General features: G+C 52.3%; 2 protein-coding genes across 3 annotated transcripts; one reads left to right on the top strand and one right to left on the bottom strand.

Moving 5' to 3' along the window:
* The first annotated feature begins 1,977 nt into the window (after positions 1 to 1,977).
* On the top strand, positions 1,978 to 34,300 carry Klhdc4 (kelch domain containing 4). 2 transcript variants are annotated; one of them, XM_006990137.3, is made up of 12 exons: positions 1,978 to 2,173; positions 4,311 to 4,402; positions 7,615 to 7,693; positions 8,641 to 8,739; positions 12,998 to 13,134; positions 22,727 to 22,819; positions 24,756 to 24,915; positions 28,899 to 28,974; positions 30,791 to 30,999; positions 32,290 to 32,686; positions 33,595 to 33,720; positions 33,895 to 34,300. In XM_006990137.3, the coding sequence occupies exons 1-12, from the start codon at positions 2,075 to 2,077 to the stop codon at positions 34,092 to 34,094; spliced, it is 1,767 nt and encodes a 588-aa protein (XP_006990199.1). In that variant the 5' UTR covers positions 1,978 to 2,074; the 3' UTR covers positions 34,095 to 34,300. The 2 variants fall into 2 exon arrangements, with proteins under 2 accessions (XP_006990199.1, XP_015863950.1); XM_016008464.3 differs by having other exon boundaries at positions 2,045 to 2,173; positions 7,615 to 7,670.
* Positions 34,301 to 41,341: 7,041 nt separating this feature from the next.
* Jph3 (junctophilin 3) lies at positions 41,342 to 103,886 on the bottom strand. Its single transcript, XM_006990138.4, has 5 exons — positions 103,150 to 103,886; positions 79,940 to 80,717; positions 50,664 to 50,788; positions 47,038 to 47,921; positions 41,342 to 42,812 (listed from the first exon to the last, which is right to left on the bottom strand). Exons 1-5 carry the CDS (start codon positions 103,529 to 103,531, stop codon positions 42,732 to 42,734), a joined length of 2,250 nt encoding a protein of 749 aa, XP_006990200.1. The 5' UTR covers positions 103,532 to 103,886; the 3' UTR covers positions 41,342 to 42,731.
* Between the last annotated feature and the right edge of the window lie 18,010 nt (positions 103,887 to 121,896).

The following is a 121,896-nucleotide window of genomic DNA, read 5'->3' as shown; positions in this document are numbered from 1 at the left end:
CAGCAACAAAAACAGCCCCCCCCCCCAACAACCTAGAACTGTTTTATTCTGCTTCTTTCCTGGTAATGAAAATTTCAACCTCCTGTGAATCACTGTGACCTGTTTCATCCAAGAGCTTTCCAATTTAGCTTTGAGATTCTTCCAGATAATAAAAGCATAAATCCCTGCCTCTTCTAGATCCTTCTAAACCTTCCACAGGGAGTACACTCTCCCTTTCACAGGCCTAAAGAGGGAGTGCTGTTATATATTGTGGAAAACAGAGACTGTTCTTATGCTCACACAAAATTGGGCCTATTAACATTCTCTTGTAGGAGGGGAGAGTACCAAAAGACTCTCACGCAAGAGAGAGACCACTCTCCAGCCACCACTCCCTCTTGCCTCCTCAGCTGCAAGTGCTTTACGGGTGTATTCGAGACGACACAGGAGGTGGAGGTTGCCTGGGGACACTAGTGATACTGTTTTTATGATCGTCACCCACCCGTGCTAGGTGGGACTTTTGGTTGTTTTGTTTTGTTTCCAGACAGGGTTTCTCTGTGTCCTAGAACTCACTTTGTAGACCAGGCTGGCTTCGAACTCAGAGATCTGCTTGTCTCTGCCTCTTGAGAGCTGGAATTAAAGGGATATACCACCACTGCCTGACCATATAATATATTTTGATCAGGTTCTTTCCTCTCCAGAAACTCCTCCTAGATACCTCCCCCCCCCCAAACCCCAATGGGTTTTGACTGGCAAAAATACTGTCCTGATTGGCTTTTCCTTTTGGGTGAGTTAGAACAGCACTGCCATAGGTTCCAGCCCAGAAGAGCTTTCTGAGGATAACAATCTCAATTTCAGCTTTGAAAAATATGGAACGCCTCACGTAGGGCCCATGGTAATCCCTGTATCGCTCCAATTCTAGTTTATCTGCTGCCAAAACGAGCGCATTTCTTTTATCTTTTGACATCCTATTTGGGGTGAAAAGTTGTTTCTGTGTATCTCTTCGGGAAAAATCACACAACACCACTGTTTTCCTTAAAAGTATTTTTTCTTCTTAAGAACTAGGTTTATGGCCGGGCGGTGGTGGCGCACGCCTTTAATCCCAGCACTCGGGAGGCAGAGCCAGGTGGATCTCTGTGAGTTCGAGGCCAGCCTGGACTACCAAGGGAGTCCCAGGAAAGGCGCAAAGCTACACAGAGAAACCCTGTCTCGAAAAACCAAAAAAAAAAAAAAAAAAAAGAACTAGGTTTATGGAAAAATCTTGAGTGTTGGGAGCTCATGCCTCCTCGGAGCTTCAGTGATCAGTGGTTGGCCAGGTCTAAGGCAGTTTCTTTAAAGGCTGTGCTTTGGCTGCGTTCCAATAGAGAAGGAAGATCATTTGCGTTCCCTTTGTCGATATTTTGCTTGCCCTTGCTCTTGCTTTGCGGCATTCCGTGAGTACAGCCCAAAAATGACACTCTAGGCAATAAGCATTTTCACTCTGCTTTTTTAAACTGCAGGATCCGTCTTCCACTCTGCCATTTGAGTCAAATTCTGGAGCATATTTTCCTATCACATATTTGTCATACCATAAATTGAGCACCATTGGGAGGGTAGATTGACATCACCAGCCCAAGCCTTGCAATGGAGAGACATGTCGGTCCAGAGCGGAGCCACGCCGGCAGAAGGGCAAAGGCTGTTCTCTTGCTCAGGGCAGTGCCTAAAAAGCCTGATATTGCCTGGCACATTTTACTTGTGTAGGAAATGGGGCTGCCTTAACTAGGGTCAGGAATCCCCTAAGTGCATGGAAATTTCTCTGGGAAATGAGACCTCCAGAATTCCGCTTGCTCCCTGGGAAATGAGACCCCCAGAATTCCGCTTGCTCCTGTCTAGTTTAGAGTCACCCAACTAGCTAGTGTAGTCGGGAGCAGCCACGCACTAAAGCGGACCGAGACGCACCGGCTGGCGGACCCAAATACTCGTTGAGCTGGCTGCTCGACGGAACACCGGAGAAACGGACAGGAAGTGACCTTTATTTAGCGCGCGCTCATTTCCGTCTGGGCAGAACGCCGCTTGCTCTCCTTCCGTCGTCTCCAGGTGCCGCTTCAGAACCAGCACGATGGGCAAGAAAGGCAAGAAAGAGAAGAAGGGCCGCGGCGCGGTTAAGACGGCCGCCAAGATGGAGAAGAAGGTGTCCAAGCGCTCTCGGAAGGAGGAGGTGAGCGGGGCATGGAGGGCCGGGCCGTGGAGGGAGGCGTGGTCTGGGACTGCGGGTGGGAGACCGGGAGCCGGAGTGGGGCCCGGGGTCTGTGGGTGGCTGGCCTGGCCGATCCCAGCGCCCTCAGGCCTCCCCGTTTCTCCCGCGTCCCTCCGCAGCACCGGCACTCCTCGTTTACCTGGTCGCTCTCTCCCACCTTCCTTTGAACATCAGATCTGTCCCGGACGCCATTCGGTTCTGCTTGCTTCCCTTTCTGGTCGAGATTAAGTGGAGGAGAACCTGAAGTTGAGTGACTCCTACTTTGTCCGGATGTGCGGTCTGGGAGTAAAGTCTTAACTATACTGCGCTTATTTATTTATTTTTAAAGGAGAGCACTTCCTTCAACAGTCTTAGGGAGTGAGCCGCTTTAGGATTTTTTTTTTTTTTTTTGGTTTTTCAAGACAGGGTTTCTCTGTGTAGCTTTGCGCCTTTCCTGGAACTCACTTGGTAGCCCAGGCTGGCCTCGAACTCACGGAGATCCGCCTGGCTCTGCCTCCCGAGTGCTGGGATTAAAGGCGTGCGCCACCACTGCCCGGCCCGCTTTAGGATTTTTAATGTCTTTTTGAGACAGGGTTTTTCTTTGTAGCCCTGGTTGTCCTGGAACTCACTCTGTAGAGCAGGCTACCCTCAAACTCATAGATCCTCCTGCCTCTGCCTCCCGAGTACTGGACTAAAGGCCTATGGCACCACCGCTCTGAGGCACAAGTAGGATTAAGTAATCAAACAAGTCGTTGGAACTGTGGGGTATTCCATAACAGTAGGTGGTGGCCCCCACTATCATATTTTCCCACACACCTATTATCCCAGGAACTGCAGATGGATCAGCGCTGAACTTCGGGCTAAGTGCGGTGCTGGCACTTTGTCTTAGGTCTTTCTCCCATGGGGCAGCTGTGATGACCAGGGTTTGCCCAGTGGTTTGCCAGGCACAGGGTTTCCTGGGCTCCCATCCTCATAACCTGGGAAGAGAGCACCTCAATTGAGAAAATACATCTATAAGATTGGCCTGTACAGGGCTGAAGAGGTGGCTCAGCCGTTAAGAGCATATGTTGCTCTTTCAGAGGATCCAGGGTTGATTCTGTGCACCCACATGGTGGCTCACAACTGTCTGGCCTTTGTGGGCACCATTTTCGAACATGGTGCACAGACAAACATTCAGACAAAACTCCTACACACATAAAATAATACATTTAAAAAATTGGCTTATAGGCAAGTCTGTGGGGATATTGTCTTGCTTAGTAATTGATGTAGGAGGGTCTAACCCACTCCCACTGTGGGCAGTTCCATACCTAGACAGGTGGTCCTGGGTTGTTAAGGAAGTAAGCTGAGCAAGCCACGGGGGGAACAAGCCAATAAGTAGCTTTCCTCCTTGGTCTCTGCTTCATTTCCTGCCCCCAGGTTCCTGCCTTGAGTTCTTGATCTGACTTCCTTTCATGATGGAATATAAGCTGTAAGATGCAATAAACTCTTTCCTCCCCAGGTTGCTTTTGATCACAGCACTAGAAAGCAAGCTAGGCCAACCTAGTAAATGCAGGGGAGAGGGCACTGGGGGTGTGTGGGAAAGATGGGCTGTCCAGTATGCTTGTGAACTGATACCTTACTGTCTAGGTCTATGGTCACAGCTGGGGAGTAGGGGCTAGTGAGTGGTAGACTACAGGTCACCACTGGGCCCTGTCATTCGGGCATTGCTTCGAAGGACTTAAGGCCTGTTCTCCTGGAGCTCATATGTTATGGGGATGGGAGTGGGAGCTGAAAACCGGTAAGCAAGAGAAATCCCAGGCACGGCTGTGTAGACAGCAAGGCGGGCTGTTGGCACAAACAGGTTGTCAGAGGCCATTGAAGGCAGTGTGGCCAGAGTGAGATCCCCTTCATAGAAAACCTTTGGTTGGTAGGAGGGGCGGTGTATGCATCTGCACCTACAGAAAAGCTGTCATTGGTGACACAATAAATATTTTCTGAATGTGTCAAGTTCTGTGTATTTTCAGACGCATATTAGGACTCAGGTGTGATTGGATCCCAGTCTATGGGAAAAAAGCTGTCCATGCCTTTAATTCTAAGACAGGTTAGACAGTCTCACATGTAGGTATGTTTGTATCTTTAGGAAGATCTGGAGGCCCTCATAGCCCATTTCCAGACCCTGGATGCCAAAAAGACCCAGGTCACAGAGACGCCATGTTCTCCACCCACTCCACGGTAAGTGAGCAAGCTTCGTTTCTCCTTTTTTGGGGGGAAAGCTAGGGGGTTTTGAGACAGGGTTTCCGTGTAACCCTGGCTGTTCTGGAATGCTCTCTGAAGATCAGGCTGGCCTCAGAACTCAGAGATCTGCCAGCCTCTCCCTCCCCAACACTAGGAAGAGCTGTCTGTCATCCTGCTCTACAGAGGCATGGGGAGGTGGTCTCTCACATTCCCTTGCCACAGACTGTGACAAAGACATGGCCACAGTGAGCTTCCCTTTGGTTCTCAAGTATTTTAAGAATGTGTCATGGGTGTAGACTGAAGAGCACCACAGATTTTTGATGTTCTTTTTTTTTTTTTTTAATTTATTATTATTATTATTATTATTTTTGGTTTTTTGAGACAGGGTTTCTCTGTATAGCTTTGCGCCTTTCCTGGAGCTCACTTGGTAGCCCAGGCTGGCCTCGAACTCACAGAGTTCCGCCTGGCTCTGCCTCCCGAGTGCTGGGATTAAAGGCGTGCCCCACCACCGCCCGGTTTTTGCTGTTCTTAATGCTTTTTTATTTACATGTGCAAAGCTTCTTAAACAGAAACTCTAAATTTGCCATTCTAAGTGAATTTATAACTTATGAGAAAGGTCCCAAGGCTTTTGTGGATTCATACACTTATAAAATCGGCTGAATGAACAACTTGGTCTCCATTGGATTGTTTCCTCCAGGTCCTAACATTGAATCCTTTTTAATTTGATTTATGGCCCTCTAATACTTGTCTGTGCTATTTAGCTGAAGCTCAGAATCCTCAGGAAAGGGCCAGTGCCTTCATGGACTGTCATTTGGTGTAGGGAAACTGTATAATAAGCTCTATTGTTCGTGTAGAGAAAGTGTGTAAGCCTTTCTGCCTCTAGCCCCATTTTGTTTGGTTGAAAAATGAGTGCTTCATTTTCCCAGACTGGGATTGAGCTTGTCCTGCCATAAGTTGCTTGAGTGGAAGCCCAAGATGGGGCTCTTGGGGATATGATAATTAGGTGCAGTGATGGCTCCAGAGCCTGAATCCCTCTGATATGGGAGGGAATCAGTGTTGAGCCCTGGAGTGAAGTGGTGGTGGTGATTTCTGCTGGGACTGGCTTTTACTTTTCTCTTCAGTTGGTGTGCTGGCTGGACCCATCTGATTGTTGAAGCAAGCCTGACACCTTCACTCAGGAATCTACTCAGAGTGCAGATGATTCGTCTTCACTCTGAATGTGGATTATTATTTTTTGATGATGATTTGGAACTTTTCTAAATCAACATTGACCCAGAGTTAGGTTTAATGTCAGGGTATAGTTTAAAAATGCTTGCAGAGAATGCTTCCTGGAGGCCGGGAACAGGAGGTGGAAGTGAGCTGATGAGATTACATCTTCTTTGATGACCTAAGTATTTTCTGACCTTCCACCTTTCAGTTGGGGTTTCAAACCATGTTACTCAGCCTTTCTTTCTCTGAGAGTCAGCTTAAGAGAGGAAAGGGTTACCAGAGCTCATGGTTTTGGCCTCCTCGGAAAGGCAGAACAAAATGATGTGAAGGAGCAAAGCTGCTCACCTCATGAAGACCGGGAACGGGATGGAAGAGGCTTCGGCAAAGATGCGCCTTTAGAAGTCTACTCCAGTGACTTACTCCTCCAGCAGTGACTAATGTGTCGCCCTCTTCCTGATCCATTCACCTCTCAGGATTGCTACCTGCTGGGGAGCAAGCCTTTCACCTCCGAGCCTTTTGGAAAGTTTACATCCAAACCATAACAAGAATGTATAATGTATAGGCCGACTGTGGCTTACCAGCAGAGGAGGCCCTAGCACTGGGTTGTGTAAGATTTGGAGTGACAGGAGTTTGGGACACTGTTCTTTACATTATTATGTAGCTTATTCTTTGACCATGCCATGTGCATTCGATTCTGATTATGCCCTCCACACCCCCAGTTTCACACTTGTGACGTAAGTGTGTCGCCTCAGTCCTTTTCACTTGAGTTCATCGGGATTGCTTATGTTTACATTGCTGTGCTGTGCAGTTTCCTACACTGTCCAGCTTTAAAATGCTCCCTGCTCCCTGCTAAGAGACAGCTGCTCCTGTCACTGTGGACCTGCCTATCTAGAGATTTCTCAGACAGAGAGCGGTGTGGCGTTTGTGTTTGGGGACAGACTTCTTCCACTCAGTGTGTCTCAGAGGCTCATCCACAGCATAGTGTGCTTCAGAACCCCATTCCTTCCTAGGAATGCCTAGGCCCCTGTCGTCATGTGTCACACTTGGCTGGTCCACACATCTGTAGCGTCTTGGCTGTTCTGCACTGGGTGGTTGTGAACAGCGCTGCGATGAGTCCAGCCTGCACTGGCACTTCAGATCCATGTCAGTTCTGGGCCTTGCTTCTGAGCGACTGTCAGCTGCCTCTGTGCTGTTGCGTTTTCAATGCTGGTTTCTTCACTGAAGAATTTCTCAACCTGAGAAATGTTCTGTGCACAGTAAATCCCCAAGAGATGAATAGAGAGTTCCGAGTCCCCAGACACAACTCGACCTTACTACCCATTTACCTTCTGAGAAGCATCTTCTAGAGTGGTCCTCACTGGGACACATCACTGTGCAGGCTCTGGGAACTGGGCTTCTGCAGGGTTGTTCCCATGGCCACCGCATCTGCTCTAGCTTTCTGCTTCCATAGTCGGATATACACATTGTCCACAGCTGTTCTGTTCCTGTGTGAGTAAGTAGGGAGTGTTAGTGATTTCTGTCGATGGTGTTGGGCCTCATACTGAAGTCCTTGAGTAGCGAACTTGGACCTTTGGTTATTTATTTGTGTGTGAATATGTGAGTATGTGCATGCACATCTGTCCCTGTGCACATATAGAGGTGATAGGACAGCTTGTGAGAGTTAGTTCTCCCTGTCATGTGAGTAGTGAGTATTAGGTTATCAGGGACGGGTTAGCCACAAGAGCCTTTGTCTACTGAACCATCTTACTAACCTTGGACTCGGTACAATTTTGATTGTGATTTAATTATGTGTGTGTACATACATTCATATAGATATACATGTGTGTGTGTGTATACACATATATATATATATGTGTATACACACACACACACACACAGATCGGCGGTAGCAGGGTGATTTTGGGTCCTATCCTCTGAGGGGTTAAGGAAGGGAAGGAGAGTCTGTTCTTAGCATGGTGTCAGTTCTCTGATGTTGCTCCTCTGTGGCTTGTGTCTTGCAGGTTAAATGCCTCCTTGTCTGCTCACCCTGAGAAAGATGAATTAATCCTTTTCGGAGGTGAATATTTCAATGGCCAAAAAGTAAAGTATATATGTTTTTCTTTTCCTCCCAACTTTTTCAGGGCTCACTTGAAGTAAATTTAAATTGGTGATAGAAGCAGGCCTCTGTCCTGTTACGTCCCTCTTGTACTTCCCACACTCTCAGTGTCAGGCCTGATGTGCGTGTGCTTGGCCAGCCACCAGGATCCCTCAGGGACTGGCAGTGGGGGCTTCAGTGCTGCAGGGGTCCCTAGCTCCACTGGGCCATACGTGTGCACAGAGTGCTCTTGAATAGAGAAAGTGCCGGTGAATTGGGGGGCCAGAAAACCCTGAGGTTTGGCGTGTGGAAGGAAAGCCGTTGAAAGCGTAGGCTCCTCCAGTAGCCTGTGACAAGCTCCAAGTGTCACCTCACTTGTCCAGCTCACTCTCTGTGTTCTCATGCCCTTAAAAACTGGTTTAAATTCAGAGACTGATGAGTCTTGCTGTGCCGCGGAGGCTCTTGGGACCTGAGGAGTCAATGGGCGTGATGACATTGGTCCCTGACTTAAGGGTCTTGTGTGTGAGCTCTAAGTCTAGAGTGATGAAAGACAGTGATCTGCAGCCACTGTCGTCAGGCAGCAGGGCTCTGTGATGTGGCAGTGCTTTAAAATGACAGGTGGCGTGGTAGATGACCGCCAGCCGTTCTGAGGCTAGTGTTCCCAACCCATGTTAAGGTGGGCTGGGCTGAGAGGGCTGCGAGGGGGAGGTCTGATGGGTTAGGCACACAGTGCATCTTCCATTTAGTATTTTTGCCTGTTCATAAATTCATTGAGACTCAAGCCTGAGGCGAGTCGGGAGCATCTGTCATGTCCTCTCAGACAGTCTTGGGGCTTGCACATGGCCTGTCTGCACTGGGTGACTAGTGTACAAGCTTCCTGGAGCATGCACTGTTGTTGTCATTGCTGTGTGCATGTCATGTGTGGTGTGGCTGATCCACTTCCTTCCTGCAGACCTTCATGTATAATGACCTCTACGTCTACAGTATCAGAAAGGACACCTGGACGAAAGTTGACATCCCTGGCCCACCTCCACGGCGCTGTGCTCATCAGGTAATGCCAGAACTGTCTGTCCCAGAGTCATCTACAGATGACAGGCCACCTCCTGCTTCCCTCGTGCTACATCCGTCTGGGTCTTTGAGACAGGGTCTCACACTGTGGCTTAGGTTTGTTTTGGACTCAGGGCATCCTCCTGCCTTCAGCCTCCTGCATGCTGGAATGAGAGGCTGGAGCCGCCAGCCTGGGCTCTGCCATCTTCCCTGGACACTTTACTGAGTTTCGTTGCACTGGTCTCTTCACCTGTGAGAAGGGAATGAGCCTCTGCTCCGAATGATGTGATGATGGAATGTTAAAGAAAGGAAAGAAGGATGCATCTGGTTTGAAGCTGTTGAGGAATGGTTTCTTGAACTCCCTCTCAGCTAACAGTTTCAAAAGCTCCCTGAAAGATGGTAGAGAAATCCCACGTGGTCAAACATCTCAACATTAAGTCCCAAGTGAAGAACTGATGCATTGGGTTCCTATGTTGTTTTATTTATTTATTTTTTCAAATGTGGAATTCATAGATTTTTTTCCCCTATTTGTATATGTATTTAAAAATTTTTTAAATTTATATTTCATGTGCATTGGTGGTTTTTTTTGTTTTTTGTTTTTTTGTTTTTCGAGACAGGGTTTCTCCGTGTAGTTTTAGTGCCTGTCCTGGATCTCGCTCTGTAGACCAGGCTGGCCTTGAACTAACAGAGATCCTCCTGGCTCTGCCTCCCAAGTGCTGGGATTAAAGGCGTGTGCCACCAGCGCCCAGCTTTGTGCATTGGTGTTTTGCCTGCATGTATGTCTGTGTGAGGGTGTCAGATACCCTGAAACTAGAGTTACAGATAGTTGTGTGCTTCCATGTGGTTGCTGGGAATTGAACCTGGATCCTCTGGAAGAGCAGCCAGTGCTCTTAACTGCTGAGGCATCTCTAGTCCTGTATATGTATTTTTTTAACTTAAATTTTTTTACATTGGTGTGTGTGTGTGTGTATTTACCATGGCACACATTTGGAGGTCTGAGGACAGCTTTTGGGGAATCAGTTCTCCTTTCAGCACGTGGCTTCCCAAGATTGAACTCAGGTCACCAGGTTTGGTGGCAGGCACCTTTACCTGCTGAGCCATCTGACTGAACACTACTTTTTCTTTTCAATCACTTTAGTAGTTGATGGTTTCTTTGTTCCCCTCTTCCTACCTCCTCTTATTTCTTCTTACTAGAAGCATGTAAAACTGCAAATCCCACCACATGTGGCTGCAGCTCTGTCCTGCATACACTTGGTGTTTTGTGTTTTCATGTGGTCGAGTGAATCTAGATCATTCTGATGTATTTGGATATGTTATTTGATCTGTGGGTTACAGAATTTAGCAGTTACTTAGTCTACAAATATGTTGGAATTTTTTTTCAGATAGCTTTTTGTTGTTAGAGTCTCATTCTATTTCAAGGAAACCTTCATGATTCATCCTGTTTGAAGTTTATCTCGTGGCCCCATGTGGTCTCTTGATGAAAAGACTGTGTCCTCCAGCTGTATTGCCTGACTAGCATTCAGGTTTTCCATGAACTCACTGATGTATCCCTGATGACCTATGTTCTGGAGTTAGTATAGCCACCTCCCTTCTTAGGACTTAGGTTTGTATGATGGATCTAACACCCTGCCTTACCTCTTTAGTGGCTTTTTAAGGTACCTTCTTAAGAACTGTGCTGTGGGGCTAGAGAGATGGCTCTGTGGTTAAGATAACTAGCCGATCTTCCAGAGGACATGAGTTTGGTTCCCAGCACCCACATGCGGCTCACATTCCTGAAAGTGTTTCTTCTGACTTAAGGACTTTGACATGGTGCCCACAATGGAGGGATGCTTAAAGGACACACTGTGGTTTCCAAAGAAATGTGTCTGTTCCCACTCCGCAGAGGCCACTTCCAGTCACTGACTATAAAACCAGCCAGGTGCGTGTATCTAGGAAGGGTTTTATAGGTGGTGACAAGGAGCCCAGAAGGCTGCCTGCCACTCTCTGTGTTTGTGGCTGAGGAGGCAGACCTGGGCCTGGCAGTTCTTCGCTGCATGGTGGGCCTTGGTCTTGGTTCTGGTCTTGGCAAGAGTCCCATGGCCTCCCTGCTTAGCTTGCTTCTCAGATTGCAGGCTCGAGAAAAGAGCCTGGGGCTAAGTAACTGGACAGGATCTCACTGTGTAGCTTTGGCTCTTGAACTCACAAAGATAGATCTGCCTGCCTCTGCTTCCCAAGTGCTGGGATTAAAGGTGTGCAGCGCTGCCTGGCAATAGGTGGGTCCATTCTTTGCACAGATGTTACCAACATCTCGGGCTGTGCACCGAGTCTCCAGGGGAGCCCATCCCATGACCCCAATTGGCACTGTGGCTCCTGCTTCATCCTTTTGGTTGCCAAGCTCTGATGAACAATGGTGGAAGCTTCAGCTTTGATACTTTGGGGCTGAGGTGCTGGTGTAGCATTGCTCTGCTCTCCGTGGGTCCTTGGGCTGGACTGGTTGGGACAGTAAAGTCCCTGCAGAGGGAACCTACAGGCCCTACCTTCACGCTTTTGTCGGCCTTTTCTAGTTTTATTGTGTATTTGTGCTGCTGTAGATAACACAGTGCTGTGGTAGAGTAGTTTATTCTTCACAGGTTGGGAGACAGACAGCCTAGTGTCCAGGTACCAGCATCTTAGTGCTGTATAGGGTGTGGTAGGTAGGTGTGCCTGCCATCCCAGCATTCAGGAGATGGAGGTAGGATCAGAAGCTCATGGCCATCCTTGGGTACATAATGAGTTTGAGACTAGCCTGGGCTATGTGAGGCTTTGTTTTTATTTTAAAGAAGTTAGTTTTGGGCCGGGCGGTGGTAGGGCACGCCTTTAATCCCAGCACTTAGGAGGCAGAGGCTGATGGATCTCTGTGAGTTTGAGGCCAGCCTGGGCTACAGAGCGAGTTCCAGGATAGCCAGGGCTGTTACACAGACAGAGGGGAAAAAAAGTGAGTTTTGCAGAGAATGTTCAGACAAACAGCAATCCTTACCTCTAGATATTTAGAAATAAATATTAGCGTTCTACAAATACCTCATGTCATGTGCATGCTTTTTTGTGAAGCACTTTTAGATGTGTTGTAGAGCCTAGGAATGGGTTAAATGGACTGAAGCAGACTGGGGAAACGGCTCTGAGGGTAAGAATGCACTCTTGTTGCACGTGAAGCCCTGAGTTAGGACCCCAGCATCCATGTAAACATATGGGCGTGGTTCACATGCACCTGTGACCCAGTGTTGTCAGTGGCAGAGATGAAGGATCACGGGAACTTGCTACGCAAGCCCAACTCCAGGTTCAGTGAAAGATCCTGTCTTAAGGAGAATAAGGTAGAGAGTGATAGACAGGACACTCGGCATCCTCCTCCTACCTCTGCACCCGCACACAGGCAAGTGCAACCCCCCCATGTGTTTACACCTCATACACTCATACACCTGTGCACACACCTTACATATATCCTTGTGCACATACACAGTTGCATATGACTTGCATACATGTCCACATACCTCGAACTCACACATATGCACATACCTTACACACATACACATGTACATGTAAACACACCTCACATCCACACATGTGCATATGCCTTACACACACATACATATGTGCATATAATCTCAATACACTCGTACACATGTATGTACACATGTAAACGTGCATACATTTCATGTACTCATACACATGTGCATACACCTCACATAGGTATATATGCCTCACATACATGTCCACATACCTTATATCTACACATGTGCATATGCCTCACATATACACATGCATACACCTTATACCCTGTGATTATATATCACACAAGTGCATATGCCATATATACATTTACATGTGCATAGGACTCACACACATGTTTATACCTCATACTTTCACACATGCATATACCTCATGTACACATAACTAATAATAAAGACAACACTGAAGTGCTTCCTTATGGTTATTTAATAAACAGAAATGGTATTTGCTGATTGAGAACCTATGTTAAGTTATAGTAACTGCTCATTTAATAGGACAGTACGTTGTCTGAATGTAAGTAGATGTCTGTCTTGCTGTCTAGGGAAACATGGATGTGTTAGGACTTTGAGTATAATTAATATGCTTAGGGAAGTTTGTTCTAGAAGCTTCCTCTGGAAGGCAGGAGACAGTGGCGAAGGGTGTCCCTGAGATCTGGGTGAACGGTGCTGATGCTCCTTGTCATGCTGGGGCCGGCTGTGCTGTCTCATGGCTCACCTAATCTGTTTGCTTTCTTTTAACAGGCTGTGGTGGTGCCCCAGGGTGGTGGGCAGCTGTGGATCTTTGGTGGGGAGTTTGCATCTCCTGATGGCGAGCAGTTCTACCATTACAAGGATCTCTGGGTCCTGCACTTGGCCACCAAGACCTGGGAACAGATTCGGTAAGATTGTGGATGGGAACCTGAGCTCTGGCCTCAGCTTGTGTGCCTGATTGGATTTGAGTTATGAGTGGGGCAAGGAGGGTGCAGGGTGCTTTCCTGTGTGGTGGGGGCCAGGGCTTTGGTGGAGGCATTGTTTGGGGTGGTGCGCAGCGAGCAGTGTGTCGGCCCGAGTCACCCCTCTCCACACAGCTGCTTTTCCGGTGTGGGTTCAGGCCTGCTGCAGGTCACCTGATCCTGATGGAGATCTGTCATGATAAGACCAGGAGATGGCCCTGTGCCAGACAGATGGAGAAATGGCAGAGCTGGTCAGAGGAGGGAGGAACCTTCATGGTTCTCAGGAAGCCAGACCTGCAGTACTGGTGCTTGGTTCTCTCTGCTGGAGCCTCTGCTGTGTTGTGTCTCTGTCTTACTGTATCGGAATGAGAATTGCTGCAGAGAGGAGCCTGGCAGAAGGGCCAGTTGCCAGCAGACTTACTGATTCCATCTTCTTTGGGTGCTGCCAAGCACTGTTGGCAGGGATGTGCATCCCACAGTATAATGGTACTGTCCTCTCTGCTAATAAAGCAGTACACCAATATTAGGCAGGGAGTAAAGTCTCCTGGTCCCAGGACTCCCACTGGAAGGGGTGTGGCTGTCACTAGAGAGAATGTTGAGGGGCCTTTAATTCCTGACCCTCTTGCCTCCACCTCCTGAGTGCTGGCATTATAGTCACACCCACCACCCATGGCTTAGTTGCCATTCTTAAGCCCGCAGTTTCAATTGCAGACTCATGGCAGGTAGAAAGGTGATTGTTTATGTGTTTTACTGCTTTTTTGTCTTTTGTCCAAATCCCTGTTGGAGGAGCCTTTGCCAACAGTTTCAGACTCAGCATGGCCTCTGGTGTTATCAGGGGAGAGTGTGATGCAAACCCAGCAGATGTGCTTTGAGATATTTGCCTCGTAGCCAGGTGTAATGGATATTTCACAAGTCATTCTTGGTCCCTTTAGGAAGCCCAAAGTCCTAAGTGAAATGTGCATTGTTGCTATGGGAATAGCCAAGTCCAGGACCCCATAGCCTTTGACCCATGGAAGAATGGTAAAGCTCTACCCCCACGCCTCTGAGGTGAGGCTCAGAGAAGGATAGTAATTCCTTTCTCTGATCTATGTGTGGATGTTAATAATGTGTGGAGAAAATGTCCACCAAAGCTTTCTTCCCCCAGATAGTCACAAGATTGTTGCTACTGAGATTAGCTAAAACAATCTCCTTGATCCAGCTGTATACCACAAAACCCGCCTCCTTGCTTATCTGTATGTAATAACCCTACCTGCTTGTTCAGCTGTATGCAGTAGCCCCATCTCCCTGTTCAGCTCTGTATAATAAGCACTCTGAGCTTCCAGAGTGCTGTGGTTTCCCCTTCAGAGACCCCAGCCCACCCAGTCCCAGCCTTTTTGTGTGTGTCTATGTCTGTCTTTTCTTCATTCCTTGCCTCCCCAGTCAGATCCATCCAGGAGTTGAGCTAGTTCAGGTGTGGAGGTCAGGAGTGAGCACTGTACAGCCATACTCTGCTGTGTGCATGCCTAGTAGTTGCTTTTTATCTCAAATCAGCGTCACTGTGTCAGGGGTCTGTGATGTTCACACTCCTTGTGTTGATTTGAGCCTGACCCGTGTTTAAGGCCCCTGATGAAATGCAAAAGAACAGTGTGTCTGAGAACCTTGATGGATGTAGCCATGCCTCCATTCAGGTGCCAGGTCCCAGCTCCTGAGAGGCCTGATTCCTGATACCCTTTTGGTTTGGGGTGTTACAGGGCTTTTCTTCCCCATCCCCTCTTTTTTTTTTTTTTCCAGAAGTATGTCACTGACGCTCTGGCTAGACTGGAACTCTCTTTGTAGACCAGACTGGCCTTAAACTCACTGCCTCTGCCTCTGCTTCACAAGTACCGGGGTTAAAATCATGGGTTACCATGCCTGGCTTTTGGGCTTTCCCATTTTCCTGGCTGCCCCCTGACCTCATGACTGTGACAGACACCACAGCTGTGGCAGTATTAGTGAATGAACAGTTCTCTTGTGGAAGCCAACCTCAGTGCAGGGTCCATGTTTCTGATTCTGGCCTTGGTGGTGCTTGGAATGAGCCTTCCAGAACTGTAGAGGTTTGTCCAACAGGAGTGGATGTCACCCAGTCTAGGATGGCGGTTGGCCAGGGGAGACTTGCCTTGGTGTTGGATCTGAAGTATGTTAGGAAGCAGCCAGCAGTTCAGGGAGGGCAAAGTTCTGTGCTTCCCACCAGATACCGGTCAGTTCAGATGGAATCTTCCATTTGAATATGAGATGGATCTGAGATTAGCTTCTGATCTGGGTGGACGGTGTGTTTAATATGTTGGGTGTGTGTGTGTTGTATTTGTGTGTGTTTTGTATTTGTGTATATGTGTGTTGTATTTGTGTTGTATGTGTGTTGTATTTGTGTGTATGTGTGTTGTATTTGTGTGTTGTATTTGTGTGTGTGTTGTGTTTATTTGTGTGTTGTGTTTGTGTGTATGTGTGTTGTATTTGTGTGTGTTGTATTTGTGTGTGTGTTGTGTTTGTGTGTATGTGTTGTATTTGTGTGTGTGTTGTATTTGTGTGTGTGTGTTGTATTTGTGTGTGTTGTGTTTGTGTGTATGTGTGTCTCTTGTATTTGTGTATGTTGTGTTTGTGTGTGTTGTGTATGTGTGTGTCTCTTGTATTTGTGTGTGTGTCTGACTGTCTAGATAAATGGAGAGAGATTGAGGAAGATGCTGTCATTGATCCATGTGCACACACAAAGGCTCAAGAGTGCACATGTGTAACACCACACACGCACAGTGTATGCTTGTTTCTTACACGTTCAGTTGTGCAGGCAATACTGCTGTCTCAGTCTAAAGGATTTCTAGCCCCCTAAAAAGAAACCACTCTATTCCTCAGCCCCCCAGTCCCCACTTTGTCTTTGAGCTTGCCTTTTCTGGCTGTAAATGGAATCCTGAAATGCTGTGGCCTTCAGTGTCTAGCTGTATTACTCAGCGTGAGATTTCCCAGTTCAGCATGTTGGAGTGTGTCAGTGTTTTATTCCATAGACCACTGATCCATTCATCTGTGGAGGGGCACTCGGGTTATTTCTACATTGTCATACGCATTAATGCCTTCAGTAGATAAGAAAAATTGGTTAGAAGTGTAAAAGTGTGTGTGGTCTGTGTGTGCTATTTGTCTCCTGACTGAGGAGGGAGTCCATATTCAGTCTGTACCCAGCCCACTTGTTGTCTAGAGAGGAAGTGTGCTTAGGCCCCTGTGGAGGAGGAGCTGGCTAAAACTGTGCCCTTCAGTGATGATGGCAAGTCCCAGAGTCCTGGTGTTGCATGGCTTTTCCTGAGAAGTTTCTTTCTTTTCACCCTAGATAGTGGGCAACAACAGGCTGGATATTCTGAGTCTAGCTTGGCTAACTGGCGCACTTACTGGTGTAACTTCAGGAGTATTGCACCAGTTATACCTCCAAGGAGTTGTTCTTTGTTACAGCTTGGGTCTGAAGACCCTGTTCCCGGGAATGGAAGAAGCCCTTTGGCCCTTTGCACTGTGGCCAGGTGTGCTGGGTGTCTGAAGACCTACCTCTTGGCTCTGTAGCATTGTAAGGTTTTCTGAAGAGTGGTGCTTGAGAACCTGATCCAAAGAGAAGTCAGGTGTGAACCCATGCTGTGCCAGTGAGTACTGGGAAGGAGCAAGGGCCATGTGGTAAAGTGTAACTGATTTGTAGGAAAGCTAAGAGGGTGACCTCCTGTGTTCGAGGCTGGCTTCTGACCTGACTGTGGTTTCCTTGGGGCTGACAGCTAAGTATGGTAAGGTGTCTGTCTGCATGGGTGTCTGAAGGCTTGAAAGAGAGGACATGCTGCACATAGCTCCATTTAGGCCATGCTGTGACCACACCATGGGAGTAGGGACTGTTTCTGTTCTGTGATGGGCCCTGTGACCTTGAACTCAGAATTCCTGTAGAATTCAGTCCTTTGCTAAGCTTGGCATGGCCTTGGACAGTGGGTACTATATAGTGTGCTAAGTATAAACATGAACATAACTCAGAACACTAGTGTTGAGTGCTTGGCTGTTCACTCTAAGCCTGCACTGATGTCTGATGCTTGGACATTCTCTATGTATATCTCACAGTGGCCGGTGGTGGAGTTGGTGATGCCGGCTGGCAGCATGCCCTATGGGAATGCCATTCTGCGCAGAGCCCAGAAGAACTAAGAGCCTGCGCCCACACCATTGCGTGTGTGTCTTTGTGCTATACATAGGCTTCTGGATGAGTGGGGCAGGCTAATTTTTTTTAAAAAACTCCATATTTAGGATTGACAGCAATTGAAAAGCCTATTGGAGATTCGAATATAAATGGGCTTTTTGGGAGGGTGGCTTGATTTTTCTAGAGGGGAACATGGAACCTTTTTATAGCCCCTTCCCTCTATTTTTAGTTACAGAACAGTGGTACTTCACTGCTGCTGCCACAAGTGAGTTGTGTCCTTAGCATCTGACTCAGCCAGAGGATGACCTGGTGGGGTTCCTGTTCAGGAAGCTGTTGGGAGCCTGGCCTAAGCCTCCAAGGTTCTGGGTCATAGGTGGCCAGCTTTCCAGTGTCCTTGACTTCTGTCACTGTGTGACACTGGGAATGCCCAGTCTCCTTGGTGTCTGTGCCGTAGTAATTAGGTGTGTGAGTGTGCTGCTTCAGTTGGGCCGGGAGCACCTTCTGAACTCCTGAGTGGGAGCGGACCTCTGGCCAGAGCAGTCGGTTCCTTTCTTGTCTTATGCCTGTGCAGAACATGGCTGTGCTGTCTGCTCACCCTGGATTGTGGCCTTTTCCCATGTGCACAGTCAAGGCCCCCTCTGCAGTATGGTCCAGATAGTCCTCTTGGCTTTGGAAAGCCTGCATGTTGTGTGATGGTGTGCCTAGACTGGCTCTTTTGATCCTGGATACTGATGTTTGCTGTTTTTAATCATGAATTTTGACTCTAGAACATGCTTACTCGATTACAAGTAATACAAAGCTAGAAGAAGGCAAATAAATTGGTTGATGAATTGTGTATCCCCCCAATCTAAAAAGATTTTCTCTGTAGGATTATAAAGAAGGGTGAAGGAAACGACTCCAAAGCTGCTCTTCCTGAGAGTAGAAGGTGCACTGGTTATGAGAGTACCCAAAGGGTGCCTGAAGGTTGGGTGGCTAGAATATGGATGGTGTCTAGGAGAAGGTATTGATCACCATTTGAGAATCATTCTCCCCGCGTGCGCGCGCGCGCCCCCCCCCCCCCCCAGACAGGGTTTCTCTGTGCAGTTTTGGTGCCTGTCCTGGATCTCACTTTGTAGCCCAGGCTGGCCTCGAACTTACAGAGATCCGCCTGGCTCTGCCTCCCGAGTGCTGGGATTAAAGGCGTGCGCCACCACCGCCCGGCAAGCGTCATTCTTGATTGAGCTAGGGAAGACCCCAGCAGGTACTCTTGTGGTATGCTTCAAATGCTGCATCTAAATGCTCGTGAAGGGTGGCTTCGGGGCAGGAGCCTTTCATTGTTGAGGTTCTGTGTGGATGCATTTGTTAGGAATCTTGCTGTTTATGGGATTTTGTTTTTTTAAGTTTTATTTCATTTGTTGTGTGTGTGTTGGGGGGGAGTTGGAGGGGGGAGGTGGATTCAGGTACCCGTGGAAGCCAGAAGAGGGTGTTGGATCCTCAGGTGCTGGAGTTAGAGATAGTTGTGAGCCACCCAGTGTGGGTGCTAGAAACTGAACTCTGATCTTCTAGAAGAGCCACAAGTGCTTTTAACTTCTGAGCCATCTCTCCACTGAGCCAGCCCCCACTCTGGGATTTTTACATAAAACCGCCCGTATGTAACCACTCATGGCAGTTTGACTTTCCTGCATTCCACTTGGGAGCAGTGGGAAGGCCTGGGGAGAATACTGCACTGGGGGTTGAGGCCCTGGTTCCTAAGTAGGAGGGTCTTACAGAGCAGGCAGGCTGCAGTGAATCTTGCTAGCCGTGCCCTCCTTTGGCAGCCAGCCAGCAGCTTTTCTGCAGTGACAGGTGCTCCTTCCTACCTCTCTCCTTCCGTCCCCACGCTCCTCTCTGACTTCCCTCTTTCTACTTACCAGAGTGATGTGTGTTCACTGGGGAAAGACAGACGATAATAAAACTGCTCAGAATCCTGGATTAGAATCTTATGTAATGTGTTTTGTAACCTGCCGGTGTCTTCCATTCTTATGAACATTTTTCTGTGACATGAAATATCATAATCTGATTCTTTAAAAACGAACAAACAACTTTGTCTGATAGAATAAAGTGGAATTTCCAATTAAGCTTGCAATTGGGGAAGTTTATATTTTTGCTCCTATTATTTGTCTGGTGTGTATGTGGGGGGTAATATGTGTGTGGAGGCCAGAGGAGGTCAATATTTGGTGTCTTGTTTTACCCTCTTGACTATACTTTTTGAGACAGTCTCTCACTGAACCTGGAGCTCACCAGTTGTTGAGGTGCCTGGTCAGCCAGCCCCAGGATCTACCTGTCTCCATCCCAGCATTTGGATAACAAGTGCACACCACTAGGCTGAACTTTTTGGCTTTTGTTTTTTAGTTAAAAAAAAAAACAAACAAAAAAACAAGCCGGGCAGTGGTGGCGCACACCTTTAATCCCAGCTCTCGGGAGGCAGAGGCAGGCGGATCTCTGTGAGTTCAAGGCCAGCCTGGTCTACAGAGTGAGATCCAGGACAGGCTCCAAAGCTACACAGAGAAACCCTGTCTCAAAAAAACAAAACAAAACATTAAAAAAAAAAAAAAAAAAAACAAACCCTGATTTCTGGGGATCACCTTTGGCTCCTTGTGCCTGTGTGACAGTCACTTCATAGACTGAGACCTCTCTCTAGTTCCCTATGCCTATATTATTAAGGTTTCAAATTTCTTTCTTTGCTTCTTTTTTCTTTTTCTTTTTTTTGGTGAGGGGTGTAACTGAAAGTTCCTGTGCCCACCCAGGTCTTGCATCCTCGTTGTCCTGCAGCCACTCAGATCCAAATGAACACACAGAGGCTTAAATTAATTATGAACTGTATGGCCTATTGGCTCAGACTTCTCACTAGCTAGATCTTACATCTTAAATTAACCCATTTCCATAAATCTGTACTTTGCCACGTGGCTTGTGGCTTACCAGTATCTTTACATCTTGCTTCGCATCCCCTCTGTTCTGCCTTTCTCCTTCCTCTCTAGTTAGAATGTCCTGCCTAACCCTATTCTACCTCGCCATTGGCCAAACAGCTTTATTTATCAACCAATCAGAGCAACATATTTTCACAGCACACAAAAAGACATTTCCCTATCAGAGGGGGTTTGAGATGGGGTCTCTATGTAGCCATTGCTGTCCTGGAACTCACTGTGTAGACCAGGCTGACCTTAATTCACGAGATACACCTGCCTCTGTCTCCCAAATACTTGGGATTAAAGATGTGCACCACCATACCTGACCTATTATGTGCTGGTTCTTTTGTAAGATTTATGTGCATGAATTTTTTTTTTTTTTGGTAGGGGTGGGGGTTTCGAGACCGGGTTTCTTCGTGTAGATTTGGTGCCTGCCCTGCCTCTAGCTCTGTAGACCAGGCTGGCCTTAAACTCACAGAGATCCATCTGCTGCAGCCCCCCCCCCCCCCATTAAAGGCTTGCACCACCACTGCCCGGCCTATGTGTGAATGTTTTGACTGTATGTGTGTAAACACTTGCAGTGTCCATGGAGACCAGAAGAAGGTGTCTGTATCTGGAGTTAGAGAAGGTTGGTTGTAAGCCACTGTGTAGATGATGGTGATTTAACCAGGATCCCCTGGAAGAGCAGCCAGTGTCTTAACCAGTGCTCTGACCCCCTACTTTTTTTTTTTTTTTTTTTTGGTTTTTCGAGACAGGGTTTCTCTGTGTAGCTTTGCGCCTTTCCTGGAGCTCACTTGGTAGCCCAGGCTGGCCTCGAACTCACAGAGATCCGCCTGGCTCTGCCTCCCGAGTGCTGGGATTAAAGGCGTGCGCCACCAACGCCCGGCCTGACCCCCTACTTTTAAAAATACTATTGTTGTTATTATTGTTATTATTTATTGACTATTTCACTATGTATTCCAGGTGGGTCTCAACTCACAGAGATCTGCCTGATTCTGTCTCCCCAGTGCTGGGATTAAAGGTGTGGGCTACCATACCTGGCTTTCATATATATATTTTTTTGTTGTTGTTTTGTTTTATTTTTGTTTTTTGAGACAGGGTTTTTCCATATATGTAGCCTTGGCTGTCCTGGAACTTGCTTTGTAGACTAGGCTGGCCTTGAACTCATAGAGATATACCTGCCTTTGCCTCCCAAGTGCTGGGATGTGCATTGGTGTTTTTGTCTGTATGTGTGTCTGTATGAAGGTGTTGGATCCCCTGGAACTGGAGTTACAAACAGTTGTGAACTGCCATGTGGGTGCTGGGAATTGATGCTGGATCCTCTGGAAGAGCAGCCAGTGCTCCTTGAAGAGGCCTAACTTAACATTAGTGCAGCCATGACAGGCTGTAGACTAACAATACTGGGACTAGGCCTCACCATTACAATAACCAGGAAAAGCCACAAACTGTACCCTGCAGGGGACCAATTAGAATTGAGACAAACAGGTACTAAATGCTCTATCTAGAGCATAAACGATGGCTTACATCACTTGTATATCAGTTGCCAATTTCCTTGCAGCAACGCCCGTGTCAATCACTGACGAAACTGTTACCTCACTCCTACTCAATCAGGAGTTCAAACCCCCATCTGAATCTAGAATTCCCCTATCCCCATCCTTTACTCCTTAAAAACCCTGCTTCAGCAGAGCTCAGGACTCTCCCTGACCCAACTGCTGTGTTGGAACGGAAGGAGAGCCCAAGCTCAAGCTTGCAATAAAGGCTCTTTGCTTTTGAATATGAATTCAGACTCCTGGTGGTCTCTGGGGGGCTCATGATGTGGGCATAACATTCCTAACAACTGAGCCATATCCCTAGCCCCCTCCCTATATATTTTTTAATACTGTATTTTTAGTTTTTTATTTGACAGAATCTAACCTATTATATTTTACCTAAAAAACATTTATTCAAGTCAGAGATTCTGCTATTCTGGAAGTCTTTTCTGTCTGGGAATTGAACCCAAGGTTTCACACATGCTTGGGAGGTATTCTACCACTGATCTACCTCTTACCCCTCCAGAAGTCCTATAGCGTTGGGCAGGACTGTCAGGCTGATTCTGGTCATTTGAAGAGATAATGAAGATAACTTACTAAGTGTATTGAAAATGGAAATCAAGAGCTGAAGAGATAGCTCAGTAGTCAAGATTGCTGCTGTTCTTCTAGAGCACCAGGGTTTAATTCCCAGCACTCACATGGCAGCTTACACTCGCTGTAACTCCAGTCCCAGGTGATCTGATGTCCTCTTCTGGCCTCTTGAGTGCACCAGGCACCCACATAGTACACAGACGTACATGTGAACTAGATACCCACACACAAAAAGTGCAAATAAATACTAAAAAAAGAAGAAATCCATGTGTAAACCTTAAAAAACGACGTAAATATCTAACTTAATAGTGTTTTTTTCATCTTCTTCATTTTAGATCAACAGGTGGTCCTTCAGGTCGTAGTGGACATCGGATGGTGGCTTGGAAGCGACAGTTAATTCTTTTTGGTGGCTTCCATGAAAGCACAAGGTTGGTACACACAGCAGATTGGGGCACAGGGAGAGGTTGCATGGGCCAAACATTCTGATCTCTGTAGAAACACTGTTCACTCACTAACTTCATGGCTACATAGCCTGACAGCTACAGTGTGTGACAGCCCCATGAAGTAGTAAGGAAATCACGGGCTTGTAGTGGATGTCTGTTCTACCTATGACCTTGAGGTACAGCCCCTCGAGAAGTAGCAGGTAACTGTTTTACCTATAACCTTGAAGTACCCGCCCCTGGGCTGTGGCCTCAGGGCTACCCTTAAGACCTGAGACCATGTATTCAGCTTATTCTCTCCCACGTGGTCTTGGATGGTGGTGACTGACTCCCGTGGCAGAACAGCATGGGATGGTACCTGAGCCTTCCAGGGCCCTGTGACGATTCTCCTATTCTGTTTTAGTGTGTTTTCTTTCCTAATAAATTCCTTTTACCTATTGAGCAGACTCCCATGGATTTCTCGCATTATGGGCTTATTCTTACATTAAGTTAGCATCTACAGTGTGCGTGGTTGTGTGTGAAACCAGCATAGTCCTTCCCTCTTACAGACCTGTAGATTGCTGATCACCATTTCATAGTGTTTTTTTGGGGGTGGGGGTGGGGCAGTCATTTTAAAATTAGAGCCTTTTTCAAAACTTAGTCATTTTATTTAAGACTCTTTAGGGAGCAGGAGAGCTAGCTCACTAGTCAGGAGCACTTGCTGCTCCTCTAGAGACCTGAGTTCAGTTTCCAGCACTCCTCTCATGTCTGGTAGCTCACAACTAACTGCCTGTAACTTCACCTCCAGGATGTCTAATGCCCTCACCAGCCCCTGCGCGCCCACACAGACATGGACACATAAATGAAAATCAACCTTTTTTTTTCAGTACAAACCTATTTAGAAAGCACTTAGGCATGCAGACAAAATGACAGTCCTCCAATGAATGCAGTCACCATCTGTATTAAATTAGCCTGACTTTTAAATATCACATTCTGAGTTTTCCTTGAGACGGTTGTTATTTATCTTCAGTTCAGAGTAGACTTCTTTTTTTTTTTTATAACTGAAAGTGGTGTTTGAAACCGGAGAAAACTGGGTTATAGTAAGTCTTCTGGAACCCTGGGGGCTCCCATCCTTCATGTGCTCTTTGAGAGGGCTTTCTGGCTTGGAGGGGCAGCTGGAAGTCCCCATGGCTTCTTAGCCTTTCTCCAGCCTTGTGCCAGCTTTGCCCCTGCAGCTTCCACCCTCCGCCTTGTGCATACGAGGACTGAGCCTGCCTGTGCCTGCTCTCCCGCCGCAGCCTTCAGGGCTCACAGTGGCTGTAGAGCCCAGGCTTGGGTCATTCAGCTACACTGTGTGAAGCAGTGGTTGTCCCAACCTCCACATGCCTCTTCTTTGTGGACAGTGTCCATTCTGTGACATTCACCCCATAATAGCAAGCCTCTCTGTTTTGTTTCCAAGACTCAGACTGTGTGCTGAGTGCGTCGGTGTCTTAATCCCTGGCTCTGAGCAGAGTGAGCATTAAGTGGAGCCTCTCAGTCCTGCTTGGGTGGTGGGTGTGAATACTCTGTTCCTGTCCTTTGGCTGCGTGGGGTGCTCTGCCCCTGCCCATCCCTGCCTCAGTTCTTACCAAATGGTCAGTCTCCAGCCTTGTGATCAGGTAGACTCATTGTCTGGCTTATGGTCACACAGAGTAGCCAGATGAAGATTGCAGTTATCACTGGGGTAGGAAACAGACAATGTTCATAGTAAACTACCCTGTGATTGGGGCTGGAGTTGTTTCTGATTGTTTTGTAAATGCGGGAGCTGCAGCTTTTTATTTGGATTTAGACTTAAAGCAGATGACCAGGTGAATCACATGTTTGCCTTCAGTATAATTGGTGCACTCTAATGACCCTGCCTTCCCCTGTCATCTCTGTGGTGACCTGTGTCCTTTTCTCCCACCAGGGACTACATCTACTACAGTGACGTGTACACCTTCAGCCTGGATACCTTCCTGTGGAGCAAGCTGTCCCCTTCAGGCGCTGGGCCCACACCCAGGTCAGGCTGCCTGATGGCTGTCACCCCCCAGGGCAGCATTGCCATCTATGGGGGCTACTCAAAGCAGGTAAGGGCCCTTGTGCTTAGAATTGAGAGGGGCTTCCAGTGAGATGTGAATAGCCTTGCCCTGAGCTGTAAGCTGCAGTGGCATGGCTCTGCTCCTCTTTAAACATACAGAGATTTTTTTTTTCCCCCGAGACAGGGTTTCTCTGTGTAGTTTTGGTGCCTGTCCTGGATCTCACTCTGTAGCCCAGGCTGGCCTCAAAGTCACAGAGATCCGCCTGGCTCTGCCTCCTGAGTGCTGGGATTAAAAGAATGCACCACCACCGCCTGGCCAGAGATGGGTTTTTATGTGTGTGTGCATGTATATGTGTGTGTAGGTGTGGATGTATGTAGTTGTGTGTGTGTGTGTGTGTGTGTGTGTGTGTGTGTGTTCATGTGGGTGTGGGTGTATGTAGTTGTGTGTGTGTGGTGTATATGTGTTTGTGTGTATGTGTGTGGGGGGTATGTGTGTAGGCCAGAGGTTAATATTAGGCATCTTTCTCAGTTTCTCTCCACCTGGTTGTTTTAAGACATGCCTCACAATGAACATGGAGCTGGCCAATTGGTTGTGCCTCTCCTACCTCCTGAGACTGGACTACCTATGCTGGCTGCCAAGCCCAGCTTTTATGTGTGTGCTGGGGATGCAAGCCTAGGTCATGTGCCAACCTCCCAGGAGCACTACCAGGTGAATAGTCTGTATTACACTGTAGTCGTAACGACTGCCTAGTGTCCCTCTCCCTGCGTCTGCAGACAGTGTTGTAGCAGTCTTCCCAAGGCGGTATTCAGGAGTCTCTTGCTGGCTTATCTGCAGGTGCTGGCCACCCACTTTTCCCTCTCCTCATTGGTACTGTGCCATTCCTGACATTGCTATAAATCAGAGATTAAAAAAAAAAAAACCAACCAAAAGCCCTATCATTATTTTCTTTAAAAATCCTTTGTATTTCAAAAATTCTCAAGTGCATAGTTAACCTGAATTTTTTAGTGAACACCTACATGCCCCAGAGATTCTGCCATTCTTGGTCTAGCACACTTCATGTGTGTCATTGTGGGGAGTCAGGTAGAGGTCAGTGTTGACTGTTACATGGTTTACCCGGAGTGCAGTGAATACACCCATTTGTGTAGCGTGTAGTGTGGTCGTTCTGTCAGGCCCCCACGGAGTCCTTTCTGCCCTATTAGCTCTCGTATTCTACATCTTTCAGTTCATTGCTTTCTTTTTTTTTTTTTTTTTAAGAATATCTTTTATTATTGTTTTGACAATTTCATACATGTTTACAGTGCATCTAAATTAAACCCAGCTCTTCCAAATCCCCAGCCCATTCTCCCAGACATCTCCCAGCATGCCCCTCCCCACCTTAATGCACTCTGTTTTTGTGTTTTGTAACCTACTGAGTCCAGTTAGCACAGCCTGCCAGAATGGTGATAAACCTTGTTGGCTTGATCTTGCACAGGTCCTGTGCACGGGACCTTTGCTGCTCTGTTTCATGAGTACAATGGCTGTGTCATATCCTAAAGACAGCCCCTCACAGCACTCCTGCCCATCCCCCAGCTCTTACATTCTTTCTGTCCCCTCTTCAGTGCTGTTCCCTGAGCCCTAGGAGGTGGCGTTTGATCTCAGTGTCCCATTTAGGGCAGAGCACTCAGCAGCCACTTATTCTCAGCACTTTGACCAGTTATGAGTCTCTGTGTTTACTGCTGCCCACTGCAGAGAGACGCTTCTCTGACCAAGGTAGAGGGCAGCACTGATCTGTGGGTAGAAACATAAATATTTAGAAGACAGATTCCCAGTGTGTCCGCTTAGCAGAACAACAGTAGTAGGTTTCTACATAGGGACTATGACCTCCCAAGCCATGGGCCTTTGACCAGTTTACAGTACGAGGCATGAATTGCTCCTGTGGAGCAAGCCTCAGTTCCAGTCACTGGTGACTTGCCCCCATAACCTTAATGCCACTCTTTTACCAATGGACACATCTTGTCTGGAAGGTCAGTATTACAGTATTCAGGGTTCACCTCTTGGTAATACCGTTGATGACTTTTCTCCCTAGTGACCTGCAGTGCATCTTCAGACACTATGGAAGCTAGCCAGCCAGAGAGGAAGTTTTCAGATCAGTTCTATCCTGATTGCCTTCCAAACAAAGCTTGTAGTGGTGTCAGCAGAAGGGTTTCCCCCTCTAGGTCTGGTGGGCAACCAAGAGCAGTGGCAATCGCTTGTGTTCTTTTAGCTGTTTCTGGGGCCTGCTTGACCAGTAACTCTACTAAGGTATCATATACCTGGCTCAGAGTTTCCTTTAAAAACCTATGTCTTCTGGGGCAGTCACTGTCCACACATGCAGGATACCTGTGTTCAAATTCCTTTCATTTATTTATTTGTTTTGTTTTTGTTTATTCAAAACTCTTTGTAACAAAATTCTCTGTTCAAAACTCGGTATTTAAAAACTCTTTGTAACAGCCCAGGCTGTCCTGGAACTCACTCTGTAGACCAGGATGGGCTCACACTCAACAGAGATCCACCTGCCTCTGCCTCTTGAGTGCTGGGATTAAAGGTGTGCACGTTCACGTCCAGCCAAACTCTTTTATTTATTTTTTTAATTACATTTTAAAATGTAGTTAAAAAGTAGTAGGTCTCTATAACGGTTTTCACGCACCCCGAGTTTTGGGTAAACCACATTCACTTCCTTCTCTCCCTGTTCCTGCAGGCATGTTTAAACCTTTTAACCCCTAGTGTTTGCCCGCCTCTCCTTTCATGCCCTGGCTTCCTTGGGTCTGCTCTGAGTGCTGCAGGTGGAGTATTTTACTGGACCTCTGCAGTCCCCAGTACCTGTAGACAGTGTTCTCATTACTTTATTTTCAGCAGAGTTGAGTGCACTCGTGGTGCACATCGAGTCTCATTTAAATGAGCAAGCCCAGCAGTCCTGTGGTACACATAGTGGCCCTATTTCTGAGAGTGTAATAAGATGCTACCGGCTGAAGACTTAAAAGAGATTTTTTTTTCAGCCCTCCCAGACTATGAGGGCACACTTGACTATGAAATGAGCTTGAAGGCTGAAAATCTCGGCTTGGACATGGATGGCCCATGGCAGATGGTGTCCCAGTGGTGGAGCGTATGTGAGAGGGGAAGCATAGGGAGCCAGAGGCCAGAGGGTCAGACTTGCTATTTTCATTACAGTTGGACACAAAAACACCAGCACTTGGTCTCTAAGGACAATACCCTGTGTGCCCGCCTACCTCCTACCTGCCATTCCTGTCACATCCTTCTGGACAGTGCAGATGGAAAGGGGAACTAGTGGTTCCCTAGGGCAGAGCTTAGCCAGCCTGCAGGACATGTAGGACCTGAGTGGTACCCTAGGGAGAGAAGCAACAGCAGAGAAAATGGGGACCGTGGGGCCTGGCTGGTCTCTCTGGTCAGTGTCGCTTCTGCACATCTGGGTAGGATGAGCGACGGCAGCTGCTAGGGCAGGCAGGGCTTCTGTGCTGCCTTTCCGTTTTCCTGTAGATGGAAAGGTGGCATGATCTAGTGTATTGAAACTGAGAATTTCAGCACAAACAATACGGGAAGACATTTACGTGGACTGGCATCTTTCTCAGGGTGATGGTCTTGGCAAGCAGCCGTCTGGGTCCTGGGGTGCTGAGTAGGAGATGTATGTGCTGTGGGCTCAGGGCTGGCAGCCGGTCAGCATCACTGTTTGAAGCTTAAAGCTAGGGGCTGGGGGTGTGTGGGTTTGAAGGCTCCAGGAGGTCTGTAAGTGGTGTTGGCATGCTTCTTGCCACACCGTGCCACTGCACCGCCTGAAAGGTGGCACAGGAGTGAGGTATGGCTGAACTTTGCTGTGTGTGGGTCCATCACATTGTATAGACCTGTGGATGGTCGGGAGCTCTGTGGTAGAGCATACTGCAGTGGTCCAGCCAGCGTGACTGGCCATTGGTGGTGGCTTTAAAATCGGTCAGCCATGTCTGGGCTCTCTTAAGTGCTGCTGCAGCCAGGCTGGTTCTCAAGACTTCTTTGTTTTGCAGAGAGTCAAGAAAGATGTGGACAAAGGCACCCAGCACTCAGACATGTTCCTGCTGAAGCCTGAGGACGGGGGAGAAGGTACTGCTGTGCCTTGAGGACTGGGGCTTGGCTGTGTGGCCTTTGGGTGGGTTGCATTTAGCCTCTGGGCAGAAACAAAGCTTATGTGTCCCTCTTATCAAAATGGGAACTGCATTGAGATCCCTGTTGTCTGTCTAGAGCCAAGGACCAGACCCCTTTCTCTGGAGTGATTGGGCCATGGTGCCTTATATGACATGAGTGAGCCCTTAGTGTGCCCTGAAACCCAGCAGGAGCCCAGATCCCTCAGCTGTTGTGTCCCTCTTGAAAGCCATGTGTTAATATTTGTGTTATTCTCAGGTGTGGCCTTCATGCTGAGAGAAAAAATTGGGGAGGGCACTTTTGGGCAGGCTCCCTATGCATGCATTCTCAGGACCCCGAGGTGCGGAAGCCATGTATGGGTAGATGTGGTGTGAGAGATGGAAAGGAAGGAGCTGCTGTTTTCCTGTCCTTTCTTGACATTTAAAAAAAAGATTTATTTATTTATTATGTATACAGTGTTCTGCCTGCATGTATGTCTGCACACCCAGAAGAGGGCACCAGATCTCATTATAGATGGTTGTGAGCCACCATGTGGTTGCTGGGAATTGAACTCAGGACCTCTGGAAGAGCAGTCAGTGCTCTTAACCTCTGAGCCATCTCTCCAGCCCCCCTTTCTTGACATTTTAAAGAATGTGTTCTTACTCAGAAGCACACAATCATTATTAGGATGTGGAATTCTGTAGGGCTTGTCCTGGTTTACTGAGTACTATGGCCTGGGCTTTGGGGCGCATAGTTTGGGGCTCAGGCTTGGCTGTGGTGCCAGGGCTGCTGCCGAGCTGACAGTGTGTTCTGCGCCCTTGTGAGCTTCTGCTGTGAGGTGAGGAGAGCCATGCACAGACTCCCCCTTTTCTGCTCCAGCATTCTTCAAGTGAAGCCTCAGAACTGATCTGCCCATGAGCACTTCGAAGTGGTAGGGGCTGGTGAGATCATTTGCCATTGCTGGCAGGAACCTAGGGTTGGGGACCTGTGACGCTTGAACCTGGAGGCTCGACAGTGTTTTGCTGGCCTGTGTGCCCAGCAACCAGGCCCCATGAAAAGGGGGGTCCTGGGCCGTGAGCAGCACTCACTGGTTGCACAGCAAAAGATGGTGGGCTTCACTTACTCCATGCTGCATGCTGGTGTGTTTTCATCTCTAGTACCTCCCCACAGCATCTGCCGCTGTGAGTAGTTGACTGGTGACCACAAGTGGGCAGGCCCAGAGTCCTACCTGCACTGTGGGCCTTGTCAGCCACTACCCAGTGCACGGTCACCAGCACTTTTTAGTGTCTAGTGAATGGACAATCTCCGCTCTTTCTTCCAGAAGCAATGGGAAGACCTTTTCCATATGTCATACCAGGCCACATAGCCAGCACTGTCAGATGAAGGTGGCACTTGTTGGGACAGCTTAGAGCAGCTGTCTCCAGAGGAGAGGTGGTGTAGTTCAGGACTGGGTGGGCTGGCTTGGACTCCAGTGAGGTATATTTCAGGCTCTGGGCCTCGACTAGCAAGAGGGCACCTCCATATCTACCTCTCTGCCTCTCAGCAGTTGGTGCCATGGTCCCTTAGAAGGCGGGGTCTGGGGCATAGACTGTCACGCAACTGAGCTTTGAGAAGGATGGACCTTGAGCATTGTTGACTGGCATCCCCTCTTCCTGCATAGGAAATAAAGCGAGACTCCATGCCTAACAGGATTTCAAACTCTTGCAATTATCCTCATCCCAGGTGCCCAGGGCTCTCTTTGTGTTCTTGGTTGGCGCTCAATGTCCCCTCTTACCCCTTTCTCTGTTCTCTTTGACAGGCAAATGGACTTGGACCCGGATTAACCCTTCAGGGGTCAAGCCTACTCCAAGGTCTGGCTTTTCAGTGGCCATGGCTCCCAACCATCAGATACTTGTCTTTGGGGGCGTGTGCGATGAGGAAGAGGAGGAGAGCCTGGAGGGCTCGTTCTTTAGTGACCTATATATCTATGATGCTGCCAGGAGTCGCTGGTTCTCAGCACAGCTGAAGGTAGCCTAGGCTCCTGGGAGTCTTCCACATTACCTGTCTGTCTCCTGCCCACTCTCAGGCCTTGTTGCTTCCTTTTAAGGTCCGTGTGCTCTTATGTGTGGGTCCTGGGGGACTAGGCTTGTGGCCCCCTTGGTTTGGGGGCCCCTGCTCTTTCTTGGTGTCACTTACCACTCGTTGACAGAGCTGAGGTGTTGAGAGCATGTCAAGTTCTCGGTGCCAGTTCGTGTCTGTCACTTGCGCTCAGCCCTCATTTCTGTCATCCTTGTCAGTGTGGCTGCTGCCCAGGACCTGCCTGGAGCAGACAGACTAGCAGGTACAAGTCCCTGGAGGGCCCCAGGCAGCCCTGGCATCTGCACACGCAACTGCTCTGGGTGCCCACAGAATGAGAGGAGCTAGTACCTGCTGTGGGCTCAGCCTCGTGGAAGGGTCTCTGTTAGAAAGCATCCTTGAACATGTCGGCCTCTGCCATGAGAAGCTACACCAGGCAGAGCACTCAGCGTCTCTGACATGGCCAAGAGCATTGAATCCAGTGTGTAGGTTAGCTTTATATTTTCCGATTACTTGGCCCTCAGGCCCCATGATGTTCTTCAGGATGTGTGAGACTCCCACTGCAGCTTCAGGATGCAGTGGGTCTCTTGTCTAGAACAAGGAGCTGACCCAGGTTGGCTGGCATATTTGAATATTGAATATAGCTCAGTAAGTGCCATCTTGTGAGCATGGCATTCTGCTAGATGACAGAGGCTACTAGAGAGCCACTCAGCTGTACTCCGCAGAGTGGCCAGGGAGACAGAGTACATGTCCTCCTTCAGGAGAACTCAGTGGGAGGGTACCTTTGAACTGATGGTGATTGCGGGTCCTACATGGTCTGGAAGATCAGTGGGGAGTGCTGACCCCCTTGCCATCCATCCTGTTGTTGGCTGGGAGAAGTCTGCATCTCTTTTGTAAGTGACATTCGTGAATGGATACACTGTCTGCATGTTAGCCAGGCCTGGTCTTCCTGGGTACTTCCCAGTGTGGGACTCAGGAATGACTGTCCCTCACTACAGTGATGGCTAGAGTCTGTTCCTAGCCTGCCGTCCTTGCTACCTGGGGTGCCTGTGCTCACCCCTGCACTGCTCTGCCCCTCTCCCCAGGAGTGGCCTGTTAGATGGCGTGCTGACTGGCATGTGGAGGGAGGGCTGTCACTGCTCAGCCCCTCTTCCCAGGAGTGGCCTGTTAGATGGCGTGCTGACTGGCATGTGGAGGGAGGGCTGTCACTGCTCTGCTGTGCAGCTTGAGTTGTGTTTACAGGGCCCCAAGTCGGAGAAGAAGAAGCGGCGGCGGGGCAAAGGAGAGGAACGTGAAGGTGAACAGGAGAGTGGGGGGACTGGTGCCCCAGAGCCGCTGGAGGTGATCAAAGAGGTAGTGGCTGAAGATGGGACTGTGATCACTATCAAACAAGTGCTTGCTCCCTCGGGGCCGGGGGTGCCACCCCCACCGAATGCTGAAGACAGTGCTCTGGAGGCCAGCAACACTGGGCAGGAGCCATGTCCACGTTCAAATGCCATGCTGGCCGTCAAGCATGGACTGCTCTATGTCTACGGCGGCATGTTTGAAGCTGGTGACCGCCAGGTGACCCTTAGTGACCTCTACTGCCTTGACCTTCACAAGATGGAAGGATGGAAAACCTTGGTAGAGACAGATCCAAGTAAGCGGGTTGGGTGAGGCCCCCATGGAGTGCTGATCTTCTGAAAGCCTCTGCCCTGCTTGTAGGGAACCCTGCTTTTGACTCACCCAAGTTTCCGTGAGAAGAACCTGGGTATAGAGGGGGGCTCTATACCTGGCACACGCCTCTGTGCTCTGGGTGCTAAGCAGGAACAAAATGGGTAACAGCACAAGTCACTGGTATCTGGGTCAGGCCTGCTACATGTGCCTCTCATCTTCCAGGGTCAGTGCAGACCAGGCAGGACTTGAGCCTGCCTTTGGTGGCTGGCATTCAGGTGGTAGCTGTCTCCATCCCTCACTGCTCAGAAATCACAACATACCCATTTTATCCTAGACTGCTGTTGGTCCCAAATCTTTTAATGTTGTTGTTGGGGGGTGGCGGAGGAGACAGTCTCACTGTATTCCTGGCTGACCTGGAACTTGCTGTAAAACCAGGCTGGCCTTGAACTGAAATAGATCCACTTACCTCTGCCTCCTGAGTTCTGGGATTAAAAGTATGCCTTGCCATGCCCAGGTCCATCATTCACTTTTTTGAGATTCGAGACTAAACCTGCATGTCTAAGGACAGGCACTGCTCATAGTCTGTCACCGTCTTCTGGGAACCACTGGGGCTGTCGGGGCCCAGGAAGAGGCAGCCTCCACTCAGCTGCCCACAGCTGGGATGGCAGTGTGGCTGGAGTTGGTGCCCACTACAGCATCACTCCCAAGTTGCTGAGGTCTGAGAGGCATGTGCCGTTCTGTTAATCCCAGGCTTCAGGGCGGAAGAGTTGGGGTTCCTGTTCCATTCCATGAGTGGAAGAAGGGGTTTTGTGAGGCGATGACAGTTCCCCGCTGTGTGTGTCCCTGGCTTCCAGGTTGTAGCCAGACCCTGTGTTGGTTTTCTTTTGTCAGAATCTCAGGAGTGGCTGGAGGAGACAGACTCGGAAGAGGACAGCAGCTCGGATGAAGAGGGTGCAGAGGGGGGAGATGAGGACCAGGAGGAGGACAGTACGGAGGAGAGTGCTGAGGAGGGGGCAGGTGAGAACCCTAGGCAGGGGACTGTTCTGGGCAGTGCTTCTGTGGGAGGCTGCTTTAACAGTCTGTGTCTAGGGTGGGTCCAGGAAAGTTGCCATGCAGTGCAACATTGCCCTGCTTCCTCGGAACTGCCTGACTGAGCATGCTCTGTTTCTTTCTTCCTTCTGGGATGGAAAGATCCACAGCACCCAGAGGTGGCGCCTGGGGAGCAGTACGAAGAGTACCTGTCCCGGACTGAACAGTACTGGCTGAAGCTCGCCCGGAACCACATGGGGCCCGAGGCAAAGGAGAAGAAAGTGCTGAAAGTAGCCCATGCCATGGCAAAGACACTGGTTGATGATGCGGTGCAAGACACTGCCAAGGCCGGCCAAACATGAGACTGAGCGGTGGCTGCAGCATCGCTGGTGTCCTTTAGCCAGGCAGGAGGAGGCCCCCGCAGAGTGGGTGTCAGCGTCTGATGAGGACGTCACTGCCCTCACCACAGCTTTCGTCCACACTGAAGGAAGGTTAGAGTGAGACGTGAACGTGAGGGACCCGTAGGATATGTGCTCTTGTCCTAATAAAACTGGGCTGTGTTCTCTAAGGTTTTCTTTCTTCTGCAGAACAAGGAGATGAGCTGTGTGTCATCCAACGGAAGGTCACCAGCAGCCCAGCAGTCACCTGAAGCTGCTGTGGAGTGCTACGGCTCTTGTGCCGCTTGGCCTTGTGCTTGGGTCTCTTGGTAGAATGTTATGGATATAGGGGCAGGTCCATGGCTCCGCTTCAGTGGGTTTTTTTTGGGGGGGGGTCCCCCTCATTTTCAGACATGTATTTTTTGGGGGGTTTTGAGACAGGGTTTCTCTGTGTAGCTCTGGCTGCTCTGGAACTTGCTCTGTAGACAAGACTGGCTTCAAACTCAGAGCTTTGCCTGCCTTTGCCTCCCGAGTGCTGGGATCAAAGGCATGCACCACCACTGCCTGGCTTAGATGTGTATTTTCATTTTATTTATGTGAATATGTGTGCCAGTGCTCATGGAGGCTAGAAGAGAGTGTCAGATCCTGAGGCTGGAGTTCCAGGGATAGTTGTAAGACATGTGAGATGGGTGCTGGGAACTGAACCTTGGTCTTCTGGAAAGGCAGCAAGTGCTCTGAAGCTCTGAGTTGTCGCTTGCTCCAGCCCCTCCATTGCAATCTTTTTGAGGAGGAAGTGGTGGCACCTTCCCTTCTCTCTTCCTCTTTGGGCACAGGGCTATCTTCTGTGAAGTGACAGGGAGGTTGCAGGGCAAGAACCTAGCCCCTCATGGCGTCAGGGAGCCGGGAACCCATTGCCATGGGTCTGGTACCCCAGCACTGCCAGTGCCCACGCCAAGACAAACAGGAAGAGTGAGAGTTCCAGGCCAGTCGGGGCTACATAGTGAGACCCTGCTTCTGAACTAAGGCGAGGGAAATAGAAAACCTCCAAGGAATTGGCTCCTTGTTGGGAAGTATCTGCTGCCCGTCCCGGGCTGTGAGCCCACAGGGTGAATGGGTGGCTACCTGACTGTGGTCACAAGGCTGAGTGCAAGAAGACAGACCTTACCGTGGAGCAGTGAGGAGGGGAGGGCACACCCAGGACGACCATGGCTCCCCAGCCGCTGCCTCTATCTGTTGGGGGATGTCCAGTGTCACTGTGGCTACTGTGACCAGGACAGTTAGTGTGTGCAGCTTGGGCTGCTGGAGTGCATGCCACCTGTGCCTTTTGCTCTGTCCTGCAGCAGTCTGTGGCTCCAGGTGGGTTTTGTGGGGTTTGAGTATGGTATCCCCAGGAGTGCTGAGCTAGCCACCCAATTCATGCCATTAGCTGAGGCCAAGGGGTTGCTCAGAGGCCCTGGATCCCTTGGGGTTGGTAGAGTTGAATCCTAACAAAGGGAAACACCAAGGAGCTGGAGACCCTTAGCGTTCATTTCGTTTTGTTTTCCACACACGTTGTCACTGTGTAGCTCGGGCTGTCCTAGAACTCACTAGTTAGACCAGGCTGGACTCACAGAGACCCACCTAACTCTGCCTCTCTAGTGCTGGGATTAAAGGCGTGGGCCACTACACCAGGCTGGAAACCCTTACTATTTATTCTAAGTATGATTGTGTTTTAATGGTTTGATAATGGTGTTTATTCTGACTTTTAAGAGTGAATTGCTGCAGGTAGCAAGCCAGTGGCCAGATAATGAAACAAATACACTAAAGTGCCAAGGCTAGAAGCCTTCCTGCCGGAGGAACCGGATCTGGTCAGATAGTGACAGCCTTGCATGCAGAAACCCTTCTGGTATGCTGTAGGAAGGAGACATGGGTTTCTAGGGAGGGATAGCTGTTCCTTTATATGAAGGAATCGTGGGGCTCCAGCCCTGCAGTGTGAGGTCAGTATGCCATCTCTCAGATCCACGTGCCAAATGAACTAAGTGCTGCTGCCATCATGGGTAGGTTAGCACTGTAGAGCAAAGTCTCCCCAAGGGACTTGCCACTTGTTTCTCCAGAGCACTCGGCATTCGGTCACTCAGTCTGACCCAGTGTTCTTGATACAGTTGTGTCCAGTAGAAACCCGGTGGCTGTCAGCGCAGCAGGGAGCCACAGTGCAGGCTAGAGACAGCTAGAGCTGCTTTGAGCTTGCATCCTGGTCTTGATGGTCTGCCCAGGGGCAGGATGAGGGAGATGGGGTGACCCTCTTGATGGGGAGGAGGCTTAGATGATGAGGGCTTGCTGCAGGCCACAGGAATATATCATAAGAACTCAGCTGGTTATGGTAAAGTCACTACCATAAAATCAGGGAATTCCTCCAGAGGAAGCCAAATCCCAAGGAGTTTTTGGTGTTACTTGGCTTGTTATATATCAGCTGTATTCTGTTATGGAAATCATGTGTGTCTTCATAGTTTTTCCAACTGATTTTTCCCTAGGAAGGGCTAACAGTGTGGACCGATCACTCTCTGGACATACACATTCCAGGTATTTGGAGAACAGCCTCAGGAAAGGCTTTCTCTGGAATCAGATTATCTCCCTTAGCCACTTTCAAGGACTACAGGAAACACCACCTAGGTGGGTGCCCAACTTCTGAGGATAATGATAACAGCCCACCTGCAAGTCTCCTGACTTAAATTCCACAAGGAGACACCTCCCAGGGGGGCGCCCAACTTGCGAGGACTAACAATGATAGCAGCCACATGCAAGTCTCCTGACTTAAGAATTCCACAAGGAGACACCGCCTAGGAGAGGTGGATGTTAAGTAATAGCTTTACACAATTTAGCTCAGACCCTCCCTTTATATACCGGGACTTCCAGGGCACAGGGGAGGGAAGAGAAAAGAGAATGGGTAAGAACTTGAGAGGAACAAACTGAGATAGGGAAGAACTAGATTGAAGGGCTGGAAGAGAGGACTAGAGGAACGAGATGGAAGAGGAGGAAGAACCAGATGGAAAAGAACAAGATGAGGAAGAGCCAGATGGGGAAGAACAAGATGAGAGAGGAGATGGGAAAGGAGCTGATAGGGGAAAGAACTAGATATATGAGAACCTAGAAGGGACAGAACTAGATGAAGGAATTAAGATAGAACCTAGAGGGGACAGTAGTAGATAAATATAGAGAAATCAGGCAAGGAAGGAGCTAGGCATGAGAGCAGAATAGAAGCTGTGTAGAGAGAGAACTGTCACAGAAAATTACAGTGTATGAACTAAGGAGTTTCATGTACATAGATTCATTTAATTAGCTGGTTGTAGATTCTTCCTGGACCCTGGGAGGGGACTATCGAGGGGCTGGACCCCCATAGACCCCGATAAGGGCTCATCCCTGTCCCATACCCTCCTCCTACCCACAAAGGTGGAGTGTGTCGGGAGAAAGTCAAGCACCCAGTGCTCCCATCTGGTGTTGGAACAAGGAGTTAACTGTAGGGTATCACTCTGGCAGGGTGTTCTCCTGGGGCTCCTGTTCCAGACTGGGAGGGACCGGGTGGTAGAGGCTCCACCCACCCTGCACCTGTGGCATTGGGGGTTTCGGGAAGGTGGTTTGTAATGAAAGGAGACAAGCTTCCTGTGGTTTCAAATGAGTTTATTAAGTAAAGGAGCAGAGAATTCTGAATCGTGAGTGTCCCTTGCTTCAGGTGTGAAATCTGATTTAAAGTTACATTCATTAGAGAGGATTTGTTTCCAGTTTTTGATTAACCAAGCTGTTTCCAACTAAAGAGGCCAAGGCAAGAGCAGCCACTGTGCCAGTGATGTAACTCAGTTAACAGCCCCTCCTTATCCGCAGAGCAGTCGCATTAATGGGTGGTTTACATGCACCAAGAGGAAAGAAAGATCAGGAAAAGGTCAAGCAGATGAAGACTGTTGACTCGGTCACAAAAAGGCATCTACACCAGTCGTGGCCACGGGAAGCTCAGCACACAGTCCTCAGGTCATCTGGGTGGCTCTTCTTTGGGGGAATGCTCAATGGTGCAATCAGTAGGCTCCAGCTAGAGCATTCAGGATTGGCCTGCTGGGAGGGAAGCTGACCTGTGGGCAACAGCAGGCTCAGGAGTGCCAGCCCAGAGAACACTGAGTGTGAGGTGTTGTCTGTGGACCTGTCTCCAGCTGTAGGTCCTGCCGCCTACAGCTACCCGGGCTTCTGTAGCTACCGCTGCTCCCCGCAGGGCAGTGCTCAGGCTGGCGGGTCTTGTAAGCAGCATTTGCCAGGTGTTGGTCTCATGGTGGAGGAATGATGCTGTACACCACCCGATGCTGCCCTCTGTGCCCTGAGTCTTCAGCCTGTACCCACGTGTCTGCTCACCCACCCTGGATAGTAGTGTCTGCCCTGTGGACTCAGAATGGTCTGTGAGAGCCGTTTGCTGGAGGTGAATTGGTGGGATATCCCTACTAAAGTGGATGTTGGCCCGAGAGGGAGAGAACAGAACCTCTTTGGTGGGCAAGGTTGAACCACGGGCTGCACAGTGTACCCCACGGGCTGCACTTGTTTCTGTTTCTGCACAGTTCAGGGGAATCTGCAACCTGAAGGCTACTTTGCCCTTAGGACATAGGATCTTCAACAGCCTCCTCAGACATCACCCTTGGAGAGACAGCTCTGGTATTGGGCTGACCTTCACCAGAGTTGAGTCAAGGTCACCAAGGTAGACAGAAAGCAGCATGCTGACAGGCATTGTCAACAGGATGGGGGACCGGCATCCAGCTGAGAGCCATCTGCACCTAGGAGGGTTAGGACAAAGGGCAGGGTGAGTCCGTCTGAAGTGTTTTCTCTAGCCACTGGCACTTGCATCTTGACCTGCAGTCTGTGGTGGATGGGCACAGGCTAGCCCAGAATTGAGGTAGTTGTGTGTGGCCTTGCCTGTTGGGACACCCTTGGAGACCCTTTGACCTGTGTTCCCACAGCGCAGCTCCTGTGGAATGTACGGACCCACTCCCCACTTTGATGTAGTCCCAGTATGTCTGAGGTTTAGGAGGGAACTGAGCCCAAGGAGACTGCCCGATACACATTTCAGCCTGGCCACACTGGGAGAGGGCTGGAGAAGCAGACTCCGGGAGCAGTGTGCTAGGGTCTGGAGAGCGCTCGGCCACCGAGGACTGCAGCTGCCCATGCAGGGCTTCCCTGCCTGCCGCATACCTGTCCCCTTGTTGTCATGCAGCCATGAAGGCCTTGTCCAGCTCCTTAGGAAGAGACGGCTTGGGTCTTGTGGGCATGCTCCCAGAATTCACACTGGCATGCAGCTTAGCTATTTTTGTTTGGAAAGTTTAAGAACGACAGCTATACTTTCTCTTCCTTAAAGGCCAAGGTACACAGGACAGATAGTTCTTGGCACTTGGGGACATTTGATTGTCCTGGTGAGGGCTTGACTTGGAGCTGGACCTCAGTGAGCCAGCAGAGCTAAGGGTCCCAAGCCCATCCTAGTCTGGATGCTAACCTGTTGTGATGGTGACGTGATGGTACAAAGCTCCAGGGTGTCAAGAAGTGGCCTGTGTGGCCGTCAGTCGATCACAGAGACCAGAGGCTGCAATCGTGGGAAGACGAGCAGGAAGTAAAACTGAGCTTAAGCTGGAGGAAGAGTGTAATGTCCCACATCCTCTTGAGGAAGGTTAGAGAGAGGAAAAAACAAGCAGCCAAGAGACATCTGGAGCAAGGCAGGTGCAAATGTATGGAACTATCCAGCCATTCAAGGGCTTTGGAGGTCTGTGGAGTGCAACCAAGACTCTAACCAGAAAGGACGACACCCCAGAACCTCTCATCTCCCTAAATGTTCACTGATGCTTGTGGCTGGGTCTCCAAGCACTCTGGGCTCTCAGCACTGTCTCGCCTCCCTGAGGGTAGCCCTGTGGGCTGTCTAAACTGGACCTGTTTGGCCAGGGTGCAGGAACAAGCTGGAACTGGGAAGTGTGGCTGCTTTCTGCTTGCCCTGGGTACTGACCTGGCCAGGGCTGTGGTTCCTCGGATTAGTGTGCATGGGAGGAGCCTGGTATCAGGTGTTGGCCAGTAGTTTAGCTCAAAACAGAAACTTACATGGAAAGTCGTCTGCTCTCTGCGCTCCCTGAGATCCTGTGCATGCCCCTTGCATTGTGGGAGCTGTGTGGAATTTCTGACCAGCACCATCACTACGTTATCCTGGGCTCTGCTGCTGCCTGGTCTGAGACATTGGGACTCCTCAAAATTGTCATCATGCCGAGACTCATCCAGGCTCCCCATATGTGCCAGCATGAGCCTTCAGTGTGCAGGACTCAACACTCAGCAGCCATACAGCCGTGCTGCAGACAGCAAGGGCCTTGGGTATCCTCCACCTCCTCCAGAAAGGACTTCTCTTTACTCCGAAAGTATCTTCTGAGATCAGGCTGTATCTTAGTGAAAACTCATCACATACTGTGTGCCCCGGGAGCCAGAGTGAAACACGGGTCTGTCCCCACTGGCCACCATCCTCCTCTTGTTCAACATGCTGCATCTACTCTGCCTTCAGGGAGGAAGTGGGCTCTGCACGGATGGGAGCAGCCATAGGCTGCCGCAAGGTGTCTCCTTCACTGCGGGGCAGCTTGCTAGAGCCCCCAAGACCCAGTGTGCGTCTCAGTCTCCATCACCTCTGCCTGGAATCCACCAGGACTAGAGAAGTGGCTTTGTGCTGCGTGTACCACAGGCTGCCAGTGGAGTGCCAGGCTGTGGATTTGGTTCTACGGTGGCATTACTGAGAGCGAATGAGTGGATGAGGGCTGTCCTCTGTGAGAGCCTCTTAGGCACGTTTTTGGGCTGTGCTTTGTGCATATGTCAAGGTAACGTGAGTCAATGTGCCACCTCCATGAGTCAGCACCCTTCTGGGTCATGCAGCTCCTGGGATGCACACTGAGCCCCTCATGTCTGCAGACAGAATTACAACTCACATAGCCCTGTATGGACAGCTCTCATGGCTGCAAAGAGCAGGAATCTTTTATTTGGTTCACGCCAGATCTGCAGCAACCTGATATTAAAAAAAGTGAATGGAAAAGTAAGCTGTACAAAAAGATGGAAGAACCCTTTAGAAACACCAGAAATGCATCAGGGTACCTGCTGAGCCTCTCCCCGACCTCGACCCCTGATCCAAACCAGCCTGGGAGAAGGGACAGGCAGTGGCTAGGGAGCAGGGTGGATAACGGAAACAATAAAGCTGAGTGTCGCTGGAACATGCTCTAATCTGTAGTTTATTTCTGGTTAAAAATATAGCAATCCAGTGCACTGTAGTAAAGAAATCTGCTCGAAAGGTAGCAGAGAACAGCTGAACACGAGCAAAGCAAGGCAGAGTCCATAAGACAGATGGGCTGCACCCAAGAAGACTGACGGAGCCATGGGTACCAGTCGAGCTGGCATCCCTTGTTCGTTTGTTTGGATGAGGGAACAACCCTGGTAGAGAAGGCAGAGACATGAGGAACCTGTTGTTTGACTGAAACAAGTTACATTGTACATCCGGGGAGTGCTGGGTATGCAACAGTCTCCAGGACATTCAAGCCACTGGCCTCAACCACATTCCTGTCCCGGGACCAGACTCTCTCTGGAGTAGCACTGAGGCATCTGGAGGGAATATGCATATCTGTTAGGGGTAGTCGAGGCAGGCACAGTGCAAAGATGTGAGACCCCGTGGAGGTCAGTGAGAGGTGACGTCCTCCATGGGGCGTCACTGCCAGGGACACGGAAGCCTGAATATACATCCTGCATACTAGGTGCAAATCGCCACATGCTCAGCCCAGGCGTGCTGTCAGGCTGTCCGGGGCATGTGGGCCATAGCCCCTTGGCATCAGGGCTCAGATGTGCCTGGCCAGATCGGGGTTAGCCCTGGACGTCTGCAGCATGGCCTCCCTGGGTCTGGAGGGAGGGTGGCTGGACAGGGCCAACAATGAGTGAGCAGAGGGCAGCAGGGGAACAGACTTCGCCGTAAGACTCAGTGTGGGGAGGCAGCCTCCTTAGGAGGGCCGTGGGGCAGTGCCGAGAAGAGGGATCATGGTCTGTTCTGGGAAGAAGAGCAGGGGCTTCCCTCTCCCTCCACAGGTACGCAGCACAGACTCCATGGAGACAGAGGCCAGGACGCCCTGCCCCTGTCCCTGGGCCTGGGCCTGGGCCTGGGCCCACACTCCCAGCAGCTACTCCAGACAGGAGGGCAGAGCCATGCCCTCCCCAGCTGCGCTCCCCAGCTGCCCTCCCCCTCCCCCGGCTAGACGGGCACCCTTGGGAAGGTGCCTCCTCTCGCTTGCCACCTTCCACACCCGGCAGGAAACACGAAGAAGATCCCGATCTTTTGGCCGCTGGTTTGCCGGGACCCTCTCATACCAAGCTGGAGGGGTGGCATGCCGGCCTCCTCCTGCCATGCCACACAGCATCGTGTTATACAAGCAAAGAATTTTGGCTAAAATCCAAAAAACATTACCCAGAAAAAAAGGCAAACTGTGAGTGATACCCAATCATGTTGTTCTTCCGTGGAAAGACAGGAGTCGTGGGGCTGTCCGAGTCAGGATTCCCCCTTTTGTTTTGCTTTTAACGTCCCTTTTGTACATCATCGCTTCCGTGGTCACAACAATCTTGTCAGATGAAAAAGTTAATAAACAAAATGGCAACTCCAATGTTGAGCAGGATCACCATGACGACCAAGATGGGAGCTGAGCCCTGGAACAGAGAGGACAGTGAGAGAGACGCCAGTGCAGGGCCTCATTACACACTGGTGCCCAGATGAGAGTAGCCAACACCCAGGGCAGAGAAGGCTCACCCCGCTGCAAGAGCACTCACCGGTGTCTTGGGGGCTCTCTGCACTAATCTTTCTCGTGAACCTGGTGGGAGACTCTTCAGTGGGTCACCTGGAATCTCCCCTGCTCCCTCTCCTTCCTGCTTGTAGACTTACTTGCTGCCCGCTGGCTGCTTTCTTTTTCTTTTTCTTTTTTTTTTTGGTTTTTTGAGACAGGGTTTCTCTGTGTAGCTTTCCGCCTTTCCTGGAACTCACTTGGTAGCCCAGGCTGGCCTCGAACTCACAGAGATCTGCCTGCCTCTGCCTCCCGAGTGCTGGGATTAAAGGCGTGCGCCACCACCGCCCGGCTCTGGCTGCTTTCTTAACATGCCCCCAGTACCTAGTTTCTCCTAGCACTTCCTAAAGCCCTTAGCTCTGTCTTTCTCAGTACGGCTCCGGCTCGCTGTCACCCTCATCACAGCCAATGCCTCGAAGGGCCCCAGACACCTGCCTGGCCGGCTGCCTGCTCATGCACCTTGCTTTCTCCCCGCTCCCGGGGGCAGGCTTTGCAGGCAGTGCAGGGGGAGGAAGCTCCGTAGTCCCGTCATCGTGGACGCTTTGCATCTGCCCTTGACAGCCAGCAGTCCAGGGAGGAGCCCGATAACCAGCACTGCAGACATCTTGGCCAGGCCCCGTGGGTGCAGAGCAAGCACCTCAGGCTCCGCCCTACAGCCTCTGAGTAGACAAGGTACCCGGCCTGCTGACCACACACATGCACCTTCTAGCTCACGTCCCAGACCCTAGACTCCACACAAAAGGAGTCTGCTTCTTGTCTGCCAGAGACATTGGCTTGTAACAGACCAAGAAGTTAGGCTTTAGGGATTCGATTCTCCTGGCTCAGCCTTTTGAATGCTGGGGTTATAGGTGTGTGCCACATGCCTGGCTAAGCAGAGGGCTTCTTACGTATGTTCTATTTTATGATGCTAATGATTACATTAGACAAGTGCTTTCTATGACTGAGCTACCTCCACAGCCAAAGCAGGGGCTTTTTAAAAAGCCAAGGACAATCCTAGTAGTCAGTCCTGCCTGGGTCTGGCACCCGAGCAGCCCAGCCCATTACCACTTTGCTGAAGAATGGATGGGGACCCAGGCTCTGCATGGCAGGAGCGGACAGGGAAGCCTGCCTCCACTGATTTCACCACAGCAGTCACCTTTGAACTCCAGTGCTTTTGTGGCATGGACTTTGAAGTGTCTGTGATATCTGGGCTGAGCCAGCCTTGCAAGGACGTGGGAAGGACCTTAACAGCAGAGTTGGCCCAGGGCGGGTCCTGTCCCCTCAATGCCTGGCTTGGAGAAAAGCCCACTGCTCCACACCCTTCTCGGCTGTTCTGTCCAGCCCCAGGCCCATCCATGGGTATGTCAAAGCACAGAGGAGCAGGATAGCTTTGGGACCAGGCCCCTATCTCATCAAGAGTTCACCCACCACCAAAGTGACCTAACCATCAGGAACCTTCTGCAGTTGCTACCAGGTATGGGAAGTCTAGATCAGGTGACTCACATTCTTTCCATCACTTCAGAGAAGTCTTGTAAGGTGTAGAGAGGACCACAGAGTTTACCATGGCTAGGAACTTTGTGAGCCAGAGCCCTGGGTCTTTCCTACCCACCCGCCACTGCCAGACAACTTGGAGGAAGTGGTGTTTCCAGTCAGGACCCACCCTCCCTGCCCAGGACACAGGCCGGGCCATACTGTACAGAGCCCTGCACTGGAAGGGAACACACAGGTCTTGAGATGCCTGGAAGCCAACCTCCCAGAGGCCACTCATGGTCACCCCTGAAAGCAGGCAGGGGGCATTCACCTCCCATCTGCTTCACTCATGGGCCTCGCCCAACCTCCTCTCAGGTCCGTAGAACAGCATGGCACCTACAGAGAGACCCTGCCTACTTTCTCAGGTAGTTGGGGCCACGGGGATGGAAGGGCTGGGGATGGAGGGGGTGGCGGGGGGTGGGGAGCGCGGGACTGGAGTTCCTTTCTTCAGTTCTTATTCTTGGAGTGTGGATGGCCTTCGGCAGTGAGAGAGTGTCCCAGATCACTCACCCCACTGGAAGCCTTAGGGTACAGTGACCCTGCACTGTAAGCCTCTGGCTCTCCCACCCTACACTTTAAGGCCAGCCTGTGGCTGGTCCCCATGCTTTGCATATCTACCCTAGGGAACTTTGGGTATTTATTTTAGTTATTCATGTGTATGTCCCTTGTGTGGATGTTCATGTGTGTGTACATGTATGGGTGAACAGGTATGCACATGCATATGGAAGTCAGAGGACAATCCCACATTCCTTCAGGGGCCTCCCTCCTCATTTTATTTGGACACAGATGCTCACTGGCCTGGAGCTCACCAAGTGGGCTAGCCTGACTGGCCACAGAGAATCTGCCTGTCTCTATGTCCCCAGTGCTGGGGTTATAAGCATATGCCACTGTGGCTGATGTTTTTTTTTTTTAAACACAAAACAAAACATGGTTCCAGGGATCAAATTTATGTCCCCAGGTTCATGCAGCAACCAATTTACACACTGTGCTCTCACAAAAGACAGCCTTATTATGTAGCCCAGGCTGGGCTGACCTCATGGTGCTCCTCTATCCAGCTCTGGAGTGCTGGGGTTATGGGTGTGGCTCAGAATTTGCTTTTCCTTTTCAGTGGTGCTGGGGCCTGAACCTAGGCCGTATGTACACTGGGCAAGTGCACTCTACCATTGAGATACAATCCCAGCCAGAAGCTGCGTCTTAAAACACCCAAAAAAGCCAACTCGGTGAAGTGGGCTAAATATAGAACTACTCCTGAGCCTCCCACCCCTGCCCACTGCTGTGCCACTCCTGAAATAGCCACACACTCCGCATGCGCACAACTGCGCAGCAGGCTGTGTGCCGGCAGGGTGAGGCCCAAGCCAGCGCTGTGGTCCCAGCAGCAGCCAGAGCGGAGGAGACATCTTAGAATTTAGCAGTAAGAAGTAATAATCGGTGGCTTCAAGGAGAGCCAAGGGCCACAGGAAACGTCTCCCCTAGGGCAAGTGACTGCTGGGGCTGTCAGATGAAACCAGAGCATCCCAAGGCCCCTTGAGATGGACACTGACCCCTGCTGAAGTGGCAACGGGAACCCTGCAGAGGGTTCCCCTGGGCCTGGCACAGGTGTGTGACCCATACAAATCACATGCCACAGAGCACTCCGTCTACACACACAGCTAGATGCTTAGGTGTCACAAAAGCCCAGGCACCAGAGGGTGGCCATCTGTGCCATAGCAGGTGAATGGGGTCCTGTCTGCTGGGGCCACTGGTACCCAGGGCACCAGGCTCTGTATAGCCAGCATCCCGCCCATGTCTTCTTTCATGGAGCCAGCTGTGGACTTAGAGGATACAGGAGGCCCCTTAAATGTCCCGTCCTTTCTGGCCCAGGAGAGGCTGTTGTTTTCCTTCAAAAGGCCTAACCTGAGGCAGGGAGGGGAAGACGAGGGGTGTCTGGCCAGACAAAGAGTTGCTCTTGGGGTCCAGTGAAGGGAACTCTTGTGGGAGTCTGACCTACACCCCATGGGACATGATGAACCTCCAAAGGTTAGAGGGCCCAGGAACCTCAATGCTATGGATTCCTAACAACCTCCCATTGCTTGGATAACTACAGCTCCACAGAAAGGGAGGCTTTAGAGCCTGGCTGCAGGGCAGCCTTACAGGGTTCCATCCTCTTGTCCCATGTGTGGAGCATCAACTTCTTGGGAGCTGGACCCTGACCAGTTTTGGCATTTGGCATGAGTGAAACATACTCAGGGAAGAAAGGATGTCTGGACAGAGGCGCCTCAGCCCTGTTCTAGCCCAGATCCAGAACACAAGCCACTGACAGCCACGGGTCTGCACAAGTCAGGGGCAGGATGCCAAGCACAGGCAGACTGGTTCCCCCCCAGGAGCTCTCGTGGGCACCCACCCTGCTTCTAAAGGGTTGAGCCCATGGGGAGCCTTTTCAGGGATCAATCTAAAGCAAGTACGATCCCTGTGGCGCAGCATCTCCGCTTTCTGTAGACACCCACACTAGCTGCACCTCAGCCCCTCGAGAGGAAATGCACAGAGCAGAGTAACCCGATGGCCCTGGGTCCCACTGCCTCTGTCCTGCAGGGCTGGGCAGCACTTACCGTACTGGACTTGAGCTCATCCCCAGTCTCTTCGTCAGACTCGAGTGCAACAGGCAGGGACTTCTGGGGTGGGGAGAAGGTCAAGTCCCAACGCAGCAGACGGGGCTCGGGCCGGTCCCCCAGCCGCAGGCTCTCTAGTTTCTGCACCGTGGGCTCTGCAGAGGAGGCTGGCCTGAGGTTCTCCTTATTCTGGGACTTGGACCTCAGTCTCTGCAGCCCAAAGCCCCGGTCCTCAGAGCGCCGGTCTCCCCCAGCACCCCGACTGTGACGCCGTCTCTGGGGGTACGTGTCCTGCGGACAGGCATCCATCCTTAGCAAGGGCTTCATCTCCAGCTTGTAGTTGCTCAGCTGCTCCTCATCTGGCTCTGACAGCTTGGGGCCCCCAGAACAGGGATTGCCTGCCCGGTGGTGAGAAGTCCACGAGAAAGTGGTGGGGGACTCCGTCCGCCGCTCCCGGGGCTTGGGGTTCCCAGGCTGCTTGTGGCCCGAGCCCCGGGTGCGGAAATCCTCAGTGGGCTGGCCGCTGCGCAGGGCACCACTGCGGACACCCCTAGAGGCCCCAGCCTTCTCCTCGTCCCAGCTGTTGCGGGCATAGTCCCCTCCACGGCCCTCGAGGAGCATCTGGATGTCCCCGCTTCGCTCCTCATCCACTGAGACCTGCCTGGAGAAGTGCGCCATCTTGTTCCTGGAGGCAGGAGCTGGCGGCGGGGTGGCCGTGGGGCTGGTGGGGAAGCTCTGCAGGGGGCTGTCGTCGGGGGTCAGGTCAGAAGGGGTGGTGCCCTTGCGGTACAGCTCAGGGCTCTCCTGCTGCAGGGGTGTCCCGGTGGAGAGCACCTCGATGTCATCACAGGACATCTGGTGCTTTGGCCTCTGGTACTCAAGCCCTTGGGTGGGAGACAAAAGTTCACGGGGTTACATGGAGCCCGCTGCAGGGAGGCCTCGTGACAGTGTGGATTGGGTCACCCAGCAAGGATAACTGGCAGGACCTTAGAGCATGGGCACTTCTTGTCACCAGAGTACGTTGTCTGCACATCAGGGACCTGGAAAGTCAGGGTATGAGCCTGCAGGTGGTCCTGTGGCTTTCTTCACGAGGGTGAGGCCGCCGGCCCATTAGACCTGCACCTTAGGGGTAAGCTCGTGCCTGGCTGCCAGCGCCATGGAGGTCATTCTTAGCTAAAATTAGCTGCCAGGCATGTACTGTCCCTGGAAGACCATTATGAAGACCAGGAAGGAATCTGTGGCAGCTGCAACATAATCCCAGAGCCTGTGGCCTAGGTACATGGACATGCAGGCTATGATATGATGGTATCAACTTGAGTATCGTGGGTTCTGCTCTGACCCATCCTGCACCCTCTCCTTCCATCCCCGTGGCCTCAGGCCGTCTCAGAAGGACTGGCTACCAGGGTCTTCCCCAAGCAGCCAGCCCATAGGAGGGCAGCTTTCTGCCCCTAGCTGAAACACTTTGGTAATGTTTTTAGAACCAGGGATAGCCAGAGCTTGGGAGCCAGGACCCATCTAAATGTCTGTTCTGACAGAATCTTCACAAGATCTCGGGCAGGCAGAATACAGCAGCTGCTAGCCTTGAGGACCAGGAATGGGGACACAGCACCCAGTTCCCTTCCAGCGTGGACCCACTGGCCGATAATGCATTCTAGGAAATGCCCTGATGTGGGGAAGTGAATCCCAGAGGGATTTAAGGGCACCTGGCAGTAACACAATGCTGGAGAGGTGAGGCCATGGCAGCCTCCCAGGCAGCAGGCGTGGCCAGAGACCACAGAGCAACAGTCAGGAAGGGGTCCTGCATCAGTCCCATCTAGTGATCTGGTCCCATCCCAGTGAGGGGCAGCTGAGGTACTTCGAGGTGAAGACCTCCCTCATAGAGGTTTCTCAAGGAGGCAACTCTGAACAGAAAGTAGATATCAGCTGAGGCCTCCCTGGCAAAAGCAATACCCTGGAGCAGCCAGCTGCGTGCTCCAAGGCCCACATACACGGGGCATAAAGCAACACATCTGTCTCTTGACATCGGGTAGTCAGGGGTCCAAAGTCCAGCTGGGGCTAGGGCTGGCTCCTATGGGTTTTGCCCAGGTTCCTCGGAGCATGATGGACAATTCCCTTGGTCATCATTCTACACACAAGTGCCTCAGACAATATTACATCCCCTCCAACCAAAGCTCCTTGGAGCAGTATAGTAGGACCCCAGGAAGGAATCAGAAGCATTCAGGGCTGGAGCCTGGGGACCCATGGGAATTATTAGCATGTTTGTCCATCTACATATTCTACACATGGCTCACCTGGCGTGGGGTCAGTCAGGTGTCTAGCAGTCTGAATGTGGGGCAGCTGGCCTGTGGCCCACTGACTTGGACAAGAGCCACCTCAGTCTCAGGTGGTCAGGTCCTCCACTGGGGGCCATGCATGGCTTTTTCTGACTTTCTCTTTAAGCTTGGAGCAGCTGGGTGGGAGGACTGTGCAGAGAGTTAATGGCCACCTCCTCCTCTACATCAGAAACACCTGAAAGGTGCTAGTGGCCACAGTGGGATACCAGAGCAGGTCCTGGACAGAGCCTCAGAAGGAGCAGCTAGACTCATCTGACCTGCTGACCTAGCTAGGTCCAGTGCCAGCTGCATGCACTTTGCTCCTCAGCCCAGACCCAGAGGCCCCTTTGTCACTGTGTGAGAACACAGACTGGGCATGGCACACCCTAGTTCTATAGGCTTTGTTCTTACCCTTGTATACCGTAGCTGGGAGCAAACAGGAGGGACTGTGACCTCAACCCTGCTTCCAGGCTCTGTGGGACTGGGATGCTTCCCAATGAAGCTGGAGGGATGCAAGGTAGAGCTGGGTATTCTGAGGATGGGTGCACACGGCGCAAACCCCACTACAGTTGACTGTCCCACACCGGAGGCCCTGTGCCTCCATGTATCATTCACACAGCCCCCAGAGAGGAAGGACAGTGACTTCCAAAGGACACAGTACTTATACTCATTAGAGATTCTCCAACCTGGCAGCCATTGCCCATAAGTGGCTGTCTGCACTTCATCAAGTGTGCATTAAGATTAAATCAAAACTCAGCACAGGCCGGGCGACGGTGGCGCTCGCCTTTAATCCCAGCCCTGGGGAGGCAGAGCCAGGCAGATCTTTGTGAGTTCGAGGCCAGCCTGATCTACAGAGTGAGTTCCAGGAAAGGCATCAAAACTACACAGAGAAACCCTGTCTTGAAAAACAAAAAACAAAACAAAACAAAACTCAGCATGGCAGAGGCTGAGGCATGAGGATTGTGATGGGCCAGCCTGGGCTACAGAATAAGATCTTGTACTAGAAACAAGCAACAGAAATTACTGAATGGGACTAGATTCAGCCCTCCAACCACTCTTGCTACAGAGGGCACAAATCCACCACTGCAGATGGCTATAGAATAACACCAGAAAAGGAACAGCAGTGTCCACACACGCAGAGGGTTTAGAAACAGACACTGAAGTCCATGCACATCCATGCGTTTGCTGAACCAGCTTCAGCAAGGGATGTCACTGGTAAGGCCTTAGCTCTGGGTGACAATCGGCCCCAGGTGGCATCAGGAGCCACCGCCCAGGGCCCTGCCCCTCAGAGTCACTGGCTCAGGCAGAACTCACCGTTTTCCCTGTGCTGGAAGGAAGGCGAGAACTCTTTGGCAGTGATCCTGGCGATCCGCGCTTCCTCCTGGGCTTTTTGAGCGGCCGTGAGTGCTGCCTCAGCTTTGGCCCGTGAGTGGGAGGTCCTGGGGGAGACAGAAGGCAAAGGGTGAGCACTGAGTAGAAGGCCAGAATGGGACCCTTTGCAGTGAGCTCCCTGGGTGTCTACCCTCGGCTCCTGTTCGTTCATTTAGTCACTCAACAAACATCCCTCACACCAACAACCAGCCTTAGTACAGCAGCCTCTGGAGAAAGTGTGGTGTATTTCTTCTTTATTTTTTACTTTATGTATATGGGTGCTTTGCCTGCACATCTGTCTGTGCATGGTGTGCATGTAGTGCCAACAGAGGTCACAAAAGGGCATTGGATCCCCTAGGACCAGAGTTGTGGGCAACTGTGAGTCATCGTGTGGGTGCTGGGAACTGAACCTGGTTCCTCTGCAAAGGGCAGGCAGTGCTCTAACCACTGAGACACCTCTACATCTCGTTTAAAAAAATATTGTATTTTTACTCTGTGTGTGTGTGTGTGTGTGTGTGTGTGTGTGTGTGTGTGTGTGTATCACATGTTGAGGAATGCCCCTGGAGGACAGAACAGGGTGTCAGATCCCCTGAAACTGGAGCTGCAGGTGGCTGTGAACTGCTAGACATTGGTGTTGGGAATAGAACTCGTGTCCACTGGAAGGGTAGTACACACTCTCAAGCAGCCCTAGAAATTTTTTTTGTTTTGTTTTTTGTTTTTCAAGACAGGGTTTCTCTGTGTAGCATTGTGCCTTTCCTGGAACTCACTCTGTAGCCCAAGCTAGACTCAAACTCACAGTGATCCTCTGCCTCCCGAGTGCTGGGATTAAAGGTGTGCACCACCACCACCTGACCTAGAATATGTATTTTAATCAATAAACACCCCACGCTGTGGAAACCTAAGATGGACAATCCCCGTCCCAGGAGGGAAGTGGCAACGGGTCACCAGTGAGTCCATGCCACATGAGCTGCCCCTCAGGCTCCATCCAGCCCTGAGTGGGGATGGGGAGGCTCCTGTTCTGGCAAAGAGGACACAGGACACTGTCTGGGGACAGATGGGCCAGGACCTGTATATATTCCTCCAGCTATGCTTGTGCTGGGTCTCTGCTGAGTCCCACAGGGCCACCCTGCCCTTCGAAGATCAGAGGCTGGAATTACAAGGCAGAATGGGGTGCTCCTCATCTGCCCCTCTTTCCTCCCAGCAGGCTGACTCAAGAGCTGGATCATGCCACACATGAATACCACCTCCCCAACACTGGAAACAGGAGTCCCCAGTCCCTGAGATAAAGGTGGCATTTTCCTCACAAGTCTCCTGCCTGTGGTCCAGGTAACTGCCAGAGCAAGCAATGGGGGACAGTGGCTTTCAATCAGTTATCTTTCTCCTAGTTCTGAGGCTGGATGTCCCAAGTTAGGATGCCATCCGGGGAAGACCCACATAGATGATACCTTCTGGCTGTGTCCTTGAAGGAAGAGAAGGTATCTCTCGTGCTTTGTCCTAAAGGGCACTAATGCTATTCTTGATGGCCCACCCCAATAATCTTATTATCTCCCAGAGATGGGCTCCCAGAACGAACACATGGAAGACGAAGTTTCCTCACACAGTTCTCGAGGACAATCTCTGCCCAGCAGCCGGGTTCCCATGTCTCACGGCACCTGTGCCTTGGACTCTCCAAGCTAACTCTCAAAACGCTCACAGTGTTTGCCACTTTGAGCTTCGCTTTTCAAATGATTGTGTTAGAAGAAAATGTGCTACCCAGATACAAGTGTGGAAGGCCAAGTGGCCAAGAAGGGAAGCAGGCTACCAGGACACCTGGTCCAGCCCACAGGCTCTCCTCTAATGCGGCTCCCCAGGCATTAGGACCTCCTGCTCTCTGCCATACACTCCAGGGAGTCGGCCCAAGGAGTCAAGAAAACCCAACATGCTAAAATGTAGTGTGGATGAAATCCGACCCCTTGAAGCACGCCAGTTCCTAGTGGTGGGAAAAGACAATTGCTTCTCATCAGAGCCATGACCTCACGTCTCACGGAATGTAAGATGAAAACTACGCCTTCTACAATATTCCTTGGGTATCTGGTATTTGTCGTGACAAAGGAGATGGACACACTAACACAGCTCTAATCACACCTGATTTATTGCTGACAGTGGATCAGCCGAAGACCCACAGCTGCTGGCCTCAGGACTCTTCTGCAGAAACTCCCAGGGGACCTTGGAGGACAGCCTGTGTCCCCTAGCTAGGGTCCCCGTCTATCCTGTTCTGTGATCCCAGCATATCTTGTGGCACTCTTTAAATGACCTCCCTGAGAATCTGTGCGACCTTGGAAACTTCCAAATTCTCTGCAAGGTCCCCTAGCTCCAACAGAAGGTCTGCAATGCCCCAGAGCAGAACACAGTCCTGATAGAGCACCTGCTGAGCTGAAGTGTCCTGGGGAGCAGGAGAGAGTGCCCACCCCCAAATCCCACAGCAGGCAGCTAGGGTGCAGAGCTTAATCCTGCACACATGCAGCTCTCCAAATGGTTGTAGCTCAGGTCCTGTCCGGTAATATCGGCACTCATAGCTCAGCTCCACTCACCCCTCCGGGCTCACAGTGCTGTCCTGGTGATGCTCAGTTTCCCAACATCCCTTAGGGGCTGTGATTGGTTCCCACATCCACACTTAGTAAAAACACCATTAATTCACCAACATCATGTGCATATTCACATATGTATGTCACACATACATAAAAAGAATATACTGTGCCAATCCTAAAATAAAATCAATGGAGACAAGCATTGGGTAGCAAAGACTCCACCACACAGCAAAGGTTAATTTTAAGCAAGACTTGGAGGACCTGGCCCTGAGCGAATACTTTAAGGGGCAGCAGCCTCCAGAGGGTGTTCCCACCGTCTAAGTTCATACCTGTGAGGTCTGGCTGCAGTGTCATAGATGGAACACTCTCAACCTATGAGGGGCTCTCCTGCACCCAGCATCACTAGCTGGGCCCTCTGCATGGTTGTACCCACATTTCCTCCTGCACGGGTACCCTGTGTATGGGCATAGTCGTACCCGTGGCCCTCACCATAGGCCCAGACACCCAGAGAGGAGGTGGCAACTTAAAGCCCAGAGCAACTGAGAGGCAGCTAATTGTGACCCAGGACTCATGGACCGGACCTGGAGAGAGGAAACTAAGACAGACCAGTAGCCAGGTAGGGCCAGTCATCTTACAGATTAGGGGCGGTGAGGAGCTACCTGCAGAAAGTGTGTGGGGTGGGGAGCCAGGGAAAGCCTAGGGACTGAGGGGCAGCCAGGAGGCGATGTTCAACTCATGCTGTTGAAATAAAAGCGGTAGGACTGTGCAAGGTGGTGCGATTCCACCACACAGACATGGAGGAAGCTGAGGCTGGAGGATCACTGGGTTACATGGGTGACATTATCTCGGAAAGAAAAAAGGAAAAGAGTGGATTACCAGGAGGCCCAGGCCAACTGAGAGATGAGCACGTGTCTCAATAAGGCCTCGATCTTTCCCTGAAGGCATCTCTGGAGCATGTGCTGGGTACCCAGGAGATATATATATATGGCATGTGACCACTCAGACCACTGCTGGTTTTGGAGACTACAAAGGAAGCCATCCAATGTCATGAGAGAAACTACTGTGCCCATGGTTGCCAAAGGGAGCCGGTGCTGGTAACATAAGACAAAATGGGCTTCTGGCAGAAACTGCCGCTGGAGGCCAGAGACACAGCTTTGTGTGACAGTTTGTGGCATTGTCTGGGGTGGGGGTCAAGGTCCCTAGGGGTGTGCTAAAGCTCCGGTTGCCACTCAGCAGCCAGGTGGGTCAGCTCCAGGTCCTCCGGTCACCTGACACCTGTGTTTCTCCCATTCTTGAGAAGCTGGGTCTAGAGGCTGGGGAGCAAAGGTCAGGCCCTCTGGAACCTTCTGGGAGGGGCCGGCCCACCCACCTTGTTCATATCCTGGGGAGTCCACTTGGACTGCTGCAGCTCTGAGTGCAAATGGACTGTTTAAGCTGCTGAGAACTTGTGACATTTTGTTCAGGAGCCACAGGAATGGTCTACATCTTGGCTTTCCTGGACCCTCTGAACCCAGGTCACTCTCCCATGGAACAGGCAGCTATGAGACTCCCAGAGCCAAGGGACTAGTAGGAACTCCACGAGGAGACCCTCCCTCACCAACCCACCCCCTCCCTCTCCAACCCACCCCCTCCCCTCCACCAGCTTCATTCCCCAGCAAGGCTCCAGAGCCTGGGGCAGCTGTTTCTTCTAGACTTCCTGGCTCCCCCTGGCAGATTGCTATCTTCTTGCCTGTGTCTCTCTCTATTCCCCTCTGGCCAGAGTCACCATGGATGCTTGGACACTGGAATCAGACCCTGGGAGCTCCAGGCAGGCCTTTGGGGACCACAGAGGTTTTTTTGTTTTGTTTTTTTTCCTTTTGTGGGAAGGCGGGAGGAGAGGATCTTAGCCTGCAGCCCAGGCTGGCCTCAAATTCATAATCCTCCTACCTCAGTGTTCAAACTGTTGGGCTTACAGGTGTGCACCGCCGTGCTGGGCTCACGGGGGTGTGCTATCATGCCCCGAGACAGAAGGTCTCGTGTTCCTGCTGCCTGTCTAGGGCCAGTGTTAGAGAAGCGTGGTGGAGAGGGCCGCTAAAGAGACAGGACAGCTCAGGTCTCCTGGCCACTGAGGGCCAGGAGTCAGAGTGAGCCTCTGGAGAAAGGAACTTGAGTTCCAGAGTCTTCTGTCCCCCTCTTGTGTTGGCATTTCTGTTTCTCTGTGTTTGTAGGAAGTGCCTCCTCCCCTGGACCCGAGGAACCAAATCTCTGGCCAGTATCTCGCTCTGACTCTTGTTCTGTATCCACTCCTGGCTTGGGCTGGCAGATGAGGGAGGGCAAAGGGTCACAGCAATCCCAGCTCCCCTCCTCTGTCCTTCAACCCTCTGGGATCTCACAGGAGGGCACACAGTGGCAACTATGTATTTTGTACCTGGTACGACTGTGTGCATGCTTCTGACCTCTCCACTGCCCGTAGCAGCACTGCTGATCTCTACAGACTCAGGGGCTCACGTGGCCTCCGGTCATTCTCAGCAATGGCAACAGATGCTGGCGTTCCTCCAGATACGGTCCCCAGGCTTTACTGGATCTCAGAGAGGGCCTGTTTTATCAAGATAGGTTTGTGCCTGTCGGGGCTCTGGCTCTTCTTTCTTCCTAGATGTCCACTCCATCACCCACTGTGCATGTCTCCCACAGGCCCGGCTTACCACCTGTCAGGTCTCCTTTACCACCCCATCAGTGAGACAGAGACCCTCTGTGTGCGGTCTCACATGCTGCAGAACACACCCTGAGCAGCTGCCGCTCTGAATGGCTGTCTCCACAAATCAGGTCTGAGGAGAAGCAAGGGCATCGGTGGGCATAGATGGAGACCAGGACGCAGGCAGGGCCACACAGGTGCAGACTCCATCCCTCATGAGGCCAGCTAAGCCTGATGGTTCTCTTGACCTCCCTACCCTGCCCCCCTGCCGCATGGTTTACTTTGTTTCTGTGTGTTTTGTTTCTTAAGACAGGTGACACTCTGTAGCTCAGGCAGACCTGGAATTCATAATTCTCCTGCCTCCGCCTCTCTAGTGCTAGGATATGTCATCTGGAGCTTTCCTTCGAGTGTAAATGTGGCTTTTCTTTACACTTCTAAAAACAACCTTAAACTACAAAGGTCAGGTGTGTGTGAACAGGTTGGGTCACAGCCCTAGTAGACATATCATGGTCCTGTCCGAGGTATTTGTGGCTGTGACCTTATTCAGGGAGGATATGAGCATCAGGATGGGCCCTAATCCAGTACACTGGCCTAGAGAGTAAACTTGAACAGAGAGAGAGAGAGCTCCATGGAGACAGGGGGCTCGCTACCATCTAGAAAAGGATAGAGGCAGGACCAGCCTGTCATGGAACCAGCCCTACCACCTTCAGCTAAGACTCCTGCTCCCAGCATGATGAGAGTCAAGGCCCAAGTTGGCAGCGCTTCAAGGTGACAGACAGACCAGGGAAGCAGTGTGTGACAGAGCTGTGTCCACACATGGTCCACCTAAAGCCACTGCTTGTGGCGAAGTTAACACGTGGTCCTGGTGTCTCAGGGACGCTTAGAATCCCACCCAATCCCCAGAAGCCAGCTCCCAGAGACTCTACTGGGAGTGCCCAGCCCCACAGCAAGTTTCTCTCCCTGGGCTGTGGTTGTCAAGGCAACCCACCTCCCCCAGGGAGGCTGCTAGGGAGGGACCATGCCCCTGCTGGCCCCACCCCCCCCAGGTGCCCACTGGGGACTAGCCCCATTGGCTTGATCATCTGACTCTCAGGCCAGCCCTCAGAGACCTGGCCCAGGGCTTGTCAGGCTCTGTGAACAGGCTAATACCTCTTGGCGTTTATCTTGACAAGTATGGAGACTCTGGGCAGCCCTGAAGCCAGACACTGCTCACAGGAATGATGGAGCCATGGTCCATCATTCACAAACAAGGAGATTCAGGTTGGCTCTGTCCTCCAAAAACAGCACACTCTGTCAATGGGTGCTGCAGACTGCTGTGGCACCCCTAGACACAAGTCTTGGGATACTTTCAGGCCTGGGTACAGGGCCCAGGTGGCACACATACTACAACCATGCTTCCTCGGGAACTGACTGCTCATGGTGTTCACACATGGGAACTGGAAGGACTGTCTCCTGCAACCTGCCCGCCAGGGACCACAAGAAGAGGTTGATGAAGACCCGCCAGCACCCCGCAGAGGCTGGAAGGTTCCCAGGCATCCTCAGCTCACAGCACTGCCCTTCTCTCCCTCACTCTGTGCCAGACACAAGGCATGGTGGCTTGTTTGAATTTATCTTTTTTTTTTTTTTTTTTTTTTGGTTTTCCGAGACAGGGTTTCTCTGTTTAGCTTTGTGCCTTTCCTGGAACTCACTTGGTAGCCCAGGCTGGCCTCAAACTCACAGAGATCCCCCTGCCTCTGCCTCCCGAGTGCTGGGATTAAAGGCGTGCGCCACCACCGCCCGGCTTGAATTTATCTTTTAGACAGGGTCTTGCTAAGTTGCCTTTCCAGACTTTAAACGTGGTCTTCCTGTCTAAAGCTTCTAAGCAGTGGGCTTGTGCACCATGCCTGGCCACAGCCACCAAAGGCTCATGCAAAGGTCAGAGCAGGGTCACTGAGGTTCCCCAGGGGCTTTCCTCACAGCAAAGAAAGCCTTCCATGTAAAGCAGCCAGTGTCGGAGCCACTGTTCCAACCAAGTGTCGCTCCACTTCCAGGGCAGATGTTGGGCCCTCTACAGTGCGTGCCCTCACAGAGACAACCCTCCTGACCACAGCTCTCCACAGTGTGTACACTCACACAGAGAACCCTCCTGCTCACAGCACTGGACCTGTGGTGAGTGGCGCCAAGGCCCCACATCTCTGTTGTCACTGGAGTCACTTGTTCCCCGTGGGAGCAATGTCCATTGGACTAATTTGTCTATTGCTGGACACAGATGCTGGACACAGGCAGGGGCTGGGGCCTGGGCACAGAACAGGGCCTGTCCTGTGAGGGAAGGGCTAGCAGGAGGCTGGCACAGTGGCCTGTAGGACTGAGGTCCACACAGAGAAGGGTGTCCACGTCACAGAGCAGACACACTAACAGCATGTGTAAGATCACTCTCAGGCCGTGTAGACAGCACACTGGAGGCATAAGTGAAATTTTGGCTTCTACCTCTAAGAAATATTTTCTTGTTTTGCTTTGATTTCCTGAGATGGGTCTCATATGTTTCAGATTCCCAATCGTCTTGTCTCAGCCTCCTGAGTGGCTCCAAGAAATCTCACCATGGATATGCAGGTACTCTAAAACCCAATGAAGTCTGAAATCGAGAGCACTTCTGGTCACAGCAGCCCAGCCAGTCTGAGCCCTACGGTTCCTGCACATCAGACACAGGTCGTGAACACGCTAGAAGCCACATCACACGCTCTCCTTCACTTGGCTTTTCTCACTTAACACCACACTTCGTGTGTCACGCTAGTGAAGTACAGAACTTCTCGGTTCTGCCCCAAGTTCAGTGTGGCCACACCTCATCTCCTACACTCCCAAGTCCCGGGCCAACAATGACCTGCATGTTTGACTTTGGCAACACAAATCTGACTTGGGGAAAAATTTCCAGAACTGTGATCTCTGAGTTAAGGCACAGCAGGGACACTGAGGAAGCCCTGTGCTGTGTTGGGCATGACAAGAGCTCCCCCGGGAGGTCCATCCACGGCTCTCCTGCTCGGTGGGTCAGCAAAGCTTACCCATCTCTCCCAAGCTGGCGAGCAAGACAGTATCATCACAGTGTGGCTTTAATTTGCATTTCTCTTTTTCTTTTCTTTTCTTTTCTTTTCTTTTTTTTTTTTTTTTAATTATTTTTGAGACAGGGCCTCATGTAGCCAAGGCTGACCTCCTCCTTAGCACGTAACAAAGAATGACCTTGAATGTATGCTTTTCTCTCTACCTCTTGAATGTTAGGGTAATAGGCATGTACCACCATGCTTATATTATCATCATCATCATCATCATCATCATTATATTCGTGGGGGTGTGTCTCTGTGTGGGCATGGGCGTATACATGAAAGAGTTTTTGGGAGCCAGAAGAGGGCATTGGACCTCTTGGAGCTAGAGTTCCAGGTGTTTTGTGAGCTGCCCAACATGGATGCTGGGATCTGAGCTCTGACCGTCGTGATAGAGCATCAAGTGCTCTTAGCCACTGAGCCATCTCTCCAACATGTACACCTGGTTTTATGTGGTGCTAGAGACGGAACCCAGGGCTTGGTGCACGGTGGTGAGGTTGACTGTCTGCCGATGTGCTGGCGTTTGAACCCTGGGCTTTGTATGTGTACTCACGGACTCTCCTGGTGAGCTGTACCTTCGCCTGAAATGGGATCTTGCTTTGTGGCAAGGATCTTGCTGGTCTCAAACCTAGAGTCTTGCCTCAGTCTCCCCAGTGCTGGGAATACAAGAGTGTGCTGCCATGGCTGGCAGAGCTCGAATTCCCGGGCATGCTCCATGTAGGAAGAGTCAAACGCTCCACGCTTCATACACGAGCATTCTGCACACCTGGAGTTCACTTATGAGGGAGCCGTGAGGCAGCGATTTCCATATTCCTGTTCCCCAAATGGAGCCCAAATTGGCCCAGTCAATGAACAACACCCACAAGCTGCATCAACTAAATGCCAGCATCTGAAAATGTCCCCCACGGCCTCTCTCCCTGCTAGCGCCCTCCTCCCGTGGACACCTCCTTGCTGACTGGACCCTCACCAGTGCCTCTGCTGCTGAGATGAGGAACACCAGGGCTGACTTCGAGGTGAGGGTGAGAGAGCCGATTTTATACAGCCACACAGTCCAAAAGGAGAAGGGCACGGGTTTACTGGCAGGAACAGTAGTTGGGGACTGTGAGGTTCCCCATGGACAAGGCTCTGCTCGGAATATTGCCGTCATAACACACAGGCTGCAGGGGTCACCCCTCACCGTGAGTGGAGAAACAGTGGCTCAGGAGGGGAAGCTGGGGCCGAGGCTCATCCTCTCCAGTGCTCAGTCTGCCTGGGTCAGAGAGCTCTTGGCCAGTCAGAGAAAAGGCCCCACCCACACCAACCAGTTTCTGTGTGTGTGGGGAAGAAGGATGGAGAGGATGTATCTCGGTTGTCATGACAACCCCAGTGCTCTAGGAGCCTGGGAAGCCTGGGAAACGCAAAGGTAGGTCGATTTTCAAGCATTCTTTCACCCTCTTTCCGGTGCCTCCCCTCACCTCCAGGCCTCCCATCTATCTTTAGCTCCAGCACCCCCTCTTTTCCCTCACCCTACAGCCCACCCCCGTGCCCAGGAATAGCAGGCAAACCATGTAAACTGTATGAGGAACAGCCTAGAGACCCACTGAAGAGGGCAGGCTCCCCACCAGGCTGAGCTCAGGGGCTTTTCCCAGGAGGAGCTAGATGGGTCCTGGACACAGGCTCAGAGCGGGAGAAGGTCAGGCACGGGCTTACAGAGAAGCGAGGGCCTCACATGTGCGGACAGAGCCACGGGAACCTGAAACCTGCTTCCGGCCTCTTGGTTTACCTTTTCAGTGCCTAGTTTAAATCTAACCTTTGCGTAACTCTGCTCTACTCAGTTAAAGGTGGAGTCGGGCATCTGGCGAGGCCTCCTGACCCCCACAGAAGGTGCATTCCCAGAGAGAAACCTCAAACTTCGGGTGACGAGGCAACACCAGGGGAAGAGGAAGCCTCATACATAGGGTCTCAGGCAGGGCCACCTCATCCCCAGGGATAGTCCCAGGGGACCACGTGCAATGACCCTGCTTCTCCCTCTACCCTGGGCCTCAGCACCAGCCCATAGCCATCCGGCGAAAGAACAGCAGCCCCCACACCAGGAGGACATGTCCACTATGGCACTGCCTGGCCACCAGGTCCAGATCCCCATGGAGCAGAGGGCAAAGAGGTCAGTCGGCCTCCTCCATCAGCAGGATCCCAGCACCATCACAGGAGTTCAGTGAGGCCAAGTGGGGGGGCCTGAGCACCAAGGTCAGGGGATTGTCTGGGAGTGAGATGCCTTCAGGTCATCACCTGGCTACCCTGCCCTGGTTGGCTTTCTCTCCAGAGAAAACTATCGAGAACTTCAAAGTGGTAACCACGAGTCGTCTCTGTAAGACATGCCTTGCTGGGCACAGGCCGAGGTGACTGCCCAGGACAGGCCTGACCCCAATCCTGTGGTCTCACCTCCTGGCAGGTCCTGTCATCTCCCAACACTCCAAACACCTAAGCTAAACCTTACCTCTGAGGTCCCCTCCGCCAGCCCCGCTGAAGTCCCCGGATTTCACCTTTACTCATGTTCCCATGTGAGCAGGCCGTAAGGCAGCAGGACACACCCCCACGAGCCAAAGGGGAGGGTGGGTCCAGGGCACCCCACAGGCACTGGCTGAACTCAGTCAACAGACGAGGGCCACTCTCCAGGATTCTGTCTGCACAGGCAGCCGGCAACCAAGGAGAGAGTCGGGCGGAGCTCAGAGACCTGTCAGCAGCATCTCACACAGTAGGGCGACAGGTCCCAGTCTGATGAGGGGGAGGGGAGGAGGAGGAGAAGCAGGAAGAGAGGGAGGGGAGGAGGGAGAAGGGAGGGGGAGAATGGGAAAGGAGGAGGAGAGAGAGGGAGGGGAGGAGGAAGAAGGGAAAGGAGGAGGAGGAGAGAGAGGGAAGGGAAAGCGGGAGAGGGAGGGGGAGGAGGCAATGCCTGAGCAGGATCGGAAGGCCCGTGACTGCCCCAGGCGCCACACTCAGATCTTGGTCAAAGCACAATGCTCACAGAGGAGAGGAAACTGAGGACAGGCTGGACCTCAGGTGATGGCAGAGACATTGATCAAAGCCTTTACTCTGTGCCCAAGCTTCCTGGAAAAATCTAATGTCCTGAGCAGGGCTTGTCAGGGACGCAGATCTTCCGCCATAGGAGCAGCATGGAGCAGGGACAGAGCTCTCCCTGCATGCTTCCAGCATGGACACCCCACAGCTCCAGTGGTGTCAGCCTGTGTGCTGTGTCTGGGTCACCCCCCGAGAGCCACAGGAGATCAGCAATGACTCAGATGGGAGACAAAGTAGCCAGAAGGGGACAGGGGCTGGGGTCCAACGGCCCCGATCCCTGCTCCCACAGCACAGGTGTGAGCCTGAGCTGCAGATCAGATGTGACCGAGGCTCCTTCCTCACTGTCCCCCCACCACAGCTGGACATGAAGGCCATCATCCCTCCTGTGTAGGACCTGAGCTCACGGCCCACCCCACCCAGCAGGTAGACTCTCAAACCCCAAGCCTCACCCACACGGAAGAGGAAATAGGGGCTGTCAGGAGCCATTTCTTTGCGATTTTTTAGTTCTCCAAAGGCAAAGCGGTGGCAGCCTGGCCTCCAGGGGCCTCGGAGAGGCTTAATGAGGTGTTTGTAATGTTCACCAGGTCTCTGGAGACCAGATCTCAGAGCACACTGGAGCTACCGGCAGCGCTGAACTTGACATCCAAGAGTGGAGGGGGTGGGGTGTGGAAACAGGGCTGGAGGCCCGTCACACGCCACCCCGGTCCGCCGTGCCAAAGCCAGAGAGGTAGGGCTGGGGACCCTCCAGCATCACCAGGTGTCACTCCATGCCCAGTTTCCTCATGACACTAGACAAGGTTCCCCCCCCTAAAAGACATGCCCTCCTCTTCTCCCCGTACCTGTAATGAATAACCTGCAGTATTCAGAAGACAGTGTGTATATCTGACTAAAGTGAGAGCCTTGAGAGGCCAGCGAGATGGCTCAGCAGGTAAAAGAGGCTTGTTGCCAAGCCTGAAAACCCAAGTTCAATTCCCAAAATCCACACGGTGGAAGGAATCAACTCCTCCAAGGTGTCCTCTGACCTCCACATGCACACCACGAAACGTGCATACACACACACACACACACACACACACACACACACACAACACACACAGAGAGTAAGTGTAAAAAAATAAAAAAAGGGAGGACCAGGCTGGAGAGATGGCTCAGTGGTTAAGAGCACTGGCTGCTCTTCCTGAGGTCCTGAGTTCAATTCCCAGCAAACACATGGTGGCTCACAACCATCTGTAATGAGATCTGGTGCCCTCTTCTGGCCTGCAGACAGAACACTGTATACATAATACATAAATCTAAAAACAAAAAACAAACAAAAAAACAAACAACTTGTTAAAAAAAACACGGGAGGACCTTGAGATGAGTTCACCCAGGTGACCTAGGCCCTAGCGGTCACCACCAGTGTGCTTAAAAGAGGCAGATTTCATACCAGGCATGGTGACATATACCTGTAATCCCAACACTTGGGAGGCAGAGGCAAGAAGATTAGGAGTTCAAGGTCATCCTCAGCTACACATCAGATTCCAGGCTAGCCTGGTCTACATGAGACCTTGTCTCAAGACAAACAACAGAAGAGGAGAGGAGGAAGAGAGTACCTTGCAGAGAGAAGCCATGTAAAGACAGAGGCAGAGACCGGATTGATATGGCCATAAGTCAAGGGATGCCAAGGATGCTCTGGATGCTGGAAGAAGCAGGAAGGACTCCTCTGAAGCCTGAGGGGGAGTGTGGTCCTCTGTGGATCAGCATTTCCTACTTCAGGCCTCTAGACAGACTGTGTGGACTGAGAGAGCCTTCGGTCTGTGACCCTCTGTTACAAGGCCTTAGGGAACCACAGGGACAGCGGCGGGGGCCGTGGGCACAGCACTGGCTGCTGCAGTTGGCATTGGCGCTGCCAGGTTGCAGACGGGTGACCAGGTGGACACCTCAGCCTTCTAGCTGATGTGAGAGGTACATAACGCTGCCCACCTCACATAGGTACAGTGAAATTAGGGGTGTCTACACACTCATGCAAGGCATCACCATGCTCATCAGAAATGAAATTATCTGGCTTTCCATGACTGTAGACACTGCCTCTGCCTCTGTAGATCTGAGCTGGGCACCTGAGGATGAACTAGCTTAGGCACTGAGGGAATCAGAGACAGGAGTGAGTAGGTACCAGGATCTCATTTCAAAGCTGAGGAGAGCCCCAAGACAATCACATTTATTGACAGGGATGGGATGTGGGCTTGGAGTTCACAGGGGGAAGAGCAGGCGTGGACTCAGTGTAACATGGGAGGGACATCAGGCTTCCCTGTCACTGAGCCAAGTCCAGTTTCCGCGGGCCCTGTCCCTGCACATCAAGTCTGAGCCTAGGGGAAGAGGCTGGCTGGGTTTTGCCTCCCTGGCCGTTTCGGCATCTGCAAGGTGGGGTCACCTGCAAAGTCAGGGGCAAAGGAAGCTCAAAGAAGGTGTCTCAGAACCCGATGACCTGAACTGGCTGTTGGGGGAGCACTCAGGAAGCAGAAGGGACTCTAAGGGGGCCCCAGGGCTTGGCCCACCTGCCCTGAGACCTTATGGGTTAGACCAGCCAAAGCCTATTTTTTTTTTTTAAATGGATTTTTGAGACAGGGTTTCTCTGTGTAGTTTTGGAGCCTGTCCTGGATCTTGCTCTGTAGACCAGGCTGGCCTCAAACTCACTGAGATCCGCCTGGATCTGCTTTCCGAGTGCTGGGATTAAAGGCGTGCGCCACCACCGCCTGGGCCCAAAGCCTTCTTGGACCTTGCGTGGTCACCAGCCAAAGTCATCCAGGCAGGGGAGCTTTGCAACCCACAGGCCTCAGGCAGCTGGTTGACTCAGGCGGCCTGGATGGGCACCCAAGTGCTCCCCTGGGGAGGAAGGTTAGTTGGTCCACTCTGCGGGGAAGGAGATGAGGGCCAGCCTGGGGCAGGAAGGGGAAGAACAGTGAGCGCGGGTGTCTCCCCGAGAGGAGCAGCAATTGAGTGTCACCTGCTTGCCAGGGCCAGCAAGACAGAAGCCCAGAGGTGCCAGTGTGTGAGTGTGGGTGATACCTGGAGTCCCACGAAGTGCAGATCTGGACTAAGACTCACCCGGCACACACAGCACTCCACCAGACCCCACAAGGCTCACACAGACACTGGGCAGGGGTCCAGTTATGTCAGTGAGGAGCTGGGAGCCTGGATAAATCACACTCCTGCCCCAGGAGTCCTGGCTCCCCGATGTGTGGTGGGGGAGAGAAATGGGAGTGGATAGAACTTAGGGGTGTTGCACTGGACTCCTCTCCCCCAGCTGGCTGGCCGGAAGGTGAATGTCAACGGACTCTGTCTCATTCAGCCACTAGAACACTCTCAAGATTACTGACCGGGCTCCATCCCTCCCCCTGCCTTCGGGAGACTTTCTTTCCAACTTGGCCAGTCTGCAGGTGCCCACTGAGCCACACACCTGGTGATGGGCAGAAGATGAAGATGACAAGGCTCGACCCTCGAGCAACCGAAACTCAAGCCACCTTCCTGCACCAGCTGTGTGGCCTGCCTCTTCATCTACACAGGACGCAGGACACACACGGAGGAGTGGGGAGAAGCAAGCACTTGCTGCCCGAGATGGGTCTTAGAGACCCTCCAGGCCCATGGGGGGGGGTAGGGGTTCCGTAAGACACAGATGGGGCATCTGTGTCAGAGCCTGGGGTCCCGTGGGGCTCCTGGTACTGTGGAGGAGACATGCAGTCCAGGCTAGACCAGTGCCAGTTGGGCGCCTGCCCTCGGCACTCCCCATCTCACTGTCATCCCTGCTAACCTGGAGGAGCAGTACAAGGACTCACCAGGTGAGGGCACTACTGAGCAGGCAGCCGCAAGGAGGCTGGCTTTAACCTCTGGTTTTGTTTGTCTAAGAAAGTTTAAATACTGCATGAAATAAAAGAGTAGAGCATCTGGGAGAAGAAGAAGAAGAAGAAAGACATCAGCCAGGCACTCAGGAAGCTGAGGCAGGAGGATTACTGTCAGTTTGAGGCTGGCCAGAGCTACATGGCAAGAGTCTGTCCCAAAAACCTAAGTAGCTAGCTAAATAAATGAGTGGATACATGCTTCAAATGAGCCCCACAGGAGGAGGTTGGGAGGTGTGTGTGGGGCCTTTTCCCAGAGGGCCAGACAAGGCCTGGCACGTCACCCCAAGCTCAGGCTTCACCAGCCTCAGCACATGGGCAAGCCCAGCCAGGCTATGGAAACGCCCCCTCCATGGGGTGTGTGCTAGGGCGAGCCTAGTGACAGGCCCTCACCTCCCTGCCTCGCCAGCATGCCTCCAGCTGCCTCCAGCTCCTCATCGTATTCCTCAAGCGCCCTGAGACTTGAGGAGTACAGGTCTGGCCAGCACCCAGAGTTCAGGTGCCTGTGGGAGGCATTTATTTTCAACCCCTGGACACTTGCATGTGACTTCACAACACAAGGCCATTCCCACACACACCACAGAACAGGGATGTTGCTAAAACAGATGCTTGCACATCTGGATATCACGGCATGGGCAGATGGACCGCACTATCCAATTATAGAGGTGTGTGGATGGGGCTGGAGAGACATAAGAGGGCAGAAAGCTGATAATAACACAGCAGTGGTGGCACACACCTTTAATCCCAGCACTTGGGAGGCAGAGGCAGGCGGATCTCTGTGAGTTCGAGGCCAGCCTGGTCTACAGAGCGAGTTCCAGGACAGGCTCGAAAGCTACACAGAGAAACCCTGTCTTGAAGAAACAATCAAGAAAGAAAAGAAGGAAGGGAGGGAGGGAAGAGAGGAGGAAGGGACGGGGAGAGGGAGAGGGAGAGGGAGAGGGAGAGGGAGAGGGAGAGGAGAGAGAGAGAGAGAGAGAGAGAGAGAGAGAGAGAGAGAGAGAGAGCGCTAATGGGGTCAACACACTGACACACCCACAAAAGCATCCCCTGAATTTGGAAGTGACACTAGTTTGTGGGGGCCACTGGGGAGCTGCTGTGAAGGACATGAGGGCAAGATGGGCTGGGTGGCCAGTCCTGATGCCACAGGAACACGGTACAGGAAGCCAGGGGCACAGAGGTGCGCGCTGTGTCCTCTGACACGGTCCGTGTGGGCCTGCGCAGAGGGAAACACAGAGTCTGCACTGCACTCAGACAAGTCCTCAGTCTCGTCGTGGAGCAAATTCTTGTCCTTCAAACAAGCATCGTCCTGAAACTGACCGCATATCTGTCATTATTACAGGGTGAGGCCCAATGCTAGAGAGCCTGCCCAGCATGCACAAGGCCTGGGATCCATCACTGGCAACCCCAAGACAATAGCAAGAAATGAATATTGACACTTGGGTGCTGACCCCGAATGTCAACCCCACATCAGCCCTTTCTTTGTCCTGACACCTCAGTATCTTAATGGTCATGGGAGAGTGGAAACTGAGGGCTGTGAATGTTAGGGTGAGCCATGTTTCATGGGCGCAGAGACTCCAGTCTGAAGAAAGACACTGGTAATGGTTGATGTATTTGACATAATGAACTTAACAACAGCTGAGGTGATCATTTTGTTCTGTGGGTTTTATAAAAGTACTCATGTGTATGTGTTTACGCATGTGCACAGGCATGTGGGGGTCAAAGGTCAAGTCTGGGCCTCTTCCCCAGTTACTGTCCACCTTGGTTTTGTTGTTGTTGTTTATTTTTTTCAAGGCAGGGTTTCTCTGTGTAGCCCTGGCTGTCCTGGAACTAGTTCTGTAGACCAGGCTGGCCTCAAACTCACAGAGACCCACCTGCCTCTGTCTCCTGAGTGCTGGGATTAAAGGTGTGCACCACCACCACCACCCAGCCACCTTGTATTTGTGAACAGGTTCTCTCACTGGCCCAAGACTGCTGATTAAACCAGGCTTGCTGGCCAGTGAGCCTCAGGGATCCCAGCCTCCACCGCCCACCCCAGTGCTGGGATTACAGGTGTGAGCGACCACAGCTGCCTTGTCAATGCCGCTGCCAAGGACTGAGCTCAGGTTCTCACGCTTGCCAGGCAAGCACTCTGCCAGCTGAATCATCTCCCCGGCCTCCTTCATCCCAATTTTTAACAATTGCAAGTAAAATGCCATAGGGGCTGGGGAGATGGGGTCCAGAGCAATGGAGGAAGGAACCATTGACCTCTGGCCTGCACACACACAGACGCATGGGTGAGCATGCTTATACACACATATGAACACACATGCATAACACACACACACACACACACACACACACACACACACACACACACCATGCTGGGGCATCTGGGAAAACTCACCTCTAGAGCTTGAAGCCAACAAAGCCCAGAGACCACAAACAAACCCCCTAGACGCAGGTGAGCCTATAACAGAAGTTACTAATCAATGGAGCCCCCCCCCCCCAGATCTGGCCTTCTAATACTCAACACAATGCCGTAGGCAGCCACTACTATTCAATCAGTGATGGTCTTGAGCCCATCACCCTAGCCTCCCCAACAGCTGGTCTCTACAAGAGGCAGGCTGCGGCGCCTGGGCGGGGTGTCTGGGCCTGCTGTGGGTGCTCCAGCTGGGCACAGCTAAGTGGCACCTGAGGTCACAGCAACTGTGGCGCCCTGCCGGTAATAGCTCCCTTGCTCAGCCACTTCACATAATTGCTTCTCAAGGCACCAGCCATCGGGCCGCCCTGCTGGGAAAATCACTAACGGAGCCCTGGGGCTGCAAAAGGGGAGGCCTCGGGGCTGCGGAAGGCTGTGGAAGCCCCCACAGCAGCCCAGTCCGGTCAACCGGCCTCAGCTTGGGGGCTGGGGAAGTGGGGCCACCTCTCAGACAATACAGGGGTGACACTTCCCTCCACCTGCTGGGAGCCCGTGCCTTACAAATGCCCCACATGTGGCTGTCGGCTGGGTGGCAAAGGGCCTGACCCAATTCACTGTGGCCACCCTGGTTCCACGGTGGGAATCCACAGGTGAAGAAAGAAGGAGAAATGGAAGAGAGAATGGAGGGAATGGGTCGAAAGAGAAAGCTAAGGAAGCAGGGATGAAGAGTGAGGAAAGGAGGAGGGGAAGGAGGGAGGGAGGGAGGGAGGGAGGGAGGGAGGGAGGGAGGGAGGGAGGGAGATAAAAGGAGAGAGAGGCAGACATGGAGAGAGACAGCCACAGAGGCGAGGGTTGGTGGCAGATGTCATGGCCTCACCTCCTCCGTCCTCAGAAGGAAAAGACAGAGTACAGAAGGCCCCAGCTGGTTATCTGCTCTGGGTTTGGGGACAGCATGCCTTGGCTGTCTCTTAGCTCTGAGATTCGGAGAAATCTAACAGAGGTACCCACACTCGCTCTTCCTGTGGAACATCTACCCTGACCTGGTCTGGTCCAGCCCTGGAGGCCCAAGGTGACACATGGGCAGCGTCTCTGTGCTCAGAGAAGAAGAGGACTCCACAGGGGCAGCTGCCTTGCAGAGGTGAGGCAGCCAGGGGCTCAGGGAAGGCCGTGGATTGAGAGTGACTGCCCCTGGCCAGGGTGGCAAATGTGGCTGTCTGTTCCCCATAGCTGCTGGTCCCTTCTCTCTCGTTATTCTAAAGCCACCAACATTTACTCAGTCCCCGTGGCTGAGATTAGGACCATGTTTCCCAGCCTCCCTTGTGACCGGGTGTCCTCACAATGGGACTGTGCCTTCTCTCTCCTCCTTCTTGAGATCGTGGTATGAGCTGGGGTCATGCTTAGTGGTGGGCCACTGGAGACCTGGGCACTTGACCTCACTGAGCATTCTGCCCAGCATGAACAGGTCCTGAGGCGAAGCAGCCGTGGGCCTGCTTCAACCTCCATGGAACTGGAGTAGGAATGAATGGCTCTGCCCACTGGGGCACCTGGCCTCCTTCCCCTTGCTTATGTCTCAGAGGTCACTTAAGACAGGCCTGCAGGGAGGGCTCAGAGTTGGGTGAGCCAACGCATGGGACCAACTGTGTGGCTCTGCTCCTGAAGGAGCCCTCCCGCACTGTCCTCCTGTGTGCTCTAGGACACAGTCTCGGGCAGCATTATGCTCTCGAGGAGCTCAGTCTCATGCCAGGGAGCCTGGTTGCAGCTCACATGGATTTAGCGTTCAAAGGACGCAAATATTTACTGAAAAGCCAAACTGAATGATTTCCTCAGAGAAAGTATGAAGTGACCCGTGAACACAGGGAAAGACTTGGCACCATTGGTTGTCAAGGAAACGCAAGTCAAAGCAGGGATGACAGAGGAAAGCTGAGGCGTGAGGATCACAAGTTCAAGGCCAGCCTGAGCTACGAACCCACAGAGAGACACCACTTCCCCCACCCACTGGAATGTGGGCTAGAGAAGACGGCCAATACCGAGTGCTGGCAGAGAAGGAGTAGAGAGAGCCACACCATGTCACCCCAGCATCTGTAGATCTGCAGAGTCACCCCAGGACTCAGGAAAACTGCACACACATCCATGAGCATCCGAGTCAGCCTGATCCACAGTAGACAAGAGTGAGGACAGGCCAAGGGTCCACAGGATAACGAGTGGGTAAGTAAACACTCGGAATATTACCTAGCCGGCAACAGGAATGGCCGCTGAGAATGTGCTATGAACTGAAAGTTAAAACAGGAACAAAGGCCTCGTGGCGCAGGATGCTGGTTATGTGAAAAGACTCCAGTTCTGCGCTGAGGAGTGGGAACAGAGAGGGAAAGGCGGTGTGCCTGAGGTGATGAGGTTGTTCTGGGAGTGAACCATGGAGGCAGGATGTGCTGACGTCATTGATGGGGCACTAAGCAGGTGGGTTGATGGCCTTGGCTAGCCGCCAGGCGTCTTTCAGCACCCTGGACAGGGCACTTCTCAGACTCCTCCCTTGGGCCCCTCCTTCAGACACTCGATCCCAGCGGCTTGCGCTGTTTTGGAAGGCTGTGGAACCTTCAGGAGGTGGAGCCTGACCGGAGGAAGCGGATCACTGGCGGTAACCCAGCCCCACTTCCTGTCTGCAGGCGCGATGTGCCCCTGGCGGCCTCAGGTTCTTGCCACCATGACAGACTATGATCTACCGCCAGCCCTTCTTCCTTGGAGCACGGGGAAAAGCGACTAATTCCATGCTGTAGTCTGGAGTATGGGAGCTTCCAGGCAGATGTCTCTAAGGCTGCTGGGAGTGAAAGGGCATCTCCTTCCTGCAAACGTTGAGAACTGTCGGGTGTGCGAGCAAACCCACCTGCCAGTCTTCCCTACCCCATGCTGAGAACTTTCTGGATAGGGACACCGAGTACAGAGGAAAGCAAGACCTATGGGGAGAGAGCGCCAATGCTGTCTGCAGCCCTGGGTCCCGCTGTGTCTGCAGTCCACCCCAGGAGTGGGAGCCAACCCAGGGCCATTTTGCTTGAGCTAGCTGCACTGGGATTCTGTCCTTGCAGCCACGTCCCGACTACACGGTCAGCTGTGCTCTACACACAGACTGGAGAAACCCAAGTTATCAGTTACAGTTCAGAATACCCTGGCACATGCATTTCAGAGCTCAGTTACACACACACACACACACACACACACACACACACACACACACACACACCTTCCATGGGTAGATTTTCATGGGACTCCATCAGCAAAGAGCCCAAAGAGTAGAAGCCCCCCCACACACTGGGCCCCACGCTGAGAACACAAACATGGCTGCCGTGGAGTGAATGGCCCGGGGCCAGCACCTGCTTATGAGACCTCGGGGACACCACTGCCGCAGGGCACCTCGGCCTGCAGGAGTCAGAGCAAATGGTGCAGGGATGGCCCTCTGCACGGAGGGGCAGCCTGGGCTGTGGAAGAGGAGCAGGCAATGGGCGGGAACAATAGTGTCCTACTTCCTGCCAACCTGAAGCCTCAGTTCAGCCTTCCTGGGACACGGCCATTGCAGAAGTGATTAAGATGAGGCCACGATGGACTCCAGTGGGCCCTTATCTTTTTTCTTTTACAAGAAAAAGCACACAGGGCTATCGAGATGGCTCAGCAGGTGAAGGCACTTGTCCTACGAGCCTGATGACCTGAGTTCCATCCCCAGAACTCACATAAAGACGGAGGGAGAGAACTGACTCCATAAAGTGGTCCTGACCTTCGTACAAGCACCATGGCACACTCTCCATTAAAAAAAAAAAAAAAAAAAAAAAACAAACACAAAGGGACACAGGCAGAGGTCTGAGGGGGCCATGAGCCACGGAACCTTGGAATCCCAAGAAACCCTTTGAGCACCCCATAGGGACAGAAGGCCCTACCCTGGTCCTGTGGAGGAGATCACGGCTCCACCCACGGCAGCCTCCAGAATGCCACACAGGATAGGTTCCTGCTGCTGTGACTGCCCGGTCTGTGGCACTTTGCCACAGCAGCCATGAGGCCTTTTAGCAGGATGGAGAGGTTCCCAGAAGAGTCAGTGTGGCTGGGAGCCGTGGTGTGTGGGAAGACCACAGGGCCGGTCAGCTGTGTCAGCTGTCACAGCAGGGTCTAATATCAACCTCACGACAAACTGGAGCAAAAGCAAGGGGTGAGCCAAGCCTGCCAGGGCACACCCGTCATCCCAGGGACTCAGGCCGCAGCGGGAGGCTCTGGCACAGCCCCTTCCCCGGTCACGGGAACCACCTGACCCTGCAAAAGGTACAGGTGGGCCTAGGGAAGACAGATGGACAAAGAACAAAGACAGCCTGCTGTGAGGACAGGGTGTCACTGAAAGCTACAGAGACCCTGTGCGTGTGTCCACCGGTGGGAACCAGGGACACAGGAGCTGAGGCCAGAGGAATAAATGTCTGGGTAGGCGACGCTGAGTCCTCTGGGGTTGACTCAACCCCTGGGGTGTTCATGCCGACACACTAGCAACGTGGCATGTGGCATGTGGCACGGACTCCACTTGCCATCCTACAGAGTGGAAAGCAAGGCCCAGGAGTTTAGACACCCGCCAAGGTCACAGACAGCAGAGCCACTGAGCACTTCTGAGAGACAGATGGGGAAAGGGCATTTAGTGGGAGGGTCAGACTAGATTCAGAGGAGACACCATGATGTCACCAAATTCCCAGGACAGGCCACTAAGATCCCATGGAGGCCCATCCCAGGGGTCTTCTAAACAGCAACAGTCTCACTTGGGGAGGGAGTCCCGCGGGCCTGGTTTTCACAGCTCCTCACAGCTCCTTTACCTGCGCAGGACTCTTGGGCCCGGTGAGCCTGTGGACACAGCAGGCCCCAGCTGACTCCTTTCTCTTCTGATTCCTGCTGAGCCTCTGTGAATCCAGGTGACAGCTGCTTGAGACTGCGCGGAGATCCGAGACTACCATGGGACCAGCAGTTCCATAGGAAAGGCATGTGACAGCTGTCCTGACTGTGGCTTCCAACCATAGTGGCTGACTGTTTACAGCAAGGTGAGAACCCTTGGGGCGGGGATTGGAGGCAGTGCTGGCATGGGCAGAGGCTGCCCACATCCCCACGTTTATGAGCCTATGAGAAGTACCACAGGAGGTGCCAGACAGCCAAGGTCACGATCTCCCAGCTCACCAAGATAGAACGGGGGCTTCTGGGTAAAGCCAGAGCCCTGGATGGTATATACCAGCCATTCGCCTCCAGTATCCCCTCAGCTAGTCCTGAGTCCAGTCACTTCCCAGGCCCCTACAGCCCATCCCCACCCACCCTGTTCAGTGTCAAGTTGCAAGGCCAAGCCCAAACAGATGGGCCTTTGCCCACCAGAGGTGTGACCAGCCTCACACAGGCAGGAGCCCAAGCCTGGACCAGAAAGTGATACTGTGGGGCTGTGCAGCCAGTGGGGGAAGAAGGGGCCTTGAACATTCTCTGGGGTGCTCCTGAAACGACTGTAATTAAACTCCACCTGCTGTGCAGATTCACCAAAATACAGAGGAGCTGAAATCAGGGTGTGGCCTGGGTTGGCCCCCTCCAGATCAGCTCCAGGAAAATCCCTTCCCTTAACTCCCCCAATGTCTAGAAGTTGCTTGCATTCCTTGGTTCCTGGACTCTTTTTCCAGCTTTGTATTTCACAGCTCTAACCTCCGCCTTCACTGCCTCCCTCACGTGAAAACCCTGTGATGACACCAGGCCACCTGCGGGGGTGGGGAGGGGGTGTCTCCAAGATAATCCCCCACTTCCACATCCTCAACAACATCTGCAAAGATCTTCTGTCATGAGAGGTGGCGCAGCTGCAGGCTCCGGGCTTGACGTGTGGGTGCACTTCAGGGGCCTCTCTCTCTTCAGCCCCTCGGAACTTGCCTCCTCGTGAGAGCTGCGTCTGCCACAGGCTCGAAGCACATATCTTTCAGCAGACCATAATGCTACAGGAGAGGGTGGTGCAGACATGGGATGGGGAGCAGGATGGCCTCTGCAGCCTCACTCCTAGACTGCAAGATCAGAAATGCCCAGAACACTCAAACAGAGGGAGGGCTCCAGCAGCATGGAACACCCTCGTCTCAGAGAGTGAAGAAATGCGCACACTGGGCCGCACCAGTGGGGAGACTCCTGGACCAGGGAGACGGGACGAGTGCAGAGAACCAGGCACAGTGCAATGCCATCCTCACAAAGCAAGTTATGAAAGCGTGGCACGTGTACAGCGGTCCCCTTGTCGCCAGGAGGGCTGAGATCTCAGGTTCCAGTCCTAAACCCGTTCTGTACAGTTATTCCAGGCACCCGCGAGGGCTTGGCCATAACTATTAGTGACAGAACCGTCACTCTGTCAAGTCAAACGGGGTCACTTGAAGACAGCCACTCGGTGCTCACCGGTGAGTATCATACATGGTGTGGATATGCTGGACAAGGACAAGTCATAGAATGAGTCATGGCCTGGGAAGGAGGGAGTGGGATGGTGCCAGACACCACTGCACACCTCAGAATGGCGCACAATGAAAGACCTATGAGTACATAGGGAGAGCCGGTCCCAAGGCGGGGAAAACTCATGAATTATTTACTTATGGAATTTTCCTTAAGATGCTTTCAGACAGACCACAGTTGACCACAGAAAATGCATGGATGAGAAGGACCATGGTATTTGCATGCAGTGCTGAGGGGACAGGCTTAGCTCAAGATGTGGTACAGTGACTTCTTATCCCTTAACAAGGACAATCTATTTGACCACCTTAATGGGGAGCAGCCGAGGTTGGACCCTCTCCTGAGCGGGCCTCCTCCCAGGTGCACATACACCCACCTTTCCATCTCAGAAGCGGTGTTGCATTTAAAGACTCACATTTCATTTCTCAGGTATGTGCTTGAGCCCGGGTGTCAATGTGCGTGTGTGTGTGTGTGTGTGTGTGTGTGTGTGTGTGTGTGTGTGTGTGTGCAGTGCTCACGGAGACCAGTGGAGGGCGTCTGATCCCCTGGAGCCAGAGTGATAGGTGGTTGTGAGCTGCCTGATGTGGCTACTGGGAACTGAACTCAGGTGCCCTTAACCACTGAGCATCTCCCCTGTATTTAAAGGCCCACCAAGAGGGGCCTCAGAAGGGGTTCCCCAAGAGTTATGGCACCCCTCAGAGTTCCTCTTCTTGTGCCTGTCCCAAGCCTTGCTGGAGCCATCACCAAGATGGCCTGGAATGTCTGATAAGGATGCCACGGGCAGTTTCTCACTACTGGATGAGCCCTGACATGGAGGCTGAGAATGGAGCAACATGGCCCCATGACTCTGTCATCTTGATGGTGACAGTGATGACCCCTAGGGATGAGGGCTCTATAGTGGCAGCACAGCTGTTTGTGGCTCTTGCTGGACCCAAGGCTCGGCCGGTCACTTGCCCTCTCTACCCTTTCAGCAGTGGCCTCTGGTTACCTGCTGTATTCTGAGCCCATTGGGGAGATGCAGGAGACACAGTGACAGCCTGGGGTGGTGGCTGCCTTCTACGTGATGCTGCACTGCCTCTCCACCTCCAATAAGGGGCTCTGGGTACCAGGATTCAGAGCCGCGCTGGGGTGACACCAGCAATGATGATGGGGCCGACCATAAACCGGGCCCCACATCCTGGGCTCCACCATCCTCTGGTGCAGTGGTTCTCAACCTTCCTAAGGCTGCGACCCCTTAACATAGTCCCTCGTGTTGCGGTGACCCCCAACCATACAATTATTTCGTTGCTACTCACAACTGTAATGTTGCTACTGTTGTGAGTTGTAAATATCGGGTAGGCTAGATATCTGGTATGTGACCCCCCCAAAAGGGGTCATGACCCACAGGTTGAGAATCACCGCTCTAGTGGGAACCCTTGCTTATAGAGCGGCCTGCCCTGGCCATTTGGCAGTGACGGTAGAGTTGAACAAGGTCCCTGCTGTTTTCAAGGCCACAGTCTAAGAAGCTGCTTCCTGATTGCTGGTGAGGGTCTGATGCCTCCTGCCTTTCCTGCCAGCCACAGCCAGACCCCACAACTTTGGCTAATGTAAGTGTTAGGCAGTAACCTCACACTGCCCTGGAGGGCACCAAGGGAGTTGGCATACCTGTACATGCTACACATTATGGGTCCCATACTATGTGGAGGTAGCCTGGGGGACACTTCCCTCAACTGGCCTCTTTCTTAGAAGACTCTGGGACCCCAGCTGTGTAAATGCAGAGTCAGGGCCCATTTCATCTCATGGCTGTGCCACTGATAAGGTAACAGGACTGGGTCCCCTCTGGGACCCTAGCTATGCAGAAAACTAGCCTGGGGTCAGGCAGCCAATGGGGTGAGGCACAGGGATGTGCTTCAGGGTTTCAACAGACGAGGTTGGAGCCCATGGGTGTGTGCGTGGGTCTGTTGGTGCCCAGGTGCACAAAGATACGCACGTCTTTTCCCTGCCCCGCCCTCCACTTGTCCCTGTGTCCACCAGGGAAGCCACAACAGAGGCACCACAGGAGACAGAAACGCCGCCCGCTGGCCAGGACGCCAGGCCCTGGTGAGTCACTCAGCCTCACTCACTCCCAGGTTGATCCCAACTTCTTTGAGTCCTTCTTGCCCTCCTAGCTCTGTCTCTCGGCTTTCCTGAGGCACGGAAGCCACCGTGTGCCAGCCCTGTCTAGCTCCGCACTCTCATGCTTTGGGGAAGGCAGGCCAGGGGCCAGGGCTGGGAATAGCATGGCTCCTCTGCCACAGATGGGGAAACCGAGGCTCAGAGAGAAACATCGACTGCAGGGGGGTCACCCCGCATGTGCTTGGGTCCAACTCCACCTCCCTGCTCTAGGGAGGCCAGCTTCTCCCAGTGTCCCATGGCATCTACACAGAAACTACCTTGGGTCCCATGTTCTCATTCCTAACATGGGGGATCTGGTGGTGGGTGTACGGGACATCAGGTCTGTGGGAGGTCTCCCATGATACTTGCTTCTGCTTCTCAAACCCTCCTCATTCAAGAAATCTCCCGAAGCCAAGCATGGCAGCACACCCCTTTAATCCCAGCACTCAGAAGGCACAGGTAGGCAGATCTCTTTGAGTTTAGGGCTAGCCTGGTTTTCTTTTCTTTTCTTTTTTTTTTTTAAACTATTTATTTGTTATGTATAATAGTCAGAAGAGGGCATCAGATCTCATTACAGATGGTTGTGAGCCACCATGTGGTTGCTGGGAATTGAACTCAGGACCTCTGGAAGAACAGTCAGTGCTCTTAACCTCTGAGCCATCTCTCCAGCCCCTAGCCTGGTTTTCATAGTGAGCTCCAGAATAGCCAGGGCTACACAGAGAGAGATCTTGTCTCAAAAACAGAACAACAAAACAAAAATAACAAAAAAGAGTTCATCTGGGGCCTGACAGGGCTGTGGCAAGCAACCCCAGCCTCTGAACTGTCTCTCATCCACCAGGGTCCCAACATACAAGGGAGACAGTAAAATAGAGCAATCGGAAGCTAGTTCAGTGGATGCTTAGGGGTGCTGGGGTGCACACATCAGCTTTCAGCCAGCACCATGGTCTTCTGGCTGTTATTTCCCAACTTTCTGTATGAGGTAAGGGCTCTGTTTATGTTTACAACAGTAAAAAACACCTAGAGCTTAGTAGGTTCCTAAAACCCCAGGTGAGCAGCCACACTTGTCACTCACAGTCACTTCCTGGTGGTGGTGGGGGGGGCAGTGGGAGGGGCTAAGCCCGGGCAGTGTCAGACCTCAGTACTGAGGTACGAATTCTGCCTTTCTTTCAGCCTCTTAGCGCGATCGATCGTGTTCCCCTCTAGACCACAGGCACTACAGGGGACAGACGTCCCACCAGCTGACACCTGGGCTTTATATCGTGATCCAAGGTCACCCAGAAGGAGCAAACCTTCAGTCATTCCAGTCTGAAGGCTGAGTGGGAGCTGGATGCTCAGCCAGCCATCACTGCCTGAGAATCTTCCAGATGGACACATATCCTCCTGAGGCCTCTGGCCCAGGAGCCCAAGATCTGTGCAGTAGCTCCTCAGCCCCAGGCTCTCTGGAAGGAATGACAGAGACTTTCGGCTTCTAACTAACACCTTCTGCAGCTGAGGGGGGAGACAAACAACTACCTCTCCCCCGAAGGTCCCAACAACAAACCAAGGTACATACCACCAAAGTTCACTTTGGGGAACCAACGCGTTTATCGGGCTTCCTTACAGAGCCTGGGTGGGCGTTACTGATAGGAATATGGGTGCTCTCCCCAAAAGGCCCCTCTGGGGAGTCTTTTACCCAGAATGGGTGTTGGCTTCCCCATAGCCACATAGATGGAACATCTGCCCCTAATCCTTCCCCGCCTTTATACTCTGGTCCCTCCCCCAAGACCTACAGACCACGTGCCATTAGGGCAGAAGAGCATGCAGCTATTTGGAATGGGGCGATTGGCTACTCGGGTGAGGGCCCCATGACCCACCCCACTTCTAAGGGAAAGTCAACAACCAATAAACCGAGCCGTGACGATCTTTTGCAAGCGGGCCCGGGTGATCTGGTGAAGATGGTGGCAGATTGGCTCAGAGGATAATCCTGTACAACGGCTTCACAAAGCTATCTAATAGGCGCATCGAAGCAGAGCCCAGAGGCACACACACAGGCGTGCTCTGGGCTTCCTACAGGGCAGCATCCTCAAGCCTGCAAATGCGGCTCCTGTGGCTCCCCTGTGGGCTGCCTCCTGACTCTCACAGACTGGCTGAGACCAGCCCAGGCTCCCACACTTGCCTATGTGGTTTCCAGGGAGCTAACCTGGGGCACCTTCTCCAGCCCGGAGGCTTATACACTGCCCTGACACCCAGAGGAAAAAAAACACACACACACACAATGCTCACCCACAGCCACCTCTGTAACTGTTCCCTGGGACCTGATGGTCCCTCTGAACCACAAGTTCAATGCCCCATAACCTGAGTGGGGCAGCTCTTGACCCCAAATACCAAGTCTATGGGAGCCCCTCACTGCCACCCACAGCTGTTCTGTTCCCCTGGAAGAGATGTCTCTTGGGGCCCACGTGGGGGCCTCAGCCGGAGATCTGGGCCACTGAAGTAGCTTCCAGCCTCCTGTGTCCCGGAAGCAGAGGGCAGCAGCCAGCAGGTGTCCTACACATCACACCAACAGGAACAGCAGCCTCCTCTGTCCACCAGTGGTGGACAGGCACAAACCACACTTAGACACATACAAACAAGAGGCATCTCCCTCCCCGACACATCACACCAACAGGAACAGCAGCCTCCTCTGTCCACCAATGGTGGACAGGCACAAACCACACTTAGATACATACAAACAAGAGGCATCTCCCTCCCCGCTGCAGCCTCCTGACTCCCTCCTGCCCTGTTTAAGAGGAAGCTGCAGGTCCCCAAGTCCCCTCAGATCATTCCCTTGCCCCACCTCTGCCCACGATCACCGTCTGAAGACCTCCAAGGAACGCCATGACTCTGTGGAGGACAGACAGAGGGACACTGTGCAGGCCTCACACTGGGCACCACACAGATGGGCAGAGCGGGTCACGAACACCTGCTGGGTGACCCGAGACACAGGCCCCTGCCGGACACTCTGTGCAACCCTACCTGGACGCAGCGATCTCGGCCTTCTGCTTGGCGATGGTGGCTGCCCGCTCGGCTGCCTCCACGGCCCGGTCCACCTTCTCCCGGATCTTGCTGGCACGCAGTGGGATGAGGTTCTTCCGCTTGCCACTCACGAGCACATTCTGCTTGTACTTCCCCTCCTCCTTGGTGCCGTCGGGGAAGGTCATGCACCCGTAGCCATGGCGCCGGTTGCTGACCCACTCTCCCTCGTACTTGAGCCCGTCCGAGCGCTGGCTCACGCCGAAGCCGGAGCGTTTGTCATTCTTCCACTCACCCACGTAGGTCTCGGTGGTGGTGGCGTCGATGTCGTCCTCGATGACGGCCAGCTCGGCCTCGGCCTCACCCAGGCTGATGGTGGAGTGGATGTCGCTGGCCGTGGAGCTCACGGTGCTCATGCCCGCCTCGCTGCGGAAGGAGCTCTGCTTGCTCCGCTGGCTGGCCAGGCTGCTCTTGGATTCAGATTTGCGCAGCTTCAGGCCGCTCAGCAGCGAGCGCCGGAACAGCCCCTTCTTCTTGCTCTTCAGGATCTCGGAGTCACTGTGGGCCACCAGCACGAAGCCACCGCGGGACACAGCTGGACTGCCGGCCACTGCCGGGGAGGCGTCCGGGTGCAGCGCTGCACCGTTGGTGTGCTCGCTGCGCAGGGAGTTGATGGACGTCCTCAGGGGTGAGCGGATGACTGCGGCCATGCCATAGGGGACACTCTGCCGCACACCGTAGCCCTGGCGCATGCCACCAACCCACTGGCCCTGGTACGTCCCTGGGGAGACAAAGGAGAGAGGGGTGAGCTCCTGGGGCAGGATGTGGGTGACAGGTGTGTGGAACATCCACATCCACCTGCCCCTCAGAACCTCTTCATGACAGTGAAACCCAGGTGGGTTTACCTGGGCACAGAGGCAGGCAGAGGGGCCACAGCGAGGCTGTAAACTGACCCCACGGATGGTCATGTTCAAAGGCACTCCTGTCCTGTTTCCCATGGCTGGATTCTGAGACTGCGGTGGAGTATGATACAGAGAGGCAGAGTCTAGAGTGGCCCTGGGGAGCCTACAGCGGGGGGGGGGGGGTAAAGGAGGGGAGGAAGCATGGCCTGTAGGATGCTGAAGGCAGTGGGGCTGTTGAGGGTCCACCTTAGGGAGAGTGAGGTCCCTGCTGCTGCTACTGGAGGTGTCAGCCACTCAGTGGGGACACTCTAGAGGAGCATCGGGTGCATGGGGAAGGGACATTAAAATTAGTAGACCACAAACACACAGCAGAGTCAGGAGCAAAGAAACATGCCCCCCTGTATACCGCACTGTCCACAGGAATCCAAAACAACCCCGCATCTGCTGTGGATATCGCTACATCTATCAATAATGGTCAGCCTCGTGGCAAAGCCATGACATGGAAAATTAGCCAAGAAAAGTTAGATGCACTGATGACACCATACCAGGGCACAACCTTGGCACCATAAAAGTAAAAGCAGCCAGGCATCCGAGGACAAATCCTCCTGGTCCCACACACAGGAGTAAAGTCCCAGGAGCTGGGACAGGAGTGCAAGGCTAATGCCCCTCACTGGGGCCACGTTTCCATGTGGGGTGATGGAGAAGTTCTAGAGTAGATATGACCACATGAGGACATGTTTAACACCTGTGAAGAGCATGCTGAAGAGTGCCATGGTATGTGCCTTGGAGACTGAGGCAGAAGGACATGAGCCCAGAAATCCAGAGCCAACCAATTTGGCAACACAGTCAAATTCTTTCTCCAAATGAGGAACGGTAGTTAAAATCACAACGTAAAAATGTGAGAATGTGTGTGTGTACATATTCATGGATGTGTGCAGGTGCGCCCATCTGTGCAAAGGTGAGTTGAAGATGCCTATCTTCCTTGATTGTTGTTCTCCACTTTGTTAAGACTTAAAATTAAAAATTTAAGTAAAATGTTCTAAAATACCTAGCTTTTAATTTCACTTTATGTGTGTTTCCCTGCATGTACATCTGTGCACCACACGCATGCAGTGCCTGAAGAGGCCAGAAGAGGGCATCAGATCCCCTGGAGCTGGACTTACAGGAGGTTGTGAGCCACCTAAGGTGGGTGATGGGAACTGAACTTGAGACCTTTAGAAGAGCAGTGCGCACTCTTAACCACCGAGCCATCTCTCCAGATGTTCCATCTTATCTTTTGAGACAAGGTCTCTCACTAAACCTGGAGCTCACCAATTCAGGTAGACTGGCTGGCTGGGAAGCATCAGGGATCCAGCCCATTAGTGCTGCAATTACAGGCATGTACCTACATCTGGCTTTCTACAGGCATGTACCTACCTACACCTGGCTTTTTACATGGATGCTAAGATTGAACTCGGGTCCTTACACTTGTGTGGCGAGCACTGTACTGACTGAGCCATCTCCTGACCCCAAGATGTTATAAAGGTGCTAAAAACATCAAGGGGACATTCAGGACTCCCCCCCCCCACACATCTTGCTCAGCTATTACTGTATGACTCAGGTAAGTTCCTGGACCCCTTCAGCTTCCCTATCTGCAGAGCAGGCCAGTGGTCCTCACGGTGTAGACCTAACCTGAACCCAGCAGAAGGGCTCATCACCCTGAGAAGGATCTTCCAGCCCACTGCAGCGGATGCCCCGAGGCAGACGCCAGTGTCATACTGAGGCATCAGGTGTCAAGCCAAATGATTTCAGCACAACTCTGGTTCTCTTGTGATTCTAAAGACACAGCAGCCCAGGATCTTTCTTTCCAGATGTGAAATGAGTGGGAGTCCATAGCAGCAGCCTCCTCTGATCCCTTACCCGACCCCTACTCTCTATCACCCAGGACCCCTTCCTCATTTACAGATGTCAGAGATAAATGAATGCCATCCCTGGCCTCTTCAGGCCTAAGGAGACTGGGTTAATGGAGGCTGAGATCACAGAGTGTCTCCTTAATCAAAGTGCTCCCACCCAACCCCTCCAGGTCGACCCAGCTCATGTTTCTCCCTAGCCAGTAGCAACACACACCAGTCATTTGGACCAACTGTCCACACACTACACTGGCCCAGGACAGCACCAGGTTCCTGAATGGCCCAGAATGTACTTTGCTGGCTACCCAGGCACCAACTCCACACTGCAGGCACCCAGCTCTCTATGGATGTGTGCAGAGGACAGATATGCACAGAGTGCCCATCTGCTCAGGGCTTTGGACCAATCTGCCCAGAACTGTGGCATCCTTGGTGAAACATACATAACTGGAGGCCCACAGCACAACCCAGCGACGGAACACATGCTTAGCCCATGTGAGGGCCTGGCCTCCATCCCAAGTACTACAGAGAAAGGAAATAAAACGTCAGGCATGGTGGCTCCTGCTTGCAATCCCAGTACTTCAGAGGCTAAGGCAGGAGGATTATCACATATCTGAGGCCGGCTTGACTACGAAGTGAGACTCGATCACAAAAACAAAAACATAACTAAATAGAAGGAGAAAGGAAGAGAAGGAAAAGTGGTCAGCAATGTAGCCAGGTGGCTTCTCCAGAGCAGAGCCTGAGATGTGGCTATCTATGATGGTCACGCACAGGGTGGGGTCAGGGAGAAGGGACAGGATGCAGAGGGTCCTACTACAGAGAGCACATTGGAATCCACCCCACCTGGAAGCAGGGGCAGACAGATGAATTCCCACACGGGTCATTGTGCAGCCTCAAAGCTGGGTTGGGATGGAAGGCTGAGGGAAGGCAGCTGACCCAGGGACCAGCCCTTCAGTCCACTGTTACAAAGGTTGGAAGCCATTGGTCTGGGGATCCGAGGGGGGGCCCTCCTCAGAAGTTTGGGAGCCTGAGGACAAGGTGTAGACATCCCTCCTGCAGCCCCCCTGCAAGGGCCTCCAACCTGATCTGTAACCATCCTCATCCATAAAGGACCAGTAGCCTGCTGCCCAGCAGCCCTTTGCCCACAGTGGCCAATGGGATGCTCTCGGAGGCTGCGAGGACAGGCCTGTCAGCTGTCTTGGCCGGCGAGTGCATGGCACCGAGGGTTCAAGCTGTGCCTTGTGGGCTCCAGCCAAGAAGTGATTTTCCCAACCATTCTGGGGAACAGGCCGAGTCCATGGCACCCAGAGTAAAGAAGGTACCAGGGCACTGTCACAGCGGGGGACTGTGCCATAAGGCCTCTCGGGTGACCATTATGGACACAGTGGTGCTACCCCTGAGTCTGGAAATCATCTGCTGAGTTTGTATTTGAGACGAGAAACACAACACTCCAAGGCCCCAACTCTGACCACGGAGTCAGGATTTCAGAGGGGACGGGGTGATTCCCGCTATCAGAGAAGTACATTCCAGTGTCTTAGGAAGAAAGGCAGGACAGGGAGGTAGAGAAACTGTGCCTAACACAGCACACATAGTAAGATCATGTTCTAGAACCTTCTTTCCTTTACAGCGGACCTCTTCCCACTATTAAGAATGGCTGTGTAACAGTCACTACATGGATGTCTCCTGTCACAGAAATCGCCACTGGGTCTGACCTGTAGGTCCTACCTTTTTTTTTCTGTTTTACTTACTCCATATTTGTTTATTTATGGTTCTAGGGACTGAATCCAGGGCCTCACACACACAGGCTACACACCAAGTTATACCCTCACCCACTCGTGGCCTATTTACAATGGCTGATATTCATACATAATATCACACTTTCTCCTTAGGACACATCCCTAGAGCTAAAGTTCTCGGTCACAAGGAAGGTTTCCTCAAGGTCTTTGAGAAGTTGTCCTCAGAAAAGGCCACGAGAATGACCACATCCTTGTCATCACCAGCCACAGAGGGACATTCTAAAGCCTTGTGCAGCTCTGGAGAGCTATGGCTCCTGGAGTTAGCTGTGGACTGAAGCGTGTTCACCTGATCCCTAGGACAAGTCCAAACCCTCCAAACCAGGAATGGAACTGTGTGGATACACACTCTTGAAGGAGATGAAGCTGGAAAAAGAAGTGGGCAAGACAATGAGGCAGGAACCAAAAGTTGCATCCACGAAGCCCCAAGATGAAGTCCCAAGAAAGCACAAAAGAGAAGACCAAACACAGGGATGATGGCCTCCCAGGACATGACCGGCTTGGGTGTCCCGACTGAGGACCCATGTCACTGCACAGAGAAGAGAAGGACACAGCAGCAGGACGTTTCCAAAAAGACAAAAATGGAGCATACAAGAGACATAGGCCAGTGGTGCATGCCTTTAATCCCACCACTTGTGAGGCAGAAACAAGCGGATCTCTGAGTTCAAGGCTAGCCTGGTCTACATAGGGAATTCTAGGACAGCCAGGGCTACCCACAGAAACTGCCTCAAAAAAAAAAACCAAAAACAAAACAAACACTATCCAGCAGCCAGAATAACACAGGACTGACTGCGCAGCAGCAAGGCTCCCCTGGTGTGAAACTGGCGCCCCCACATGGCACAAATTCTGGAAAAAAAATGATTTTTCATCTGTGTGTCACCGACATGCATTTTTCACCAACATGTCAGCCAAGTGATCAAGCCCCAGAAACTCTTCTAGGCACCCTTTCTCAGAAAGCTACTGCAGGATGTGGTCCACCAAAATGGGGGCGGAATGGAAGAGAGAGGAAGACATGGTGATCAAATGGGAATGATGCAGGACTCCAGGATGAGGGCACCGAGAGAGGAATCCACCTGGAAGCAGACTTGAATTTGTGTAATGGTAGACCGAGACTCTGACAGGTGTGTGAAGAGGAAGCTGCTTGCTCAAAAGGTTTTCTTATTGAGCATTCGGAGGCTGGGGGAAAAACTGACCAATGGCTTAAATAAAACAATGCAATTAAAAAAGAGTCAATTGCTAACTCAAAGTGTGCATGGGAAATGGACAATGGGGAACATTGCTTGGCTCAGCAGTAATCAAGCTTGCCGTCGCAAGGATGAAAAACACCGAGTATGGATTCAGCTTTCGAGTTGTGCTATAATGCTGGGATGGCCAGGGGAGGGGAGGGGAGCAAGAGTCTGAAGCTCTCTGTCTTCTGGGGTAGAATGTTGAAGATCTGACACCAACCACATACTTACAAAGGCAGAGGTCAGCCTCTGAAGGAATGTGGCACCCCTGGGTGTCACAGCTTGCCTGAATGCATAGCACTGTCCTAAGTCTACCACTTACAGTCTCCATAAACTGTGGGTGCACATGTAGAAGCATGTGCTCTCGGAAGGGATTAGGGACAGGAGGAGAAAGGGAGACTGACCAGAGGCAGAGAGGACACCAGAGGAGTCAGAGAGCATATGGAGGAAGCAGGAAGGAGACCAGAAGGTGGCCACCTTGGAGTACACATGCATCATGTTCGCATAACACAAACATGGGGTCAGGCGAGGTCAAGGGCAAAGACAGAGCCCAGTGGAGCTGTGAACACAAACCCATACTCATCTCCATGCTGCCTGAATGAGAGGAACCACGAACAGCACAGGGTCCATGCTGCTTGAGGTCCGCCTGTGTGGTCCACCTCAGCCTGAGGAAGCACAAGCCTGCAGCAGCTAGCCTTGTGAATGACAGGCTATACCCTTGTGGCCTGAGCATATGGACTTCATAGTAACACTTCTTGGCTGACCACTGTCCACACTGGAGCAGCAGAGATGCTCTTCATTGTTCTAGTAAAAATAACTAATGTGATTTTCACAGCAGTTTCAGGTTTAGAGAAGTACAGTGTTTCCCCGTGGTAATCCCCTGGGTCTCCCTGTGCTCCACAGAGGTTCCAGGGTCTCTGTGTGCCCCTCATGGGGGTTTCTGGGGTCTCTGTGTATCCCTGTGGAGGTTACAGGGTCTCTGTAGAGGTCTCCAGGGTCTCTGTGTCCCTATAGAGGTCCCAAGAGTCTTTGTGTGCCCCTCATAGAGGTTCCTGGGGTCTCTGTATGTCCCCATGGAGGTTCCTGGGGTCTCTGTTGTTGTCCCCCCATGGAAGTTCCTGGGGTCTCTGTATGTCCCCGTGGAGGTTCCTGGGGTCTCTGTATGTCCCCATGGAGGTTCCTGGGGTCTCTGTATGTCCCCCATGGAGGTTCCTGGGGTCTCTGTATGTCCCCCATGGAGGTTCCTGGGGTCTCTGTATGTCTGCCATGGAGGTTCCTGGGGTCTCTGTATGCCCCCCCATGGAGGTTCCTGGGGTCTCTGTATGTCCCCATGGAGGTTCCTGGGGTCTCTGTATGTCCCCATGTTGGTTCCCGGGGTCTCTGTATGTCCTCCATGGAGGTTCCTGGGGTCTCTGTGTGCCCCCATGTAGGTTCCTGGGGTCTCTGTATGTCCTTGTGGAGGACCCCAGAGACTCCCTGTATCCTTAGCACCCTTCTTCAGCTTCCCTCTATCTGATGGAGAGCAGGTTGCCGGCAGCTCAGAACCTCAGGGATGGAGGCGTGACCCACAATGACCTTGGCTCTGCTCACTGTACACATGGCAGGCGGTGATCCTCAGCACCCAGGGTCCAGAGACTCTCAGTGGGGAGCTGGCATGACTCAAGGTCTGGGCTGCAGGGCATGGGGGAGGACAGGAAAAGGCCTGTGCCAGGAGGAGGCAGCTAAGCACTCACCATGGGTTTCCTTACCCTGCACCCCATACTTGGTAATCCAGCCTTCCCATGGCCTTACAACTTCTTCCAAACAGGGTCCTGGTGAAAGTTTAGCTTCCAGGACGTAAGATGTGACTGGAGAAGCTACTCAAATAATCCAACCTCAAGTCACCCTGTGATAAGCATTTCTACCCTAGTGCCATGGTCTGGATCAGATGTCACCGGGGACAGGTGTCAAAGGTAGAATCCCTAGCAGAGAGCTATAGGGAGGTGGCAGGATCTTTAAGGCATTGGAGTGTGCCCTTAAAGGCTATAATAGGGTCCCCCTCCCTGCCTCTTCCTCTCATGTGTCCACTATGAGGCAAATGCTATTCCCACCATGGCATGCTGCCTTCCTACAAGCCCAAAAGCACAGAGGCCAATCATGGCCTGGGATCTCCAAGCCTTCTCTCTAAATAGCTTGACTAATCTCAGATATTCATTACAGTCACAGGAAGTAAACCACCATACTTGGAGACCCACTCAAGAGAAAAGAAAGCACAATGCACACACACACACACACACACACACACACACACACACACACATCTTGCACATGACTGTCCACAGCGGTGATGTCCACAACAGCACAAAGACAGGAACCACCCTCAGGGACACCACTGAAGGAAGGGCTAGGACAGTGAGGTCCATCTTGGTGACAGAATATTACTCAGCTATGAAAAGGAACAACACTCTGCCACATGCTACCATGTGGATGAACCCCGGATACATGAAAGTCAGTGACAGACAGCAGTTGCTCAGAGCCACCCCCAGCTTGGACAGATCCACAAGACAGAGAGCAGGTGGCCACTGGGGACTGAGACTGAAAAGCAGAGACATGATCCTTAGGTGCAAGGTTTCTTCCTGAGATGGTGAAACTGCTGGACAAACTGCCTGGGCTGATGGCTTATGACTCCAGGAGTATCATAGGAACTGTTAAGCTGCATACTTGATGTTTTTGTTTTGTTTTGAGATGGGGTTTCTCTGTGTAGCCCTGGCTGTCTTGGAACTTGCTTTGGAGACTAGGCTGGCCTTGAACTCATAGAGATCCGCCTGCCTCTGCCTTCCGAGTGCTGGGATTAAAGACATCGAGCAGCACACTTTAAATGAGTGAACTGTGCATGGTGTAGGTTTTATGTCAATACAACGGAGTTTATTTTTTTAGATTAATTTATTTTATGCACATGGGTGTTTTTCCTGAATGTCTGTCTGTACACCATATGTGTACCTGGTGCCTTTGGAAGCCAGAAAAGGGTGTCAGATCCTCTGGCACTGGAGTTACAAGTGATTATGAGCGGCCACATGGGTGCCAGGAACTGAACTTGGATCTTCTGCAAGAACAAGTGCTCTTCACCATTGAGGCATCTCTCCAGCCCCAAAGCTGGTTTTTGGTTTGTCTGTTTTGCTTAAAAGCCATGGGTCAGTGGAAAACCTCCATCTGCACCAGAGGAATGCTGGGCCTCATCTGGGCTTCACCTAATATGATAAAGCAGCAATTGCCTTCCTTTTCCCTGACCATGGGGTGAAGGGGTCCTGCTCCCTTCTGCTGCTGGACATCAAAGTCCCCCATCTATTTTAATTGGGAACAAACAGGGACCCCCTATTATCGCTATGCTCATAACTACTTAGTCCCTGTTCTGGGGCTCTGTGGAGACCACCCAGGATAAGAACTTCCCAGAAAGCTGTGCTGCGGCCAAGAGGCATGGCACAGTTGCACCCCTAAACCTTCACAGAATGCCCAAAACCAACCCAGAAGATTCATGTGTCCCATGCAGAGATGAGGCTGGAGCCAAGGTCAGCAGCACTGGTCTCTGATTTCAGATCTGGCTGGCCATTAGTCAGGAGGGGTAAGATGGGCAGGGGCTGATGTGGGGTCTCCAGAGAGCGAGAATCAAGTGATCACATTCTGTCTTCACAGGCATCAGCTTGATGACAGACTGTGACTGTCCTCCATGGAGATGGCACATCCAGTCCCAGTGAACACAAACAGCCCTGGACAGCACTGCACAGGTGGCCCGCCCTGGCTATGAAATCGGGGATCAGCCTCACACCCACCCCGCCGGACATTGGAGCGGTCAGCCAAGGAGGCCCAGTGTCAAGGACAGCAGAGGCTGTACCCTACATCTGCCCCTGCAGCCCCAGTGGGCACCAGCCTGGGAAAGAGGCATCCATGTGGAGAGGCCGAGGGACAGGGCAGCTTTGATGAGGGAAGTCAGAAGAAAGCCTGGCTCTCGGGAAGCTCAGGCCAGCCATCTTGGGTTCCCCAGAGGTCTCTGGGCACAGAGGTTCTCTCTGGCTACTGCCTGAGAGGCATGGAAACTTGAGTGCTCATGGGGTGGCTGATCTCAGACTCAAGCCAGGAAGAGAATACCAGAAAGGGGCTAAGGAAGGGGCAGCAAAGAGATGGCGGGGGTGGGGGGGCTGAGTGCAGGCCTGAGGTGACCCTGACGCCATCAGCAGAAGAGATCAACTGAGGTTGGGTGGTGGCAGTGGCGGCGGCGGCACACGCCTTTAATCCCAACACTGGGGAGGCAGAGGCAGGAGGATTTCTGTGAGTTTGAGGCCAGCCTGGGCTACAGAGTGAGTTCCAGGAAAGGCTCCAAAGCTACACAGAGAAACCCTGTGTCAAAAAAACAAAACAAAACAAAACAAAAAAAATGAGAGAGAGAGAGAGAGAGAGAGAGAGAGAGAGAGAGAGAGAGAGAGAGAGAGAGAGAGAGAGAGAGATCAACTGGCCACCTAAGTACCTGTGGTACCCCCACCCCCATGGTACCCCCACCCCCGTGCCCCTGACCCCCATCAACATCTTTCTGTATGTAAACTGCTTTCTAGATCATCATCTTCAGACATCACTCCAATATCAGGATAATGAGCAAAAGCAGGTCACTGTGCCACCCACAAACACCAACCATCCCTCTCCAGCGAAAACAAAGGACAGATACTTCCCAGCCAATCACAGCCCTGTTCCCCACAGTTCCCTCTCTAGAAAGCTGCCTCTCTTTCAGACAGCACCAGTATGGAGTGAACCCCAAAGGGTTAGGGCCTCCCCCTACACCTGACCCCAAAGCCCTAGCCGGTCAGTGGCTCCTCACAATACATCCTCACTCCAGGAATGAGCCCGAATCTTCACCCATGGTGATGTCTGCAGGGGGTCAGGGGGGCTGTGAGCTTTTCTACGGAGGGACCTTGGGGGCTATGGAAGGGTTGGCCATCTGTCAGAGACAGTCAGTGAAGAGGAAGGCCTGGGGCAGGTCAGCAAAGCCGCCCCAGGGTGGGGCATGGAGCAGCACTGCAGACCAGACTTACCAGCTTCTGACTCATAGATGCCAAGAACCCACCCCAGGCCTGGTCCTGAGGGACAACCGCAGCTCCCCTACCTCACTCTGCCTCAGGGTAGCCATGTCCCCAGGGTACCAGCTGCACCTGGGACCCAGGAGACGGACGTCCTTCTAGAGACTCAAGCCCACCACCTCCTGGGACCAGGGCTGGAGATGGCCCTGTGGGGAGTTGGCTACATTCCCTGGTACTGGGGGACCCAGTTTCCACTGAGTGTTAATAGTCCTGATGAGCCCTTCCAGGGGCTGGAAACTGAGGCAGGCAGGCAGGCAGGCAATTTCCTGAAGCCATGGAACACCTGGCTCACAGCCCTAGGTTCCTAGGCTGAACTACACTCCATGACACTCTGGGCCACGGCTTCATCTCCAAACCTCTGTCTTGTTCCTCCACAGCAGACTGAGATACCTCCTAGGCTTCCAGGCACAGATGTACCAGAAAATAAAGAGTGGAGTGAGGCCGGGCGGTGGTTGCGCACGCCTTTAATCCCAGCACTCGGGAGGCAGAGCCCGGCGGATCTCTGTGAGTTCGAGGCCAGCCTGGGCTACCAAGTGAGTTCCAGGAAAAGGCGCAAAGCTACACAGAGAAACCCTGTCTCGAAAAACCAAAAAAAAAAAAAAAAAAAAAGAATGGAGTGAGAAATTCAAAGTTGGTCCCGATAGGAGGACTGGGTCACCCACCTGTCTCTTCCTCCCCTCCCCGTCTCCTAGCTCCTGTTCCCCAACTTGCTGCTCACTCCCCAGGGCTCACACATCTCTTCTCTTTGCTCCTTCAGCTAGTAGGACAGGATGCTGCTTCTGCAAGCTACCTCATGGTTGGGTGGGTATTGCTGAAGCCAACTCCAGCCCAATCACCCCCTGCCTGTGGCTTCTCTGCTGCACTTTCTCAGAGACACATAGTCAAGTCCAGGGCCCTGGACATGGTGTAGTTCCTCGGGTCCTTCACAGAGATGATCAGGCAGGAGCCCTGACTGGTGTGGTCCAGCAAGTGGGCCACAAAGCGCTCCCCAAGGTGTTGCAGGCTCCTTCTGCGGGCTAGGAGGCCCACCAGCCCCGCTCCCGCCATCCTGATTCTCCATCCAAAGTTACTTCCACAGATGGCTTTCTCCAGGTCACAGACACCACCCTGTCTCCTGTGTCCTCTGCTCCACCCACAACAAGCATGGAACCCACATGGGCTCCAGAGCAACTAACTGCCGAACAGTCCTGGGTCCGTCTGTACATCCATCCTCAGAGCCAGCTGGTCTTGTGTCACAGCCTCTAATGACAAGAACCACAAACCCTGAGCAGTGACCCTGAGTCTGTCACCGTAAGCACTTGCTGGGCACCCACTGTGTGCCTGGCAGTCTACCTCCCTCCCAACCAGCACTCACAGATGCAATCTACAGAAAACCCTAGAAGCCAATAATAAAACAACTAGTACGGTTCAAAAACAGGCAAGAGCTAAACAGACAGCGCAGACAGACAGACAGACACCCAGGCAGTAGCATGCACTGTGTGTGAAGAGACGCCAACATCCAGCACTGCAGGAAGCATAAACAAGATCGTAGCAAGACACCGTGGGCCTGGGTGGCTGCAGTCTGAAGGGCAGTAATGACGGGTGTGGGTGAGCCTGGGGTGAGGCTGCGGGGAACTGAAGCCCTCACACACCGCTGGCAGGAATGGGAGAGAGAGCGGCAGCTGTGCAGCTAGTCAGCTGGCTCCTCAAAAGGTAAGAGCCAGTCACCCCACAGGACCCCGACAGCCCACTTCTGGCACCCCCGAGAGAACTGAAACTACACATACACATAGAATCACAACAGCACCACCCACTCCCATCAGGGGAGACCAACGCCAAGGCCCAGCAGAGGACGGGCCATGTGTTCACCAAACAATGGAGTACTACTCAGACAGAAAAAGGAATGAAGTACCGATACCGAGGATTGAGAACGTCACACAGGGGCACACAGGTGTGATCCCAGGTGTCTGAAATGGTAAATCTGGGGACAGGAAGCAGGCCAATAGTCAGCAGGCATGAAGGAGGGTACAGAGATGGTTGGAGCTAGAAAGTGTTCCAGACAGGCTGGACCTGACCACAGGTAGTATAGACCTGTGATCCCAGAACTGGGGAGGCTGAGGCAGGACTGTCTAAGTTTGAGGCCAGCCTGAGCTACGGTGAGACCCTGCTCAGCTGTTAGCCCTGTTCAATCCCCAGAATCCACATAGAAAAGCCAGGCATGGCAGCACCCAATAGTAATGCTCACGTGGGTGGTAGAGACAGGCAGATCTCTAGAGTTCACTAGCCATCCAGCCTAGCCTATCCAGCAAGGCCCAGGCCAGTGAGAGACCCCGTCACATATAAAACAAGGACGGCACCTAAGGAGGAACACGTGGGGTTGACTTCATCTGCCACATACATGCACTCTCATGCACATGCAGAGACAAAAAAGAAGAAAAAGGATTAGTGATGAGAACCCAACTGTGAATACACTAAAAAACAAAAAGAAAACAACAACAAAAAACACTACAATGTGCACGGAAAGAGAATGATTTTTTTTTTAATGTGAATTCTATCTCAATAAAGTTCTCATCAAAAATGTTGTCAAAATGCCATTTTCTACCTCTCGGGGCGCAAACCCGACCCAATCCAGCGTCTGAGCATGCCCATGGGGGCTGTGATGCCTGATGTGTTTGGCTTCCATTCTGTTACTGCGATAATACACTGACCAAGAGCAGCTTTGGGGAGGGGAGGGTTCATTCGGTTTACACTTCCTTGTCACATCTATCACCAAGGGAGGTCAGAACAGAACCCATGGAGGAACACTCTTTACCGGTTTGTTCTATATGGCTCCTCAGCCTGCTTTCTTCCAGCACCCAGGACCACCTGCTCAGGGATGGCACTGCCCCAGCGGGTTAGGTTAATCAAGAAGTTGCCCCACAAACTTGCCCAGAGGACAACCTGATTGACGTTCCCTCTTGTCAGGTGATTCTAGTTAGAGGTGACAAAAAGCTAACCATCACGATTACCCCAGAGGCAACTCCAAGAAGAGCTCCTGTAAGCGCCCCCCCAGCCTTCCTCTGTGTTGGAAACCCTTCCTGGGGAAGCTGGCCACGGCTCCTCCTGAAATGAGCACTTCCTCTTCCCAGGGGCAACAAGCAGGAGACAGGCACTTCCTGAGAGGCGACAGTCCTTGGAATCTCAGCACAGCAGTAGTAGAGGATTCCACTGCCTGACCCTGCACATGGTACAGGCAGCCTGTCCAGAATCCCCCCACTCCACGGGCAAGGCCGTGTCCCTGGCCCAGCCGTCCTCATTTCCACGCTTCTGGGGCACCTGCTGCTCATTTGCAAAATGGGGTGGGGGGTTCCCTGCTTTCCCTGCCTGGAGACTAAGCAGCCAAGGTCTGGGATGTTGCTGATGCAACCCAAGTCAGGAACATTCAGGTCCATGTTGCCAAGCTGGGGACCAGGTGCAGGCCCAAGAAAGATGCTGGGTACCCAATGCTGTGGAGCGGGAGTGGGGTGCCTGGTGGAGGCGGCAGATGCAAGGGGTGGCAAAATCGACCTCTGTCACATGGCCTCAATCCCTACTTTCAGATTTACTCTCCTGGAGGTGCCTTCTGGCTCTGGCCATCTACCTGTTCTTGTCCTCACTGTGCAAGATGAGACCCAGCAGTCAAGGTTCTGGCGTTTGTGGCGAGCACAGTGTTCCTCTTTGGGGTTCTGTGAACACCTAGACAGGGGGCACACAGCACTGTAAGTCTGCAGAGCCTGTATGCTTCTGCCAGAGAGTGAGTGGTTTTGTCAAGGGGCTTACCATTTGCTGGGCAAAGCCCCACCAGAGACCAGCCTGCTGCTGCTGAGGCCACAGCCCCAGCTCCTCACCACTGATCCCGTATCTATGACGGACGGGGGTGGCTGACACGTGATCCTCCATCAGGAAACCAGGGGAGGGTGGAGATAGTGTGGAAACCAGTTGGGTTCTGCTGTCCCCCAACCACATGACCACAGTAAGCCACCCCCCCCCATGGCCCTCACTTTTCTAATCTCTCTGAAGGGATTGTTGGCTATGCATTCTGGCTTACAGTTTTGGGGGCTCCGGGCTGTGGCTGTCTACTCTGCCCCACTTTGGGTGAGGTAATGCACATGGTCACAGGTCTGTGAGAGGGAGGTCACGGCTTTGGCAGCAGGAGAGGGGGCTGCTTGCTCACAGTTCAGGCAGAGAGGGAGAGAGGAAGGCTCACCTTCATCTGCCTTTTCCTTTTGATTCAGTATGAGATGATGGTTTCCATGTTCAGAGCATCTTCCCTCCATCATTAGCCCCCCCCTGGAAATGTTCTCACAGATACACCAGTGCCCTAGGCAGTTCCTAGTTCCATCAAGTCTACAATCAAAATTAGCCACCATAGCCACAGAGAAGGCCACCTGAAGACGGTGGCAGAGACTAAATCATAGCCACTGTGCTTAGAAATGTATAGTCTACCCTGCTTATATTAAAGGAAGCCCCTCAGCTGCTTCCTGAAACACTGACCCAGGGTCAGCCCTCTCTGCTACAACCATCCTGGGGTCTATCTGCTTTTCTCCAACCCCCCAGCCTGGGATGCCACTCCCTAAGAGTCTCATTTCCACAGCCCTGAAATAAGACCATGGCACCACCAGAGACGAGGCACTCCAGGGTTCTGATGCAAGTTGGAGTGTTCTGGACCAACTGGGCTTCCCTGGAGGCAGGAATCAGCCTCACCTGGGGAAATCATGGAGCATCCAAGGGACCAGTTACCCCTTCACCTGCATTTCTGGGTGAGCCCAGTTAATGGTGTTCCATAAAGCATTTCACACAGACTTCGTACTCAGCTGAGGTATGGGTACACCAGGACCACACATAGTGATTCTAGTATGCAGCAGAGCTGGGAGGCACCCGGCCAAACTGTGGTTCTCAGAGCATTCCCTGGGTTGGCACCAGCCTCACCTGAGCTCTGCAAGATGTCTTCTACATTCCTGAGTGATATCCCAGCCCAGAAGTTCAAGAAGGCTGACAATCGGTGTCCAGGCACTTCTTCCAGGTGGTGCTATCACATGTGCAGGCCTAGACTCAGGGAGGCAGCCCATGCTTCACTGGCTGGCAGGAAGCACCAGGTCTTGCTTCCCAGGACATTGTTTGCATCTTAGAGTCCCTCCCAGATTCAGGTGACGACCTGTGACATTTCTGGGAAGTGGGGAGACAGCACCTGCTGAGCAGGACGAGGTCAATGCCCCACCACAGAGACTAGGAGGTAGAGGAAGGAGCAGAGGATTCTCATGAAGCTAGGAACCTGGGGTGGACTTCCAAACACAGCCAGAGCCTCCCTGCCCTGGGAGGTCTCTGCTGCTCCTTCAGGATGCACATGGAACTCTGATTTGTGGGACTTCCCTTCAGCAACCCTAAAGTCTGGGGGGACAGACCCCAAGTTATATTACATATGTCTGCATCTGTATCCAGACGGCTTGCTTTTCCAGATCATGTCACCCTATTTCTTGTTTCTTTTATCTCGTCCCCTCTGCTCCTGAAAACCACACCCTGCACACAGCCAGGCCCAGCCAACAAGTGCAGCCAATTACAAGGCAGGCCCTGTTGCTCCCTGAACACAGGAAGACCTCCGTGAGAGCCTCTTGATGGCCTGGATGCTTCCAGCTGAGGAGGGCGGCATCAGAGAGGTGGTTCTCACGCAGGCAGGGAGGCCACGTACCTCCTCTTTCCAGCACTCTACAAGGAACGTGCTTGCTCAGCGGAGGTTCAGAACCACCTCCAGACATGAGCGCATCTCACTGTTAGACCGTTATCACCATTATTTGTTCACCCACCACCACTGACTGGTCTCAAATGCTGTTTGACCAAATGCTAGTAATAAAATATTGTAACAGGGATATGGTAGACAGGGGCCAAATGTGAGGCTCACCCAGACCCACAGCTTATGGAGATGTTTCCATCTGGATACTCCGGCTGTCCAGGAGAAATGGACACCAGGAACAAGGGTGAAACTAAACATTCCCTTCATTTTCAAGTTTACTGAGCAACTACTACATGCTGGCAATATTTAGTCCCTGGCCACATGGCAGTGACCACCAGCAATCCCCCTTCCTGCAAGAGGGGAACACTTCAGGCCATCATATCCTACAGGCCCTTCTGCAGTGACAATAACAGTCCCTCTCTGTGCTGTTCACCACAGGAGCCACCGCTCCACAAACCAGAGAGCATCTGAGATGTGGCTGGTGCACCAAGGAGCTGGCTCCTTACACAGTATTGCATTCAATTAGATTTAAATGCAAATGGTTGCACGTGGCTAGAGGCCAAGGCCAGTGGGGTGGGGAGGACTGGTCTAGGTGATTAATCCATTAAGGCCGATCTAAAGAGAAAGCACAAGACTCTCTCTCATCAGCCGCCACAGACAGAACCATTCTCCCATCCATCTGCCTTTGGCTGTGCACTGGCCACATTCCATGAACCCAGCACACAACCTAAGACGGCAGTAAGCCTTGGATTGTACTTAGGGCAGCCAGTCTTCCCAAGCCTCACCCACTAGACAGCACTAGAAGGTGAGGAGGGTGTATTGTACGTAGTACGGGGTGAGTGAGACAGCCCAGCAGCTCGACTGCTCATGTTTCTTGAAGCATAAACAGTGGGCAGAGTGGTAGACACACCGACAAGGTACACAGTATACAGGAGAGTTCAGGGCCAAGGCTTTACTCTTGAACCCACTGGGTTTGCCCCCAGAATCTAGTCACCTGCTTGGCATTTGAGTCCAGAGCAATCCGGAGCGGGGGAGCTCTCCGAGGTGCTGAAGGTCCTCAGGGCCATCTCCTTAGGAGCCACCCAGCTCAATTTGAAACCCAGGACAGAGATGGCTCATTGGGTAAGCATGCTTGCTGACAAGCCTGATGGTTTGTGTTCATTCTGTCGGACCCACATAGTGAAAGGAGAAAACCGGTTCCTGCAAGTTTTCCTCTGATCTCTACATACGCAGCTTGGCACAAACAAACAAATAGATAAATGCTTTTTAAAAATAAAAAAGGACTCCAGGGCTGGAGATGTAGCTCAGTTGGTAGAGTGTGTGCATAGCACACGAGAAGCCCTGGGTTTGACCCCCAACAACACATAAAGTGTGTGTGGTGACCTGCACCTGTAATCCCAGCACTCAGGAGGTCAAGGCTAGATGATAAGAAATTAAAGGGTCATCTCAAGTACACAGAGAATTAATTCAAGGCCAGCTTGGGCCACATGAGACTCTGTCTCAACAATGAAAAAACACAGGGCCAGTGAGAGAGCTCAGTGGATAAAGGTACTTTCTGTGTGAGCCTGACAACCTGAGTTCAATCTCCAGAGTCCACGTAAAGGTGGAAGGAGGCTGTTCTCTGACCTCTACACACATGACGTGGCATGTACACACCACACTTGTCCACACTTCATACATACACAATAATGATAAATTAAAAACTTGTTAAGCATTTAAAAAAAAAAAAAAAGATCTCCACTTGGGAGTTGAAGAAGAAGGATTTCTGCAAGGTCCAGGCCAGCTTAGGCTACAGAGTGAATATCAGGCCAGTCTGGGCTACACAGTAAGTCCCTGTCTCAAAAGAAATAAAAACACAACAACTATGCCAGAAAGACTGGAATCCTCTACAGTGGCATGTCCTCCACGGCCAGCGTGGAGGGGCTACTATGGAGAGTATCTGCAAGCGTGTCCACTCGTTACACTGAGAATTGTGGAGACCTAGGGTGCTGAGGAAGACGTGCCCCCACCCAGGACACCAGCACAATCTCTTCTGGAGCAATCCTCTCTCTAGCCCAGGTCCTCATAGAGGACAGGACAGAGCCCCCTTACCTCAGGTCACCCAGGAGTCCACACTAGGTGCTCCCAGACACCACTCTCAAGGGAACTGATGACCCTCCAGGGCTCACATCAGGTCCCCAGTGCCCGCAGTTGAGGCTGCGGTGGGGGAGGGAACACTTCCCACCAACCCTTCTTTCTCAGCTATAATTGGAACAAAGAACTAGTCATTTGCTCCTTTCTCCTTTCACCTGATGGAGCCTGTCAACATCCCCCTCCCTCGGTGGTGAAAAGAGACTGAGGAAACGTCTTCATCTTCCAAGACAGAGTATGCGCCTCCTTTCAGAACCAAGCTTCTCCGGGTAGAATATCTGTGAGGATGGGCTGATGGGTTGGCTGGACCCCCTTAACCCAGGCACCTGGATTTTTTCAATCAAAGCTTTCCTCACAGTCAAGCACGGAAGGCAGCCGGGCACGGTAGCACAGACCTGGAATCCTCAGCACCCAGGAGACTGAGGTGGGAGGGTCACGAGTTCAAGGCCAGCCTAAACAACTTAGCATGACCCTATCCAAAATAAAACTGGAAAAAAAAATGTTAAAAAGAGGGCTGGGGATATAGCTCAGTGGCAGAGTGTCTACCCAGCACAGCAAGGTTCGAACCCTGGTACTGACTGAAAGAAGAACTCAGTTTGTTATCGTCTGATAACAGTTTCTCTTCACAGGGGGCAGCAATGCCAGAGGCTTGGGCTTAAAATGGAAATGGCTGCACCACCTTTGCCTCAGAACCCCACATTTCCAGGGTGGCAGGGACTCCCGGTGGCCCTCGGCTATGGCGGAGCAAACAAAGCCAGGAGATACATGTGGCTGCTTCGGGGGACAGGGTGGAAGATCCGAGGGTGGCAGGTGTATTGTGCGCGTGTGTGTGCGCAGGCGCCTGGGTGGATCTGAGTTCTTACTGTGGGTGTGTGTGATGTGTGTGGGCTGTGGAATCTGGGCCGGTGAACGGGACCTGCTCGTATGGGGAGTGGGGAGGCCGGGGCGTACGATGACTCATCTCTCAGAGTGTGGGAGGGTTTATGGGGGGGGTTGACTTTTTGGTCCAAGGCATCCAGAGGAAGCCTTGTTTATCTTCAGAAAGTAAGGAGGTCCTAGGGTCTCAATGTGACGACGGCGATGGCTGCTAGAGCATCTGCCTGAACCTAGAGGTACTGTCCCCGGCATGGGAACGTGAATGTGGAAGAGACAACAGGCAGTTTGCAAAGGGAGTTTATAAGAAGGCGACGCAAACAAAAGCTAACTTAGAATCCCAGCTCTTCTCAAGGCTCCTGGCTCGAAGTCTCTGCTGCCCAGTGTGTGACATGGGAAGTGTAAGAGACACAGTAAGTATCTCCCATCACCTCTTCACCTGTATGGTCCTCTCGGTCCTGTCTGTCTGATGGTTCTCCTAGGAGCTGCTAACAGTTATGTTCTCTGCACGTGAACTGTAAGGATGAAAAGAATGCCCACTTTGTTCCTGGCAGAGCCTGGGACTCCACCCTCAGCTCATCCTCGCCCACTCCACGGTATTATCCTCTTGCAAAGACAAAGGGACAGAAGCTCAGAGAGGTTAAGCAACTTGCCCAAAGTCACAAAGCAGATCCCTGGCAAGGCCAGCTGGTCAATGCCCCCAAAGCTTGTACTCCTGCCGCCCCCACCCCATCCCTGGGGCCTCACACGGACTTCAAGAGTCACTCACTGGGCTCACATCAGGAGCGATGCCTGACTGTGCCTGGGGGAGGGCAGGCTGGAGGAGGACTTGGCAGTCCCTAGTCAAAACGGATTCCGTACCAATTGCAGCTGAATGCAGAATACATTTTCTGTTCCTGACAACCACCGCTTCTCCAAGTCAGCCTTGGACGCTGAGCAAAAGTTGTGGAGTTCTGTTGCTGTCTGCCCCAATCTCTGTACAAAACCAAAGGTGTGCTGAGGCTGGGGGACTACTCACTCAAGAGAACCAGTCATTCTTAACTGAGGACCGGGTGCCCACCAGGTAAGGGGACGTGGTACCCAGGCCCCGACCTGCTCTTGCAGTTGACCACACCCCACCCAGGGTTCACAGAATGATTTCTCCAGTGTCTGAGTTCTTAAAGGTTACCCCTCCCTAACAAAAAGCTGGTCACGTTCAGAAAAAAATGGATCTGGACACCTGTACTTGAACATCCAGAGCAAGAAGGGCCAGCTTAATTTCCGTCATGCTATGTCAACATCCAAGAGTTGGAGAACCAGCTCCGAGACCAGACCCACATGCCTACCTCTCCGCCATGCACTCCAGGGAAAGTGGTAAGAACTGAAATCCCCTTGAGGGGTTCAGGGTAAAAGGAGCACCCCTGAGCAATGTCAGGTAGTGAGGAGCAAGGGGTCGTGACCCCAGACATGGGGGGCTCTGCCACAAGGCTAGGCTCTGAACCTCTGCTCACACACAACCCTGGTTCAGCTGACTACACTTCAAAGCAGTACTTCAGGGAGGTACTACAGGAGGCCAAAGGCTTGGAAAGTAGAGGACTAAGATCCTCAGGAAGTCATCTAAAGGATGATCTCAGCACACCAGGCCCTGAGTCCCTGGCTGACCCAGTGCCTGCTCCCAAGTCCCCATGGAGAATTGCTACCATCCTCTTAAGTGAACACTCTGGAAAGACCGTGTCTGCTTTGCTGCTTCTGAGTTCCCAGAGCGTACAGCATCTGGCCATAGTAAGTGTTCAATAAACATTTGTTGACGGTGAGGTAAGAATTCTTTAGGCCAATGGAGATAGATATCTGGGGTGTGGGCAGGCCTGGATGTAGAGCCCCACCCTCAAGTGTTCTGGGATTTTCCTCTTCTGATGGGTCCAGTCACCTCAGAGTACCATGATAGCTGTTCCAGAGCAGACACCTCTAAAAGGCAGTTTTGCTGAACAGTCTATCCAGAGCCCTGAGTGATGTCTGCCCTGGGCCACAGCTGCCTGCTAAGGATCCCTGCTGGGAACACCAGACTGCTTGACCACCCACCTTTGCCACCCACACCTGCTGCAAGGACCTAACCAAGACTGAGTGTGAGTACACATGTATACACACACGCACACACACACATACACACACACACATACACACATACACACACACACACACACACACACACACACACACACACACACGCGCGCCTGGAACCTCAGAAGGGCCTCAATGCCCCAGGGTCAGGGAAACTCTCCAGCCTTATCCACGAAAACAACGGTACAGAAAAGGCCGCCTGGGACCAGGGCTGGGCAAGGCACAGACAGGCAGGAGCATTATATAATTAACTGCCCAGACTCCGCCTCCTCTTCGGGTAATAACGAACCCTGCCTTTCAGTTGCATAAGCCAAAATAATAATTACTTTCCAGCCCTGATCACTCCTAGATGTGGCCCGGAGCAGGTGCTGGCTTCAGGCAGGAGCTGGCTTCAGGCACAGAGAACACAGACAGGCTCCATCAAGCTCTCTATTCCCGGCAGAAGCCCAAGTCACTGCTGCAACTCACTCCCTTCCCAGGCATCCATGCCCGAAAAATCCGAAGCCGCCCAGGCCCAGAGGGAGGCAAGAGAACAGCCTCTTGGGATGAGCGCCTGGCGGGGGAGGGGACCTCCAGACGGAGTCCGCTTTGGGGTCTGACTTCCAAGACCTATAACTATTCCCCGAGGTCTCAGCACTGCTGAGGAGTGGGCACGGGAGTGTCCAGGTAAGGTCGAGGCTGCCGAGCCAGCTAGGACTTCTGAACAGAAACCGTCACACTGGCAATTCCCTGGCTTCCGGCACCGGCTCTGCCCGGACTGTGGTGGCATCTTACACCGGAGGCGCAGAGCGATTCCCTAAACTAAAGGGGAAAATGATTCAGCCACTGAACGGCCAGATTCCTGGGCTCCCGCTAAACAGATGGGCCTCCTTCCTCCCTCCCTCCCTCCCTTCAGCAGCCTGCTTCGACAGCCTGTGTCCAACCACCTAGAAGTTTATTGCCTTGCTGTTTGATTTGGTCGGCATCCCCCGCCTCTGGCGCTCCCAGCGCTCCCTCTCCATTGGCTTGGGTTGCTTTAGGACTGAGGGAGGCCCTGAGCACCGCAGGAAAACAAGAAGCTAACCGGGGCCTGACTCTGGGGACACCAGGCAGGCACCACCAATGGAGAGGAAGGGTCTATCTTCAGGCCCCTCCTGCTTTGGCTGGTCCCAGAGGTGGCAGAGGGCCCGGCCTGGCCTTCCGGCAGGTGCAGATCTCCGGCCTGCTCCTCAGGATATGCCGAGACTTTGGCTCAGCTGCTACAGCAGGGCCCTACTGCTGGAGAGCCCCCAGCCCTTGGGTTGGCACGGGCCACTGTCCCCATCAAGCGTGGGGCAACCTGTGGCCAGGGGCCCGGCTGAGGCCTCCTGGGAACCTAGGAGATGCCCCAGGAGCCCATAGCCCAATTGGAAGGCGAGGCTCAACTTCCCGGGAGATAAACAGAAGGAGAAAGAGGGGGACAGTCCTCATTCCTCCCCCGCCCCCGCTGCCCGCACCTACCTCCATCCGAGTAGGTCTCCGTGCCATAGCCATCCTGCAGTCCGTTGCTCCAGGTCCCTTCGTATTTGGCCCCGTTGCCCGTGCACTCCCGCACACCGTAGCGCCCCTTAAATCCGTGCGTCCACTCGCCCTTGTACACCCACTTCCCCTTGCTCTCCAGGCCGATGCCGTGGCGCTTGCCCTGCGCCCAGGTGCCTTGGTACGTGTTGCCGCTGGGCCAGGTGTAGACGCCCAGCACCTCAAAGCCGTGGCTCCACGAGCCGGTGTATTCGCCCTGGCCCTTCGGGCCGGTGCAGACGCCATGGCCGTGCGCCTTGCCGTCCTCCCAGCCTCCGCAGTAGGACCCTCCATCGTCAAAATTAAACCTACCCCCACTGGACATGCATGTAACGCGGTTTGCGAATCCCGCAAGCGGTGAAAGAAAAAAAAAAAAAAAACCCAAAACAAGGCGATCAACAAACCGGAGTCTTGGTTGGCTGGCTGGCTTTTTGTTGCGATGCTCTTTTCGGGGGAGGAGGGGGGGGAGGACGGAGCACGCCCGCGACCCCGCGCGCGGACCGGCGGCGGCGTCTAGGTCCGCCCGCGGCGATTGTTCATTTTCGAGCTGCGCCGGAGCCTGACCAGCGTCTCGCGCTCCCGCTGGAGACAGGACCGGGAGGAGGCGGGGGAGGGGCGGCGCAGGGCGGGGGAGCGGCTGGTGCCCGCGGCTCCACCTCGCCGCCAGGGCCCCTCGCCGCGCGCCCCGGGAGCGGGAGGGCGCGGGGCGCGGCTCAGGCCCGGGCGGCGGGGCCCGCGGGCGGCGGCGCGCGCGGCTGCACCGATCCCGGCCGGGCCGGGCGGCGGCACTGCGGCGGCGGCGTGCGCTCCGGGCCCCGGCAGGCGCGCGGCCGCCTAGAGAAGGGGCGCTGGCGGCCGCGCGCGCGCACGCGGGGACCCCGGGGCGCCCTGCCCCTCCCCCGGCTCGGGGTCCGGCCGGCGCGCCCCAGCCTCCCCTGGCAGGGACTGGGATTTAAAGGGACAGGAACTGCGTAACGGGAAGGAACCGGGCACCGCGAGCGCACGCCGCGGCCGGGAACCGGGACGAGTCGCGGGCGCCGCAGGCAGTGGAGGGCCGCGCGGTCCCCACCCCGTTAGCCGAGGGGATGCCAGCACCGCGGTCCGCGCTGGCCACGACTTGACGGCGAGGCTCCTGCTAACCACAGGTGGTTTCTCCCTGTGACACATACTCCCTCCTTCCTCCTTCAGGGCTACTGGGGGTCCCCCGAGAGGCGCTCACCTCGGAAAACACGCCTTTAGCGAACAGCGTTTAGCTCCCCCCAACCCCCAAAGATTAATAGAAAGTTGGGCCACACGTTTGCATCTTGGAGCAAAGCCAACAAATCCTGTGCGTCCTGAGCCCTGTGCCCTGGCCAACAGGTATCCCCCCCATTCCAGAAGCGGTCACTCGTTGGGGTCCCCACTCCGCGGTCACTAGGTCTCTCTCCACTCATTACCCACCCCCACTAAGAGATGATGTCTGATTCTTGGACCTCAGCATCCTGGGACTAATTGAAAATGCATTTCCTGGACCATCAATCCAAAGACAAGAGCCCGCATCCCCTGCCCTCTCGGAATGCGCACAGGGAATGGCAGCGGGTGGTGCAGTGGGATGAGGAGGGGGGGGTCGTATGGCTTCACAGGTGCACAGGGTCGGAGTTAGTGGGGGCTGGTGGTGACAGGTGGCCCAGTGAGCCCAGAATGACGGCCCAGATGGTGGAGTCTCAGGCTGAGAGCACCTGCAGCTAGCCAGGGTCTCTACTGGGAGAGTCGCCTGCAGCTAAAAGAGTTCTCAAGATGATAGGGGTGCTTCCAGAACCCCAGATTTCAACCCCAAACCCAACCCCTTGCTTTAGGCACAGCACCCTCTCCTTAAAGACCACCAGCCAAGTGGCAGTCCTTTTCTTTCCAAAGACGTTGGGGAGGTGCCAGTTCCAGCTCTGGGTCCATGCATGTTTCCTGTCACTCTGGTCCCTGACTCAGGGTTCCCCTTCAGGTGGTCCTCTGAATGCCTATGGTGGACTGCTGGGCGCAGCACATCTTGGACTTTACTGGAAGTTGGCAGTGGCTGCCATACTCCTTGGGGAGGGGGGAGGCACAGGGTCGTCATTCTTCCAGACCGTGCTTGCTCTCCTCAGACTTACTTTGCTTCTTATACGTTTTAATATGTTAATCTAAATGGGTAGGAAACAGTATATTGAGTCTGTTAGGTGTAAATGGAAATCATTGATTATTCGTATGTGGTCAAATGGGCCAGACTCATCTTTCTTAGGCTCAGGTTCAAATTCTGATTCCAGTTTCCAGACTGTGTGGCTCTTTGGGTAGCCACTTCATGTCCCTGCACTCAGTTGCCTGACCTATAAAGTAGGACTAAGGACAGTTCTAATAGGGTCGCTGTGAGGATCCAAGGACCTAGTAAGTATAGGGATCTATAAGGGAGTAGGACCACCACTGAGATGTGGTGATGGGGATGCCTGGCTCTCAACCTGCTCCCTTCCCCTACACTGTAGGAACAAACCATGCCATCACTCCGTCAACACACTGCATCTTCTTCCATTTTATTTCCTGCCCCCTTTTGCTGACTCGGCAGCCCTTGCCTGCACAGCACTGCATGGCAAACGCATTCCCTCTGGGAAGTGGTGATGGCCTCAAGCCAGATAACAGGGTACTGCTACCCCCAACCATGCATGCCTTTCCTCCCCTGCCATTCTGTCCACCCTTCCCTGCGTGCCCCCTCTTATCTACCACTCCCAGGGTCGCTCAGGCAGTGACCTGCTCTAGTCTCTGGAGTGCAGATATTTGAGGTATGTTTGTGCAGTTTGGAACCATTTGCCCCATAAAGTAGGACTGGAGGTATTGATTGCATTGAAGAGGAATTTTGCCAAAGTGATTTAAACACAGTACCACCCAGCAACTTAAAACAAGAGCCAAGGAAGAAGCAAAGCTACCCTCGCAAACAGGCTTCTGCAGCCTCTCACTGGGGATGAAGTCAGGGCCTTGTGTGTTTGTGCTAGGCAAGTGCTGTACCATTGAGCTGCAGCCTTCGTCCTCCATGGACCCTTGGGTGCTGAGCTTGGCTGGAAACCTTGCCTCAGTGACCTCATGTGGAGTCACACACTCTCCTCGTCTAGAAAACTGCCTGGCCCTCCTGGGTGAGAGCTTTGCTAATGGGAAAATAATGACGTTTGAGGTCCCAGCCCTCTCTAGCCTCAGGCGTCACGATTTGTTGTTTGCCGGTCTCTCCCCATGCCCAGGATGTTTTCTGGTTGTAACTTGGTGGTGGTGGCGGCTGCTCTGGCTTCTCTGTGTAGAGAAAGTCCCCTTTTCACTTCCACATGAGCTTGTTTGACTCCTTGAAAGAACTCAGCCGAAGGACTGAGGAGTTAGCTCAGTGGTAGAATGCTTGTCCAGTATGGGGGAGGTCCTGGGTTCAATCCCTGTTACCTACTCATCCCAAGAAAGAGATGTTAATTAAGGTAAAACTGAGAACTGACTGGAAATTATTTCAAATTGTCAAGAAAACACTTATAAAATACAATATTTGGGGCATGAAGAGATGGCTCAGAGGTTAGGATCACTTGCTTGCTCTTGCAGAATACCCAGGTTGAGTTCTCAGTATCCTCATTGGATGGCTCAAAACCACAGGCAATCCCAGTTCCAGGGAATCAGACGCCCTCTTCTGGATCCCACAAGCACTGCACACGTATGGCATACATACATACAAACACTGCGCACATACCACACACACACATACACAAATAAATAAATAAAAATTAAAGTATACTCATATTTACCATGCCCATACTCCATACCCCCAAAAGCAAAATCTCCCATATGAATGCTTCTTGGGTGTGTGGTCAACCCTCCTCCCACACCTAGATGGGCACTGCCTTCCCGTCCCTGAACCCTGACGGGCTGGCAAGCACAACAGAAGTTAGTTCATGAGCAGTGAGTGGCAGCGTCAATCTCTTGAGAGGCTGCTGGAGCTCAGGACAGTTGCCATTGCTGTAAGAAAGCCCAGACGGTGCATAGGCAGAGAGAGAGAGACAGAGACAGAGACAGACAGAGACAGAGAAACAGACAGAGACAGACAGACAGATAGACAGAGACAGATGGAGACACACACAGAGACAGATAGAAACAGAGACTCCCAGAGGCAGACGACATCCAGGAAGAGCCATGCACGCACTGTCCTGAAAGAGCACACACCGCCCTGAGAGGAAATCTTCCTATTCCAATCTTTTTATATTCTTAGTCTTTGAATAAAATGAACTGTTGTTTTAAGCCAAGGGTCATGCAAACTCCAGCTTTTTTTTTTTGACACAGTTTTATTTTGTTTTTTTTTGTTTGTTTGTTTGTTTTGTTTTTTGAGACATGGTTTCTCTGTGTAGCTTTGCGCCTTTCCTGGAACTCACTTGTTAGCACAGGCTGGCCTCGAACTCACAGAGATTCTCCTGGCTCTACCTCCCAAGTGCTGGGATTAAAGGCGTGCGCCACCACCGCCCGGCTTTATTTTGTTTTATAACACAGCTATGGCCAAGTACTTAGGGTGTCCATAACTCTCTATCGACACTGACACTCTAACAGGCTAATTGAGCAGTTCTATTAGACACCACATAGCTCACAAAGCTGAAGTCATTCGCCACTTGAGTGACTTTTTTTTTGGGGGGGGGTGTTCGAGACAGGGTTTCTCCATGTAGTTTTGGTGCCTGCCCTGGCTCTCGTTCTGTAGACTAGGCTGGCCTCAAACTCACAGAGATCCACCTGGCTCTGCCTCCTGAGTGCTGGGATTAAAGGCAAGCACCACCGCCGCCCAGCTTGAGTGACTTTTTTGGTTGTTTGTTTCATACAAGATCTCACACAACCCAGGCTGACCTTGAACTTCTGATCCCCCTGAGTGCTGGGATTACAGATATGTACATGCCTGGGTTATGTGCTCCTGGGGATTGAACTTAGGCCTTTTCACATGCAAGGCAAGCACTCTGCTAATCACGCCTCATCCCTGACACCTACTTATATAACACCTTGCCAGGTCCTGTGACTGGGCTGTGGGTCAGCCGTAACTAATGACCACAGGCCAAGGGGCTTATGCAATGGTATCTATTGCTCAAAGTTCTGGATCTGGAAACTCAAGGGCAAGGTCCCAGCTGGCTCAATTTCTCCCAAGGCTCTCCCCATGACTTGCAGTCAAGGCTGCCTTTTCATTATGTTGGAACTTGAGTCTTCCTTCTTCTGAGTCCTGCAGTCCAACCTCTTACCAGGCTCTTTATTTCTGTGCTCTCTGTGGCCTTGCTTTCTCTGCAACAGCCTTCTCTCTCCACCATAAGCATTGCTTGTATGGACTCCTGAATCAAATCATTCGAGACAGACTCAGTTTGGGTCAGCTAAAGCCAGACGTCCACTCCTGGCCCGGTAACCCCTGTCTAGGGATAGCATCTTGCCTTGTGACAGCAGGAAGAAACTGTGACGGCACCTTTAGTGCACCTGGAGGAAGTATAGGACCAAGTCAGGATGGGTGTTCTGTGGATGGCATGGTTGATTTCAAGTCAACGGTGATGGTGATGGTAGTGATGATGATGGTGATTATGATTCTGGTGGTGATGATAGTGATTATGATGATGGTGATGAAAATTAAACTTATGTACTTGACTGTAGTCAGCACTTTACATTACTGTCATGTTTAATCCTAAAATAACTTTATGGAGCAGGTATTATTATTGTTATTATCATTATTATTACTGTTACTTTCCCCTTTATAGATGAGGAATCTTAGAGGCTTAGACAGGTCAAGTCCTTGGCCCAAGGTAAACAAGAACAAACAGTGGACATCACAGCACATTTTCACATTCACCGCTTTTCTCCGTCTCATGTGTCTACACCCTGGGAAAGGTGAGTGTTGCCCTTGGCCAAGTGCATATTTGTTTGTTTTTGTTTTTGTTTTTTGGGGGGTGGGTTTTGAGACAGGGTGCCTGTCCTGGATCTCACTCTGTAGACCAGGCTGGCCCCGAACTCACAGAGACCGGCCTGGCTCTGCCTCCTGAGTGCTGGGATTAAAGGCATGTGCCACCACCGCCCAGCGCACATTTGTATAATTAGGGAATCGCTGTATAGTGAGTGCTCATGGAAGGACCACCCAGGTTAGGGAATCGACCCTTGTCTTCAGGATCTCAAACCCCATATAACCTACTTTCTTCTCCTCTCGAACAAAACCAGGAACCTGAATTAGTGATCTTTCCTTTCTTCGTCATTCAACCGCCTGTGCCAGTTGGCTTTGTCTTGCTTCTGAACTTCGTGCGCATGGAATCATGCTGTCTCCATTCTTTTTTCTCCCAACACTGTGTTTAAGCTTCATCTGCACAGCTGTTCCTCTTGATTCACCCATTCTGCCATGAATAGATATTGGTTTCCAGTTTTTAGGGTTGTACTATTCAGCTTTTAAAAAAATACCCCACTATAGCATAATACCCGAGGCAGCTAACATTATCAAATGAAAAGGTTTATTTAGCTCTAGGTGCTAGAGGTTCAGGGGCATAGTGCCTGCATCTGCTCAGTTTGGGGGAGGAGCCTTTCTCTCAGCCATCGTATCACACCAGAGGCACGTGGCTATGCATGGAAGAGTTCACCTTGCCAGATGTGGAATCAGAGAGACTGGATCCCATAACCCCCTTGAAAGAGCACATTCCCAGTGATCAAGGACCGTCCACTAGACCTCACCTGCCAAAGGTCCTGCCACTTCCTAACAGGTTCACCCTGGGCACTAAGCCTTCAACCACAAGGAGCCCTAGGGAGACACACACTCAAGCCACAGCTGTTCTGCTCAAACCACTCCCATAATCTTGTCCAAGTGCTCTGTGCCTAGATGCACATTGCACACTGGGGTTCACCTCCAGTGCCAAGAGGGATCCAGGCCAGGCTGGTCTCTCTTTTCTGAGCCGGGTCAGCACAGTGAACCACGGGTATCACTTTGTCATGTGGCTGTCTTTTAAGTCGTGGCCTCATCCACTCACACGGGGAATGGCGAGCATGGCCAAGTGGACCTGTCACATGGCACTGAGCTCCATGCCGGGCACAGATGGTTCAGACTAAATTGCAGATGAACATCAAACAAGCCGACAGCCTGTGTCCCTGAACACAGGCTGAACTGAGGCTCGTGGTACAGGGAAGGGCGCAGAGCAAGGTGCTTCGCAGGCTACTCCTGACCCACGTTTTATACTTGGTAGACTCAAGAGCTGGTCTCACCAACACGACACTTGGGGACACAGCGTATGGGCTGTGGGGAGACTGGGGGGGCCCTGCTCACCCCTCCTGCTCAACAGATGGTGTGGGGGACACAGAAGCCATCTGAGGAGCCGCCTCCCTGCCATTGCTCTCAAACACGTTACTTTTACGTACTCCCGCGTCCCTGCTCCCACGGCCCATCCGTGTGATCAGACCTCATGAGGACCAGCGGCCGGAGGGGCTGCATCCCACTCTCCTGCCCACTGTGGGTCAGATCCATCTGGACGAGGGGGCCCAGAAGGCAGAGGCTCAGGAGCCTGAAGGTTCATCACACGTGTGGAAAGGCTGGTCTGAGAGAGGACTTCAGGGGATGGTGGCTGCTGCAGGTTGCAAGGTTGCAAGGTGGATCCGAGAGTCAGGAATCACAGTGGCGCCTGGCTGGTGCGGACCAGCTCCACCAGACACCCAGACACCCAGGGGAGCTCACAGCTGTGCTTTTCAGGGAAGTGCCCACCACTCCCTGAATTTAGGATGGCATCTGGCCCTCTGAACATGACCTCCACTCCCTCTACATTTCAACCCCTGGCTCCAGGCGGCTTCTGCCTTCTCTTACTGGGTTCCTTCTGCTGGTATTTCCTTTCAGGTCTCAGCTTGTAGCCCTCTTCCTCCAGGAAGGCTGAGCATCTTCTACCACTCCATTCTTCCTGCCCAGTGTCTCCATATCACAGTACCAGGGATCTCTGCGTGGCCCAGGCTGGTCGCCATCAGCCTTTGCTGTGGGAGACGGAAGACACGGCCTGAGTCCCCATGTTTACATCTGTCTCCGACTCAGTGTCCATGCATACCAGATGTTTAATAGCTGTTTAAGCCTCTGAGTGGCTGACAGCAGAGCTGCTGAGAGGGAATGGGGGGCTGGGGACACCCCTTCCTGTTCCATACCTCTCCCCACCTTGCCTTCTACCTACGCATGGAGGAAGGCACCCCTCTACCTTTCCTGTGCCATAGGCCCGGGCTTCAGAACATAAAGGGTGTTGGGACCCAAGGCCCCCAGGCAAAGACAACACGTTCAGACTTCTTCCTCCTCAGCTCACAGGTTGGGTGGGCTTTCCCAATGTTTTTGACCCTGGATCCATCAGTACCTGAAGTCCTCAGCTGACTTCGGAAAGTACACCCCAAACTGCAACCAACACCACAGCTTCGCATGCTTTAGTTCCTGGGAGGGTTGTGTCATGGAGATGTTGTGCTGCTGGCTTTTTGTCAACGTGACAAGCCAGACATATGAAAAGAGAAAATCTTAGCTGAGAAAATGCCTGCTTAAGATTGGCCTGTAGGACGGCTGGGTGGTGGTGGCGCCCACCTTTAATCCCAGCACTCAGGAGGCAGAGGCAGGCAGCTCTCTGTGAGTTTAAGGCCAGCGTGGTCTACAAAGTGAGTTCTAGGACAGCCAGAGCTACATAGTGAGACCCTGTCTCAAGCAAAACAAACAAACAAAAAGGATTGACCTGTAGCAGTCTGTGCAGGGTTTTCTTGGTTGATGGGGGAGGCCCCAGCCTACTCTGGGTCATGCCATCCCTGGGCAGGTTGCCCTGGGCTATATAAGAAAGCAGGCTGAACAAGCCAGACAGCAGTGTTCTTCCATGGCTTCTGCCTCAGTCCTGCCTCCATGTTCCTGCCCTGACTTCCTTTGATGATGGACTGTGATGCAGAAGAGTAAGCCAAATGATCTCTTTCCTCCCCAAGATGCTTTGGCTGTGGTGTTTATCACAGCGATAGAAACCCTAACTAAGGCAGATGTGATCCACAGGCTGTATCTGTTGCCCATTTAGAGGGTGCGGTTGATGTTTATGGTGATTCATACAGCGTGAGCCACCATGTCACAATGCTTAGCCCTTCTGTGACCCCAGACAAAAACCTGGCCTCCATGAGCAGCCCTTCCCAGTGACCCCTCTTTCCCATTCCTAGAATCCACCACTCTGTTTTCTGTCTCTGTGGTCTCCTGAACACTTCACGTAAGTGGCATCGAGTGGCATCTGGCCCTGGGTGCCTGGCTTCTTTCGCTCAGCACAATGTGGCTGAGCTTCGTCTACACTGGGCGTGTGTCCACGCCTCACTCTTTCCCACAGCTGCATAGCATCTTGTCATGTGGACAGGTTGCACTGTCTCCCTGTGAGGCTAGAGTATGCCATTTGTCAATCCTGTGGACATGGTGCACTTTCTGTCCATCCCTCGGGGGTGGAACATTTGGCTGTTTCTGCTTTGAATTGCTCTGCAGGGGTGTGCATGCTTTTTGCACGAACACAGGACTTTCATGTCTCTGGTATGACCTGGGAGAGGCGTTGCTGTCCCCATGACAAGCTTGTGCTTTGTCTTCCCGGCAGTTTCCACCATGGTGACCTCATGTTGCTTCCCTGGCAGCAGGTCATGAGAGCAGGGGGGTTCCCGTGTCTCCAGTACCTTCCATACCCATGGTTGGTCCTTGGGATGATGGCTGTCCCTGCAGTGTGCAGCAGTACCTCTGTGAGACTGTGATTTGTGTTTCCCTGGCAATCAGCTGTTGAGCATCTCCTCCTGTGCTTCCTGGCCATCTGTGTGTCCTCGATGGGGAAATGTCTGTTCAGGTCCTTCTCCCACTGAAATGCGTTCCTTTGTATTTCTGTTGTGTCCTTTATGCCTTCTGAGTATAAGACGGTCCTTGGATGTATGATCGCAAAAACCTATTTTGTGAGCTGTCTGGCCCCTCCCTCCCCTCCCTTCTCTTCCTTCCTTTCTTGTGTTTTGAGATAGGATCTCAGTTTGTATCCCAGGGTGACCTAGAAGTCATGGCAATCCCCCTGCTTCAGCTCCCCTCTCCTGGAATCACAGACAGGCACACAGCGCCTGGCTTTCTGCTTTTCTTCATGACATTATTTGCAACACAAGTATTTTGTTCTTTTTTTGAAGGACAGCTTTTTATTATTTACTTGTTTGTTTGTTTCGAGACAGGGTTTCTCTGTGTCGTTTCCGTGCCTGTCCTGGAACTCGCTCTGTAGACCAGGCTGGCCTTGAACTCGCAGAGATCTGCCTGCCTCTGTCTGCCTTCTGAGTGCTGGGATTAAAGGCATGCGCCACCACCACCCGGCCCTAGGACAGCCTTTTAAAAACATGCTTGGTTCATGTTATAATCGATCCACTCATTATAGAAATTGTGCAAAAGCTATAAAACAAATGAAACACCAAAAAAAAAAAAATGATCACCCTTCCACCATCTAGAAATTCTGACAGCTAATTCTCACTCAACATAGTTCCTCCCAGAACTTGCACGGTGTTGCTAGCCTAGATACACTTCATGAAGTTAGAGGCACACTGCCCGAGCTTCCTGGGCATTTGCTTCCTTTTGCTTTGCAAACTCTCCTGGCAAGTTCCTTACTTCATCAACTCATCTTCTGCTGAACTTATCAGTGACTTGCATCTCTCCACAGAGGCAGGAATGGCAGATCTTTCATCTGCATCACTTGCTTAGTGCCTTGGAACCCTTCATGTGTACATCATGCTTACACTGTTTAACCATTTTTCATGTGTTCACCAGTCCACTCGGATTCCCAGCACCCGCATGTGAAGTGGTTAACTACTGACTTCCTTGTGGAAGAAGAAGCTGAGGCTCAGAGAAGCAAGATGTTTGCCCAGTGTCACACAGCTAAGACTCAAGCTGGGACTTGAACCTGGGCAACTGGCCTCTGGAGTCCATGTGGTCTCACTTTGGACAAAGTGGAAGGGACAGTATGAGAGGGGCCACACTGAGGTGGGCAGCTCTGAAGTAGACAGACCTCTTCTACTTTGGGTCTCTGGTGGACAGGGAGTCATGAAGCAGCTGGCCAGCTTTGGGGGTGTGCATACGCCACCACAATCCCAAGGCTCGGCGGGGGGGGGGTGGGGGGTGAGCATGGAGGCGAGGGTCATGGTGGCCATGCCTGTCTGGACATGTACATCCAAGGGACACATAGGGAACACAATAAGCTCAAAGTCTTTCTAACTTCAGAGACACAGAGGTAGGAGCATCCTCCTCCTCTGCTTTCAACTCCTCTCCCCCTTGGTCCCAAGAACCAAGGTCTGGAATGAGGATCCCAGCTGCTAATGATGCCAGAGTAGGTTGGCACACAACGTGCTGTTCAGTGGAGACAGCAGTGGCCCAAGACATAGGGCAACCTCTGTAGGCAGAGTAGATGTCTCCCTTTCCCCAGGATCTCAGGGGGGAAGGGCTAGACTTCAGGGGGAGGGGTCAGACTTCAAGGGGAGGGGTCAGACTTCAGGGGGAGGGGTCAGACTTCAGGGGGAGGGGTCAGACTTCAGGAGGAGGGGTCAGATTTCAGGGGGAGGGGTCAGACTTCAGGGGGAGGGGTCAGACTTCAAGGGGAGGGGTCAGACTTCAGGGAGAGGGGTCAGACTTCAAGGGGAGGGGTCAGACTTCAGGGGGAGGGGTCAGATTTTAGGGGGAGGAGTCAGACTTCAGGGGGTAGGGGTCAGACTTCAGGGGGAGGGATCAGACTTCAGGGGGAGGAGTCAGACTTCAGGGGGAGGAGTCAGACTTCAGGGGGAGGGTCAGACTTCAGGGGGAGGGGTCAGACTTCAGGGGGAGGGGTCAGACTTCAGGGGGAGGGGTCAGACTTCAGGGGGTAGGGGTCAGACTTCAGGCTGCTGCATAGGAGAGGCGCTCAAGCGAGCGCGTGCGTGTGTGCGTGTGTGTGTGTGTGTGTGTGTGTGTGTGTGTGTGTGTGTGTGTGTGTGTGTGTGTGTGTGTGTGTGTGACATGATGCTTGTTCACATGCCGAACTGTACTGCATTGGGCTTGCTGTCCAGGGAGGCAATGAAGATAGTTGGCCGGGAGCGAAGACATGGAAACAACTAACTTCAAACTCTGCCACTTCAGAGCCTCTGTGTCTCCTCTATCAAGGCAGCCACCTCCCAGACGAAGTAGGACTATCCCCTGTGCTTGTAGAGGACAGTCATAGCTCCATCACGCCAAGTTACTGTCTCAAAGGCTTCTGCACACACATCCAATAACTCCCTTCCAACAGTTCTACATGATTTGTTTGTGTGGTGGGTGTGTGGAGGTCAGAGGGCAACCAGAGGAGTCAGCTCTCGCCTTTCACCATGTGGGTTTTGGGGCTCAAACTCAGATGATCAGGCTTAGTGACAAGTCTGAGCATCTTTACCCACTAAGCCACCTTGCTAGTTCTGCTTCCACCAATTCTAAACCGCAATGCCCAGGTCAAAGGGCATGAACGGTTTGTACATCTGCTGTCTGTGTCGTCTGGACCCTGTGGCTCCTTCGCAGATTCCCTGGTCCTGCTGAGACCCAGGTTTCTGCACTACTGCTGTCCATTCCCAGGCTGCACCCTATGTACACCCTACGTGTCCAGTGTCCAGCATGGACAGCTTCTTTCCCACCACCTGGGCAAGGCAGCAGCCCGGAGCAATGTGTCGGTAGCCAGGCCAGACATGTGGTTACCAGTTCTTGGACAGTGCTCAAGTCCGGGCTCGGCTCCTGCCCTCTCCATGATGCCTGAAACTCTGCCATCAGTTACCGGCCTGGCTATTTGTGTAGCCAATGTCTGAACCTGACCAGCTCCAGAGAGGCACAGAGACGGAGGCTGGGTGGTAGAAGATACCGACTAGCTAGGCGAGGTCTCAGTAGGAGTTGGAGCTTGTGGTCCTGGCTCTCTGGTGGCTTGTTAAACGGGCTGTCAGAGGATCACAGATCGAGGGAGACCCCCTCTGGCCCAGGAGCGACACTGCAGCTGCAGCCACACTGTCCTGGAGGCGCAACCTTGCCGCGGGAGCCTTTGCCAATTGACCTCCGACTGCATCCCGCCGCCGCCCCCGCCCCCCCCCCCCCCCGCCCCGGGCATTCTCTCCGTTGGGAAGGCTTTATTTCCAGGCAAAGTTGGGGGAGGGTGCAAGTACTTAGATTGTTTTACTTTCCATTTGAAGCACTGATATTTTTGGTTTCGGGGCATTTTCTGTCTCCAAAAGAGAAATTTCACAGCGTTTAACATTAACACCCAACTTCCAGCAAACCTCCGAGGCAGCTTCGTGACCTCCCTAGCCCTAGGAGGTGTGATGCTGATGCACCTGTACACAGTCACACACATTGCTCCTGTGACAGATGACATTCACCACACGCCTCTGAATCTAAGACGTCACTAGCAGGAGGGCTCAGGACCCTTCATCCCTGGACAGTGAGGCAGCCTCGGGAGAGCTCTGGGGTAGGGTGAGGAGGAATGGAAGGACCCTAGCTGAGTGTTTCAGAGAGGCAGGCTTCCTGCATACAACAGCAGGCACAGGCAGGACTGACAAGATACTAAGAGATAACCCCTGTCTCCCGGAGAGAGGAGCAGACCTGGTGTTCTCTTCTTCACTGTCGTGTATGGGTGGGGGGTTTGTGTAGATGAGTGTGCAGGTCCATGTGCATGTGAAGGTCAGAGGGCAGCTTTGGGCATTGTTCTCAGGAGCTGTCCACTTTGGTTTTTTTAAGACTTCTTCTCTCACTGGGATCTGGAAATTTCCAGTTGGGCTAGGCTGGCTGACCACTGAGCCCTGGAGATCCCCCTGTGTCTGCCTCCCCAGTGTTAGGATTATAGGCACGCACTCGCACGTCAGACTTTCTTCCATGTGATCTGGGGAATTGAACTGAGGTCCTCGCGTGTGTGCGGTAAGCATGTTGCTGGCAAGCATGTTGCGCCCTTTAGGCTCTCCTTTTCTTTTCTTTCTCTCCAGTTCTGATGGTCAGCCCTGGGGAAGAGTTTTAGAGGCAGAAGAACAAGGCCAGAGTTCCAGTCCTGGGAAAACATCAGCCCATGTGATGTCCGGGCGTCCCAGTGTAGTGACCACACTGAGGTCACAGGAAACTCTTGCCAAAGTAGAACTCACAACCAAGCACAGTGGCTCAAACCTGTAATCTCAGGGTTCGAAAGGACTCGCGAGGCAGGAAGATTATTATGAGTTCGAGGCCAGCCTGGGCTAAAGAATGAGACATTGTCTCAAAACAAAAGAAAAACAAAGTCAGGCTCAGATATAGGGAGTGGTGGGGAGGGAAGGGTCCATCTCCACAGAAGGCTTTGTGAGGGAGCTGGATGACCTCCCGCCTACCCCTTACATGATGTAAGCCAGACACCAAAGACAGGAGGCCGGCTATAGCCTCCTTGTGACTGTGGTGTGGCCTGAGTAAGGGTCCCATGTGTGGGAAGGAGCTTTTCTGCCCACATCCCAGGAGGAAGGGCCTGAGCTGCACCTGCTCCAGCATCCGGGTGTTAAATCTGACACACCCACTTCCTGGTCCCAGATGAACACACGGGAGTGCTGGGCATGTGTTGCTGTCATGCCGAGACATGCCACATGTGTGTCGGTGTGTGCTGAGGGGCACTCTCTGCCATGCCTCCATGGAGCATCCTCAGGGAAGCCTGTTGTCAAAACTCAGAGAAGATGTCCCATCATGCACAGTTCAACATGTACTGATGGCATGTACCACTGCACAGCATGAACAAATGTTCATCGTTCCACATTTGTTCTTGAGTGTTCTTTTAGGAGAGCAAACTTGAAGAGAATTGGCACTGCCCCCAGGCCTCAGGTCGACCAAGGAAACCTATCCCTGAAGTTACAGGGAGGTGTTTCCATTCACATCCCTGCCCCTGCTCTGTGTGTCTGCCTCCAGAAACTGCCCCAAGGGGCTCACAGGGCATCACCTGGGTCACATCTCTTGGCAGCTTACTATTAAGGCCCTCGCTGATTTTAGAAGAAGCGTGTGAGGCCATTGCTTGGAAGCCCTGATCAAGACTTCTAAGGCTTTAAAGACCTATCTGAAAATTCCTGGGTAGTCTGCCCCTCAAGAGATGGGGCTCCCTCCTCCTCCCTCCTTTTCTGCTTCTCTTCTTTCCCTCTCTCCCCTCCTCCTCTTTGTGGGAACTCTCTCTACCCTTCTAGAAGCCAGCTGCCTGTTGTGAGCTTCCCACAGAGCAGGCTTCCCACAGAGTAATGCTGGATGTGGAGCTGTCAGCCCTTGAAAGCTTCATACTGCAGTCCTGGCCATTGCCTCCTCCGCCAGAGACTCCTGGGGCCAGACCCTCTCAGGGCAGTTCCTACCCCACAAACATCGCCAGATAATAAGCTATCGTGCTGAGCTCAGACTCTGGGGCTATTTGTTATGTGGCAGTAAGTGGCAGATACATCCTGCCATCACTGCAGTCCTGAAGTGAACTCAGAGGCAGCTGGGCTCTGCAGAACCAGTGTCCGTGTGAGCTTTCCTGCCAGTGTCTCTCGCTCCCCCCACCTCCAGCAGCCCGTCCCTCAGAAGCAGCTTCACAGAGAGGGATGGTTTAGTCTGACATGGACGTCCTTCCCCCTCCACTGCCTCTTCTGTCTCTGAGCCTTGCTTCCCTCCTTCTCTAAAATGGTCCAAAGGGAGGAGGGCTGAATGTGCGAGCAGGCACACAAGAGCCCCCAGTCCTGAGGCCACGTCAGACATGGTCACCTTTGGGATACAATACCAGAAGATTGTGTGCCGAGCCCAGGGAGACCCATGACCCGGATGGAACTGCACTCACTTTCCTGAGATGCATGGCATAAGCTCTAGGCAGGGTAGCAGGGAGGCTCAGGAACCCGGGGCACCGTGCCTTGACGGTTTGCCAGTCATATGGACACTGAGGCTTCCTGAGAGGCTGGAGGTGCCAACCCCCACCCTGGCTCCTTTTCACTTAAACAAAACTTGCAGGCAGGTTTACCATGTTAACAATTTGTCAGTGGAGGGTCCACAGCCTGGCGCAGCCGACACTGCTGTTTGGGTTATCCTGTTCACCTCCTCGTTTTCCTCAGAAGAGCCTGACCAAGGTCAGGCTGGAGGAGGCGGCAAGGCACAGCTGCAGGTTGGCAGGTACTCACTGTGTGGGGCGAGTATGGAGTAAAGGCAATGTGAGGGTTCGGTGGGCACGGACCCATCAGTGTCACCAGGTCCTGGTGACCCCAACCTAGGAGAGGGGCCATGTGTACATACATGAGAGTTCTGTCGGTATGTACATGTCTATACTGTCTGTATATGTACATAGTTGTATGTTTGTGTGTAGGCTCACATGTGTGTGCATACATATGTACAGGTGTGTATGTATATAGGTATGGATGTGTATATGTATACATGTACGTATTAATGTGTATGTGTTTTTGCATCTTATAAAAATGACTGAGGCTTGATCTCAAGCCCAAGATTGCTCTGAGAGTTTTTTATTTACTAAACCCTTCCGTCTTCACAGCAACCCAGTAAGGTGTAGCCTCTCAGTACCCTCGCGCGCGCGTGTGTTTATGGAAAGATAAAACCTTACTTTCCCTCTGAAGTTGCTGAGGAGCCAATGAACACTGAAGCAGGACTTCCAGAGTCCTCCCTGAGGCTCCACTCAGTGACCCTTCCTGAGCGACTGACACATGGGTTTAATAGCTGTGAACTCTTTTGCTTTAAAATGGGATCGTGCCTGTAAACCCTGCCCTTGGGGGGCTGTAAAGGCTTGTTTTAATTGTCAACCTGACGCCATCTAGTATCAGCTAAGAGAAGGGCCTCTGAGAATATCTGCGAGGGATTATCTTAATTGTGTTCATTTATATGAGAAGACACGCCTGCTGTGGGCAGCGTCATTCCCTGGGGCTTGGGTCTCTGGACTGAATAAAAAGGAGAGAGCTAGCTGGACACTGGTATGCATATGTTCTCTCTCTGTTCTTCACTGTGATGTGACCAGCTGCTTCAAACTCCTGCTGCCTTGACGTCTTTGCAACGATGAACTATAAAATGGAATTGTGAACCAAATAAACCCTTTCTCCCTTGTGAAAGGATATTTTATCACAGCATCAAGAAACAAAAACAAGGATTGTTGGGAGTTCCAGGCCAGCCTGGGCTATAATATGAGACCCCCTTTCAAACCCCCTAAATAAAACAACAAAACAAACAAACAAAACCCAACAAACTTTTTCATCCAACTTAACACAAACCTCTTTCTAAATAAATGGCATTTGTGCATAAATATTTATAAGGGAACCCCAAATATAGGATTACTCCCAACCAAATCATCCCAACTGCTTAGGACTCATCTAGAATATGTAAATGTTCAAGATGTCATGAGAACTTAGAGTGTTTAATTCATTAGCTAGTTGGGAATCAGAATGAGATTAGACAGAATGTATGACAGGTTGGTAATAGACAAACTCTCTCTTCTGGAAATACAGATAGACGTCATTTCCAGGTATCTCTTGCAGTCAGAGCCGCCATATAGCAGAGTGTGTCCAATGGCATTGAAATAGTCATAGTGAGCATTGCAGCTGAGCTGGCCTCCCCATCTCTGGTATATACTCACCCCACACACGGAGGCCCCAGATGATGGGGACCAACCACACAGAAGGTGCCTGCATCCTTGAATTAGCCAATAGAGGATGCGAAACTCCCAGTTAAGATTATGTGAGAAAGGAGTCCACCACCTTGATTTACATAAATGTCAGCACGAGAGCGTGGTAGACACCCACACGGATTTGATACATTCATTTTGCCTTGGTAGAGAGAAAGCTGGTGGGCCAAGGGAGACAGGACAGTGAGTGAAGTGCTGGCCACACGGGCATGAGGGCCTGGGCTTGGATCCCAGGCAATGTAGCCAATCAGCAAACTCCAGGATCAGTGAGCGATCCTGACTCAAAAAAAAAAAAAAAAAAACAACATGGAGAGTGATTGAGAGAGACAGCAGTATCAAATCTGGTCTCCATATGTGCATGCACACACATGCCCAAGCACGTGACACGGACACAGATACTTGAACACACATAGGGAAGGAAGCTGGGATTGGGAAGAGGAAGGCGGCTTTTCCTCTTCTCATCTCTTGAGGTGTGTTTGCCCCTTTGAATCAAGGGGCTCACTCACATGAGCCAGGCTAGCCTGGAACTTGCTAATCCTCCTGCATCAGTTCCGCATGTTGGGGTCTCTAGCTGTGGCACCCACCACACCCCACCTGAGGAGCTTCCATTTAGATGCTGCAGGGGCATGGTCTTCTGCTTCAAAAGCATCTCTTAAAGTTCTGACTCGGTTCCTACAGCAGGTCTTCTTCCTTGTACTTCTGAGCCTGTGACACTTGAGCCCATCCAGGTTGCCGCTATTCCCTATTAAATACTGAAATGACATTTTGTGCAGGGAATTCCCATAGCATGGGGACCATGCCTTGGGACTCAGACTCATGCATTTCACCATGACAGTATACTACCACCTGTCTCTCATGGAACTGGTCCTTGTTAGAGCCACACAGAGTGGGCCATAGCCATCATCCTGTTTTGGGGGTTTAAATCTGAAGTGATTTGGGTTGTTGAGGATGGGGGTCAGGGTTTTCCTCTCTGGTTTGTAGAGAAACGGCTGACTTTTCCTGTATTTTCAGCTTTGCATTCATGTGGCCTCTGTCATAACAGGTGTGACCTTAAACTCATTTTGTCGCCTAGGCAGGCCTA

Source organism: Peromyscus maniculatus, chromosome 5, assembly GCF_049852395.1.
Source record: "Peromyscus maniculatus bairdii isolate BWxNUB_F1_BW_parent chromosome 5, HU_Pman_BW_mat_3.1, whole genome shotgun sequence".
NCBI lineage: Eukaryota > Metazoa > Chordata > Mammalia > Rodentia > Cricetidae > Peromyscus > Peromyscus maniculatus.
This window is presented reverse-complemented; position numbering and strand designations above follow the sequence as displayed.

What these genes read in the sequence shown, in the direction of transcription:
- Jph3 (XM_006990138.4), bottom strand. Translation starts at nt 103,531, where the DNA reads ATGTCCAGTGGGGGTAGGTTTAATTTTGACGATGGAGGGTCCTACTGC. An exon ending in GGAGACCTACTCGGATGGAG is followed by an intron (nt 80,718 to 103,149) that starts GTAGGTGCGGGC and finishes TTGTCTCCCCAG; the next exon opens with GGACGTACCAGGGCCAGTGG. An exon ending in GCCGAGATCGCTGCGTCCAG is followed by an intron (nt 50,789 to 79,939) that starts GTAGGGTTGCAC and finishes TGTCTCCCCCAG; the next exon opens with GACCTCCCACTCACGGGCCA.
- Klhdc4 (XM_006990137.3), top strand. Translation starts at nt 2,075, where the DNA reads ATGGGCAAGAAAGGCAAGAAAGAGAAGAAGGGCCGCGGCGCGGTTAAG. An exon ending in AATATTTCAATGGCCAAAAA is followed by an intron (nt 7,694 to 8,640) that starts GTAAAGTATATA and finishes TCCTTCCTGCAG; the next exon opens with ACCTTCATGTATAATGACCT. An exon ending in GGTTCTCAGCACAGCTGAAG is followed by an intron (nt 31,000 to 32,289) that starts GTAGCCTAGGCT and finishes TTGTGTTTACAG; the next exon opens with GGCCCCAAGTCGGAGAAGAA.